The 144179-nt window shown below is 38.8% G+C and overlaps 2 protein-coding genes and 2 non-coding genes across 6 annotated transcripts; all 4 read left to right on the top strand.

The window, feature by feature from the left end:
- Positions 1-15774: 15774 nt before the first annotated feature.
- On the top strand, positions 15775-59849 carry IPO7 (importin 7). Its single transcript, XM_068989337.1, has 25 exons — positions 15775-15877; positions 28872-28953; positions 30976-31129; positions 32975-33133; positions 36473-36629; positions 37819-37908; positions 40131-40225; positions 40354-40438; positions 42318-42452; positions 43114-43213; positions 43982-44058; positions 44410-44526; positions 46405-46494; positions 46886-47051; positions 47212-47372; positions 48918-49046; positions 50001-50067; positions 50151-50276; positions 50732-50829; positions 52446-52541; positions 52994-53214; positions 53306-53511; positions 54550-54756; positions 56637-56753; positions 57548-59849. Exons 1-25 carry the CDS (start codon positions 15794-15796, stop codon positions 57643-57645), a joined length of 3117 nt encoding a protein of 1038 aa, XP_068845438.1. The 5' UTR covers positions 15775-15793; the 3' UTR covers positions 57646-59849.
- On the top strand, positions 46619-46801 carry LOC138093349 (small nucleolar RNA SNORA23). The gene has a single exon (XR_011146076.1). It is a non-coding gene; the product is annotated as a small nucleolar RNA SNORA23 (small nucleolar RNA).
- Positions 59850-69683: 9834 nt separating the features above from the next.
- Positions 69684-129764, top strand: ZNF143 (zinc finger protein 143). Of its 3 annotated transcripts, none has more exons than XM_068988638.1 (16): positions 69684-69755; positions 87635-87753; positions 88075-88167; positions 89008-89091; positions 89618-89698; positions 90954-91150; positions 91939-92013; positions 102895-103014; positions 104649-104724; positions 105493-105618; positions 107264-107443; positions 113767-113994; positions 117003-117151; positions 118672-118833; positions 128063-128209; positions 129061-129764. In XM_068988638.1, the coding sequence occupies exons 2-16, from the start codon at positions 87642-87644 to the stop codon at positions 129142-129144; spliced, it is 1914 nt and encodes a 637-aa protein (XP_068844739.1). In that variant the 5' UTR covers positions 69684-69755; positions 87635-87641; the 3' UTR covers positions 129145-129764. The 3 variants fall into 3 exon arrangements, with proteins under 3 accessions (XP_068844739.1, XP_068844737.1, XP_068844738.1); XM_068988636.1 differs by having other exon boundaries at positions 89615-89698; XM_068988637.1 differs by having other exon boundaries at positions 69741-69755; positions 87639-87753; positions 89615-89698.
- A 6874-nt stretch (positions 129765-136638) lies between these two features.
- Positions 136639-136745, top strand: LOC138093324 (U6 spliceosomal RNA). The gene has a single exon (XR_011146058.1). It is a non-coding gene; the product is annotated as a U6 spliceosomal RNA (small nuclear RNA).
- The last annotated feature ends 7434 nt before the right edge of the window (positions 136746-144179 follow it).

Raw genomic sequence — 144179 nt, 5'->3', positions numbered from 1 at the left:
GATTTGTTCATTTCCTGATATACACTTATGTTTCCACTATATTTTTGTGGTTTGATAGCTTGTTTCTTTTCAGTTCAGTTCAGTTGCTCAGTCGTGTCTGACTCTTTGTGACCCCCATGAATTGCAGCACTCCAGGCCTCCCTGTCCATCACCAACTCCCGGAGTTCACCCAAACCCATGTCCATCGAGTCAGTGATGCCATCCAGCCATCTCATCCTCTGTCGTCCTCTTCTCCTCCTGCCCTCAATCCCTCCCAGCATCAGTGTCTTTTCAAATGAGTCAGCTCTTCACATCAGGTGGCCAAAGTATTGGAGTTTCAGCTTCAACATCAGTCCTTCCAGTGAACACCCAGGACTGATCTCCTTTAGAATGGACTGGTTGGATCTCCTTGCAGTCCAAGGGACTCTCAAGAGTCTTCTCCAACACTACAGTTCAAAAGCATCAATTCTTTGGCACTCAATTTCTTTATAGTTCAACTCTCACATCCATACATGACTACTGGAAAAACCATAGCCTTGACTAGACGGACCTTTGTTGGCAAAGTAATGTCTCTGCTTTTGAATATGCTATCTAGGTTGGTCCAAAGACTGTCTTTTAATTTCATGGCTGCAGTCACCATCTGCAGTGATTTTGGAGCTCAAAAAAATAAAGTCAGCCACTGTTTCCACTGTTTCCCCATCTATTTCCCATGAAGTGATGGGTCCAGATGCCATGATCTTCATTTTCTGAATGTTGAGCTTAAACCAACTTTTTCACTCTCCTCTTTCACTTTCATCAAGAGGCTCTTTAGTTCTTTACTTTTTGTCATAAAGGAGGTGTCATCTGCATATCTGAGGTTATTGATATTTCTCCCAGCAATCTTGATCCCAGCTTGTGCTTCCTCCAGCCCAGCGTTTCTCATGATGTACTCTGCATAGAAGTTAAATAAGCAGGGTGACAATATACAGCCTTGATGTACTCCTTTTCCCATTTGGAACCAGTCTGTTGTTCCATGTCCAGGTCTAACTGTTGCTTCCTGACCTATATACAGGTTTCTCAAGAGTCAGGTCGGGTGGTCTGGTATTCCCATCTCTTTCAAAATTTTCCACAATTTATTGTGATCCACACGGTCAAAGGCTTTGGCATAGTCAATAAAGCAGAAATAGATGTTTTTCTGGAACTCTCTTCCTTTTTTGACAATCCAGCGGATGTTGGCAATTTGATCTCTGGTTCCTCTGCCTTTTCTAAAACCAGCTTGAACATGTGGAAGTTCACGGTTCATGTATTGCTGAAGCCTGGCATGGAGAATTCTGAGCATTATTTTACTAGCATGCGAGATGAGGGCAGTTGTGTGGTAGTTTGAGCATTCTTTGGCATTGCCTTTCTTCAGGATTGGAATGAAAACTGACCTTTTCCAGTCCTGTGGCCACTGCTGAGGTTTCCAAATGTGCTGGCATATTGAGTGCAGCACTTTCACAGCATCATCTTCCAGGATTTGAAACAGCTCAACTGGAATTCCATCACCTCTACTAGCTTTGTTCGTAGTGATGCTTCTTAGGGCCCACTTGACTTCACATTTCAGGATGTCTGGCTCTAGGTGAGAGATCACACCATTGTGATTATCTTGGTCGTGAAAATCCTTTTTGTACAGTTCTTCTGTGTATTCTTGCCACCTCTTCTTAATATCTTCTGCTTCTGTTAGGTCCCTACCATTTCTGTTCTCATTGTGCCCATCTTTGCATGAAATGTTCCTTTGGTATCTAATTTTCTTGAAGAGATCTCTAGTCTTTCCCATTCTGTTGTTTTCCTCTATTTCTTTGCATTGATCACTGAGGAAAGCTTTCTTATCCCTTCTTGATATTCTTTGGAACTCTGCATTCAGGTGCTTATATCTTTCCTTTTCTCCTTTGCTATTCACTCCTCTTCTTTTCACAGCTATTTGTAAGGCCTCCCCAGACAGCCATTTTGATTTTTTGCATTTCTTTTCCATGGGGATGGTCTTGATTCCTGTCTCCTGTACAATGTCACAAACCTCCGTCCATAGTTCGTCAGGCACTCTATCAGATCTATTCCCTTAAATCTATTTCTCACTTCCACTGTATGGTCATAAGGGATTTGATTTAGGTCATACCTGAATGGTTTTCTCCACTTTCTTCAATTTCAGTCTAAATTTGGCAATAAGGAGTTCATGATCCAAGCCACAGTCAGCTCCCGGTCTTCTTTTTGCTGACTGTATAGAGCTTCTCCATCTTTGGCTGCAAAGATTATGATCAATCTGACTTTGGTGTCGACCATCTGGTGATGTCCATGTGTAGAGTCTTCTCTTGTATTGTTGGAAAAGGGTGTTTGCTATGACCAGTGCGTTCTCTTGGCAAAACTCTTTTAGCCTTTGTCCTGCTTCATTCCATACTCCAAGGCCAAATTTGCCTGTTACTTCAGGTGTTTCTTGACTTTCTACTTTTGCATTCCAGTCCCCTATAATGAAAAGGACATCTTTTTGGGGTGTTAGTTCTAGAAGGTCTTGTAGGTCTTCATAGAACTGTTCAACTTCAGCTTCTTCAGCATTACTGGTCGGGGCATAGACTTGGATTACCATGATATTGAATGGTTTGCCTTGGAAACAAACAGAGATCATTCTGTCGTTTTTGAGATTTCATCCAAGTAATGCGTTTCAGACTCTTGTTTGACTATGATGGCTACTCCATTTCTTCTAAGGGATTCCTGCCCACAGTAGTAGCTATAATGGTCATCTGAGTTAAATTCACCCATTCCAGTCCATCTTAGTTCATTGATTCCTAGCATGTCGACGTTCACTCTTGTCATCTCCTGTTTGACCACTTCCAATTTGCCTTGATTCATGGACCTAACATTCCAGGTTCTTATGCAGTATTGCTCTTTACAACATTGAACACTGCTTCCATCACCAGTCCCATTCACAACTGGGTATTGTTTTTGCTTTGGCTTCATCCCTTCATTCTTTCTGGAGTTATTTCTCCACTGATCTCCAGTAGCATATAGGGCACCTACCGACCCGGGGAGTTTATCTTTCAGTGTCCGATCTTTTTGCCTTTTCATACTATTCATGGGGTTCTCAAGGCAAGAATACTGAAGTGGTTTGCCAGTCCCTTCTCCAGTGGACCACATTCTGTCGTAATCTCCACCACAACCCAGCCGTCTTGGGTGGCCCCAGACAGCATGGCTTAGTTTCATTGAGTTAGACAAGGCTGTGGTCCATGTGATCAGATTGGGTAGATGTCTGTGATTGTAGTTTCAGTCTGTCTACTCTCTGATCCCCTCTCTCAGTGCCTACCATCTTACTTACTTTCTCTTACCTTGGACGTGGGGTCTCTCTTCACGGCTGCTCCAGCAAAGTGCAGCCACTGCTGTTTTTGTTTCTTTTCATTTGCTGAGCAATATCCCATTGTACGGATTTACTCTGGTTTGTTTATCCACTCACCTATTGAAAAACATCTTGGTTGCTTCCAAGTTTTGGCAATTCTGAATAAAACTACAATAAACATTCATGTACGGATTTTCATTTGTACATAAGTTTTCACCTCATTTGTGTAAATACCAAAGAGTATGATTGCTGGATCATATAGTAAGTGTATTTTAGTTTTGTTAAGAAACTGCCAAACTGTCTTTCAAAGTGACTATACTATTTTGCATTTCCACACAGTGAATGTGAGTTTCTGTGGCTTCACATTCTTGTCAGAATTTGGTGTTGTCAGAGTTTTGGATCTTAGTCATGTACAACAATAGCTATACAGTAGCATCTTGTTGTTTTAACTTGCAATTCCCTAATGACATATGAGGGCTTCCCTGGTGCCTCAGTCAGTAAAGAATCTGTCTGCGATGCAGGACACGTGGGTTTGATCCCTGGGTTGGGAAGATCCCCTGGAGGAGGGCATGGCAACCCACTCCAGTATTCTTGTCTGGGGAATCCCCATGGACAGAGGAGCCTGGCTGGCTACAGTCTGTGGTGTCTCAAAGAGTTGGACACAACTAAGTGACTAAGCACAATGACATATGATGTTGAACATATTTTCATATACTTATCTGCCCTCTGTATATCTTCTTTAGTGAGGAATCTGTTCAAAGTGTGTGTGTGTGTGTGCACACTAAGTCACTCAATAGTGTCCAACTCTTTTTGACCCCATGGACCTGTAAACCACCAGGCTCCTCTATCCATGGAATTTCCCAGGGAAGAATACTGGAGTGGGTTGTCATTTTCTACGCCAGGGGATCTTCCTGACCCAGGGACTGAATGGCCATTCTTGAGTCTCCTGCATTGGCAGGCAAATTCTTTACCACTAGGGCCACGTGGGAAGCCCCATCTGTTCAAATAACTCTTGGTTAAATTACCTTACATTGTTTACTCTGTGTGCAGGGCTCATACTAGCTGTTTGATATATGTGACCTTATAACAATCTAATGATAAAATTGCTGTTGTTCCTGTTTTATAGCAAAAAAATCCCCTTAGCTCCTCAGTCATGTCAAAACTAGGAAGTTGTAGGGTCAAGATTTAACCCAAGTTTGTCTCTTATGCTAGTGTACCTTCTACTAAACTATAATGGTACTGAAGCTCTATGGCTAACTAGAATAATTTTTGCCAGCTGAAAGCTATGTGTTTCTGGATCAGCTCTTAATGAGACTGCCTTCCTAGGAAATGAAGTCCACCAAATTACCAATCACGGACCTCCTTCCCAGGAAATGAGGTATTCTGACCTCAGGTCAGAGTTTTCTGGTTATTGGGACCAACACTACCTCACATATATTCTGACTGCTTTCTCCTTTTCAATCTGCTTGTTGGGCTAGATCTGCATATAAAAGGACTGTGGAAAGTATGTAGCAAATTTCACCCACATTATGAGTGAACAGATAAAAGGAAACTTATCCATTGTGAATTAAAATAATAATCTTCATATGCAATTTCTCTTTCTGTTCTAATGGTTATCCTGACTAGTTTATGTTATGAAGAGAGTACCTGTACCTATCCACAGTAGCTAAAAATGACAGTCTTCTGTTTTCGATCTCACTGGAGTAACAGTGAACACCTCCTGCTGTAAATAACTAGAAACTGGACAAAATATATGAAATAGCTGCTTTCAGACTTCAAACAAGGAGAAGTGTGATCCTTGAAAGGAAGAAAATAAATGAGGCAGGCCCTATAGTTTCCCCAGTTTTCTGTCTAGAGGCACAGTCTGAACCATAGGGCAGAAAGGGGCTTACCATAAGGAGTATTGTGGTCTTACTGAGTCATAGAGACAGAATTTGAACTTTAGAGAGCTCAAGGTGATTGTGATAGCAGAGTAGGGTTTCTGAAAGGAGAGGACTTTGCAGAAACAGAACTCGAGAAATCCACATGAAGTCCCCTTGAATCTTTGTTGAATATTACATAATTTGATGCCTTTGAAATATGGTGCTGGAGAAGACTCCTGAGAGTCCCTGGGACAAGGAGATCAAACCAGTCAATCTTAAGGGAAATCAACCCTGAATACTTGTTGGAAGGACTGATGCTGAAGCTGAAGCTCCAGTATTTTGGTCATCTGATGTGAACAGTTGACTCATTGGAAAAGTCCCTGATGCTGGGAAAGATTGAGAGATGAGGACATCAGAGAGTAAGATTACTGGATGGCATCACCGATGCAATGGACATGAACTTGGACAAACTTTAGGAGATGGTGAGGGACAGAGAAGCCTGAGATGCTGCTGCAGTCTACTCCTATCAGCCAGACTGCAAAGACCTTGTTGATCACTTGGCACATTAATAGAACCCCAAAAGCCACACCTTAGTTTTACTGTAAAATAGCCCTATAATAAATGATGACTTAGACTTACCCTTAGAAACCTTGTAAACAAGGCTTGCAGGTGTCAAATTGAACCCCAAATAATTTACTGCAGACCAAGACAAAGCATTCATTAAAGAAAGACTAAAAAATTCACTTAGTCAGCAACATAAATTTTACTATATTATCCAATAAAAAAATTACTAGATCTGGGGCTTCCCTGGTGGCTCCTGCCAATGCAGGAGACACAGGTTCAATCCCTGATCTGGGAAGATCCCACATGCTGTGGAGCGACTAAGCCCATGCACCACAGCTACTGAGCCTGCGCTCTAGAGACACAACTACCGAGCCTACATACCACAGCTGCTAAAGCCCGTGCACCCTACAGCCTGTACTCTACAAGAAAAGCCACTGCGATGAGAAGCCTGCGCACCACAGCAGCCCCACTCGCCACAGCTAGAGAAAAATCCTGCACAGCAACGAAGACCCAATACAGCCAAAAGTAACTAGATTAAAAAAAAATATTTACCAAACCTGGCAAGAAGTAGCAAAATGTGATACAAATTCCTAGTAACAGGAGTGAAAGAAGGGATGTCACTACATATGCTGCTGATATTAAATGAATAATGTGAATATTATAAACCATTTATTCTAATAAATTAGACAACTTATATGAGAGAGACAAATTCCTTGATAGACACATATTGTCAAAACTGACTTAAGAAAAGTAGAAAATCTGAATAGTCCTATATCCATTAAAACTTAAATTCATAATTGAAAATGTTTCCAAAAAGAAAACTCCAAGCGTCTGATGGATTCACTGTTGAATTCTACCAACTATTTAAGGAAGAAATAATACCAGTCCTACATAAATTCTTTCAGAAAACAAAAGAGGAAGGAAATATTTTATGAGGCTAGCATTATCCTAATACCAAAACCAGGTAAAACCATTTAGGAATGGAGGACTACTGAACAAAAGCCCTCATTAAGATAGACGTACATATCTTCAAAAAAATTTAGCTAATTGAGTACAGCAATATACAAAAATGGCAATACACTATGACCAAGTGTAGTTTATTCATGGAAAGCAATACATGAAAATCAATTAGCGTAATTCACCACTTTAACAGAATAAAGAATAAAATCCATATGGTGATATTAAGAGTTCAAGAAAAAGATTTGACAGAATTCAACACCATGTTCATGTTAAAAACTTTAAGGAAATTAGGAACAAATGGGAACTTTTAAAATCTCACAAAATGGGCTTCCTTGGTGGTATGGTGGATAAGAATCCACCTGCCAATGCAGGGGACATGAGTTTGATTTCTGGTCTGAGAAGATTCCACTGCTTTGGAGCAACTAAGTCCAGGCGCCCAACTACTGAGCCCAAGCTCTAGAGCCTTAGGGCTGAAACTGCTGAAGCCTGTGCTCCTAGAGCCCATGCTCTGCAACAAGAGAAGCCAGAACAATGAGAAGCCTGTGCACAGCAACGAAGAGCAGCCCCTGTTTGTGGCAACTATAGAAAGCCTGCAAGCAGCATTGAAGAGCCAGCATGACCAAAAAAAATAAAACCTCACAGAGAGAATCTGAAAAAGAGTAAAAAAAGTTGAGAGGATTTATACCTCCTAGGGCTATGGCCACCCACTCCAGTACTCTTGCCTGGAAAATCCCACGGATGGAGGAGCCTGGTAGGCTGCAGGCCATGGGGTCGCAAAGAGTCAGACACGACTGAGCGACTTCACTTTCACTTTTCCCTTTCATGCATTGGAGAAGCAAATGGCAACCCACTCCAGTGTTCTTGCCTGGAGAATCCCAGGGACAAGGGAGCTTGGTAGGCTGCCGTCTATGGGGTCGCACAGAGTCAGACACGACTAAAGCGATTTAGCAGCAGCAGCAGCAGCAGCAGGGCTAAAGAGTAAGGGGTTGGGGAAAATGTATCTCGAAATGCAAATAACCTAGAATAATCTAAACATTTTGAAAAAGAGTAAAAAAAAAGTTGGAGGATTTATACTACCTGACTTTAAGACTTACTAGTAACCTACAGTCCATGGGGTGGCAAAGAGTCTTACACGACTGAAGGGACTGAGCATGCACACAGTAATCTATGATATCAAGACACTGTGATATTGGCATTCCCTGGAGGAGGGCATGGCAACCCACTCTAGTATTCTTGCCTGGAGAATCCCACGGACAGAGGAGCCTTGCTGGCTACAGCCCAGGGGGTTGAAGAGTCTGACATGACTGAAACGACTTAGCACACACACATGTGATATTGGCATAGGAACAGATAAACAGATCAGTGGAACAAAATAGACAGTTCAGACATAAAGTGAAAGTGAAAGGTACTCAGTTCAGTTCAGTTCAGTAGCTCAGTCGTGTCCGACTCTTTGCGACCCCATGAATTGCAGCACACCAGGCCTCCCTGTCCATCACCAACTCCTGGAGTTCATCCAAACCCATTGTCCATAGCGTCGGTGATGCCATCCAGCCATCTCATTCTCTGTCGTCCCCTTCTCCTCCTGCCCCCAATCCCTCCCAGCATCAAAGTCTTTTCCAATGAGTCAACTCTTCTCATGAGGTGGCCAGAGTATTGGAGTTTCAGCTTTAGCATCACTCCTTCCAAAGAACACCCAGGACTGATCTCCTTTAGAATGGACTGGTTGGATCTCCTTGCAGTCCAAGGGACTCTCAAGAGTCTTCTCCAACACCACAGTTCAAAAGTATCAATTCTTCGGCACTCAGCTTTCTTCACAGTCCAACTCTCACATCCATACATGACTACTGGAGAAACCATAGCCTTGACTAGATGGACCTTTGTTGGCAAAATAATGTCTCTGCTTTTGAATATGCTATCTAGGTTGGTCATAACTTTTCTTCCAAGGAGTAAGCGTCTTTTAATTTCATGGCTGCAGTCACCATCTGCAGTAATTTTGGAGCCCCCCCAAAATAAAATCTGTCACTGTTTCCACTGTTTCCCCATCTATTTCCCATGAAGTGATGGGACCAGATGCCATGGTCTTCATTTTCTGAATGTTGAGCTTTAAACCAACTTTTTCACTCTCCTCTTTCACTTTCATCAAGAGGCTCTTTAGTTCTTCACTACTGCCATAAGGTTGGTATCATCTGCATGCTGAGGTTATTAATATTTCTCCCGGCAATCTTGATTCCAGCTTGTGCTTCTTCCATCCCAGCGTTTCTCATGATGTACTCTGTTATAAGTTAAATAAGCAGGGCGACAATATACAGCCTTGATGTACTCCTTTTCCTATTTGGAAAAAGTCTGTTGTTCCATGTCCAGTTCTAACTGTTGCTTTCTGACCTGCATAGAGGTTTCTCAAGAGGCAGGTTCAGGTGGTCTGGTATTCCCATCTCGTGAAGAATTTTTCACAGTTTATTGTGATCCACACAGTCAAAGGCTTTGGCATAGTCAATAAAGCAGAAACAGATGTTTTTCTGGAACTCTCTTGCTTTTTCCATGATCCAGCAGATGTTGGCAATTTGATCTCTGGCTCCTCTGTCTTTTCTAAAACCAAATTGAACATCTGGAAGTTCACAGTTCACGTATTGCTGAAGCGTGCCTTGGAGAATTTTGAGCATTACTTTACTAGCGTGTGAAATGAGTGCAATTGTGCGGTAGTTTGAGCATTCTTTGGCATTGCCTTTCTTTGGGATTGGAATGAAAACTTTTCCAGTCCTGAGGCCACTGCTGAGTTTTCCAGATTTGCTGTCATATTGATTGCAGCACTTTCACAGCATCATCTTCCAGGATTTGAAATAGCTCAACTGGTATTCCATCACCTCCACTAGCTTTGTTCGTAGTGATGCTTTCTAAGGCCCACTTGACTTCACATTCCAGGATGTCTGGCTCTAGGTGAGTGATCACACCATCATGATTATCTTGGTTGTGAAGATCTTTTTTGTATAGTTCTTTTGTGTATTCTTGCCACCTCTTCTTAATATCTTCTGCTTCTGTTAAAGGTGCTCAGTTGTGTCCAATTCTTTGCAACCCCATGGACTGAATTCTCTAGGTCAGAATACTGGAGTGGGTAGCTTTTCCCTTCTCCAGGGGATCTTCCCAATCCAGGGATCAAATACAAGTCTCCCGCATTGCAGGAGGATTCTTTATCAGCTGAGCTACAAGCGAAGCCCAAGAATACTGGAATGGGTAGCCTATCTCTTCTCCAGTGAATCTTCTCGACCCAGGAATCAAACCAGGGTCTCCTTTATTGCAGGCATATGCTTTACCAACTGAGCTATCAGGGAAGCCCTCAGACATAAATATACACACATATATTTGGTGAGCTGATTTTCAACAAAGTGGCCAAGTGAGTCAATGATCAAAGAGTAAGCTTTTTAACAAATTGTGCTATAGCAGGAGGAGAAGGGAACGACCGAGGATGAGATGGCTGGATGGCATCACAGACTCGATGGACGTGAGTCTGAGTGAACTCCGGGAAATGGTGATGAACAGGGAGGCCTGGCGTGCTGCGGTTCATGGGGTCGCATAGAGTCGGACACGACTGAGTGACTGAACTGACTGACTGACTGAACTGGCTATCCATATGCCCCCTCACACCATACACACAAAAAATTAATTCAACCTGAATCATAAATGAAAACATGAATGCTAAAACTACAAAAATTCTAGGAGAAAATATAAGGGAAAATCTTTACATTCTTGAAGTAAGAAAGATTTCTTATATGGAACACAAAAGGCACAATTATAAAAGAAACAGATATATTGGACTCTATCAAAATAAAAAACTACTTTTTGAAAGACCTGTTAAGAAAATGAAAAGATGCAAACTGAAAGAGTCACAAAACAGAAATCTGACAAAAAGAATTGTACCCAGAGTATCTTACAACCCAATAGCAGTAAGGCAACAACCCAGTTTTAAAAACAAGCAAAACAGGGTATTTCCTGGCAGCCCAGTGGATAGGACCATGGCCCAGGTTCAATTCCTGGTGGAGGAACTAAGATCCCAAAAGCCACATGGTATGATAAAATAAATAAATAAATAAATAAGACAGACAAAACAGATACTTTTATAGATATACAGATACTACAAATAGATATTATGGCACATGAAAAGATGCTCAACATTAGTAAGCCATCAGAGAATAGCATCGTGTACATTATTACACATCTACTATAGAAGATACACTTAAAAGACTGAGAATTCAAACTGTTGATGAAGATGTCCATAATTGCTGGTGGGAATGTAAAATTATACAACCAATTTCAGAAATGACTAGGCAGTTTCTTGTAAAGCTACATATATACTTTCCATGCAAACCAGTCTTTCCATTCTTAGCTATTTACAAAGAAATGAAAACATATATCCACACAAAGATTCATACACAAATGTGCATATTATCTTTATTATGATAGTGAAAAACTGGAAATGACCCAAAGAGCCATTAACAGATGAAAGGATGATTGTTGTATATCTAGTCAATGGATAGCCATTTAGCAATGAGGAAGGAAGACCTATATACTCAACATCATAGAAATAATCTCAGAAACACTACAGTGAGTGGGGAAAAAAAGCTAGACATAAAAAGTGCTTACTGAATGCTTCCATTTTTATGAAACTGCTGCTAAGTCGCTTCAGTCGTGTCCGACTCTGTGCGACCCCACAGACGGCAGCCCACCAGAGTCCGCCTTCCCTGGGATTCTCCAGGCAAGAACACTGGAATGGATTGCCATTCCTTTCTCCATTTTATGAAACTAGGAATGACAAATCTAACTGATAGTAGTAGAAAGCACATTAGAGGGTTTATGTGCCGTGGGGCTGAGCATGTCACATTTGACTAGGAAGGGCTAACGGACAGAATCTATATGTTGATTATGGTGGTGTTACATGGTGTATGATTTGGTGAAAATTCATTGATTTTGTGTAAATTACACCTTGATGAAGTTGAGCATCAGAAAATTGTTATATGGTTTAGGACTTAAACTTCGATTTTGTGTAGGTTAGTGTGTTTCTAAAAGCTTGGCCTCTCTGTACAAATACCAGGGCTGAATCAAATCTTGGAGACAGGGTTTTGGATGAAATAGAAAAGGATAGCTTTATTCCATTGCCAAGCAAAGAGAGACACATCACACTTCTGCCTCAAAAAGCTATGTATCTCAACCCCAAAGAACTCAATGAGGGTTTTTATAACAGAAAATCAAAGACGGGGTCTCTGACAAGATTAGGGTGTGTGCAGGGTCTTCAGGGGTAGGGTCTCCTAATCTTGATGAACTTATCTGGTCCCTTTCATCTTGCCTCAGACAATTTTTGGCTGCTCCTTCCTTGATTAGCGATTGTTCTAATCTGCCCTTTGGAACTCAAGGTCATAATAGCTGAGGTCTTGCCTACAAGAAGTGGAGGGCAGAAAGGTCTGTAAGCCTGGAAGCCTCACAGGGCCCTGCTTGGTTTCAAATGTACTTAAAAGAAATGCAGTAATAAAATTGACAAGGGACCTCCCTAGTGGTCCAGCAGTTTAGAATCTGCCTACCAACTCCAGAGACACGGGTTTTATCCCTGGTAGGGAACTAAGATCCCACATGCTGAAAGGTGACTAAGTCCGAAAGCCGCAGCTACTGAGCCTTGTGCATTCTAGAGCCTGCACACCACAACGAAGACCCAGCACAGCCAAAAAGAAAAATTAAAAATAAAAATAAAATTTACAAGATTGTCTTTTACCTTTCTTTGCATATACTAACCTTTATAATGACACATATGTACCAAACGGCCCTTTCTTCACTTTCTTTCAGTTTCCTTCCTTGCCCTCTCCTCAGTGCTTTCCTTAATACCAATAACAATTTGGGTTTGTAATGAGCATTCGAATTACAAAGCACTTTCCAACCTCATTTCATTCTCAGAATAACTTTGAGAGTCTGGGATAGAATTCTTTTCTCCATTTTATAAATGATGAAACCAAAAATTTAGGGCCAATGAGGTAAAAAACATTTTACCAAAGGCAGCACAGTTTGTATGTGCCTCACAACATAATCAATAGCTTTTTTCTTAGCTTTCGTGCCTTTTTTTTTTAACCCCTCTACACTTTAAATTGTTTAGAGTAAAAATCTTCCCAAGGTGTGAAAATAAATCCCACTTAGTGACAAATATAATGATGCCTTTTAAAACAAATATTCATTTATTTGACTGCATCAGTTCTTAGTTGCAGCACATTGGATTTTCAATCTTCTTTGCATAAGTAGTATCTAGTTCTCTGATCACGAATCAAATCCTGACCAGGGATCAACCCCTCTTAGCCACTGGACCACCAGGGAAGTCCCGTAGGATGTCTTGACAAAATCCAGTCACCTCAGCCTGGGACTTAATATGCCCTTAGGTGCTAGGTACTTATGATCAAGGGACTTGTCATTGGTGTTCACCTACAAGAGACTCCAATGGAGGGCTGAAAAGGGAAGATTAACTCTTTCCATTTCCTTATAGCTATTATGGTCAGTCCCTCAACAGCCCCCCTCCTCCCATTTTTTCCTCTCTCTAAGCTGCAGTCAGACAGGTTTTTTCTGTTTGAGCAACAGGACCCTTGTTTATAAGATCAATTGACCAAATCACCCCTGGATTGTTCCTTTATCTCTTCCTGATTTTTGTTGAATCCCATTGTACTTCAAAACTATTGATAGCTCTGAGCTCTAGAACCCCTGTGCTTTGTACTTCTCTAAATTCCTCAGACTAAATTTCCCTCCTGACGGCAGGAGGAAAAGGGGGTAACAGAGAATGAGATGGTTTGATGGCATCACCGACTCAATGGACAGGAGTTAGAGCAAACTCCGGGAGATAGTGAGGTACACGGAAGCCTGGCAAAGGAATTGGAAAGAGTCAGACAGGACTTAGCGACTGAACAACAGCAACAACAGAATGTATAAATCAATGCTGGAATCTAAAATAGGTACTCAGGGACTTCCCTGATGCTCCAATGGTTAAGAATCTGCCTGGCAATGCAGGGGAACATGGGTTTGATCCCTGGTCTGGGAAGATTCCACATGCCTTGGGGCAACTAAGCTCTGTGCATCACAACTACTGAGCCTGAGCTCTAGAGTCTGCCAACAACTAGAGACAGTCCCCACTTATCCAAATTAGAGAAAACCCTTGCACAGCGATTTAGATCCAGCTCGGGCAAAAATAAATTAATTAATTAAAAATAAAATACCTATGTAGTAGTGCAAAGATCGGAGAACGCAATGGCACCCCACTCCAGTACTCTTGCCTGGAAAATCCCACTGATGGAGGAGCCTGGTAGGCTTCAGTCCATGGGGTCGCTGAGTCGGACACGATTGAGCGGCTTCACTTTCACTTTTCACTTTCATGCATTGGAGAAGGAAATGGCAACCCACTCCAGTGTTCTTGCCTGGAGAATCCCAGGGACGGGGGGGCCTGGTGGGCTGCCGTCTATGGGGTCGCACAGAGTCGGACACGACTGACATGACTTAGCAGCAGTGCAAAGATGATTGGCTTTGAAATCATAAAGATTGAGGTTTCAATTCTGGCTCAGCCCTGACAACTACAAGTACTTGTTGAACTCTTAGTAGACATTCAAGCTCTGTGATAGATGAAGATGCAAAAGTGAATTAAAACATAATCATCATTTTCAAGGCCCTTACATTTGAAGGATGGAACAGGGAGACGAAAATCCTAAACAGATTGTATCTGTACAATAATAGATCTAACTAAAGCTTATATTATGAAAATCTTATGACCTTTCACAATCTAAGCCTTGGAGTCTTCATTTGTAAATCAGGAATAATTATACTTCACTTCCAGGCATAATGGCTGGCACATAAGAGATTAATATTGCAAAACCTGTTATTCCAGGGAAGGCCTTTTGTGTCCTTGCTTCCTTTCTGTAAAGAAAAAATAAGTGATCTTTTTACAAACTGCATTTGAAGGCTTTAACGTAAGATTCATTTAAAGTAAATACACTTACATAACTTTATTACAACAATAAGAGGTGTGAAAGGGAATTACTCAAAATCTCACCATGCTAGAAAATCACTTACTTTCCCTTGCTAGTCTTATTTCCCAGTTTTTGTTTGTTACAAAGCTGTATCTATTTTTAAATGTTTTAGTGTTGCTACAAGGTATAGGATACTTGTAATTTTTGGTGGCTGTTAAAAATTTAATTGACTGGATTCCTGTTATTTGCTTAATCATTCCTCTATGGTTCCACATTTCTGAGAGGCAATGATTCATTGGAGAGAATGAAAACTTTGAAAACAGAAACATCCTAGGTTTGAAGTCCTAAGCGAACCTCTTGTGAAGTGATCCTGGGTAAGTTATCTAACCTTTCTGAAACTGACTGTTTAAAGAAGATGGATTTTAATAAAAATTACGCTTTTATTCTGCATTTAGAGGTGATCCGTACAGTCTGTTCCAAAATTTGGATACTCAAAATAAATCATAATTTTAATATTTAATTATCAGTACATAATGTGATAAACACCTTTAACACATAAAGCTCATTTAACCCTTTGTGTTAGTTACTTCCTTAAGATCAAGTTTCAAATGGAATTACTTGGGTCAAAGATTATAAACATTTTTATGGTATTTAGAAACATCTCAAATTGCTTATCAAAAGACTTCCTTCAATTACACAACTACTAGCAACACACATTGCATCAGGCTTACTTTATGGTTACCAAAGGTATGTTATTGTGTGACATCTTTGTAACTGATTGTTTTAATTTTGTTTCTTAGAAGTTGGAACATTTTTTCTTTTTCAATAGCAAGTACTGTCTGTAGGAGCGACAGCTCAGGGCCACGTGGGCTGCGGATCGCACAAGTGGACTACATCTCCCAAGGTGCTCCACCGGCGCGCCGACAGGAAGTGGCCGGAGCATCTCCCGCCTCCACGCCGAGGAGAAGAGGTTCTATCCGGGGCCTTGGCGCTTCTCTTTCCTTTCGCGCCGGTTGCCGCTGCGGAGCGCGGCGGGTCCATGTGCGCAGTGAGCGGCGCTATTTCTGGCCCAGTAGCACCCGAGCCCCGGGTTTGACCGCGTCCCCGCTGCGATGGACCCCAACACCATTATCGAGGCCCTGCGGGGCACCATGGACCCAGCCCTGCGTGAGGCCGCGGAGCGTCAGCTCAATGAAGTAAGGACGCCGGGGTGGCGGTGGCGGTGGCGGTGGCGGTGGCCGCGGCGGCAGCGGGCGGGCTGACTGTGGCAGGCCAAGCCCTCCCGGCCTGGCCAGAGGCGCGGACGGCGTCGCTGAGGGGCCCAACTGTAGGGGTGGGGCGGGGACCTGACGACGAGTGCCACGCCGGGGCCCTTTGGCTGCTGCGGTAGTGGTGGCGCCGGCCACGGTTTGCGTCGGATCCTGAGTTGGGCCTCTGGCTGCGGTGGAGGCATGAGGGGCCGGCTGGGGCGAGGCGGGCGTGACGGGCTGGACACATGGCTGGCTCGGGTGGCCGGCCGCCCTCTGGCTCATTCCCAGCTTGTTCTCGCGCCCAGGAGGGGGCGAAATTCACCGGGAGGTTTTCAGACGTTTCCGGGAGGAGTCTTGCTGGCGCCGGATTTGGAGGGGCTCCTGGGAATGCAGAGCTGGTCCACTGGAGGCTGCGCCTGTCAGCTTGCCCCTTTCCTGGGCTGATGGGTGACCTACACAACTTTCTCTTCCCCGGCTGAGTTGCTAGGGACAGCTTTCAGAGGCGAGCCCCCACTTCTTAGGCAGGGTGAGGGTAGTGCAGGACACCCGCAGGAGTCTGATTCACTGCTCTTGTACTCTATTATTGCCTCGCAGGGGAAGGCAGGGCTATTTAGTGGAAAGTGTCAGGTGAAGCGCAGCATTCTAGGTAGAGCTACACCACTAATTTCTGAACTGACCTTGGACAAGGCGCTTAACCTTTCGATGCTGAGTTTTTCCCCATTCATAAAATTAGGCCAGAGGGTTTGCTGAGAGGTCAAGGGAGACGATGTCAGACAGTGCCTTGAAACCTGCCAAGGTCCATATCAACTCTGAGGATTGGTTTATTTTTCTCCCCATATTTTTGGATGAGACCACTCTTTGGAAAGCAGCCTTATTATGTGGGTATTTAATTGTACTCTTTTCCGTTTCATTCTCTGTTTCTAAGTTTCTGCAACTTCTCTTGGAGTATTTTAAAGACTTTGAAAAGGATCCCTGTCACTTCCTGTGTCTCCCTATGAATTTGTCCAGTTTTAGTGAGGTTTATGTCTTTTTATTTTTAAGACAGAGAGAATTCCTCTTTAAAATAGAATTTCAGTTAGTTTATGCTCCTCTTAGCTGATAGGTAAATACTTCTAAAACTTTATATTGACTAATATGAATTGACCATCTTCAGTGTACCATGCTGTTTAGAGATCCCTGGCCTCAGTTAACTTAAATTTTAAAAAGCTCATCCACAGAATTTAGACAAGTGTAAAGTTATTTCAAAATAAAAAGTTAAAAATCTGTTTTATATGGAAGACCATTAGATCTTGCCAAAAATGATGCTCATATTCTTAGGCTGAAAGTCACCTTGGGAGGAGGACAGATTTCCTTTTGGATATAAAATAGTAAGTTGAGAGAAATTCCCTCTTTAAACCATTACTAAACTATGGAGAGAGTTATGAATCACTTTTTGATTTTGTGATAGACACATGTTAAGATGAACATTATTTTGTTTATGATGTGCTTGACACACTACAAGTTCAGTCATAGTGATTTCTACCATGACTTTGCCCTAAATCACATTATTTTGAGTAAATATACTTGTGTGTAATTATTAATTTAAGAAGTTATTATTTGAAAGAATTGGTTCCTTTGTAGGAAAATTGAGTAAGTAATACTTCCTGCAAATTTGAAATTTATTTATTCCTCAAGTATCTCAGTTCAGTTGTATGTACTAACTAACATCTTGTAATAGAGACTTGGGGTAAGTATTTAACAGGCTAGTTTTTAGAAGATAAAGTAATATTCAAAACATTTATTATTTAACAGTTAAGCTGCTATTAGGGTTTTGAAATTTTCTGAAGTATAAACACTGCTTATCTTTTCTTTAAAAAAAATTGATATCTGTGCTGTATTTTTGTAATTGTTAGCTACTTACATTTTGCACTTTTCTTTCAGTTATTACACCTAGATTTTTTAGTAATTTTCCTAAGGTAACTTTTCTGTTAGTTAGCATATTCTAATTTCCAGTCTTGCTTGTATTTGAATTCTTTTTGCTTTGACTTTCTTGTGGCAGAACCTAGGTTTAGGAATAAATCCAAGATAAGTCCTGAAGAAGCTTGACTGTAGTAAAAACGAGAAAGTAGCATCTTATTTCTGGCAAGTGTTTCTTGCTTTGGATAAAATAGGGTAAACCAATTATTCCATCATGATGATGGCTTTTTCAACTGAAGCTGCATATTGGTTCATTTAGTTAGAAGAAAAAGATCATTGCCATTGAATGAATCTCTTCAGCTAAGTGAAGTAATCACTAACCTAAAAAATTTTTAATGTTATCAAAGTAGATAGTTTAAAAACCAAACCAAAAGTGTCCCTGTCTCAGAGATTGCACTTGACTGTTCCCTTTGCTTGGAACCCCTTTTATTCATTTGCCTCCCAGACTTGTTCTTTCGCTTCCCTCTGTCACTGTTCCGCTGTGTCCGTATCCCTAAGGGGTGACTTGACTGCCATGCTGCCTGTCTCCCTTCACTGGTTTATTTTTCTGTGTGTCACTGGTTTATCATGTGTGTTGTACTTACTGTTTCCCCGGTATAATTTTTAAGTTTCATGAGGTCAGGAATTCTTATGTCTTGTTACTGTTATTCTTTGGTTGTTAACTGTAGGCTTTACTGACTTCCTGTTATAGTAGATAACAATATAGGCTTTAGGTTTCTTATATGACCTCCACTTCAGGAATTTTAAGGGTATTTATATGTTTTTTATATTACATATAAAGTTCTAATAGATTGTTAAAGACCACTGTACGGACACTGTTTTTGACAGATATTTTCAAGATAAATCTGATTTAGTATTCCTCACTTAACTCTGTAGTATGTTATGCATGTTGATCTTTTTTTTGAACTGATGTTATAATTTGGAACCCACTGCCATGTCTCAGTTTGAAATATGTTCATGTAACAAGCTTTGCTTCAAAGACTGGAGAGAACCATTTTTATTTTTATTTTTTTTAACTACTGAAGATTTCTCCACTAGCTGGAGGGTATTAATTTAACCTCTTTTTAAGCATCATTTTCCTTAAGTTATCATGGTATGTCATTGTGTGGGTTGAGCAAAATGATGAATGTAAAAATTTTAAAACTACTAAGTTCTCTCGAGAGTATTTGAATTACTGTTTAAGTGCCAGTTGATTAACCAATCCAACATGCAATACATTTCATTTCCTACCTAAGTTAGTAGTTGTTCATCTCAGTGGCAGATGATCAAAACTGATGGAGAGAGAACACATAACCTGTTATTTGGGCACTTAGCTCACTAGTACATAGCATTATTATATTGCAGCATGAAAACTGGTACTCTTATAATCAGACTATGTGGCACATTGTAGACTCTCAGTAAATATTTGTTGAATGCAAAGAAATAAAAACTTGAATAATGGAAATGTTAAGAATACTCATCCTTGAATTGTTAAAGTAGATTTGTGTTACAGGGATCTTTCAGTTCTCATTGAAATTCTATACTATATAGTCTAATATATCTAGAAGTGCAATTAAAAAAATTTGTTTCAGTTATCTAAAATGTGTGCATTTGGTATTCATTCAACATTGTTTCTAATATTCTAGAGACTATTTGTTTTTGAATGCAAAGACTGTTCTTTTCCATTTGTACACACACACACTTAGAAATACTTGTTTTTTCATTTTCATTTGCAAGATAAAATATGTCTGAAGGTTTTTGGCAGATTATTATAACAGAGGACAACATCTCTGCTCTCTTGCTTTAGCTGCCAGTGTTCCTCAGTGGAAACCTTTCTCTATGCAAATTTTTACTCATGCTGTTTACCCCTCTTGTTAAGCTCTATCACCTACAACTAAAAATTTTCCTAACCATGGTTTAGTCCCTAAGTTGTGTCAGACTCTTTCCACCCCATGGACTATATGTAGCCTGTTAGGTTCCTCTGTCTATGGGATTCTCCAGGCAAGAATACTGGAGTGGGTTGCCATTTCCTAACCATAAATCTCTTTTAAATCTCTTAAACCCACAGTTCCTAAGCTTAAGGTACTATAAAATAGTTATGTGGCCAGAAATGTTGCTTTTTCACATGCTTTCTGTGAATAAAAAGTAAGAGGACATAGCTTTGGTAAGTTTCTTGATGTTTTGTGTTTATCTTTAAAATTCATGAACTACCTAAGTCACATCTGGTATCTTCACAGATGGTTACTATTACAACTCTAAGTGATATATTTATTTATAAATTGGTTAATTTAATTTAATTTAATTAAAAGCTTATGAAATGTTTAAGGAAAATCTTAGGTCTGGAAAAGTGCAGAAGGACAGCATTTTGGCATGTCTAAAAGTTCAACAAATATTTTTGAGACTGTGGTGTGTATTTTTGGAAGATGGAATAGTTTGTAGTCTGAGCAGGTAACATTCCTTAATTAGGAATGTTATGAAGTAGGTACTGTTGTGAATTCTGTAGAGGGAAAGTCCCTGGATTCTTGGACAGTTAGACAGGAAGTTATTCAGTGACATAGCATGTTAAAGATCTGAAAGAAAAATAACAGTATATTAGTAATACTTGTAAGAAAACAACTTTCTTTTTCAGAATTAGCAATGCATGCATATCTGTCAGTGGCACAGTAATGATGAGTTTGATTTAAGTTTGGCTTTTCTTTTGTAAATTTTTTTTGTCACTGATAATTTGTAATTAAGTTTTTAGAAACTCCTTAATTGGAAAGCATTGCCACTATTTAGTGAAAGGCAGGAAGACACAGTGAAGACCCACAACCTGGTCCTGATTTTACCACTACACTGACTTACCCTCACTATGCCTCATATTTCATATAGGTAATATAGATACAGTATTTGCCTTTGTCAACTTCTTGAGTAAAGCAGAGAGGGAAGAAATTCCTTGGCTCTTGAAATTATCTGGCTGTATTCATTTTATGTAAACTCTGATATCAGAGTGCCCTTAAGCCCCTCTCTTCCTTGTAAATGATGTGAAGTACAGTAACTGAAGGTTTGTTTGGTTACATTCCAAAATGGCAAGAAATAATAAAAAATTACCTATTAAAGAGTAAGCTTTAAAAGAGATTGGCATTGGGTGATTACATTGGAAAATGTGGGTCTAGAAGGGAAATTGATATTGAAGAAAGCATGACTAAAAAGTTTTGTCTGATTGGAGGAGCTGTAAACCCCAAGGAGAAAATGTCTAGGAGGCAGTTGGGAATGTAGAGCTGAAGTTTAGGATAGAAGGCAGTGATAGAAAAGTGATTTTTCTTCTGGAAGTGAATTGAGAGGAAGGGAGTGTGATCCAGAGGTGTGGGGTGGACTGGAGCGCAGCACACACTTGGGCCATGCTCATTTTTGGGGGACTCTGAGAAACATGGAAAAGGAGATGGGAGAATTGTGCAGAAAAGTAGGAGCAAGGCAAGAAAAAGAATTTCAAGTAAGAAGATTGGTTTCCTTTTTCCTTAAATAAATTTCAAAAATTTTCTGCCAGTGAGCATGAATTCCTTTTGCTTAAAAAGCTATTAGAAAAAAAGGTTGTTGACATTTCTAAATGAGAGAAATTAAAGGAAAATGAAGACTTTGCTGGGAGAGTCTTTTATTCTAAAGTATTGATAACCTTGGAGAAAACAGTATCTGATTACAGGATTAGTGAGTGAAATGCTTGTTCAGTTCAGTCGCTCAGTTGTATCTGACTCTTTGTGACCCCATGGACTGCAGCATTCCAGGCTTCCCTGTCTATCACCAACTCCTGAAGCTTGCTCAGACTCATGTCCGTTGAGTCAGTGAAGCCATCCAACCATCTTGTCCTCTGTCGTCCCCTTCTCCTCCTGCCCTCAAATGTTTCCCAGCATCAGAGTCTTCCAGTGAGTCAGTTTTTCACATCAGGTGGCCAAAGCATTGGAGCTTCAGCTTCACTAGGAATAAGTTTGTAGGTCAGAAGGGTAGTAGGGTCAGGGGAAATGTGCTTATGTGATATATGTCTTTTTTTTTTTCCTTTTGTAGGCAGACATATTTTGGGGAGTAAGGGAGCTGCCTGTGGAGTAGAAGATTTCAGGCTTTTATAATGATAGTTTTCTGTCTGTAATGTTTTATAGTCCTCTATCCTAGAATTACATCCACGTACTGCTTCGTAATCTTATCTTCCTACAGGATAGATCTGATCATGTAAAAACTTTCAAAAATAAGTTCACACTTAATAGGTCTTGATGTGATCACAATTTACCTATTCATTTTTGTCTTTCACTGTTCTCTTTCATTCTCCTAGTAATCTCTTTAACATAACCCGTACTTTTCCTTTTAAAAATCTTTTCTCATTTCTGTGGGTTTAACTGCTCTAGGGTCTAACTAAAAAACTTACCTGTCAGTCTAATTAGAATTAATCTCCCCCCTACCTTGAAGTGGTGATCTTTCATCTCTATAGTATGTGGCATGTTGTAAAGTACTGGTAAGTGGGGTGGCGTTAAAGGAGATGGAGTTGAAGAATTTTGTTGAGGTGGGTTAAGGGTGAATGTTGGTTATCTGTATTGATGACAAGTAATGAGAAGGTAAGAAGTTGTCTAGAAAGATAGTTCTGTATTATGGTGAGCAACTTTTAAACCTGAGTGTTAGCAGTTTTAGCTGTATAATATAGAATGACCCATTTGTTGGTTCACTTCTACTGGTTCTCTGACTGCTAGATGCCAGGAGCTTGAGGCGGGCCCCTAATTAGTGTCAGCATCCAGAAGTTACATTTATACTTAGACTCATATAAAAGATTTATTATAGCATCTTCTGAAGCCTAATCAGTGTTTGCCAGACTTTGTGATTAAAGTTGATGCTAGTGATATTTTTACTTAAATTTATTTTTTATACTATAGAATATAAAGATGTTTAAATTTTATATGATAATTAATATACTGATAGTTAACATGTGGTAGAAATTCTTCTAAATATGTGATAGTTTGCTGTCTTCAAGAATCCAGAAAGTTGTTAGAAATTACCCAACGCTTGAGTTTTTTCCTCACTTGTACAGTTAGTGTATACCTTTACTTGTTTTATAACTAACGGTACAGATCTGTGCATTTTCCCCCATTTTTAAACTTAATTGAGGTATAATTTATATACTGTAAAATTTACCTGTTTTAAGTGAAAATCAGTGATTTTTAGTAGATTTGAGTTGTATGGCTATTGGAACAATCTAGTTTTAGAACCTTGTGGACGCGACTGAAGCGACTTAGCAGCAGCAGCAGCAGTAGCATTATCCCAGTAAGATGCTTCAACTCCAGCTTATAGTTAATCCCCATTCCACCCTCCAGTGATGATGAATCTACTTTTTGTCTGTTTTTTTCCTTAAGAACCTGATGTTTGATATTTGGTACTAATTTAATTGAGTCCATTTGTTACCTGCTTGGGGAGAGGATGACAAGGCTTCCTGCACTAGGGATTTCAGATGGATGGGACCAGTAGATAGATGTCCAAGGTTGAGATTGCTTGTGCTCTTCCTGCTGATAGAAGTACCCCTTCTTCCTTAACCTTAGTCTAGCTCAGTTGTCAGTTGTACTTTTTGGATTTATGCTGTTGTGTTTCTGAAAGCATTCAAAGTGACAAAATAATAGAGTAATAAATTAAGTACTTATTTTCAATGTTTAGTTTCGCTGGTTTTTTAAAATAATAAATTTATTGAATTCCGTCTCTTTAGTATCCAGTTCAGGGGTTTTTTAGTATATGCACAGTTATGGATCTGTTACCACAAACTTTAGAGCATTTTTATCACCCCAGTAAGAAACCCATACTATTAGCAGTCACTCCCTACTTCTTCCTACACACCGCCAGTCCTCAGCTACTTTCTGCCCGTAGATTTACCTATTCTGGACATTTGATACAAATGAAATCATACACTCTGTAGTCTTTGGTGACTGGCTTCTTTCACACAGTGTAATGTTTTTAAGCTTCATAGGTATTGTACAATGTGTCAGTACTTCATTCTTTGTTATTACTGAATAATGTTACGTGAATGAATGGATATGCTTACATTTTGCTTACCCTTTGAAGGACATCTGAGTTGTTTCCACTTGGTTATGAATAATGCTGTGAATGTTCAAATATAAGTAATCTTGTTGATTTTTTTTTCTTTTGAGGGATAATTTATATATAATACAAAGCTCAAAAATATGTACAGCTCAGTTAGCTTTTACCTAAGTACCATCCTCCAGATTAAGATAGATAGACAGATAGAGAAAACGTTTTTGTTGGCCTCGAACTTTCCCTTGCGACTCGTCCTAATCAGTACCTTTCTTTAGGTTACTGTTACTCTGATTTCTGTTAATTGTAGTTTGGATTCACCTGTCCTTAAACTTCATGTTAATAGGATTACATAGTATGATATAGTCTGGCTTCTTAACATGTTTTTGAAATCAGTATTATTGATTTCATAGGTTGGGTTTTTTTTTTTTAAGTTACTGTATTTCATGTATGAATTATATCACAGTTTGTTTATATAGTCACATGTTAATAGGTATTATTGTGAACATAAGCCCTTATTTCTCTTGAATATATACGGGGGAAATTGCTATGTTATAAGATAATGCCAGTTTTCCAGTATGGTTGTACAATTTTATATATCTACCAGCACTGAATTCCATTTTTTTTTCTTATCTTGATCAGTGCTTTGGTATTGCATATATTGTTTTAGGGTAGCTTTGTCTTGTCCACTTCACGTGTGTGTGTGGCCATGCCATGTAACTTGTGGGATCTCAGTTCCTCAACCAAGGATTGAACCTGGGCCATGGCAGTGGAAGCCTGGAATCCTAACCACTAAGCCACTTGGCATCTCCTTGGGCTAATTATTTTGTAATTTGCTTGCACATATTTGTTGATTTTTGTTTTGGAGTGGTTAACACTTCCTCAGATGTTGAGATATTTTCCTTTTGTTCCTCTCAACATTGTTTATACCAAGGCAGGGCCGAAGCCTATGAAGCTTTACTTCTATCTACCTGATACCAAAACTATTTTGTGTCTTTCACCCTTTAAAGTGTTTGGCTTAGGTTTTCTCCACCAAGATGATAAAAATATTCACCTTGGTTTTCTTCAAGTACTCTTAAGGTTGTTGTTGGTTTTTTTGTGTGTGTATTTTTTAAACCTTAAGAAGTTAGAAATTGATAAACGTCTTTGGTTATTATAACATATAGTGCCTGTTGTGTTATAGGAAGATGCACTGAGTAGCTCGTGCTCACTTCTAACTCACATGTCTCTGTCCAACCAACAAAAATAGTGGCCGTTGTGTGGTGGCTTTTGTTGTTATAAAGTGACTCCTAAATGTAAACCAACGACCTCATTTGGAGTTCCAGTCATAGAAAGCAGTCTTTTTCTACTCAGAAAGATAAACTGCAGAATTGGGACCTCAGGAGAGCATTATATATAAATGAAATTACATGTTGTACTTTATGAGTGATTTAACATACTGAAAAGTAATTTGGCAAAGTCAGTTTATGCCCTACTGACTTTAGATTCTGAGAAAGATGAGGTGTGGTTTTTGTGTGTGTGTGGGTTTTTTTTTTGTGTGTGTGTGTCCACTACCACACTCCCAGCACCCCAAAGAACAAACCAAACGTGGTTCTTCTTTTTTTTTTTTTTATGTGTATTTTTTTGTTGTTGTCGTTTTTTGGCCACACTGCCCAATTTGCTGGATTCTTAGTTCCCTGATCAGGGATTAATCTCTGGCCATGGCAGTGAAAGCCTGGAATCCTAACCATTAGACCACCAGGGAATTCCCTGTCATGTTTTGATGTTTGCTAAAATACTTTTTGTGTTATTTCCTTAAAGCTAACCTGTGAAGTAGATTGTTATACTGACTTTGTAATTAAGAGTTAGATTTGCTGCAGACTTGTATATACTACTATATATAAAAGAGATAATTAATAAGAACTTGCTGGTATAGCACAGGGAACTCCATTCAGTACTCTGTAATGGCCTATATGGGAAAAGAATCTTAAAAAATGCCATAAATATTTGTTAAATAAAATTAATCTTCACAATAAAAAAATTAATTTGCTGAATTAAACTTGCTCAGGAGTTAAAAACGTAGGACATGACATCACTTAGGTTTACAACCAGTACTGTCTTGAATTCTAGCAGTTCATTCATAGAGTTCACAATTTTATGCAGGAGATAAGATATATTGCTGTAATATTAATGACTTAAGAAGTATCATAGTAGTGGTCTTTGTATGCTTACCAGTCTAAAAATACAAAGTTGCTTTTTTGCTCCATACAACCTCTATGTGATCACAACTGCCTCTAAGGCACCTTTTGTTAATTCATTCAGTTATTCTTTTAATAAATTGGTTGATTATCTTGAATGCCAAATATGAGGAATTGGATATAAAGATAGTAAAATCTTTACACCTAATGTATCTTGAGTCTAATAGGAGAGGCAGACATAAAGCCAGTCTACAAATATGTAATAATTATTATGAAGTGGAAAAAAAAACCACCTTGGAGCTTATGAGAATAATTGGGAGCTCTTCTTAGCCCTAGTGTGATCAGTGAGGAAATGCTTCTCTAAGGAAATGTTTAAACTTGAGACCTAAAGAATAAAGGTGTGAACCAGTTAACTCTGGTGGAACATTGGAGAGAAGAGTGATGTAGGCGGAAAGTCACAGCATGTACAAAGACTCTGAAATGGGGTAATGTTTATTGTTGCAAAAACTTAAGGTGGGCCAATCAGGGGGATGAGGAAGTTTCTTTAAGTGAGGCTGAAGAAATAAGCAGAACAAGAAAAGACAGGGCATTTTAGGCCTTAGGAAATACGGTAGAAAATTGTTAAAAGGTGTGTTTTAAGGGGATTACTTTACAATTTTAAAGATTATTGAGTACTAAATAGAGAATGGTTGGGGAGGCAAAGGGTTATATTAAGAGACATGATAGTCACTTGGACTAAGTTGGTGTTAGTGGATACAACCATTTTGGCTATACAATTGATAGAGTCTGATGTATTGAATTGGGATAAGAAGAGGAAAGTGGACTTCCCTGGTGGTCCAATGGTTAAGAATCTGCCTGCCAGTGCAAGAGACATAGGTTCAATCTCTGCTCTGAGAAGATTCCACATGCTGAGGGGTGAAAAAGCCTGTGGGCAGCAGCTACTGTGCCAGAGTGCCCTAAACTTTGTGCTCTGCAACAAGAGAAGCCACTGCCAGTGAGAAGCCTGTGCATTGCAAGGAAGAGTAGTCTCTGCTCTAGAGAAAACATGTGCACAGCAACAGAGACTCAGCACAGTGAAAAATAAATAAATTAAAAAAATTTTTTTTAATTTTAAAAAAAGAGGAACATATTAAAAATGACATTCAAATTTCAGATATGAATAACGGAGGATAGTGATGACAGGTTGGGAGGGGTGGTACAAGGAAGGAAGAGTCGCAACTTTTAGGGAAAAAAATGATTTCATCATAGTAAGTCTGAAAATCCTGTGTGATAATGGAGGTAGGGATGTTAAATAGGTCTGTTAGTATGTCCTGGACTGGGAACTACATTTGATTTATAGATAGTAGTTAAAGATAGTTGCATGAAATCAGCTGGGAAGCAGAAAAGATGGCCTATGACCGAGTTCTTGAACCATGTAGACAGAATGAGAAACAACCAAAGGAGCCTGAAAAGGTACCAGGAAAAGTGATGTATGAACGATTTAGATGAAAGGGTGTTTCATGAAAGTGATAACGGTTAACTGTTCAGATCTGTTTAGAGTACTGAAAAGGGTAAATTCCTCCCCTTTATCTATTTAACTGCTCCTGTCCAGGTCTTAAATTTAAATACTACTTCTGGGTTAGGACATTCTACTTTTGATTCTTTCCATAGTGTTTTCTATTTCTTCCATTATATCGACACTTTATTACAGTTTCCTGTTTGGCTATCTTGTTTTCCTTCATTGTTCATTTCCCATGAGGTCATGGAGACTTACTGTCTTGTTCAACCTTGTGTTTTCAGGTCCTAGCATAGTGTTTTGCACCAAGAACAACTAAGTAAATAATTTTTGGAGAGACTGAATGAGCAGAGTATCCCTTTGGGTCTTATGTGGAAGACATTTTTTTATATCTGAAGGGAAATTCTTCTGTTTCTAAGAATGTGTTTCTGGAATTATAAGGAGGAAACTAAAAATCACGAGTGTCCATGTGAACATGTGCAGAAAAATACTAAAACTTGGGCTGGAAGGACATAGGAGGTGTTTATATTGTGGAAGAGGGAATGAGAATACATATAAGAAGAGATTTCAGTTCTTTTTTAATAAATCAAAAGCAAATATGACAGATTTAGGAATTAATTTTTTTGTGTTGTTAATAGAAGTAATCCAGGATCATGACATAAAATTTGGCTAATAGAAAACGTCTATAATCCTACCATCCCAGATATAACTCATTAGCATTTTTGGTGCATTTCATTATTTTCTGTATGTGTTGCATTGTATATTCATGTAAATACATTTACTAAGTCATGCAGTTTATATCCTACTTTTATTGTATATTCAAAGCTGTTTTAAATATAGCATGCGTACAGAAAAATGATCATGAGAATACAGTTGATTATTTTTCACAAATTGGATACACTTATAAAACAGCTGTATTACGATACAAAATGTTATTAGCACCTTGGAAACGACCCCCTCAGGTTATTCATTTTTGCTGATTTCATTTTTGTTTAGCCACTTAATAGGATATCCCTGGAGAAATTATTACTGAATTGGGGAAATAGGTATCACAGAGGAGACCGTTTGTGAGCTGCTGCCACCAATGTGGTTAGAAGTTTAACAGTATGTAGGCAAATGCAAACATGCAGGTTTTAGGTTACTGCATTTTGTGTGTGTGTGTGTTCCTTATATGTGCGTGGTAGGAAATACTGGAACTAGCTAGTGGAGGAGAGCCTTTTGTGCCAGCCAAGTAGCGAAATAAGAGTACTAAGAATATTTATTTGCAGAAATTTAAAATATATTTTTTTATTTGTAGGCACACAAGTCTCTGAATTTTGTTTCAACGCTGCTTCAGATTACTATGTCGGAGCAACTGGATTTACCTGTGAGACAGGCAGGCAAGTTTCCTGAATTATTTTCTTGGATATATGTAAATAATGTTTGAAAGGTTCATAGTTGAATAGCAGAAGTGTCTTGGGAAGATCCTTCGGTGATTTTCTTCCCGGAAGGTTGATTTGGCCCCCTTGTGTTTACTACAAACTGTCACAAGTACGTTGATATCTGGTGGCAGAGTTTAAAGGAATGTGATATTTCACCGAATTAAGAAAAAAGCTGGAAAATTGATGAGGTTTATTGCAGGATTCTCCAAATTCTGTTTCTTTCCTTGATGGATGATTCTAAGATACAAACCTCCAGTTATTTGCTTTTACTGTTTTATTTTAACCATTTAAAAGATACTATTTCTTAGTCCCAGTGTCAACAAAATATTAATTCCTTCAGTATCAGAGTCTATGAAAATGTGGCATGCTACTTCTGATATTATCTGTTAGTCAGCAAAGTAATGGAATTCACATCTTTAATGCTTGTTATTTATTTGCAGATACATTTCTTATAGGACATATAAACTGCAAATAACTTTACTGTTCTGGAAAAACCACTTATATTCTGGAGTTATTTTTTGCTGTTCTTTTTCCTTACACCGATTTTGTTTTAAAAATAATTTTTTCTGCTTACTTTATTTAATGCAAGCACATCCCTTTTCTCTACATAGTGTTAATCCTAAAATTTATATTTTAACTACTAAATGATTTACCTTAATGTCCTATATGCTCTGAAACCTTTCTCAGTTGTTGGAATTTAATATCAGGTCTGTATGGTATTCCGAGTACCTAAAGAATTGCCTGACACAGTGAAGGTACTCGGTAAATGAATGAATGAATGGAAGTTATGACTTTTTAAAAATTGACATATAAATAGCACAAATTAAATGAGACTTTTGTGTCTATAAAATACAGTAATTTCACTGAACCATGGTCAACAGTAAATCTTTAAAATTTTTCTAGTTAAATAGGAGAAGGTTGGTTTGACTATTTTAACTGTCATTTCTCTTTTACTTATGAAGTTGACATTTTCCCCTTCGGCTATTTTTTTAGATAAGAATCTTTGCCTTTAAATCTCAAATTTTTACTAAGATATTGAAAGCGTTTGGATTTAGGAAGGACCTTAAGCACATTAGAAACTTGATTATGTGTTTTAGCAAAATTAAATTCTACTAGAATTTAATTGTTTTTTTTTTTTTTGTATGTACAAAGCCAGAAGCAACTGAACTGTGGAATTGGTCCTAATTTTTAAAGTATCATCATTGCTTTAAAATTTACATCCTTGTAATGACTGAATTATATTGTATAGTGCATGGTATATGGTGGTTTCATTTGTTAGACTTTAAAAGATGCATTTAACTGTCTTTGTAGTAGAGCTCAAGCATTCTGGATGGAATAGAGTGAATCATGAGGTCTTGCAGTGCAGTTCCCACTTGTTTATGTGTTTTGTTTGACCAAACACCTTTTAAAATACTGAATCAAAATTGTACAAATAAGTATTTACATCCACTTCTTTGGTGCATTATGATAGAAAGAAACACTCAGACTGTTTCTCACAGTTCTAGAGTCCAAGATTAAATAGAAACTTAATTGGTATGTGTATGCAGTTTTGTTTTTTAGAAGTTTCATTTAAAAAACAGACTTGGTAAAACAGCTTTCGTACAGAAAACAGGGTGAAAAGTATTGTGTGTAAATGCATTGTAAACACGGTTTTGTTTAGTTTGCAGAGTTACTGCAGTTCAGTTCAGTTCAGTTGCTCAGGCTTGTCCGACTCTTTGCGACCCCATGAACCGCAGCACGCCAGGTCTCCCTGTCAGTCACCAACTCCTGCAGACTGTATATTTAATAATGACTTTGTGGGTGATTACTGTAGCCAGCCTTAAATTTGTGTTTTGCCAACTTTTTAGACAATAGAATACAGTATTTTAGTTTTAAAAGGATAGCTCTCCTAGCAGTGGTTGGTCTGAAAGAAGCTGAGGTGTAGACACGGGGATGGTTACAGTGCTTTCACATCTTCTGTCAAATTGATCTATATTTTAGGTGTCATCTATTTGAAAAATATGATAACGCAGTATTGGCCTGATCGGGAAACAGCACCAGGGGATATATCCCCTTATACTATTCCTGAAGAAGATCGACATTGTATTCGAGAAAATATTGTAGAAGCCATTATCCACTCTCCTGAGCTCATCAGGTATGTATGTATTTTAAACGTAACCATTATTGAAGGTAATAATTTTCAGGGTTTGCAGGAAAGGGAATCTTTCAGAACATAAAAATTGGTTGGTTTGGAGACTTCCCTGGCAATCCAGGGGTTAAGAATCCACTTTACAATGCAGGGGATGCAGGCTCAGTCCCTGGTTGGGGAACTTTGATCTTACATGTTGTGGAGCAACTAAAGCCTTTGTGCCACAACTCCAGAGTCAGTGTGCCGCGCCTGAAAGATACCCAGATGCAGCAAAGTCCCTAATGCTGTAGCCAAGGCCCAGCGCAGCTCCCCCTCAAAACTCTGTCCTTTCTGAAGCACAAAACGTAAATGATGTTAAGGGAACATTACTTTTTTGTTTTATTTCTCACTGCAGGTTAATTTTACATTTGTTAAAACCCAGAACTTTAAACTTCATGTCAAACTTGTGAAACATACTATGTTTAGATGAAAGGGATCACAGAAAATTATAGAATTCTGTCATATATTTTATATTGTATTGATGTTCTGAATGAAATCTGTTGGTTGATGGGGATGAAAAAAAATACGATTACCTGCATTTGTAACATTTGTTGGGTTTCTTTTAGATCAGTAATAGTTTTTGATAGTGACTTGTTTTTTAAAATTTATTTTTGGCTGCCCTGAGTCTTTGTAGCTTTGCTCAGGCTTTCTCTAGCAGCAGTCAGGGGCTACTCTTTGTTGCGGTGTGCTGGCTTCTCATTGTGGACCACAGGCTCTAGGTACTCAGACTTCAGTAGTGCAGCATGTGGGCTCAGTTGTTGGCAGCTTGCATGCTCTAGGGCGCATGGGCTTCAGTAGTTGGAGTGCACGGGCTTAGTTGGTCTGCGGCTTGTGGAATCTTCCTGGACCAGGGATCAAGCCTGTGTCCTCTACATTGGCAGGGGAATTCTTATCCACTGCACCACCTGGAAAGTGCGATTCAGTTGCTCAGTTGTGTCTGACTCTTAGCAACCCCATGGACTGCAGCATTCCGGGCTTCCCTGTCCATCACCAACTCCCAGAGCTTGCTCAAACTCATGTCCATTGAGTCGGTGCTGCCATCCAACCATCTCATCCTCTGTAGTCCCCTTCTCCTCCTGCCTTTAGTCTTTCCCAGCATCAGGGTCTTTTCCAGTGAGTCAGCTCTTTGCATCAGGTGGCCAACGTATTGGAGCTTTAGCTTCAGCATCAGTCCTTCCAATGAATATTCAGGACTGATTTCCTTCAGGATTGACTGGTTGGATCTCCTTGCAGTCCAAGGGACTCTCAAGAGTCCTCTCCAACACCACAAATCAAAAGCATCAATTCTTTGGCGCTCAGCTTTCTTTATGGTCCAACTCTCACATCCATACATGACTACTGGAAAAACCATAGCTTTGACTAGATGGACCTTTGTCAGCAAAGTAACATCTCTGCTTTTTAAGATGTTGTCTAAGTTGGTCACAGCTTGTTTTCCAAGGAGCAAGTGTCTTTTAATTTCATGGCTGCAGTCACCATCTGCAGTGATTTTGCTAAGCTGCTAAATCGCTTCAGTTGTGTCCGACTCTGCAACCCGATAGATGGCAGCCCACCAGGCTCCCCCATGATTTTGGAGCCCAAGAAATAAAGTCTGTCACTGTTTCCATTGTTTCCCCATCTATTTGCCATGAAGTGATGGGACCAGATGCTATGATCTTAGTTTTTTCAATGTTGAGTTTTAAGCCATGTATATATATTTGGCTGCTTCGGTTCTTCTTTTGGGCATGTGGGATCTTTCCATTGTGGTGAAGGCTTCTCTAGTTATGGCATGGGCTTAGTATTTCTTCCTTCTTATTGTTTATTTTTGACTTTCAGGGTACAGCTTACTACATGCATTCATCATATCATCAAACATGATTATCCAAGTCGCTGGACTGCTATTGTGGACAAAATTGGCTTTTATCTTCAGTCTGACAACAGTGCATGTTGGCTAGGAATTCTTCTTTGCCTCTATCAGCTTGTGAAAAATTATGAGTAAGTATCTCTCAATTCCTATAGTTCTGAGAAGTAGAAAAAGCTTGGGAAATTTAAGCTAATCGGTTTGAACAACTTAAGTTTCATTTGATCTATATACCAAAGTTAGTGAATTACATGTTGATTTTAATTGTGTCTTCCTTTTGAAATAGCATTCTTGTTTTAATTCTGCAGTCTCTTCTGTTGAGTCAGCTGTGAAACTCCTTGTGCCCTTTTTTCCAAATCATCCGTTTGCCTATTCAAAACCTAAGTTATCTATAACTCCTCTATATAGACTCCTCAATTTGTGCTGATAAAAGGCCTAAAGATAAGCATTTTTTAAGATATGAAAGGGGTCAAAGTACACTGAGCTTTAAAGCTCTTTATTCTGGCTTTCTGTGAATTTTTATCTTAATTTGAGTTCTTGCTAAGTTTCAAGAACCTTCCTCTAATTCTTTAAGAAGAATGTGTTGGAAATTCATTTGATCATTTTTTAATCATTGTGTTTGAAGGATTCATAGTCATCTGCTTCAGTGTTGGTATATTTGAGCAAATTATAGTCTGTAAGTACTTAGTATCAGTAAGAAAGATTTAGGGATCATTTTAGACCTGGGTTTAGGGATCAGGAAAAAAAAAATCTAACCTTGGAAGTTGAGGTATAGCACTAAAAGTAGTGAGGTGTAGCACTAAAAGTAGTAAGCCTAATGTTGTTGAGGTTTTTCTCTTAAGCGTGTGGTGAAAATAATGAAATTGGTAGGCACTTGAAAATTTTGATGTTAGAAAATTAAAGAGGAAGGAACACTACACCATGATGGTGGCTTTATTTCTAGTCCTAACAGCTACACATTGTGAGCCCTCTAACTCTGGGGCTTGTAGTTAGCCTCTGATACCCTTTCTGGGTCCCACTCAAAGTAGCTGATGAACTGCTGCGTTTGTTCTGAGCAGGAAAGAAATATACCATTTACAGCATTGGTACTGGTGTTTTCTTGTGTTCCCACCAGCTACCCATCTTCCTGCTAAGGGATGTTCCAGCTGTTGCTCCAACCTCTGTCGGAGTGCCAGTTGTTGTAGTTCTGGTAAGTGAGTGACTGAGAGAGAATAATAATAACAAGCTGTCATTGTCATTGAGAAGGTTCAAGTCTCTCCTGCCCTGTAATCTTTAGCAGGAGAGAGTATGATAGGGATTTTTTAAATGGAAAACATAGACTGCTGCAGTGGTGGAATTTCAGTTTATTTTCAGCCAGTGTTTGTGGAGCACAAGGTGTTCACAAGGGGTCTGTGTGGATTAAAGTAGTTCTAAGAAAATGCATGCAGAAATTGAAAGCTGTGATGGCCTTCAGGAGCATAGATCCTTAGGAATTGCTTGTCAGTTGAAGGAGCATAGAAGGAACATTTGAAGAGAAAGGCATGTCACACCACATGGAGTGAGCAAAGAAAGATGCCGAGGTAGAAATGAGACACTGTCTTTAGTGGGTAATGAGGAGACCACTGAATGGTATGGATAACTTCTGTTGAGAGGTTGGGGTTCATTTTAAATTAGTAAATTGGGACCCTGTTAAAAGACGGTTTTGAATGCCAAGATGGGGAATTTGCATGTGATCTTTTACATGCAAATTGACTTTTTTCTTTTTTTAAAGAGGAAAGTGATTGGCTAGTTTTTGAGAATTCCCGATGAGTATGGTTCACCAGATTGACACTGGTAATAGGCTTTTATTTGTGGGAAGAGGTGAGCTCCACATCCTATTCCTCCACCATCTTGATCGCTCCATAGGCTTTTATTAGTATCACATTTTCATGCTTTCAGGAGCTTTCAGGTCTTATGGAATAGTATTTGTATCCTTCCATAAATTATTTTCATACTCAAACCCATTCCATTTTAAGACATTCTTCTCTCCTAACTCCCTATCTACACTGAGTGGTGGCCTGGAAGTTGGATGGTACAATATCTAAACTAATGAGTATGAAAATAATAATGTGGACGATCACCTGGATTGGATAATGGAGAGAGGGTTGCATAATATAGTTCTCATCTTTGTTGTTACAAGATAATATTGTCAGTAATTAATACAGCTTGTCTAATCAAATTAGTGCAAATGGCTTCCTTTTATAAATTGTTACTGTTTTTATTGACTCAAAGAAATGTTCAGATAATCTTTAAATGTATACTAGGTGTAATTTCTCAGCATATCAAATAATATTTAAAACTGTCAGTTAATTGTTTAATCTCAAATCATTATTAGCATGAACATTGCTCTTATTTTAATCTTGGCAGTTTACTTTGCTTCTCATTTCACCCAGTGGGAAAAACAATCCAGCCTTTTAGGAATGTCTACCTTTACCCTTAAAAATGTGCTAACACACTCAATTCTTAGATACATTTTCTCCCTTTAGAAAAGCTACTGGTAGATAAAACTGGGGTCTGGTAGGGGAAATCAGTTACTTAATTAAAAAAAGAAAAGCCATTAGACCTTTTAACAGTACTATTAAAATGCTAAGGATCTCTATGGGGGAATGTCTCAATTAGTCAGCACTTTACTGATATTTTTGAAGCAAAATGTAATTCAGAATTCAGGATTTTTCAGAGTTTAGAAAGGTTTAACAAGGTTCACATAATATATTTTCTATTGAAATCTGTACCAGTATCCAGGAATCAAACATTATTTTTTATATATGCTATAAGTATATGAATATTTACTCCAAATGGGATAAACAGAGATCATCAATATCCTGTTGAGGTCAGGCTTTGTTGCCAGAAAGGTTACCAATTTATAGTGGTAACCTATCACTATAGTGATTTATAGTGCTTTTAGAAATAGAATATTTTCTTCTTTACAGATACCATTTCTTCCTTAATGCTTTTGGTGTGTAAATCACTTAAGGATGGTAATACATAATTATTTTATATCAATCAGCTCCTAATGTTTAAAAACCAAATCATTGTAGCTCCTCAGTTGTATCAGTATTCACAGTTAGTGATAACATAGTGATCATAGTGAAATGGTTAAAGGGCAGATCCTGAATCTGCTAAGGATCATACCTAGATATATATATTCGGGAAGATGTTTAACTTCTCTGTGCCTCAGTTTCCTCAGGTATAAAAGTGAGAATATTAATGAGGCCTTGAAGGTTATTTACCTCATAATAAATACTCAGTAAATTTTAGATGTTCTCTTGTTATTTGAGGTTTTTCTCAAGTTGCTTTTTACCTATGGTTAAATTCCATAATAGGCTTTTCTTCTAGGACTATAAAATTGCTTAGAAAATATTTGCTTTTATCTGTACAAACAGGCAAGTAGTTTGTATTTATAAATAAAGTTGTAAATAAATTCTCACAGAATTAGTTTGTATTCCTACCCAAAGGTATAAGAAACCAGAGGAACGGAGTCCATTGGTAGCAGCAATGCAGCATTTCCTGCCAGTTCTAAAGGACCGTTTTATCCAGCTTCTTTCTGATCAGTCTGATCAATCTGTCCTCATTCAGAAACAAATTTTCAAGATCTTCTATGCTCTTGTTCAGGTAATTTTATAAAGTCGTTTTTAATATATAAAGTCAGCTATCATTTGGCACCATAAATGATGATAAAGAATATCTTTCAGCTTAAGAATTCACAAAACTGAAAATCAGTTCTTAGAGTTTGCATCTAACACGTGCTTTGTCATGCCATATATGTGTAGATTGTCCCACTAATTACAAAACCTATTCCTAAGCTTGACACAAAATGATTAATACTGTGGATTTGACTTTGTATATTCTAAATCTTCCTGGGATAAAAGACCCAACTAAGGAAATGGTGGTATCTATAGTCTAAGTGGAGTGTAATTACTTATGAAACAGAGGTTTCAATGAGGATTAGAATTCTGGCTCTTCTTGTGCTACATGGCCAAAGAGAGATTGTCTCATCTGCCAGGATCTTTGGTTCAATTCATACCATTACATATTTTTTATAAATCTCATTTAAATGGACTTTATTTCCACTAAGGTTATTATAACTGACTCACTGCCATTGTTTGGTTGGATTTTTCATGTTATTTATTGCTAGATCTTTAAAGATAATCTAATATCGTTCTAATGACTCCTTATACAATTTTTAAAGAAATGAAAGTTCTTTTCATGAGTTATTCTAGGGCATAGGACCCAACTGATTTTTTGAGACTAGCATACCCTGAAATCAAAATATAGTACTGGCTCGTTTGTGAAAATAGAGGTCGTGAAATGCTAAATAGGATATTGATTTTATGCTCCTATTAAGTGATATGATTTACCCCAGAAACATGAGAATGTCAAGAGTGAAAAACCAGTTTTTGTGATTAAGTTTTATATTACGTAAAAAGAGAGACCTGTAAACAGTCTTTAAGGATGGTAGATAAAGTATTTGATAAAATAATCATTTCTGTTTTTTAAAAAAAGTAACTTAAGTATTCTGGAATAGAAATTTCCTTAACTCAATAAAAGATATCATACCTTATGGTGAAAATTAGATGTATTCCCAGGAATTTGGGAATACGACAAGAATGCTCACTATCTTTGCCACAGTTGACCATTGTACATAAACTAACCAAATCAGCCAGATGAGAAATTTGCCTATCTGCTAAAAGAGGAAATGTGGATTGCATGAAGTATGTTTTTTAGGTTTTATAAAGAGTAAAAGGAAGTTGGATTTTCTTTTGTAAAGATTTTAAAATATTGATTCTTGATTTTAATTTAGTATACATTACCACTGGAGCTGATAAACCAACAGAATCTGACAGACTGGATAGAAATTTTAAAGACTGTTGTGAACAGGGATGTACCTAATGTAAGTGTATTTCCTATATCACTGAACTTAAATATTTAGTTACCTTTTGAAAATTTTAATTGATATTTTCTAAAACATTCTTTGTGAATGTATGTATTTTGTGATGCAAATTTTTCTAAATACATGTTTTATTTGTTTATATATGTTGAGTATATTAAGGGAAAAATTATAAAGGTTATTTTGTGTATTATTTAAAGTGCTTATATGTAGCTTGTTTTTTCCATTCTAATTCTGTTTCTTCAGTTTTTGAGTTCATAAAATGGATCACCTGATATAGTTAGGAATTTTTTTTCTTATAGTGAGAACTTTTAAATCTACTGTCCTAGCAACCTTAAGATAAACAATATTTTTTTGTTATTATTTATAAAATCTACAGATACCATGTCCCCAGAATTTATTTATCATATAACTGGAAATTTGTACCTTTACACCATCTTCCAAAACTTACTGTAGTAAACATTTTGCAGTTTATACGTATATCAAATTATTCTGTTTATGCCTTAAACTAACACAATGTTAGATATCAATTATATCTCAAAAAGAGACAAAGAGCCCATAGCTGGATTTTAGCCTAGTGATTTGTCAGACTTGGATGAACTGAAGAAGAACTTGATTTCCAAGTTGGTCAGACTTTGTTGTTAGTTATATTACTTGGTTTTAAAATAACAACCTCATAGAGATCTAACTCAAATACCATAAAATTCACTATTTTAGTGTAGAATTCATTGCTTTTTCAGTCCCATAAACAGAATTGTCCATAAATAAAAAATGTTATTTTTTTCACATTTAATAACAATTTTTTAAATAACCACAATTTTTCTCTATAATCTAGTTTTCTAGAGAGGTAGTGAATTTTCAATTCCTGAATCCCTAGTGTGTTTTAAGTACTTTTGCATACCTCGCTTATCTAATGTTAAAAAAAAGAAATCCTGAATTTATTTTAAACAGAGGCATAGAAGGGTTATGTAATTTACCAACATAATTTTTTTTAGTGGAATAAGTGAGACTGATCTCCTGTTTTGTAATTTATTGCTCACATTTTTATTTTTAAAATATGCTGAGGAAGTAAATAGGACCTTCCTTCCACTCCATAGAAAAGTGATTTATGTGCTATTTTCTGTATACATTTAAAAGGTATAAAATATAACTAAGTTAAGAGGTTTCGTAACTATATTCTGCATCTGTTTGGGTATCATTTGTAATAATAAACATGCACATATAAGTAAACAGTTTGAGTTGTAACAGTCATATTCACTCAAGTAACCATCACCTAGAATACTTGCTCATGGCTAGATCTAGGCATTCTACCATCAATCACCATTCTAATTTCTAGCACCATATATTAATTTTGCCTGCATAGAATCTAATAAAAAGGTGATTTTTTTGTATCTACTTTTACTTAATATACTTATGATGTATTCATGTTGTGTTATGGTAGTTGGTTCCTTTTTATTGACAAGTGGTATTCCATTGTAAGGATGTACTATAATTTATTTATTTACAAGTTAATGTGTGTCTGGGTGGTTTCAAGATTTTAGTGTTACAAATAAGGCTGCTATGAATGTATATGTTTAATTTTATAAATAACTTCCAAAGTAGTTGTATCATTGCTGTCACTGGCAGTGTATGAAAGTTTTGGTTGTTTGACAGTCTCATTTCTTTGTCTTTAAAAATATGTCACGACTGTCTTAGGTCAGTAATATAATGAGCCAGTTCATTCTTTTAATGGTTGTGTAGTAGTCTGTTATGGATGTTCCATAATTAAACATCCCCTTATTAATGAATGTTTAGTTCTTGGCATTTTTCTCTGTTACAAATAGTTTTGTAAATGAATATTTTCATCTGTTTATATTTATGTATTTCAACTAATATTTCTGAAAGTAGATTTTTAAAATGGAGTTTTTTGTGCCCTTTTGATTTGTGCCCTTTAACTATACTGGTTTTAATTAAGCTGCTTGCCCAGGCCTTTATTTGTATTATTTGGGTCATGACTAAAATGTTTTTGAGTTTAAACTTTTATAAGACTTTGAAAAAGCACCTTTGTAACTAAGTAGTGAAGCAAAACGCCTCTTATAAACAAAGGTTAGTACTTTTCCAAGTATATCCTTTTATAATGAAAGGCCAATGTTGGAGGAGCATTCATGTTTTTGTGAATCTGTTCTGAACTCACTATATTCCTTTTAGATTATATTGTCTATCATTAAATAAATGTCTCTTTAAAGGAAACTCTTCAAGTTGAAGAAGATGATAGACCTGAGTTACCATGGTGGAAATGTAAGAAGTGGGCTTTACACATCTTAGCAAGGCTTTTTGAAAGGTAAACACTTCTCATTATGTGATAACTTAAGTTTTTTTTTTTTTCCGTCTTCACGATTTGGTGCTATTTTAACAAGTGCTGATATAAAACATTATAAAGACATGATGGGCATTTTAATGTTCTTTTAGATATGGAAGTCCTGGCAATGTTTCCAAAGAGTATAATGAATTTGCTGAAGTATTTCTGAAGGCATTTGCTGTTGGTGTCCAACAAGTAAGTTTAAGATAATTTTTCCACGTAAAAACATGGTGCTGTTAATTTATCTTGCTCATTTCTAGTTTTTGTCATCCAAAGATTGCATGTAGCAATGTTTAACATCTTGAACACTGTAGCAAATGTTTTGGTCTCAGATACAGTCTGGATTATGGATTATATTATATGTAATGATATTTACCATTTTAAAAACTGAGACAAAATTTAACAGTATTAATTTATTTAAAAGTAATAGCAAACCTGCCACATATTGATAGAATAGATGTTTTTTTTTTGTTATTGTTGAAAATAACTCTTTTCCGAAATGAAAAATTTTTAGCAGGAGGAAATGGCATCATTGCATATTTTTACTAATATCTTTAATGTCTGCCTTATTAAAAGGTAGCCATATACCACATCTACCTCTCTATTCATTGTTTTAATTTGTTCTAATGGAAGTAAATAAAGATAATTTGGTCTCAAAGATAAGTTGGAAAAGGAAAGACTGATTTAATATACTTTTCACATAATTGTGGAAATTTTTTATATCATGCCAACATTTGACAGTGGTATTTTCTTAAAGGTTAATTGCAATGTAGAGTTTGAAACTCTCGCAATAAACATCTCATATTCTATTATATTAACATTCATTGGTCTGGTATTGTACTTTGAATGGGTCTTTTATTCATGTCTGATTTTGTAATCCTGCCTTGGTCTTTGGAAAATATTGACTTAGTGGGTCAGTGGCAATTTTTTGAATGTTAATTGATTTCATTATATAACTTTAAAATTTTTCATTCATTCATATCACCATTGATCTTATCAGAAGTATCTTTAAATATTTAAAAGCTGTCAAGTGGAACTAAGTGGTGGGTGTAAGATTTTGAGAATTCTAGTTTTGCTTGAAGTCTCAGATTTTAATGCCAGTAACATATTCTCACTTCAGTTAGAGGCTCATTTTGTTCATTTTTGAGGGAAAAAAAAATCTGCCATATACACAAGTCTAAATAACCATAATTTTATCAATCAGTTTTTCTTTCAAGCTTATGGTATTTGTTGCAAAAAACTTTTTCAATTCTGACTCTTGTTTCTCTTCGAAATGAATCTTTCGCCTTTTACTGAAGGTTTGCCTGGGGAGGGAGAGGCAAGTGTTGGCTCAGTTTTTTTGAGGCCTTGTGAAATAAATGAGGCCCCCCAAAAAAGCGGTTTCCGCTTTTCCTCCAAGCATTGTACTTTGGTATGTAGCAGAAGTGCTGCGTGTATGCATTACTGGTTCATGAAGGACATTCCTAAGGAAAGTTTGTTCTGTGATTATGTGGCTATAAAGAACATGGTGACTGCTCGTACACTTTAGTGCCACTCTGCTGACTCATGTTGGGCACCTGAAGTTTTACCACCACCACTTTTGTATCATTGATGCAAGTGTCAACACGTTAAAATGACAAATAATGTCTGAGCATTATTATGAAAATAGTTTTGACCTGTCAGACCCTCTGAGGTCTGTGGAACATATTTTAACACCTGCTATTCTCAAATATCAGAGATGAATTAGAACTCTTAGCAGTCACTAATTGCGTAAATGGTTTGGGTAAGATTTTCCTAAATGTTGATTTTAACAATATAGTGCTGTCTCAGTGGTGTGTTCATACATAGCATGATTTTTTCTTCTTGTAGTTAATCAGAAACTCATCCTTTGACGTACAATGTTACCTCAATCTGTTTATTTTACTTTGGGAATAAATAAAGTTCTGCAATACATAATTTTAAAAATTACTTCCTTTTTAATAGAATCTGGTGGTTATTTTATGCTGGTGATCTGGGTAGTGTCAGATGTTTTTGCTAGTTGTAAATGGTTAAACTCTATTTAAGCTTTGGGTTTTGATCAAATTTTTTTTCAAAGGTTTTATTGAAGGTGTTATATCAGTACAAGGAGAAGCAATATATGGCTCCCCGAGTTTTACAACAGACGTTAAATTATATTAATCAAGGAGTTTCCCATGCTCTCACCTGGAAGAATCTGAAGCCTCATATACAAGTAACAATTTTCTATCTGAACTATTTTTCTAGAAAATATAATGGAAATAACATTAATTACCAAAAAGGTTGAAAAAACCCATTTTTTAATGTGTGTTACTTGGTCTAGTTCTGATAGTTTTATATTAGAAAAATAAAGTAACACCGTGAAAAACTTTATAAAAGGTATTTTGTGAATATTCAGATTATTTGTTTAATCTGAAACTATTAACTAAAAATTTGCCTTTAAGTTCTTACTGTTAGATCATGATTAGTTTAACATGACTAGGTAACATGTACTCTGGAATAGACAAAAGACTTATTTCACCAAATTACTTTTGAAGCTAATTGGCTTATGTATTATTTCCAGTAGTGTATTTGCTTTGTTTTTAACTGTAGGGTTTGATGGACTAAAATTTTACTTTGTGTTTTCTAAGAATACTTACTTGCTATCTATGTATACATGTCTTATTTTATGACATGTGCCTTACCCTTGTTGCACAGAGAGTAAGAATATGTACGTTGATGGTTGATCTGAGAATGCATTTTAATGCATTTATTTATATTTTACTGAAGTTTGATATTAAGCATTAAAACACGTGCTGTAGAGTTATTTTTATTTTAGCAATTATTAGAAATTTGAAAACTGAATTAAGGTTACGTTCTTAACTTTTAAATTGCAGGGCATTATCCAAGATGTTATTTTTCCATTGATGTGCTATACAGATGCTGATGAGGAACTTTGGCAAGAAGACCCTTATGAATATATACGCATGAAGTTTGGTGAGGACATTTTACTTTTTTAGAAACAAAATATGTCGGTAGTTAAGGTTCTGTATGATAAACCTTGAATATTAAGGCCTCACCTTTGGGACTGAAAAATTTTCCCTTATTTTAATATAATTTATCCATTATTAAGTCTTTTGGGAAGTTTTTCATTAGTTTGGTCATTTGATAATGATAATCCTCATTTTTAGCGGATGTAAATACAGTAGTGTTAGCAGGTTATGACTGTTGGATATACCTCTGCTACCTGCCAAAATTGTTAGAAATTCAAGGGTACACCTTAACACTAAGTATCTGAACTGTGCTTTTGGATACCATGTCAGTCATCATGTGTATGGAAATTGAGAAGACGCATACAGGAAGCTGGAGTCTCTGCATGAAACTAAAGAATTATAATTTGGCTAATGTTGAGTATTAGTTTTTCTTCCTACCAACATCTTATATACTTTCGGTAGTTTGTATTTTTGTGACCCCATTGTGAAAATTCTCACAGTAGTGGGGTTTCGTATGATAGAAAATAATCATTGGGAGAAGTTAATGGATTAAGATTTAATTTGTACAGGAAAGACAAGGCATTAGGCTTTTGCAAAATTCTATGGAGATCTGAATTTGTTTTCAATGCTTGCCTTCTGTGAAGATTTAGCAAAAATTTAAGGTCCTTTTTTGTTATCACTGAGCATCATTTGTAAATTATATGAAAATGTTTGAAAAATTTGAAATTACTATTTTTCTGTATTCTGTGTTAATTTTAAATTTTTTCTCCAGATGTATTTGAGGATTTCATCTCTCCAACCACTGCTGCCCAGACGCTCTTGTTTACAGCCTGTAGTAAGAGGAAAGAGGTGGGTTATTTAGTATGTGGATAACTTTTGCTTTAATATTTAAAATATGTTCATATATACACTTAGGGTGTTTTTTTGTTTATTTTATTGAAGTATACTTCATTTACAGTAGTAATTTCTGCTATTCAGCATAGTGATTCAGTTACATATATAGTTTATCACAGGATATTGAATATATTTCACCCTGCTATACAGCAGGACCTTGTTGTTTATCTATTCTGTATATAATAGTTTGCATCTTCTAATCTCAAACTTTTAGTTCTTAATGGTTACTTAAGATCCTCTTGTCATCGGTGATTTAGAAGGATTTTTGGATATCCAGTAAAGCAGTACTTTTCTCTGTTAATCTAGGTACTACAAAAGACTATGGGATTTTGCTACCAGATTCTCACAGAACCAAATGCTGATCCTCGAAAAAAAGATGGAGCCTTGCATATGATTGGTTCTTTAGCCGAAATACTTCTGAAGGTATTAGTGTGTGTGTGTGTGCACGCACACATGCATGCAATTAGTTTGTTTTAATAGTGGCTAAATTGAGGTACAGTTCATATACCAGGGAATACCCTGTAGCTCAGATGGTAAAGAATCTGCCTGCAGTGCAGGAGACCCGGGTTTGATCCCTGGGTCGGGAAGATACCCTGGAGAAGGGAATGGCAACCCAATCCAATATTCTTGCCTGGAGAATTCCATGGACAGACCATGGGGTTGCAAAGAGTCGGACACGACTGAGCAATTTTCATATACCATATGGTTTGTCCATTTAAAGTATACAGTTCGGTTGTTTTTCTTATAAAGAGTTGTGCCACCGTCAGCTCTGATTTCAAAGAGTTTTCATCATTCCCCAAAGAAACTTTTAGAAGTCACTCCCCATTTTCTCCCAAATCTCCTAGCCCTAGTTGTAATCTCCTTTATGTCTCTGATAATGGATTTTTCTATTCTGGACATTTCATATAAATGGAATACATACCTGTGACTTGAATTGCTGATCAAATGTTGAGAGACTGTTGGACTGTTTTCCAAAGTGGCTATACCATTTTTTATGTATTAATTAGCAGTGTGTGATGGTTCCATTGTCTTTGTCTTTATCAACACTTGGCTATTGTCTGTCTTTTAAAGTTATAGCCATCCCAGTTGGTATCAAATGGTAATTTTACTGTGGTTTTAATTTACATTTCCCTCACGACTAATGATACTGAGAATCTTTTTTTATGCTTATTGTCCAGTCTTCCTCAGAGAAATTTCTGTTCAAATCTTTTGTCCATTTTAAATGGAGGTATTTTTTTTTTACTGTGATTTGTTAGAGTTCTGATATATATATATATTTTTTTTTTTTAATCTAATTTTTTTGGCCACACTGGGTGGTTTGTGGGATCTTAGTTCCCATCTAGGGATCAAACCTGGACCCTTGGCGGTAAAAGTGTAGAGTCCTAACCTCTGAACCACCAGGGAATTCCCTGTATATTCTAAATGCTATGCTTTTAGAAAGCTTTCAAATACAGTTGACCTCTGAACAACACGGGTTTGAACTTCTTTCAGGTCCACTTAACATGTGGATTTTTTTAAGTAGTAAATACTACAGTTGGTTGAATCCACAAATGGAGTTGTTTGAATCCACAGATGCAGAATCACAGATACGCAGGGCTAATTGCAAATTAAGTGGCAGATTTTCAACTGCACAGAGGGTTGGTGTGCCAACCGCCTCATTATTCAAAAATCAGCTGTATGTGATTTGCAAGTATTTTCTGCCATTCTATGGATTATCTTTTATCTTTTCACATTCTTGATGGTGTCCTTTAAGGTACAGTTTCTTACGATTTTGAAAGTGTCTTCTATATTTCTTTGTTATTGCTTTTGCTGAAGGTAATTCTTTTTGCATGAATTGTTTTCTTTTCATATTGTATTAAATTGTAGTGTTTTTTCTTCTCAGAAAATTGGTTTTGCTGGAAATTTGTAAACCTGAATATATCCCTTCCCATTATTACCTTGAGAACAGAATATTTCTCAATCTATGCTGTATTGTTCATGTAGAACTTTTCCAGAGAGGTTCTTTCATTATAATAATTTTATAAGAGAAAAATGTTTTATAAGATAAATAAAATTAACCATTCTTCTATTACTTAAACATCACTGGTGTTAATGTTCGACATAATTGCTTTGTTAACAAATGATGTAAAAGGATTAAAAAATGTATAGTGATTTTGATGTTAATGTTTGAGAATTAGAAAATTGGATATGGATCTTGGGGTTCAAAATTCCAGAATAAATATGTTTTTACATCATTAGTCATTTTAAGGATTTGTGTATCTGTTTGACATTTGAGATGATTATATTTGTTTATTTTTACAGAAAAAGATCTACAAAGATCAGATGGAATACATGTTGCAGAACCATGTATTCCCTCTCTTCAGCAGCGAACTAGGCTACATGAGAGCCAGGGTATGCATGTTTAAAGCTGTGTTGTTGTGTACATTTATGTCTTAAAATGAATAACCGCTTCTGTGGACTTTAATATGGAAGCTTTTAGATGTTCACTTTAAAACCCTGTCTGTTGAAATGGCTGCTCATAATGTGTGCATAGTTTCCATCTGTGTCTGATAGCAGCATCTGTCTGTGTTTTGCATTCAGATCTTGCTATCCACACAAATGTCGTGCAGCCAGAGAATAAGTTGGGATCATAGTACTGGTCTAGTGTGGTCTCTTGACTTCATCTACCACTGGCCAGCCTCCAAATTCCCACACAAGAACTTGGGCACTAGAAATATTGTCACATGGTAGAATTTAATGTAAGACACCTATAGTAACTCACTGCATTTTTTTTTTTTTAAAGGCTTGCTGGGTCCTTCACTACTTTTGTGAAGTGAAGTTCAAAAGTGACCAGAACTTGCAAACAGCCCTAGAACTGACCCGAAGATGTCTGATAGATGATAGGGAAATGCCTGTTAAAGTGGAAGCTGCCATTGCTCTTCAAGTGCTGATCAGCAATCAAGAGAAAGGTAAAAGATTTGTATATATAAGACATAGTCCTAGAAACTTGACATATTGTCTTCCTTTTTATTTGAAGGTATTTCTTGTTTACTCTTTGGTATGCATTGATTCGGGTTTTAAGGAGTTTTAGCTGTTAGCACCAGAAGTTTTTTTCTCTTTCTCTTACAGCTAAAGAATATATCACACCATTCATCAGACCAGTCATGCAGGCTCTTCTTCACATTATAAGAGAAACAGAAAATGATGATCTTACCAATGTAATTCAGAAAATGATCTGCGAGTATAGTGAAGAAGTTACTCCTATTGCAGTAGAAATGACACAGCATTTGGTATGTTATTTGATCAGTAATGTTTGCATTGCTTAGATTACAGCAGGTGTTTTCACAGAGCTTACTGTATATCAGGCACCATTCTAAGTCCTTGATACATATTTTAACTCATTTGATTCTCATACAGTCCTATGTGAGGAATATTCCTATACAGAAAGAAAATGTGAGTTATGAAAAGGTTAATTAACTTGCCCAAGTTAGAAGGGGTGGGGCTAGGGTCCACACCTGTGCTGTGTGCCGCTGCAGCGCATAGTTGTCGACATGTACTTACATTGCATTGTGACTAACTTGTTTGTGTGATTTCCTAGAATGCTTTATACCAACTTAGAATAGGAATACTAGTTATAAGTAGATTTTTAAAGTGAAATGTGTTAAAATAGTTTTTTTATATTTGAACTTTGTGTACAGTACATAGCCCTGAACTTCTGAGAATTAACAATGTTAATTATTTAACAGTAATAGAAAATATGGACATGTACCCAGCAGCTATCCATTCATATTCCCTATACAGTGATATATTTGGTATAGTTTATAGTCTTGCTAAATATTGAGATTTGAAGAATCTGAGTCTTATTATTTGCTGCAAATGTTCTTAACAGCTGATTTTGAATTGGGTAAAGACATTTGAGTAAATATAGTTGTTGTTCAGTCACCAAGCTGTGTCTGACTCTTTTGTGACCCATGTATTGTAGCCCACCAGGCTCCTCTGTCCATGGGATTTCCTAGGCAAGAATACTGGAGTGGGTTGCCATTTCTTTCTCCAGGGGTTCTTCCCGGCCCAGGGATCGAACCCACATCTCTTGCATTGATTGGAAGGTAGATTCTTTACCACTGAACCTCCTGGGAAGCCCAAATAAATGCAGTAGTGTTCATTAAAATAATATATTGCATTTATAATAAGCTGATGATTAGCTGTGACACCTCATAATTAATAACTTTGCTCAGAATATCTTCAAAATGATTGAATTCTGTGGCAACAAAAACTTTGGTGACTAATATTTGATGATTAGTATTTGAACATTGTCAAATGTTGAGCTGTGCTAAGTCACTTTAGTTGTGTCTGACTCTTTGTGACTCCATAGACTGTAGCCCAGCAGGCTCCTCTGTCCATGGAATTCTCCAGGCAAAAATACTGGAGTGGATTGCCATTTCCTTCTCCAGGGGATCTTGCCAACCAGGAATCAAACCCTCATCTCTTAGTTCTCCTACATTTGCAGGCGGGTTCTTTACTAGTAGCGCCACGTGGAAGCCCCAAATGTCAGCCAGTAATACTAAACGTTCATAATATTAAGCATTTTCTATGCCTTGCCTCATTTAATCTTCACAGTATCTCTATGAAGATGTCAGGAAAAAGAGGTTGAGTAGTCTGTTTGAAGTGACCCAGTAAGTAGTAGAGCAGTACCATTGACTGTATAATATTAATTGATTTGGAAATGCCAATCAGTTGTGCTGTCTCAGTGAGAACATTTTAAAAACTATGTTTTAGACAAAAATATGTGTATACTGCTTTAAGGGCAAAGCTTAATTATATTCTCTTCATTGTAGGCAATGACTTTTAATCAAGTAATCCAGACTGGGCCAGATGAAGAAGGAAGTGATGATAAAGCAGTTACTGCTATGGGAATCCTGAATACCATCGACACGCTTCTTAGTGTAGTTGAAGATCATAAAGAAGTAAGAAAATAATCCAGTGCTATAAAAGTTGTAGGGAATTTCAAGCCATTCTTCATCAGCTGTTCTGTGCTTTTGGGGGACCTCTGACATATAGTCTTTGGTCATCTTCTCACATATCTTGATTTTTGCTATCTTATAACTAGTAGTACCCTTTTCATAGTACCTTACAAATATTTTAGAAGGAATAGGAGGGAAGTATTTGTATCTTTGCCTCAAAGCTCTGAGTTTGGGATTACCTTTCTCAGATCTAAAAGTATATAGTGATTCCTAGGAAAACGTACTCTTGCTGGTTTTCCTTTTTAATAAAAAAGTTTTTTAGTTAGGGTATAATCCATATAACATATACCACCTTAAGCATTTTTAGGTGTACACTGTATGTATTCCAAATGGATGTCCTGCTTCCTGCACTTTTTAACATTATGATGACTTTTAGGAATTTGGGATCCAGTTGAGGATCATACTGATAATTAAAGGGGAATTTGTATGTTCTATCTATCTTGTATAACTTGGGTGCCCTGCTCACTGTTAGATAAATGGAGCTGACTTAAAAATTACTGGGAGTGGTATGATTAACGCCTTCTTTTAAATAATTTTTCAGTAAGCTATTGATTTGTATCTCTGTTAACTTCACTTACATCTGGCTGAATTACACACAAGATTTTAGTCTCTGCAGAATGACGTGGATGTGGCTCCCTTTTTCTAGGAATAGGAAAAATTTTTTTCTTTATAGTAAACTGTACTTGTTTTTTCTTGTTTGTCTGATTGTAATAGTATTGTATTAAATTTCATTGCCAGATTGATTCACAATCTGGAAACATTCCATTTTGAAACAAAGGCTTAAAATAATTTGTTGACAATATTGACTTTACATTTAAATGCATTGAATTATTATATATTATTTAATAATTCACTCAGTGTGCTGCAATTCCATATGATTTTTTTCTTTTCGTTTAGATAACCCAGCAGCTTGAAGGAATCTGCTTGCAGGTCATTGGAACTGTTTTACAGCAGCATGTCTTAGGTGGGTACCTCTGATTGTTCTAAGAATATCCTACTATTTCATATGAGCAAGCATTGTCCTAATGACTTGGTATTCTCTTTTAGAATTCTATGAGGAGATCTTCTCTTTAGCACACAGTTTGACATGTCAACAAGTGTCTCCACAGATGTGGCAGTTACTACCTCTGGTATTTGAGGTTTTTCAGCAAGATGGTTTTGATTACTTTACAGGTAGGTCAAATCATCATAGAAATACTTAGGGTTCCCCTTGTTTGTATTCAGTTTTAGTATATCACTTGAACATAAAGTTTTGCATATTCTTAAGTGCTTCCTTATTTGCATAAGTTATCAGTAGTAATTAATGCTCCAAGATGACCCTAACATTGATTTCCATTATACATTTTGATTTAGTTATCACTTGAGATTTTTTTCCCTAAAACACATATTCTTAAGTTTCTGTTTCCTGTCAGTCTTCTTTGTATAATCTTTAACATAATCTTTATGTTTACTAAATATGAAGGAATATACTTTAATAATAGGCTCATTTTTACATTTAATTACAAATAAATAATTAAAAGTGAATGTTAGGGACAAAACATTCAGACTTGCTTCTTTTTCTTAGATTTTTCAGAAACACAGCATTTATGTTAGTAAAGATATTTAACTTATACTTTTTATTAATACAGATATGATGCCTCTGCTTCATAATTACGTAACAGTTGATACAGACACACTTCTATCTGATACCAAGTACCTTGAAATGATATACAGTATGTGCAAAAAGGTAGGTCACCCTAATACAAGAACATGTGAGCCTTGTGCTATAAAAAGTACAAAATTGTAAAGAGACATGATACTACATCATGGTAAACATAATATCATATGAGTTTGAATTAAGGATTATTTAAAAGTTATCAACAAAATGGCTTTGATTCCTAGATCTCTAATTGATGACTTGGCAAGTATTTATGTCTACCTTCTGGTATTTAATTAGAGCTACATTTCTTGATTTTAGTGTCTGGACGTTATCTTAGCTTATTCCCTGCTAAGTTTTGAATCAAAAGAAGAAAAGACCAGAAATGATTAACGATGTTTTATAAAGAACATTCTCAGACTCAAAGATATAGAAAACAAACTAATGGTTACCAAAAGGGGAGGGAGGGTATAAATTATGAGATTGGGATTAACAGGTACAAACTACTATATAGAAAATTAATAAGAACAAGCTCCTACTGATGTTCAAATAAATAATAAACCATAATGGAAAATAATATGAAAAAGAACGTGTATATTTATGTGTGACTTCCCTGGTGGCTCAGTTGGTAAAGAATCTGCCTACAGTGCAGGAAACCCAGGTTCGATCCCTGAGTGGGGAAGATCTCCTGGAGAAGGAAATGGCAACCTACTCCAGTATTCTTGCCTGGAAAATCTCATGGACAGAGGAGCCTGACAGGCTACAGTTCATGGGGTCGCAAAGAGTTGGACACAACTTAGCGACTAAACCATATGTATGTATAAGTGAATCAACTTTGCTCTACACCAGAAACGAATACAACATTGTAAATCAACTACTTCAATAAGGAAAACAGAAAGGAACTCCTTGGAGGCTGTGGGTTTATAGTAGCTGTACAGTATTAGTAAATAGCAAGATTGTAAAATCTGAAGGTTCATTTTTAAAGAGTCAAAAGTACTAGGCCATTTTTGGAAAATCATAAGATACATATACATGGTGAATGTTGCTTTTTTTTCTTTCCTCTTAAGTAGGAGATAAAATGATTGATTAGGGCCCTTTGATATCAGAGTCAATGTAATTGCTAACATGAGTTCCTTACATTATTTGTTGAGAGCTCTCAGTCTTTTGTTTAAAATCAGACATTAGAAAATGATTTTCCTCCATGAAGTTTTTAGATGTGTTTGTCATCCTCATTCTTTCTGAACACTTAGTCGCAGAATAATCATCTAGTTATGTTATTATTTATTGCTAATTGTTGATGTTCTAGGAACAGAGATAGCTATGCCATCTACACTTCTATTTTAAAACACTTATCCTTAGCCCTTTGATTCCTCTAGTGCTAATGAGCATGTGAATTACATGCTTTTATTTCTTCTCTGGGGACAACTTCTGCCATCAGCAGACAATCCATTGCCAGTATGTTTTTTTTTTTTTAGACACAGTGGTTTTCAACTTGTTAGAGTCCAGAATGGCACAACAGGGGAGGTCCTTTGATTATTTAGACCAATGTTACAGACAGACAACTCCAAATCCTTATAGTTCTTTAGACTGTAGTCTGTGCAATCACTCATATTTATTTATTAGACTCTGTTAAATACTTAAGCAGTTACAGACTGATTTAAAGGTTTTGAGACGCCTCCTTGCAGTTTATATTTTGTGTTGATCAGGTTCTTACAGGAGTTGCAGGAGAAGATGCAGAGTGTCATGCAGCAAAATTGCTAGAGGTTATCATTCTGCAGTGCAAAGGGCGTGGCATTGACCAGGTCAGTGAAGCCATTAATGATTCAGCTTGCAGGATTCAGAGAGGGAATCTTTCCCTCCCCTTTTTGTTTTTGGGCATTTGTTATATATATATATTGTATGTTGTATTATTATGACACCAAGATAACATGTTAAGATTGTTTAAAATTTAATCAATCTTTAATAGTGATCATATATTTAATATGTATGGAAATAAACAAAATGATTACCACAGTAAGGTTAGTCAGTAGGAATATTTTGAATCCATGATTGCTGTTGTGGTGGGGTTCTCATATCTCAGTGAAGACTGATTTTTCTCTAAAATTGGATTTCCCACTGAAATGCTTCAGCAATAAAAATTATTGGATCATTTAATGGAAAGGGTTTAGTTGAGGAAACCAGAAAATTAATATGGGTAGGATAGTTAATGCCTATTACTGACAGTTTTGAAATGTTTTTCTGTCTTTCTCTATAGTGTATTCCCTTATTTGTGGAAGCAGCTTTAGAGAGGCTGACAAGAGAGGTGAAGACAAGTGAACTTCGAACAATGTGCCTGCAAGTTGCCATTGCAGCTTTGTATTACAATCCACACCTACTTCTCAATACCTTAGAAAATCTTCGCTTCCCTAATAATGTTGAACCAGTTACAAATCATTTTATTACACAGTGGCTTAACGATGTTGATTGTTTCTTGGGGTAAGTGACATGTACTGGGTCTTTGTTTATATAACTTTGTGAGGAACTGCAAAATTTTTTTAAAGAAAAGAAAATATTTTATTTTTTTCAGGCTTCACGACAGAAAGATGTGTGTTCTGGGCCTATGTGCTCTTATTGATATGGAACAAATACCACAAGTTTTAAATCAGGTTTCTGGACAGATTTTGCCAGCTTTTATTCTTTTATTTAATGGATTAAAAAGAGCTTATGCCTGCCATGCAGAACACGAGAATGACAGTGATGATGACGATGAAGCTGAAGATGATGATGAAACGGGTAAGGGATTTGCAATGTCGGAAGCCAGTCTTACTACCTAGTTAGAAATATCACTGGACTTATTCCTTTAGCCCTTCTTCTAATGAAATGTGGGATCATAGCCAAATATTTACACGTTCATTCATTCATAGACTCTCACTAGATTCCCACTAGAGTGTAAGGTGCATGAGGGCAGAACTTTCAGCTGTATCTCCATTACATAAAGCAGTTCTAGGCAGAAATGGCACCCCACTCCACTATTCTTGCCTGGAAAATCCCACGGACGGAGGAGCCTGGTAGGCTACAGTCCATGGGGTCTCGAAGAGTCGGACACGACTGAGCGACTTCACTTTGACTTTTCACTTTTATGCACTGAAGAAGGAAATGGCAACCCACTCCAGTGTTCTTACCTGGAGAATCCCAGGGATGGGAAAGCCTGGTGGGCTGCTGTCTATGGGGTCGCACAGAGTCAGACACGACTGAAGCGACTTAGCAGCAGCAGCAGCAGGCAAAAATGATTTGGTTTGGGGTTTTTAGTGTTTGTGAGCATCTAATATATTTCACCTGTGAGACACTATAGACCTCAAGAGTAAAAATAGATGTTAAGTTATTGTAATGGTTCCAAAATATGATAATTGCCATTTTTGTCTTTTATCATATATTATCTTAGCCAGCCTTTAAAAAAAATCTCGTAAAAGGTATTCCTGTGGAAATAACAAACTGTTGCTTTACTATTGGTGTTTATTTGGTTTGGTAAATACCATAAGGTTCAGAGCATGCCAAGTGCTGGCTCTCATTCAGTCCATTTTCCAACTTTAGAATCTGTATATAATATTAGAATACTGGAACCTAGATTATTAACAATTGTGGTTAGTTTTCTTAGATTGCTGTGAGAATTTTTTTCTATTTATTGCTGAATGTATATTTAAACACCAATTCTTGGAACTCTCCCTTAAATTTATTCAGTTGTGATTTTCCAACAATGATCGTTGTCAGTGAGTTACAGTGAGTAACAGAATATTTCAGTGTTAACAAGAACACTTTTTTATGACTTGGCAGAGGAACTGGGCAGTGATGAAGATGATATTGACGAAGATGGGCAAGAATATTTGGAGATTCTGGCTAAGCAAGCGGGTGAAGATGGAGATGAGGAAGACTGGGAAGAAGATGATGCCGAAGAAACTGCCCTGGAAGGCTATTCTACAATCATTGATGATGAAGATAACCCTGTTGATGAGTATCAGATATTTAAAGCTATATTTCAGAGTAAGTTTACTTGTTCTGTGTAATTCAGATAGTTCCATATGAACCATTTTCCTGAATCAAACTGTTCTTCTTTATGTCTGCCCCCTAAAGAAGAGATTGGGGTATATCAAACCCAAACTAGAATATGATTTAGGATTGTTAGGCAAAGTAACCAAAGTTACTTCTCCTATTGCCTTAGAGATTCAGAGTATTTTCCTCATCCTATTATTTTACTTTTATTTAGGTCATAATTTTGAAATAGGCATATCACAGGAAAATGATATACTTCATTGTAGCCTCCCAGATTTCCCAGAATTATCTACCCTTATGTTTCTTGTATTTGTGTGTATTTTTCCCCCTGGCTAAACCTGTGCTTACCTATCTGAGAATTTGACCATTTTTTTACATGTAGAGTCTTGGGAATCTTTATTCTTTTCTCCTGCTTCACAGTGTGTGGCTACAGACTGCTGGGTGCCACTTTTTGTTTTTGATCATCATTTGCTTGGATTTCAACAAAATACATCAGTGTTCTTTAACCTAGCTTAAGAAATTTGAACCTCCTTTCCTTCCAGTTAACTGCTTTCCTATTTTATCATTCCCATACATTATGAATTTTGATGTAGAATAAATTCTCTGATAAGCAAAGCATTAATCTTCCAAACCCACGACAAAGCAATTTTGATGCTGGGTTGCGGAAGTGCAAGTAATTGTTTTGGGGCTATGTGGCAGGCTGTTAAAATTGATTGAAGTGCAAGAACTGACTGGCTTTTGTCCTTGACTTTGTATTTTGTATACTTAAACACATGTTAATTCCTAAATGATGGTTTATAATAGAAGGCTCATGCACAGTAAAGGCAGTAAAGTAGAAGTAGAATATCATGAGGAAATGAGTTTTCATTCTTGGGAATTACTCTGTAAAATTTTTTTATTTTGTGGAAAGCCTTTATAGAGAACATTTTCTCACTCAGCATATACACACACACCCCTTTCTGTAGCTAATTGAAACACAGACGTGGGGTTAGACTTGTTACCATTATATATCAGCTTATCTAGTGCGTGTTTTCATTAAACAGTGAGATTTTTAACACCTGGTCTTGTGGTATGCTGGGAAATTTTGTTATTCCTTCTTATGGGTTGTATTTGACCACTACTTGAAGTGAAGTCGCTCAGTCATGTCCGACTCTTTGCGACCCCGTGGACAGTAGCCTACCAGGCTCCTCCCTCCATGGGATTCTCCAGGCAAGAGTACTGGAGTGGGTTGCTATTTCCTTCTCCAGGGGATCTTCCCAACCCAGGGATCGAACCCAGGTCTCCCGCATTCCAGGCAGATGTTTTAACCTCTGAGCCACCAGGGAAGCCCGACTATAATATAAAAATATGTGAGCATTTTAAGTACTGCAGAGTACCTTTCTATGGAAAGACTACATATATTTAAGAAAGATTTTTGAAGAAGAAATGCAGAAAAAGAATTTATTTTGTACCATTCATCTCTTTTTTTAAGGTTTCTGGGTTTTGTTTTTTAATGTAGGAATTTGAGAATTATCCAGAATGTGGGAATGTGTCCGTTTTTAAGTTGCTTTAACTCTGAATCTTCTAAGGAGTTTGAGTTAACTTTATTTCTAGTTTCCCTACTTTGTTACTTGTTAGATAACAACTGATGTAGGTTCTGTTTACTAACGGTGAGGATTTTGAGCGTGATTAGATTTTTGAGGCATAATGCTAAACCATAAATTTTTCCCCTGTATGTTTTTCTCACAAGCAATTTAAAGTACTGTAGGTAATTATTGGAAAATATAAACGAGATCAGAATTTCAGTACTGGAGGTAGAGTAGAGGGAACAAAATAGTAGAGAACTACCAGGACTCTTACCACCCTTTTTTACCTTGTTTTCCTTTTGATAGCTATACAAAATCGTAATCCTGTGTGGTATCAGGCCCTGACTCATGGTCTTAATGAAGAACAAAGAAAACAGTTACAAGATATAGCGACTCTAGCCGATCAAAGAAGAGCAGCCCATGGTATGTTCCTTGACCCTCTTTAATGCAATTAATAACTTTGATACACCTTTAAAATTTAAATTTGGTGATTTAAAATTATGTAAAAGCTACAGTTGTTGGAAGTGATAAGAAATTCACTCTAATCTGTAGGAATGAGATGAATTTTGGTTTTGGCCACAATTTCTTGATTTTAAGTGTAGTTGAAGACTATAATAAGGTTGCTAAATCTCATGGGGCTAGTTTGATAGTGGAAAATTCTGAAAACTGCAGTTTCTTAAAAGTATATTAAAGACATACATTATTTCTTTTCATCAGTAAACATTTCATGGTTAACAATATATAAATGCTTTTCAATATAGGATATTTTAGGTAATACACATTCTAACAGTTTTGTAGGTCTTAATAACTGTGAGTCAGACTAGTTTTATATTCAGCAAGGGTCCTCCTTATAAAAAAGGAAGTATTTATACCTCCTTTCTAAAGTATTTATATTTGAATTTGCTTGCAGTAAATTCATTAGCTGTTACTACCTTTGGAATTGGATCCTATTGATTCACTGTTTGACTCTAAATACGGTATCTAAAGATTTTTCTTTTTAAACAATGGGAAGTGAAAATTGGCTAAGAAATCTACAGCGTACAAGAGAGTTCATCTTCTCTACGTATTACACACTTCTCTTCTTTACATATGGAAGGAGAACAGAGACCATAGTTTGGAACTTCCTGGCTAATATTGGTGGTTTAGCTGTTGTTAATGTCTGTTGGTTCCTTCTGTTCTCCAAAGTAGTACCAAACGTTTCCTTTTTGTTTTTCTAGAATCCAAAATGATTGAGAAACATGGAGGATACAAATTCAGTGCTCCAGTCGTGCCAAGTTCTTTCAATTTTGGAGGCCCGGCACCAGGGATGAATTGAGTTACCACTTTCCTTCCTGCAGTGTGATTGTAGTGAAGAGCTTGTGTTCCTCCTAGTAGCGGTTCCAGAACTGGTTCATGTTATCTACTCTAAACTAATTGATCAATAGATGGACAAAGAAACCCCAGAAGGTGGGACTTGATCATGCAACTTGGCACTGAAAATGAAACTAGAGGGATTTTCGCTGGGGAGGGAGGTAACTTGGGGGGTAGGGAGTATTTTCTTTATTTTTTGAAGAAAGTAAGGATTTGACTGAAAGTTCAAGTGACACTGTGGAAATCTGCAACAGGAGGGGATGTCATGAAGGCAGCTTTTCTTTTTCTGAGGAAAAAAATAGGCATGGGCTACAGGACTATTTAAAATGTCTCATTTACAGTATAAGCTCAAAGGTAGATGTAATTTTTACACCTATGAGTATTTGTCCAATTTCTGTCTCTCCTTCACCATTGGGTATATTCTTTATATGTAAATAAGATAAGGTAATCGATAGCCTTATTCAATCTTCATCATTTTCATTCATCAAAGATTGTTCCTATCTAGATTATTGGACATTTATTGTAGCACTACATAACTGATTAAAAAAAAATCTGTAAATGAATTAGCACTTTCATATTGAAACAAGCCTGCTAGCCTATGTATAAAATAGCAAAATGTTTGCTGTTTATAAAAATATGGGATGTAATGGGGTGGGGGGCAGGGGTAATTTCAAGTTATTAATTTAAAAATGAATTAGCAATTTTGTACCTGGTGACTTTGTGGTGCACTCACCTCTGATAGTGACTTGAATTCGGTATGTTAAAAGGGGTTAGTGATATTTCATTGCTGCTAAAAATGGCAACTCCCTCTGTGTCCTGTTTTTTTCTTAAAGCTCTCAGTGTACAAGTGGATATTTGGGTACAAGACCTTACTGTAACAAAGAGGAAAGGTGATATTTGAAGCATGTAAATTGGATATAAAGTTCTACTCTTAAAGAGTTGATCAAAGAGTATGACTAAACATCTATATATGCAATCTATTAAAAGAACTTAATTCGGCTCTTATGTCTTGATTTGATTGCAGTTTTTTTCTAATTATAAATTTTTTCCTCATTGATCTATTTTTATCCTATAACTAGAAAGAATAGGAAATGCACACTTTTAAAATTGACATTTAACACCTGCCCACCTCCCTTTCCCATCTCCTCTGTCCCTCTTGTTGATGCTGGTATCTGATAGGCTGAAGGCACAGGGTTCCCTCCAAAAACCACTGTTGATACCACTGCAAAAACAAGCCAGGAACAAGACAGCGTGGAGAGGTTGGCTTGCTTCCCTCTCTTCTAACTGCATGTTCAAAAATAAGCTGTTATTGATCTTGAACATCTGTCAGATGAGTCATACATTGGGTTATTTTTTTATATACATGTATACACACGATATTTCAAATTGAAAGCAACATCTCAATGGATTCAAAACTATTGAGTGCTGTTGTCTATAACAGACTAGAAAATTTGTAAATGTAAAAATGAAACATGCACATATTATTTAAAATGCATAATGAAAACCCATTGGTGTTGTGTTTTTCTTGTATGCCAGTAATTAAGCCACTGTTGGCATTGTTTGGTTTTCTATTTTAACACTGAAGGAGTGAGAGTATTTCCTATATTTATGAATTTACTATGAAAATCTTGGCAAAAAAAGAAAAAAATGTTTGTCTGAAATGTGTGGGTGAAAATTGTTAATCAAGTGTGTTTCTACTTTTTCGCCCCAAGTTGAACACCATCTGTAAACCCTAGGTTGCTTCAGGGGATTTCATTATTACATAAAAGTCATAAAATTAAAATGGAGTAGTTGTATATATGCAACATTATGTACAGAGGGGAAGTGCTGAATAGTATTAAACGTTTTCGTCTTCCTTTACCTTTTATCCCCTACCTAATATCTAGTCTACTTTTTTAAATTTCAAATTTCACTGCTCTTTGAATTGATAATTTCAATTTTCACATTGTTATTGGAAACCATATTAATAAAGGTTTTAGTTATTCCCATGCACAGTATGAAAATTCTCGGTTGCTGAGATTTTGTTTCAAGGAAATGTATTGGCATGTCTTTGAGATCAAGTTTTATTGTCTCCTCTGTCATATAATCCAAACTAATCTACATTTATGAATTTTTGACTGAAATGAAAGACCTTAAAATTAAACTATATTTAATATTAAATATTGTTCAAATGGTAGTTTCTAATGCATCAAATATACCTCGATTATTTTCAGTATTTCCTTAAATATAACATCAAATTAGTTTCTTATAGATTATGAATCTTGATAATGTATCAGTGTTTTTAAATAAGGTTATAGGACTTTTAGATAACTTTGAGAGTAGTATTTATAAACTTGTAATTAGTTGCATGTGGATTTTATTTATTTCTTTAACATACAGCATTTCCCACAGTTTCACTAATCTATAACTTATTTTTTAATTTATACAAGTTAATTCTGATTTTGTTTGGGTTTCAGTGTGTCTTTTTTAATGGCTGACATTAGCATAAAATCTTCACTTTTTTGTAAACCTAAGCCATCCATTTTTATAAAAGCTATTCGTTTATCAGTATTAAATAAAAGATGTTAATCTATTTCTCTGCAGGTAACAGAATGGTGATTACTAATCTACATGCCTTACCAGGATAATGACTGCTATGTTCACCTCTTGAAGAGACCAGAGTGTAGAGCAGGGGTGGTCATACCACAGTACTGTGGCTATGTTCAGTTCCAGATATAGTCCCTGAAGCAAGCGTTTAGAAAAAGTTATTAGGAATTATATTAATATACACCACGTCTTTGGGAGGATCTAGCACAATGAATTAAGCATAGTAGGCATTACATAAGTGTTTGTGAAATAAATGACCTAAAATTACATTAAAACATTGGTTATTAAAATGTCACTTCTGTTCTATGTAATTTTAAGTTTTGGTGAATGTTGATCCCTTCTGAAGTTGAGATTTTACCATTGATGAGGTTGGCCACCCTTGCAATAATAGCACTTCAGTGCATGTGGTTTTTACAAACGCAAACTAGATATACAGCTAGAAATCCAGAATTTTGTTACTATGAGAGGAATATCTTTTAAATAACTTTTTGAAAGGTAATTCCCCCTTTAGTTTTTCTTTTTTTAAGTACGGGTGATAGATAGAAATTTATCAATTATATTTGGTATCTGAATCCTATATTTAAGTGCTTCCTACCAGAGTCTTTTTTAAAAGTTCCTTTTAACATCTTTTTAATAAACTAAAAAAGGAATTTCCTCAATCTGAAAGGCTAAAATTAATGGACTTAATAATGAAAGAGTAAAAACCCTTCCCCCTAAGATCAAAAATGCCTCCTGTTGCCACTTCTATTTAGCATTGCACATAGGGTTTTGTTCATTGTTGTTCAGTTGCTACTGTGTCCGACTCTGACCCCATGATCTGCAGAACGCTAGGCTCCTCTCCTCTGTCCTCCACTTTCTCCCCGAGTTTGTTCAAGTTCATGTCCGTTGAGTCAGTGATGCTATCTAACTATTTCATCCTCTCCTTTTGCCTTCAATCTTTCAAAAAGGGTTTAGCCAGGGCAGTTAGGCAGGAAGAAATAAGACATCCAGTGGGAAAGGAAGAAGTAAAATGTATTCTCAGATGACTGATGTCACAGAAAACCCTGAAGAATCCACACACAAAGAGCTAATGACTTCAAGTTTGCAAGGCATAAGATTAATATACAAATATACAGTTGTATTTCTATACAGCAGGAGTGAAATTAAGAAAATTACATTTATGGTGGTGTTTAGTCACTAAATTGTGTTCAACTCTTGCCACCCCATGGACTGTAACCCTTCAGGCTCTTCAGTCAATAGGATTTCCCAGGCAAGCATACTGCAGTGCAGTGGGCTGTCATTTCCTTCTCCAGGGGATCTTCCCAACACAGGGATTGAAGTCTGCTGCTTGGTTGACAGGTTCTTTACCACTGAGCCACCACCTAATAAGAATAGGTAACCTTTTTTTTCTTTTTTTTGCTGTAACTTCTGGCTTCTGGGATTTTAGTTCCCCAATCAGGGATTGAACATATGCCCTTGGCAGTTAAAGCACAGAGTCGTAACCACTGACCACCAGGGAATTCCCAAGGATAGATACCTTCTACTGACCAAAGGAATAGAATTGAGAGTCTAGAAATAAACCTTTAAGTTTATTGTCAATTGATTTTCAATGGGGGCTTCCCTCATAGCTCAGTTGGTAAAGAATCTGCCTGCAATGCAGGAGACCCCAGTTCTATTCTTGGGTCAGGAAGATCTGATGGAGAAGGGATAGGCTACCCACTCCAGTATTCTTGGAGTTCCCTTGTGGCTTAGCCAGTAAAGAATCCACCTCCAATTTGATCCCTGGGTTGGGAAGATCTGATGGAGAAGGAATAGGCTACCCACTCCAGTATTCTGGCCTGGAGAATTTCATGGGGTCACAAAGAGTCGGACACGACTGAGCAACTCTCATATTCCTAGGTGGCACTAGTGGTAAAGTATCCACATGCCATTGCAGGAGACATAGGAGACTCAGGTTCTATCTCTGGTTTCCGAAGATCCCCTGGAGGAGGGCATGGCAACCCACTCCAGTATTCTTGCTGGGGAATACCATGGACAGAGGTGCCTGGTGTGCTATAGTCCATAGTATCACAAACAATTAGACATGACTGAAGTCACTTAGCACATACTTAGGCACAATTTTCAACAAGGGTCCCAAAACCAATGTAGGAAAGAATCTCGTAAAAATGGCTCTGGGACAGCTGGGCATATTCTTAGGAAAAGAATTTACGGGTGTAAATCGTGGTGACTGAGCTAGTTTCTTCGATATAACGCCAAAGACCAAGAAACAAAAACATGATTTAGATTTCATCAAAACTTTGGTTCAAAGGTTACTTTGGAAAAGTGAAAAAGACTCCACAGGATGGGAAAAAATATCTGCTAATCTTGAGTATATTCAGAATTCAACAAGAAAACCCCAATGTAAGAATGGTAAAGAATCCAATTAGACCTTTCTCCGAAGAAATAAATGGCCAGTTATCTTAGGAAATGCTTAACATCTCTAGTCATTCAGTTCAGTTCAGTCACTCAGTCGTGTCCAACTTTTGCGACCCCATGCACAGCAGCATGGTAGGTTTCCCTGTCCATCACCAACTCCTGGAGCCTCCTCAAGCTCATGTCCATTGAGTTGGTGATGCCTTCTATCCATCTCATCCTCTATCGTCTCCTTCTGCCTTCAGTCTTTCCCAGCATCAGGGTCTTTTCCAGTGAGTCAGTTCTTTGCATCAGGTGGCCAAAGTATTGGAGTTTCAGCTTCAGCATCAGTCCTTCCAGTGAATATTCAGGGCTGTTTTCCTTTAGGAGGGACTGCTTGGATCTCCAAGCAGTCTAAGTGACCCTCAAGAGTCTTTTCCAACACCACAGTTCAAAAGCATCAATTCTTCAGCCTCAGCTTTATAGTCCAACTCTCAAGTCCGTATGTGACTACTGGAAAAACCATAGCTTTGATTAGATGAACCTTTGTCGGCAAAGTGATGTCTTTGCTTTTTAATATATGCTAGTCATTAGGGAAATGCAGATCAGAATTCATGATGCAGTATTCCTTATCTACTAGCCTGTTTAATCAAAAAGGTACACAATCACAAGTATTGGTGAGGAAGAGAAATCGTACCCCTGTACAGTGTTGGTACAATATAAAATACTTGATCTGTTGTATAAAAGTTTGACGGTTCCTTAAAAGGTTGAAAAGTGTCACCTAACAACTCCACTCCCATATATGTGTGTGTGTGTGTGTGTATATACATATGTATCCACACATGTATATATAAAATCTGAGAGAAATGAAGCCTGTCCACACAAGAACTTGGTGCACAGTTGTTCATACTAGCATTATGGTAGCCAAGAGCAGGAAACAATCCAAATAGCCACTGGTGGGTGGATAAACAAAAGGTGAAATATCCATACAATCAGATATTTGACAGTAAAAAGGAATGATGTGCAATTACACACTGCAGTGTGGATGAGCTTTGAAAACAAGTCAGACATGAGTCCATATATATGAAATGTCAAGAACGAGCAGATCAGTGGATTAGTGGTCACTGGGACGGGTGGGGAGGGAGGACCGAATGGATTGAGTATAATGGTCGTAGGTTTTCTCTTGGGCATGATTAAAGTGTTTTCCATTAGGTACTGGCGATGGTTGAACAGCCTGGTGAATATACTAAAAACTACTGAAGTGCATGCATACTTTAAAATGGTTGAGTTTTCTGGTATATGAGAATCTCAATTTTCAGTTTTAAGTTTCAAGTTTGAAGTTCTCTAAAAAGTAATACTCAATGTTTATTCATTAAGTATAAAGTAAGAGCTAGCTATCCCCATATACAGGGAAAACTGTCTTAGAGATTGTATTCTGCCAATATTTAGTTATTTGAGCTAGGTGCTCATTTTTTTTTTCTTTAATCACATCACCACATCAAACAGCCCTAGGTGGCGCCACACTTTGGCAGGGTGGATAGCAGGAGGAAGAATTCTTTAAAAAAAATTTTTCCTGTAAATGCTGCATCTTTGTTATATATTTCAGTGTAATACAGCATTAGAAATTTAAGACTGAGCCATCTTTTTTCCCTCTCCTCCCAAAATTACAGCACCTAGTGCTTTTCTATAAAATGGTATCAATCTTACCGTTTATTTGGAGACAAACGCTTCACCTTAAAAAGAAAAACTCGAGTATGTCTTTTCAGAAAAATAAAAATCATTTTAAAAACACTGGTTTCATTTCTAGACTATTCTTTACTGCTGAAGTACTACCTACTTACTATGTATATTAGTGAAACTTGGTTTTCCTTTTGTCTGGAATGTTATATTTTAGATTTAAGCAAATGTAATTAGAAGCCAAAAATGACTGCTAGAATCTTACGGAGGAAGCCAGTTTCAAAGGAACACCTGGAATCTTCAGGGGCTTTAATTGATAAAATTTTGTAAATAGAGTTCATTTCCTCTTAGCTTTCCATTAAAATAAACCAAACACATTAACCACAACTAATAATCTTGGAGCTCAGTTATCAGGTGCTATTTTCAAAGATGTAACGAATGAATGGGCTTCTCTGGTGGCTCAGCAGTAGTGAATCTGCCAGCCAACACAGCAGGTGCAGGTTCCATCGATGGGTAGGGAAGATCCCCTGGAGAAGGTAATGGCCAACCACTCCAGGAATCTTGCCTGGGAAATCCCATGGACAGAGGAGCCTGGCAGAATAGAGTCCTGAGGTAGCAAAAGTTGGACACGATTTAGCGACTCATTCAACAACGAATGAATGAATTGGGTTGACAAGTGGTCCATGGGTAGAGTTGGTAAAATTGAAAACTGCACATACTGGAGTTATTATCAATAACTTCAAATGACTGGAGTCCTGCAATTAGCCACTAACAAAACATTACCAGTTTTATCAGCACTATGCTTAAGTCAGCATACATACTGAGAACTATATCTGAGATTGGAAAGGAGTGTTTTACGTAACATATACTTCTAAAAGTATATTCTGATAAAGCTCTGATTAATGTTTTCAGTGTAGAAGCTGAGTGAGATTAACTGGATGAGTTTATACTGCAGACCAAGGATTCTGGGTCCATGAGCCCTATGAAACTTCGATGTCTTTAGTATATTTTTCATAGCTTTCATTTGAATCTCAAAGGAGTTTTCAAAGTGCTTAGAAACCACTGCTGTTGAGCATTAAAGTGAGACTTGGAGAGAGAGGCAACATCAAGCATTTGAATAATACCTCTGATAGGCACTGTGCTACCTTCTATATTCTCATGTATCTTCCCAATCAACACTTGTGAAGTTTGTTTTTTATTTATTTGCTCTGGGTCTTAGTTGTAGCATGTGAGATCTAGTTCCCTGGTGGGAGATCGAACCCAGGCCCCCTGCATTGGGAGCACAGAGTCTTAACCAGTGGACCACCAGGAAAGTACCTGAAGTAAGATTTTATTTTACAAATGGGGCAAGAGTTTCTAAGACAAGTGACACATCTAACAGCCACAGCTTCCAATGAAAAGCAAATGACTAGCTTGTTTTTAAATTCTTTAGCATTTTAAGAAAAAAAAAACAAAAATTCTTCAATTTGAAAATGAAAGTCGTTCAGTTGTGTTGGACTCTTTGCCACCCCATGGTCTATACAGTCTGTGGAATTTTCCAGGCTAGAATACTGGAGAATACCAGAAAACTGGTAGCCTTTCCCTTTTCCAGGGGATCTTTCCAACCCAGGGATGAAACCCAGGTCTCCTGCATTGCAAGCAGATTCTCCACCCACTGAGCCACCAGAGAAGCCCAGTGTAAGAATTGTAGATTTTTTTCAGTGTTTTTAAAATTCTACAAATTTAGGGAAAAAATGTATTAATAAACCTGTTACAGAAATAATTTGGTAACTCAAAGTCACCTTCTCCTAGACATAGTTACTTTTAAGAGTTGAATGCATTGATTTTTTTTTTGCTGAACCACCAGATTTATGGGATCTTCATTTCCCCACCTAGCCCTCAGCAATGAAAGCACGGAGTCCTAACCACTGGACTGCCAGGGCATTCCTTCCACGTTTCTTCTATACACAGAAGAGTAGTTATATCAGTGTGCAAATAAGCCCAAATCAACCAATTCTCCAGAAAATTCTGAGTTAAATGTTTTTAAAAACATAATGGTAACAGTTTTTGAAGAAGGCTAGAACCAGACCACCTCACCTGCCTCTTGAGAAATATGCAGGTCAGGAAGCAACAGTTAGAACTGGACATGGAGTAAGACTGGTTCCAAATAGGAAAAGGAGTATGTCAAGGCTGCATATTGTCACCCTGCTTATTTAACTTATATGCAGAATAGATCATGAGAAACGCTGGGCTGGAAGAAGCACAAGCTGGAATCAAGATTGCCAGGAGAAATCTCAATAACCTCAGACATGCAGATGATACCACCCTTATGGCAGAAAGTGAAGAGGAACTAAAAAGACTCTTGATGAAAATGAAAGAGAGTGAAAAAGTTGGCTTAAAGCTCAACATTCAGAAAACTAAGATCATGGCATCTGTCCCATCACTTCACGGGAAATAGATGGGGAAACAGTGTCAGACAATTTTTTTGGGCTCCAAGGTCACTGCAGATGGTGACTGCAGCCATGAAATTAAAAGATGGTTACTCTTTGGAAGGAAAGTTATGACCAACCTAGATAGCATATTGAAAAGCAGAGACATTACTTTGCCAACAAAGGTCCATCTAGTCAAGGCTATGGTTTTTCCAGTGGTCACGTATGGATATGAGAGTTGGACTGTGAAGAAAGCTGAGCGCTGAAGAATTGATGCTTTTGAACTGTGTTGTTGGAGAAGACTCTTGAGAGTCCCTTGGACTGCAAGGAGATCCAACCAGTCCATCCTAAAGGAGATCAGTCCTGGTGTTTGGAAGGCCTGATGCTGATGCTGAAGCTGAAACTCCAATACTTTGGCCACCTCATGCGAAGAGTTGAAAGTGTGAAAGTCGCTCAGTCGTGTCCAACTCTTTGCGATCCCATGGACTATACAGTCCATAGAATTCTCCAGGCCAGAATACTGGAGTGGGTAGCCTTTCTCTTCTCCAGGGGATCTTCCAAACACAGGGATCGAACCCAGGTCTCCCGCATTGCAGTTGGATCTGTTACCAGCTGAGCCACAAGGGGAGTGTTGACTTATTGAAAAAGACCCTGATGCTGGGAGGGATCGGGGGCAGAAGGGGACGACAGAGAATGAGATGGCTGGATGGCATCACCGACTCGATGGACATTAGTTTGGGTAAACTCCAGGAGTTGGTGATGGACAGGGAGGACTGGCGTGCTGCGATTCATGGGGTCGCAAACAGTCAGACACGAATAAGTGACTGAACTGAACTGAGAATTAAGTTAGCCTGTTTAGAAAACTGAAAAAGTTCAGCTTTGTGGAAAAGCCTGGACTAACAATGATTGGCAATTAAATGTTTTCAAGCCATTAATTTGTTAAGATGTAATAAGATGAGGAATAGGAGGTGATTCAGGGAAAATCTGGATTATGGGTGGCCCTAAATACTATGACATTTGAACTCTGTTCTGTAGTCAGTGGTAAACATTGTAACACAAAGTTCTATTATCTGTGACAATATCATTAGTGTATCTTTGTGAATTAAAGTAGAATTATAGCATCCTATTCACCATCATCATTCAATGTTTACAACCACTTAGTAGGTCCCAAGGATAGAAAGATGTCCTGTAACCAAGATCCACAATTACAGGGTGATTTTTAACTTCCTTTTTGAGATTCTGTATTACAATGTTTTAACAAACACACTAAAGGTTAATGACTTAGTAATAAATGACTAAATTCCATAAAGATATTTTGATTCTTTTAATAACATTTCTGAATACAAAATATAGATGTAACATCTGGAAGGTACATAAGTATAAATTAGAACACTTGTCATCTGAACCCTCTACTCTGTGAAAAGAGTCTATCCATCGAGAACAAGACTATTTGGAATGAGCCAATTCCTCCAGTTTCAAGCAACTTAATCCAATCTTATGTGTCCCATTTTTTATTCATATAAGGGAATAAAAGATAGTAACTAAACTTCTAAAGATCATATATTCAAACGACACTCAGAAGTCTCTTCCTTCCAATGGTGTTTGGGCACCAATTAGGCAGCTATACCTTCGTTAGGGTCTTGCGCGCCCCTCACTCCCTACCAAAAACAAGGTAACCCTAAAATCTCACACTAGACTCAAGTGTAAATAAAAACTTTGTAATTATACTAAGGACAGTCTATAATCACCTGAAAGACACTAAATCAAACATTATCCAGCTTTCTCCAATTTTTGTAAGCATTACACAAATCTCCAGTTACAGCAGGACCATCCTCTTCATTCTTAATAACTCAAATCTACACTTGGAACGCCCGATTTAACAAATCTTGAGTCTACACACTTTATCTCATCTTTATTCAGCTTCGTTGCCAAAACACATGAATATATACTGAATACTCCTCAAATGAGACTTGTATTTCCAACAGCTTTAAAAAGTTTGGGTTAAGAGCTACGAGAAACGTTACCTAAACTTCACAACTAACTTGTATCCAATCTTAATAGGTACAGGGAGACCCACTCAATGCTTTCCCCACCCTTTTTGACATTAATTCACGACACACACAGGAGGGAAAGTAAAAAACAAGTTAGCGACACCATTAGAGAGGACTTCAAAATTTGAACTTAAGCAACGTGAAAACGCAAAGCATCCGCAATGTCTCCCAGCGGAGTCCCAAGACCACCGCCTCGTTGTCGAGTTTCGCCTGAGCTTCCGCTGAGGCAGGAGGTTCATCCTCCTACCGATGATGATACCCCGGCGACTGGAAAAGCAAAGGTAGTCTTGGCAGCCAGTGACAAGGATACGGCAGCTCTCAAAAACCAGAACCTCCATCCAAGAGCAAAGGCCTCAGCTGGCACCAAGAGCCCCCAGGGAACTGTGAGCCGTCGCATCCCGTCTCACCCCACCCTACCGACGGGGCAACACTCAGCAATTGCTAGGCAAAGCGCAACCGATCTCCAGAACGCGCTCCAGCAAGCCCACCGGGAGAGCCAAAGCCACCTCCTAGCCCCTGTGGGGAAAATGGCGCCTGTGAACGCTTCTCCCTCCCGGCTAGTCACAAGGACCAGCCTCCCTCCCTCGCTACAAAATGGCGCCTCCTGCTGGGGCCCCAGAATAGGCATAATTCACTTGTCAGAGAGGCGTTGTCGCGCTGGGATGAGCGGTTCTGTCAACCAGTCAGAAGCAGGAACTTTGGTTCCTCACTTTGGGTAAGCCAGTCAGTCGCTGGCTGTAAGGCCAGGCGAGGCTGACGTCAGGTAAGGGGGCGTGGATAAGGCCGTCTTCTTTCGCGTCGCCTAATATTGAGCCAATGGCAAGCAGGAAGCGTCTAGTGAGTGACGTAATGACAGTCCAATGGAGGCTGGGGGCGGGCCTCAGAGCTACTATGCGGGTTGCGGGGCTTGGGGGCCGGGCGGCTGTTTCCTGTCCTGGTGCATGGTGGTCGGACGAAGGAATTGTTGGAAAATTTTCTCGGAGGTTCGTATATAAATGTGTTTTTACCCAGTGTGCATTATTCTCCGCCCGGCCGCCGCCCTCAGCGCGGCGGCGCGGGCCCGCTTGGGCCCGGGCTCTGACTCCGGCTGGTCAGCCTCCACCTCAGGCCTTGCCGATCCTACGGCCGGTCGCGCTAGCTGCGTCTGGGCAGAAGCGGAGTTTATTAATAACCCGCGGCCGCCACTCTGGGGCGGCGGAGCTTTTCTCTCTGAGGACGCAAACCACCCCCCCTCCCCCCAGTCTCGTCGCGTAGCGCCCCGCCTGTTCCCCTCAGGGGACCGCCGAGGGGAGGGAGTGAAAGAGGGGAGGGTGGAGCCCTCGGGAGCCTGGCGGCGCTTCTCGGCTTGACCTCCGCGCGGAGCGAGTCCCCAGGCGCCGCCGCGGCAAAGCTTCTCGGGCTGAGACGCTGGGCCCTGGTCAGCACCAGGCCCCGGCTGGGGCGCCGGCGGCAGAACTGGCCGAGAGCCCGATTGGGTTCCCGCCTGCAGATCGCCCCCAATATTTCCTCCCGCTCAGACCATGCACACATTCCTTGTTTCCCTCACTTGGAAAAAAAAAAAAATGGGGGTCATTGAGCCTAGTATCGAATATTGGAAATTACTGATTTTATCATTCTGTTTTCTCGATTTTGGTGAAAAGAGTGAACGAATCCTTTCGTTGCTTTGTAACATTTATTGTGGAACGTCCATCAATATTCTCTCCCCTTTTGCTCTTTTTAACAGTGTTTACTCATTAAAGAAGTTAAAAGTGATAAAATGATTGCCAAACTGATGATAAGTTTAAGATCAGTTTAAGCTTTTGAAAGTTGTCTAATCAGCTGGTATAGTCTAGTGAAGATGTGAAAAATTGTAATTTCGAGGTTGTCGCCTTTGTCCTGAATTTTACTAGAAGCTGTAAGCGTCCAGTAGTTTTGCTGTAGTTAACAAAAATCTGTGCAATATTTAATATTTTCCCTTGCTGATGGCGTAGTTTCAGTTCGTTATTAAGTGTTTAATAAGAGACTAGGCAATGAAATCATCCAAAAGTTTCGGTAAGATAGTAACGAATTTTACCCAAGTGTATTTTGATTACTTTGGAAATTATTTACTGTACAAATACTTTGCCTATTTTTTCCATAGCCACCTTTTAGTTTTTAAAAATAACAGCTTTATTGGCAGAATATACAGACCTTTACAATTCACCCCGTTAAAGTATGTAATTAGGTAGGTTTAATGTTTTCACAGAGTTGTGCAACCATTACCAAAATTTTAAAACATGTTCATCACCCCCCAAGAAACTCGATACCCACTAAGTTTCTCCCGATTTCCCCATAACACACCTCCTTCACCAACCACTAATCTACAAGTTTGTCTGTTCCCAGAGTTTCATAAAAATGGAATCACAGTATGTGCTTCTTTCATTTAGCATGTTTGCAAGGTTCATTCATGTTAGAGCATGTATGAGTACTTCATTTCTTTTTATTGCCAAATATTTCATTGTGGGGACGTAACACCTTTTATTTATCCGTTCATCTGTTGATGTGGACTTTCAGGTTGCTTCTATCTTGACTATTATGCATAATGCTGCTATAACAATCACATATAGTTATTATTTATCTATTCATTTGGCTCCTCTGGGTCTTAGTTGTGGCATGTGGAATCTTTTAGTTACATCATGAACATGTGGAATTGATTTCTCTGACCAGGGATCTAACCAGGGCCCCCATCATTGTGGGTGTGGAGTCTTAGCCAGTGGACCACCGGGAAGTCCCCTCAACTGTTAGTTTAGTTGTTATTAAATATTTATAATGTAGTTACAGTTTGTGATTACATGAGGAGAACTTTCTGAATCCTGATGTTCTTATCATTACTTAATTTTGAAGTTCTTATATAGTTTTTGTTTTTATATATGTGTTAGTTATTTGGCTGCCCTGGGCTTTAGTTTCAACATGTGGGATATAGTTTCCTCATTAGGAATCAAACCCAGGGCCCCTGCATTGGGAACTCAGAGTCAGCCTCTCTACCACTAGGGCAGCCCTTGTTTTTATTTTTAATTTGAGATTTTACCCAGTTCTTAGTCTTTTTGCGCTTGGCTTTATTTCAGGACATAGTGATTATTTAGAGTTGAGTTGTTTGTGTCATTGCTGATCTCTATGGTTAATTTGCATTTTAAGGATAGCTTTAAGACAGTGTATTGTACTCAAAATGATTTTGTTTTTAAGATGGCTCTATACTGAAAATCTCCCTCCCTCTCAGAGAAGTAAGAAATCTTCATAGTTTCCGATAAATTTAATCCTATTTTAAAACTGTGCCACTGTGGGAACTCTGTACTCTGTGGAAATAACTTATCCATTAATGTGTAGACACAGGCCTTTAACTCCAAACTATTTTTTTTTTGTACTTAAAATACCACTTTATGGAAATTCCCCGGTGGTCCAGTGATTAGAACTTGGTACTTTCACTGCTGGGGGCCTGAGTTCAATTCTTGGTTCGGGGAACTAAGATTCCACATGTGGCACCTCTGCTAAAATAAGTAAATATATATTTTAAAAAGTCAATTATTTAAAATCACCTTTAGAAATTACTTTTTGTCTTCTTTTCCAGGGGAAAAACTTTCATAAGGATAAGGAAATTTTTTCTCTTTTTTAAAATTGAAGTATAGTTGATTTACATTTTACTTGTTCAGGGTGTGTAACAGTGATTCAGCATTTTTATAGACTGAAAATTTTTATTTTTAGCTTAAAAAAATTTTTTAATGGAGAAACCTTGAAAACATTATTTAGTTTAAGTGAAAGAAGACAGTCACGAAAGACCATATGCTATGATTCCATTTATATGAAGTGTCCAGAGTAAGCAAATCTGTAGAAATAGAAAGTAGATTGGGGTTACCTATGGGTTTGGGATGGGGGAGATAGGCTTTTCTTTTGCTGGTGATAAAAATATTCTGAATTCAGGTTGTGATAATATTTGTACACTCTAAATATACTTAAGTCATTGACTTGTATACCTTAAATGGATAAATTTTATGGTGTGTGAATTGTATCTCAGTAAAGGTATTTTCGAAAAGGAAAATTATGAACAAGAGGAAAGTTTCTCTTGAATAACACATCTCTGAAAATTTTTCTTGTTTTTTTCCTCCTCTGGCAATACCACTTGATGGAAATTCCCTAGCAGTCCAGTGGTTAGGACTTAATTCTTTCACTGCCTGGGAGCCTGAGTTCAGTCCCTGGTCAGGGAACTAAGATCCTGCATGTAGTAGGTGAAAACAGTCAATAAGACAGAGACATTTAGCTTCTCATTTAGTTTTAAACTGCTGATAAACAGCTTCGCTTCACTCAGTCATGTCCAAATCTTTGGGACCCTCATGGACTGTAACCCGCCAGGCTCCTCTGCAATGGGGATTCTCCAAGCAAGAATACTGGGGTGCTTTGCTATGCCCAGGGGTCGAACCCAGGTCTCCCACGTTGCAAGTGGATTCTTTACTCTCTGAGCCACCAGGGAAGCTCATTAATAGCAAACACATGTAATGCCATGTGCTGTTACAAGCGATTTTTATTTGCAGTACCTCTGTGAAGTACCTGCCTTTTACAGATAGGGAAACTGTGCACAGTGTGCTTAAGTAACTTGCCCAAGGTCACATAGATAATATGTGGTCAGTGAGAGTTTGAAGCAGGCTGGCTCAGGAGTCCTTATTTCTTAAGTATAATGCTATATACCACGTCTTGTAAGTATTCCTTCCTAGGTATAACCCATATTTTCTAATCTATCAATAGGGGAATCCTCCTTAGATATTATTGTATGTTTTAGTAGCTGATTGCTGTAAATACGGGCTTCTCTGGTGGTGGCTCAGTGGTGAAGAATCCACCTGCTATGCAGAAAACCCAGGTATGGTCTCTGGGTCGGGAAGATCCCCTGGAGGAGAGCATAGATGGCAACCCACACCAGTATTCTTGCCTGGAGAATCCCATAGACAGGGAAGCCTGGCAGGCAGCAGTCCATAGGGTCACAAAGAGTCAAACGTGACTGAAGCGACTGAGCACGTACGCACATGCTCTAAACACACTGCTGCTACTCTGGAGAAAACCAGGTAATTAAAGTGTACTGTGGTAAGTGTTATGATAAGGGTATGGACAGAGTGTCTTGGGAGATACAGGTGAAGCATTCAGACCCAGTTTGGGGAGTTGAGATAAAACTTTCTGGTGGAATCTAAAGAATTTATCCAAGTAAAGAGAGAAGGCGGAGAAGGCAATGGCATCCCACTCCAGTACTCTTGCCTAGAAAATCCCATGGACGGTGGAGCCTGGTAGGCTGCAGTCCATGGGGTCGCTAGGAGTTGGACACGACTGAGCGACTTCCCTTTCACTTTTCACTTTCATGCATTGGAGAAGGAAATGGCAACCCACTCCAGTGTTCTTGCCTGAAGAATCCCAGGGACAGGGGAGCCTGGCGGGTTTCTGTCTGTGGGGTCGCACAGAGTCGGACATGACTGAAGTGACTTAGCAGCAGCAGCAGCAAAGAGAGAAGGAAGAGTATTCTAGAGGGAATGAATGGCAGTGTTCAGAGCCCAGATGCAAGAGACATCTTGGGCCAGAATGGCTCATGTAAAAATTGTTGAGTCAAATGGTTAGAAGATGATTTTACCATTTATGTTCTGAAGTTAAGGACATCATTTAACCTGAGTTTCACTTTCTTCATCTGCAAAATTGTGATTAAATGATACTTAATTCATAGGATTACTAGAATGATTAAATGAATTAGTAGTAATGCCTGGCAAATAATATTTTGGAAGGATAAGTTATCATTATTAAATGTCTAAATTATTAATATATTAATATTATTAAATGATACTAGTATCATTGACTACTAGAATTTTAATCAGTGTTGGTGGAATATAGAATGTGAGATTGTGCTAGAATAAGACTGGAGGATAGAGTTACCCACTTGTCTTGATTTGCTGAAAGTAAAAGTGTTAGTTTTTCAGTCATGCCAGTTTGTGGGTGGTTTTACTGGGTTGAGAACCATGGAGAAAAAGTTACCTTAGAAAGGAGCAAAATGAGAACAAAGTAAGATATGCCTGTGTATACACACATAAGCACATTTTAGAGACTGAGTTCACACCAGTACCTCCAATTCCAGCTCATTCCACAGAGCTCTTTCTTTCCTTCTCTTATTCCATATTTGCATTTCCCTTCTTCCTTAATGAGAGCTCTGGCTTCCAACAGCATTTACACATTCATTCAATGCTCAGTCTTTTATTCTGTCTAAAATAGTTTCCAAGTTGTTTTGCCTTTGAAAGTGTTAGTTGCTCAGTTAGTCTGATTCTTGTGACCCCATGGACTGTAGCCTGAAGGCTACTCTGTCCCTGAAAGTCTCCAGGCAAGAATACTGGAGTGAGTAGCCATTCTCTTCTCCAGGGGATCTTCCCAACCCAAGGATGGAACCTGGGTCTCCTGCATTGCAGGCAGATTCTTTACTGTCTGAGTTACCAGAGAAGCCCTTGTCCAAGACCATTCCAATTTGTTTTTCTTTTTAATTATTTATTCTTTTATATATATATATATGGAGAAGGGAATGGCACCCCACTCCAGTACTCTTGCCTGGAAAATGCCATGGACGTAGGAGCCTGGTAGGCTGCAGTCCATGGGGTCACGAAGAGTCGGATACAACTGAGCGACTTCACTTTGACTTTTCACTTTCATGCATTGGAGAAGGAAATGGCAACCCACCCCAGTATTCTTGCCTAGAGAATCCCAGGGATGGGGGAGCCTGGTGGGCTGCCATCTATGGGGTCGCACAGAGTCAGACACGACTGAAGCGACTTAGCAGCATATATATATATATATTTTTTTTATTGAAATGTAGTTGACTTAACAGTGTTTCAGGTGCACAGCAAGGTGATTCAGTTAAACAAGTATACATATATTATTTTTGAAATTATTTTCCACCATAGGGTATTACATGATATTGACTATGGTTCCCTATGGTATGCATTAAACCTTTGTTGCATATCTATTTTTTAATTAGAAATCTAGTATTCTATTCATAAGTCAAACAAGTGGAATAAAAATATTTTTTTAGTTAGGCAAAAGTGCATACATTTAAATATATATATAAAGTATACATATTTATATATATATGTATACAAAAGCTTTTCTACTACACTTGATAAAGACTTGAGAAAGAACATCAAGAAAAAGGAGATGGAGACCATAAACTAAATGAAATGGGAACACTGAATATGAAATATAAAAAGTGAAACAAACTAGATAAAAGTCCATCATGTAGTCCAGTTTTTAAACACGACTGCTCATTAGAAACATGGAGGTATGGAGGTAAAAGCAATACCTGAGCATTTGTATTTTTCAAAAAATTTCAAGATAATTCTGATATGTATCTGGATTTTAAAAAGTGATTACAGATTTATCTGTTAGATCCTAGTTTTGGTAATATGGTAAGTGGAAGTGCGTATATGCACATGTTTTCATCCACCCAGCCAGTCTATGTATTTTGGGTGGTTCATTCAATCCATTTATATTTAAGATTATATTATGATCCTGTTACTGTTTTCTTAATTATTTGGGGTTTATTTTCTGTAGGTCTTTTCCTTCATTTGTGTTTCCTGCCTAGAGAAGTTCCTTTAGCATTTTTTGGATAGCTGATTTGGTGCTGCTGAATTCTCTTAACTTTTGCTTGTCTGGAAACTTTTGATTTCTCTATCAAATGTGAAGGAGAGTCTTTCTGGGTAGAGTATTCTTGGTTGTAGGTTCTTCCCATTCATCACTTTAAATATATCATGCCATTCCCTTCTGGCTAGTAGAGTTTCTGTTGAGAAATCAGCTGATAGCCTGGTGGGAATTCCCTTGTATGTTATTTGTTGTTTTTCCTTTGTTTTTAATATTTTATCTCTGTTGTTAATTTTTGTCAGTTAATTACTGTGTGTCTCTGTGTGTTCCTCCTTGGGTTTATCCTTCCTGGGATACTCTGTGCTTCTGGACTTGGTTGACTATTTCCTTTCCCATGTTTGGAAAGTTTTCAGCTATTACCTCTTCAAATATTTTCTCAGGTCCTTTCTCTATCTCTTCTCCTTCTGCTGCTGCTGCTAAGTTGCTTCAGTTGTGTCCAACTCTGTGCGACCCCATAGATGGCAACTCACCAGGCTTTCCCATCCCTGGGAGTGGGTTGCCATGTCCTTCTCCAGTGCATGAAAGTGAAAAGTGAAAGTGAAGTTGCCCAGTCGTGTCCGACTCTTAGTGACCCCATGGACTGCAGCCTGGTTACCAGGTTCCTCCATCCATGGGATTTTCCAGGCAAGAGTACTGGAGTGGGGTGCCATTGCCTTCTCTGAGAACACTAGAGTGGGTTGCCATTCCCTTCTCCAGGAGATCTTCCTGACCCAGGGATTGAACCCAGGTCTGCTGCATTGTAGGCAGATGCTTTACTGTCTGAGCCACCAGGGAAGTCTTCTCCTCTGGGACCCTTGTAATGCAAATATTGGTATATTGAGTGTTGGTGTGTTTAATGTTGTCCCAGAGGTCTCTTAGGCTGTCTTCATTTCTTTTCATTCTTTTTTCTATATTCTGTTCTGTGGCAGTGATTTCCACTGTTCTGTCCTCCAATTCATTTACCTGTTCTTCTGCCTCAGTTATTCTGCTGTTGATTCCTCCTAGTGTATTATTCATCTCTGTTGGTTTATTCTTTAGTTCTTCTAGGTCTTTGGTAAACATTTCTTGCGTCTTCTCAATCTTTGCCTCCATTCTTTTCCCAATATCCTGGATCATCTTCACTGTCATTATTCTGAATTCTTTTTCTGGAAGGTGCCTGTCTCCCCGTCATTTAGTTGTTCTTCTGAGATTTTTTCTTGTCCCTTCATCTGGGATATAACTTTCTGCTTTTCCATCGTGATTTATTTTCTGTAATAATGGTTTTTGTTATATCTGCTGTGAGACTGTGCTGCTGCTTGCTTCTTCTGTTTGCCCTCTGATGGATGAGGCTAAGAGGTTTATGTCAGCTTCTTGATGAATGGGAAAAACTGGGTCTTGCTCTGGTGGACAGGGCCTTGCTCAGGTGGACAGGGCCTTGCTCAGTAAAGCTTTAATCAAATTATCTGCTGATGGGTGGGGTTGCACTCTCTCCCTGATAGTTGTTTGGCCTGAGGCGATCCAGCTCTGGGGTTTGTGGGCTCTCTGGTAGACTTAATGGTGAACTTCAAGAGGCTTTATGCCAAGGGGGACCTTCCAGTGCCTCCGTTCCTGTGGTGAGCCCCTGCCGATCCACACTTCCACAGGAGGCCCTCCAACGCTAGCAGGTAGTTTTGGTTCAGTCTCCTGTGTGGTCACTGCTCCTCTCCTCTGGGTCTTGGTGCATGCAAAATTTTGTTTGTGCCTCCCAAGCTTGGAGTCTCTGTTTCTCTCAGTCTTCTTGAAGGCCTATAATCAAATCCTGCTGGCCCTCAAGGCCAGATTCCCTGGAGATTTCCAGTCCCTTTGTTAGATCCCCAGGCTGGGAAACCTGATGTGGGGTTCAGAACCTTCACCACAGTGGGAGAACTTCTTTAGTATTACTTGTCTCCAGTCTGTGGATCACCCACCTGGTGGGTATGGGATTTGATTTTATCGTGATTATGCCCCTCCTACCATATCACTGTGGCTTTTTTGCCTTTGGATGTGGAGTATCTTTTTGGTGGTTTCCAGAGTCCTCCTGTTCATGGTTGTTCAACAGCTGGTTGCAGTCTTGGTGCTCTCACAGGAGAGATGAGCACACGCCTACTACTCCACTGTCTTGAATTGGAAACTATCCCAATTTTAAAACAAATTCCCCCCAGAGAAATAAAACAGAAATGAAAGTTCCATGACCTGGGAAGCTTGTAGTGTTGGGCAAACCAGGATGATAGTATTAGAGAAGTTAGTAGAACCCCAATCATGGTATTTGGACTTTATGGGTAAGTGGGAAAGTTTTGAAGGTTTTTATGACAAAGAAATGCTCTGATTGGATTTGAAAGTACTTGGACTGTGCTGTGGAGATCAGGTTGGAGGAGGGTAAAAGTGGATTTCGGGAGGCTGATGTAATAACCCAGGTGGTTATGGTCTCCTGAATTAAGACCGCCTAATAAGAGAAGTGAATGCATTTGACAGATATTTAGGAGGTAAAGTGATCATTTTTCATGATCAGTTGGAGATTAAGGGGGATTGGACTACTGGGTAAGTGATTCATTTATCATTGAGGTAGAAAATCAAAAGTAGAATTTTATGGCATACAGTTTTGAGATGGAGGTGGCTGTGGACCATGAATGTCATCAAGGCCAATAAGCGGCTAGATAAATAGATCAGGAGCCATTAAGAGGAAAGACATGATAGTTTTAAAAAGCTTTTAAATTCTAGAGATCTTTGAAACCATGGGAATGGATATGATATTCCAAGAGGAAAAGTGCATAAAATGAAAAAACAAATGAGGATGCAAACTTGCACGTTCTCAGCATTTAGGAATACATTGGAGAAATGGAAAAGGATTGGCTAGGAAGTTGGAGGAAACCAGGAGCATGTAGATGTCATAGATGCCAAAGCAAGAGAATATTCTAAGAAAGAGATAAAGGTCAGTGGTATCAAAGACAGAAAAGTATCTATCACACTGTTTTTTAATGTTTAACTATCAATATTATAATGGCTTGTCATTTAAAATTTTTGAAAATTTGTAGTATAATCATCTGTGTTCAATTTGATGAGTTTTGGCAATTGTATACGTCCAGATGATCATCACTCAAAAGATAATAGGACATATCCATCACCATAGAAAATTCCCTTGTTCTCCTTTCCAGTCAGTCCCCTAACCTTGCAATCACATTTTATTCTAACACTGTAGATTAATTTTGGTGTTCTGGGAAGTTATATTAATGGAGTAATACAATATGTATTGCTCTGTGTCTGTCTTACTTCCCTCAGCATAATAATTTTGAGATTCCTCACTGTTATTGTTATACACTGTTATGTATGTGTATATAGTTTGTGATGCCAAAGAATGCTCAAACTACCGTACAGTTGCACTCATCTCTCACGCTAGTAAAGTAATGCTCAAAATTCTCCAAGCCAGGCTTCAGCAATACGTGAACCGTGAACTTCCAGATGTTTAAGCTGGTTTTAGAAAAGGCAGAGGAACCAGAGATCAAATTGCCAACATCCGCTGGATCATCAAAAAAGCAAAAGAGTTCCAGAAAAACATCTATTTCTGCTTTATTGACTATGCCAAAGCCTTTGTGTGGATCACAATAAACTGTGGAAAACTCTTCAGGAGATAAGAATACCAGACCACCTGACCTGCCTCTTGAGAAACCTGTATGCAGATCAGGAAGCAACAGTTAGAACTGGACATGGAACAACAGACTGGTTCCAAATAGGAAAAGGAGTACATCAAGGCTGTATATTGTCACCTTGCTTATTTAATTTATATGCAGAGTACATCATGAGAAACGCTGGGCTGGAAGAAGCACAAGCTGGAATCAAGATTGCTGGGAGAAATATCAATAACCTCAGATATGCAGATGACACCACCCTTATGGCAGAAAGTGAAGAGGAACTAAAAAGCCTCTTGATGAAAGTGAAAGAGGAGAGTGAAAAAGTTGGCTTAAAGCTCAACATTCAGAAAACTAAGATCATGGCATCTGGTCCCATCACTTCATGGGAAATAGATGGAGAAACAGTGGAAACAGTGTCAGACTTTATTTTTGGGGGCTCCAAGGTCACTGCAGATGGTGACTGCAGCCATGAAATTAAAAGATGGTTACTCCTTGGAAGGAAAGTTATGATCAAACTAGATAGCATATTCAAAACCAGAGACATTACTTTGCCAACAAAGATCCGTCTAGTCAAGGCTATGGTTTTTCCAGTGGTCATGTATGGATGTGAGAGTTGGACTGTGAAGAAAGCTGAGCTCCGAAAAATTGATGCTTTTGAACTGTGAGAAGACTCTTGAGAGTCCCTTGGACTGCAAGGAGATCCAACCAGTCCATCCTAAAGGAGATCAGCCCTGGTGTTCATTGGAAGGACTGATGCTGAAGCTGAAACTCCAATACTTTGGCCACCTCATGCGAAGAGTTGACTCATTGGAAAAGACCCTCATTCTGGGAGGGATTGGGGGCAGGCGAAGAAGGGGACGACAGAGGATGAGATGGCTGGAAGGCATCACTGACTCGATGGACATGAGTTTGGGTAAACTCCAGGAGTTGGTGATGGACAGGGAGACCTGGTATGCCGCGATTCATGGGGTCGCAGAGAGTCTGACATGACTGAGTGACTGAACTGAACTGATAGTTTGTTTCTCTTTATTGCTAGGTAATAATCTATTGTATGAATTTATCACAACTTTGTTTTTAATCCTTTTATTTGAGTTCATTCTAGCTTGGAACTATTATGAATAAAGCTGCTATGGACATTCTTGTATAAATCTCTTTGTGGATGGATGAATATTTTCATTTCTCATTCATGCCTAGGAATGGCCATTGAACTTCATATTAAAATGGAGATCAGTGACCAACCAGAGAGTTTCCGTTCTTAGGGACCGAAGTCAGATGGATGGCAATGGGAAATCAGGAGGCATTGTTAGTAACAACTGTTAAGGAAATCTAGCTGTGGTAGGAAAGAGATAACAAGTAGCTGAGTCAGAGATGAGTTTTTTTGTTTTGTTTTGTTTTTGTGTTTTTTAAGTTATTGTTGGGAAGAAACTGGGGGAGAGAGGGAAATTGTTTACAGAAGAGGTCCATGAAATCCCTGTGGAGGAAAGACAAATGAAATGGAGAGTACAGGTTGAAGAATTGGTCTTACCTTATAGGAAAGTAATATGGTAGGAGAGAAGGAAGAAACATGCAGAAATGCAGTGAAGTGAGGTTTATTGGCAAATAATTCCTTTGATGACTTATTTTCTGTGAAATTGAGAACTGATTAATTGAAATCCTGAAGGAGAAGAGTTGGGGGGATAGCAGAAGAGGGGATGGAGGTTTGAGACAAATGGAAAATATTTAAATAGTTGCCATGAGGAAACAAAGAAATGTAAGTTTTCGGGACAGGTTTGGGGATTCAGAAGAGGCTGGAAGAGCCCAAGAACTTTAATGTCCCTTCAGGACTATTCCATCAAATAAGTTTTTCGATCTGAAAAATGCTTTGTAAATATGAGACCTATACAAAGTTATTTCTGACTAGAGATGTATGTTTTTACTACCTAGTCCATGTACTCTTTGTACAGAGGATCTATTTTGTTGCAGTTGTATGTCAAGAGTGCTCTGTAATTTTCATAATTGTCTCACAATGTTTTGCTTCCCTTACATGACAAGATGAGCAATTTGGATAATAAAATATTAACACAAACAGTGTTTATCTTGAGGGAAATAAAGTACAATGCAGGATCACAGTCAGAAGTGGAGTTTGAATATTTATCAGAACCTCTCTCCTGCTACTTACACTCCTCAAACTCCCTAGACTCAGCGCAGGCAGGCCAGGGCATGCTTAGTAAATTAAACTATGCAGGAATGCCCTTATCAAGCTCTGCTGTTAGTACCGCATTGTTGAGGTTTGAGAGAAATTTTTTTTTAGGTTCTTTTTCATATCAGTGGTTCAGTTAAGAACAGACAGACCATTGCCAACATTGATGTTTCTGATGACTAGACCTAGGTGTCCATTTCTAAATTCTTGTCTCTGTTCTCACAGCTTTTTCTCACACATAGTTTAGTTTTACCTCTCCAGGCCTCATCTCAACTTCCTGCCAGTCTGTGTAAATCTTTCATTTCTGAATGTTTCTGGAACTTGGTAAAGCCTTCACGTTTCAACATTTTACCCATGCACTAGAATATCCTAGTTCTTTAAAATTGGTATTATAAACTCTGTCCCTCCATTTTACCCTTTAGCATAGTACAGCCTATGAGAACTACCTCATTTATTAGCATGTTCTTTACATTGCATTCATGGAACATGCTTACTCCCTGGGTGTATTAATATTTAAATAAAACTGAAGAGATTTAAAGACAGTTTTCCACAAAGTTTAATCAAAGCAGTGTAACTAAATCAGCAAACTACAAAGTTACAGAATAGCCTACTATTTTTATGTTGCTATACTAAGAAATTCCTCATTCCAGGGTAGGAGATGTCATTAAATGCAGCACAAACGACCATGCTTAAATGAAGAAGCACTTTGTATATTAGTAAATTTATAAGGAAAATTTGTAGTTGAGACCAGGTAATAGAAAGTATGTAGGTGGAACCAGCCTGAGGTTAGAACTGGAGTTTGACAATTTCTGAAGGTCTGGTTTTTGTTAGTTCAGTCGCTCAGTCGTGTCTGACTGTTTGTGAACCCATGGTCTGCAGCACACTAGGCCTCCCTGGTCCATGGCCAACTCCCAGAGTTTACGCAAATTCATGTCCGTTGAGTCGGTGATGCCATCCAACCATCTCATCCTCTGTCGTCCCCTCTCCTCCTGCCTTCAATCTTTCCCAGCATCAGGGTCTTTTCACATGAGTCTGGTTTCTGTAGCTTCATGCAAAAAGTCTTTAGGATTTGTTAATCTAGATTTCTTTTTATATCATTTCTTACTACGATAAAGATTACTTGTAGTTGAAGTCCTTACTCTTATACCTGAACCATTAATTTTTATATTTTCATAATAATTCATGATAATTGTATCTCACAATTTTACACCAAATTTGAGATATCTAAGGGCTTCACATTTTAAAATATTGATCTGATGTAGACTCAAACCACTGAGGAAACTGATTTTTTTTTTAGGGGATGAAGTCAGCTAGTATTTAAGTACTAATTTTCTTTAATGTGGGAAGCATGATTGTACTGGGTCTTCGTTGTTATGAGGGCTCTTCTCGAGTTGCAGTGAGTGGGGGCTACTCTCTAGTTGCGTTGTGTGGCTCCGCATTGTGGTGGCTTCTCTTGTTGTGGAGCATGGCTCTAGGGTGCTTGGGCTTCAGCAGTTGGGGCACGTGGGCTCATCAGTTGGGGCTCCCAGGCTCTAGAGCACAGGCTCAGTAGTTGTGGAGCACCGGCTTAGTTGCTCCACCACATATAGGATCTTCCCAGACCAGAGATCAAACCCTTGTCCCATGCATTGGCAGACAGATTCTTAACAGCTGCACCACCAGAGAAGTTCCTGAGAGTCTGTTTTTAATCCCTTTGGATATATGCCCAGAAGAGGGATTGCTTGATCATATGGTAAAATTCTATTTGTAACTTTTTGAGGAATCTCCATACTGATTTATTTTGTTTTAATTTGTTTGGCCATGCCACTCAGCTTGTGGAGTAACAGTCTTTTTTGTTTGTTTGTTGTTGTTGTTTTTATCTTATTTCATTATTATTATTTTTTTTTATGGAGTGGCAATCTTAGTTCCCTGACCAGGGATTGAACCTGTGCCTTTGGCAGTGAAAGCAAAGTGTCCTAACCACTGGACTGCTAGGGAATTTCCTCCATACTGTTTTTAATAGCAGCTGCTAGTAGTAAAGAATCTGCCTGCCCGTGCAGGAGATGCCAGAAACTTGGGTTTGATTCCTGGGTCGGGAAGATCCCCTGGAGTAGGAAATGGCACTCTACCCCAGCATTCTTGTCTGGAGAATCCCATGGACAAAGGTGCCTGGCAGGCTACAATCCATAGGGTGTCAAAGAGTCAGACACAACTGAAGAGCCTGAGCACATGTGCTCATGCTGTAAATACACTGCTTCTACTCTGGAGAAAAACAGGTAATTAAAGTGTACTGTGATAAGCGTGCATGACTGAGCATTCACGTGTGCACCATTCTGCATTCCCACCAAAGTGCTGCTGCTGCTGCTGCTAAGTTGCTTCAGTCATGTCCGACTCTGTGCGACCCCATGGACTGTAGCCCACCAGGCTTCTCCATCCATGGGATTTTCCTGGCAAAAGTAATGGAGTGGGGTGCCATTGCCTTCTTTGCACCAATAGTGCACAGAGGTTCTAATTTCTTCGTGTCCTTGCCAAACTTACCTTGTGTTTTGGTAGTGGACATTCTTACAGGCGTGAGGTGATATCTAATCATGGTTTTGATTTGCGTTTCCTCGACGATTAGTGATATTGAACATATTTTCATCTTTGTTGGCCATTTATCTTCTTTGAAGAAATTTCTATTAAGTCCTTTGTCCAGTATTTATTTGGGTTATTGTTTTTTGATGTTGAGTTGTAGAAATTCTTTATTCTGGATATAACATTTGCTGTACTTCATAAATGTGTGTTTTTTTTTTCTCTTTTCTTACGGCAATATTCATCATCATCTTCCAGAAAGGCAGGAACTTATTACTTTACGTATGTCTTCCTTTGAGATTCCTCTTGTGCCCCATCACAGCCTCCCTGTGTCTGATTTTGATCCATGTTTCATTATTAAAGCACAGGAAATTGACTACCTTTCACAAGGTGGCTCTTTCTGAAGATATCGTGTGTATCTCACATGCTTGTGTGTGTGTGCTCAGTTGTGCCCAACTCTTTGCAACCCTGCCAGGCTCCTCTGTCCATGGGATTTCCTGGGCAAGAATACTGGAGTGGGTTGCCATTTTCTTCCCCAGGGAATCTTGCCAGCCTAGGAATCAAGCCCACGTCTCCTGCATTGGTAAGTGGATTCTTTACCACCGAGCCACCTGGGAAGCCCTTCTTACATGCGTATTTACACGCTATCTGAAAATGTTGATGCACAATCACGACATGAATGTGAATATGGTGTTGAGTAACTGTAGAGTGTTTTAACTCTAGCTTATTTCATTTATTCACTATCATATTTTCCCCCACTTGATCATTTTCTAACGAAGGGCATTAGTTCTATCATGGAGTCTTTTTGAGAATAAGATGGGCTGTGACCTGATATCACTTATTACCTCTGGCAGTTGTAGTGCACATTTGATCTCTTCTGAATCCTTTACCACCAAGTGTATTTGCCAGCAATTTGTGTCCAGGAATCAGCTGACTCTTCATCTCTGAATTAATATAGATTTTTTTCAATTAGGATAGAAACTATAGGTGCTGAAGCCTTCCTAAAGAAATTTGACCAGCCTTCAGACAAGAAAGAACTTTATCAGTCACCTGTTGATGTAGTTATTTGGAGATTTATAAATAATTGAAAAGGACAAATGCTTGAGTTATGGTCAGATGGACATTTTTTGATATTATGACCCAAATTAACTTGTAATCTGCCTTTTTCAAAATTCTCTTTCTAGATGTATACTGTAAAAATCATGCAGTACTTACTACATTTTTATAGGTGCTTTCCCTTCTATTTCCTTGTCTTATTTCTGTTATATAGTGACAGTACTTGTTCTGAAAATGAGCCTGTCCCAGTCTTAAACTCAGGGAGCAGAGTACCATTATTACTTTAAGGCTTCTCTGTTAGTCCTTAGAAGTAGCAAGGAAGTAATTGAAGTTTCCATCTGCTTTATAAACAGATATAGATTATAAATACTTCAGGAATCCCTGAGAAGTCAGCCCTTGACTGGCTTTCTGTGAGTCTAAACCATAGTCTTTGGCTTTAATCCAAAGAAGGTACAGTTTATAGTGTTTATAAAAATGAAGATTTTCTAGTCCTAAACATAAATATAATTGTAAAATATTACTAATATCTGTATATTTCCCTTTTAAATATTGACAGCTGAAATTAGATCTTTAGATCTGAAAAGGTCCTCAAGAGATGCTCTGGTCCAGTTCCCTGGCTTAAAGCAGCTAAATTATCCCAACTTCTGTTAGAGACAACTCAAGGCCTACAGAAGTTATGAGACCTGGAGGTGGGAAAAGGGAGATGGGGTTATGGTGAAGATTGGTTAAAGAGCCATTCATGCATCCATTTATTCGGCACCTATTGTGTACTATGTGCCAGGTACTTTATAGGCACTTTAGTCAGCAGAGAGCAGATAAAAATCCCTGTCCATTCTAGTAGAGGGAGAAATAGATAAGAAACAAACAAAATAAGTAAATACATGTAATGTCCATTTATTAGTACTGTGCGGAAGTATAAAGGAAGGAAGAAGGATAGAGTGTATCATCATTGAGGGTTTGTGATGCAGTTTGCAGTGAGGTAAATAAGGAAGCTCTCATGGAGGTGCCATTGAACAAGACTGGAAGAAGACGAGAGAGTAATAATGAAGATACCAGGAGGACTGTTTGAAGCAGAAGGAACATCAAATGTAAAGGTCCTGAGGCAGCAGAGCATCCACTATGTTAGAGGGAAAGCAAGGGCACCAGCGTGGCTGAAATGGAATGAATGAGACGTAGAGCAGTAGAAAGTGGGGGCAAGACCATTGGCCTCACAGGCTAGCATAAGGACTTTTGACTTTACTTTGATGAGAAATCATCAGAGAGTTTTGAGAAGAGATAAGATCTAACTTTTCCCTTCGAAAAGGGCAGTCTGATTGCTGTGTTGATAGGAGACTGTGAAGGAGGTCGCAGTAGAAGCAGGGAGACCAATTACTGTGCTGTTGCAGTAACATCTCAGGGTAAGATGGCAGTGGCTTGAATCAGGGAGGTAATGGTGAAGCTTGTGAGAAGTGGCCAGATTCAGGATAGATTTCTGAAGAATGTCAACAGAATGGACTCAGTACATTCATGGATTCTAAGTGGGAATATTCAGCCATGTTAAACCCAAAGAATGTTAATTACAGGAATTTTAGACGTGGTACAGAAGTGATGGGCAAGACTTGTCAGTGTGCTCAGTAATTTTCTGATGAATTATTAAAAGCATGCTCTGGACTTTGGGCTAATACTCTTACCCTGCATATTAAGTGAAATTTCAGCTTATTTCAAAACACTCTTAACTTCCTTAGCAGTTTTTTATAGTTCATAAATATTCTCTGTAGATTTTATTTTATAAATACATTGTTTTTTGTTCTCAATGCCTGCATTTTTCTTCAAGGTAGAAAATGTTGTTAGCCCAGATAAATCGAGATTCTCAGGGAATGACAGAGTTTCCTGGAGGAGGAATGGAGGCTCAACATGTTACCCTGTGCCTGACAGAGGCAGTAACTGTGGCAGGTGAGCAGTTTCATTTGAAGGGATCGTGTGGGTTTGGAAATATTTATCTTAAGGGAAAATGGAAACTCACAACTGTAATTACTTTGTTCCTCCTCCCTTAGCTAAAGGCAACGCAAAGCTAAGCCTTTTTATGAGCATTTTTATCTTGGTGTGGATGCTGGGTACAGTAGGGTGTAGAGATATTTTTTTGTAAATGCTTTAAGAAAGTCCACTTGAGTCTAAGTTAAGCAATCTGCCTTTTGATTCATTTTTACTTAAAAAACTTAAACAGCATGCACATACGATAGTTATTTAAAGAAAATAACTTTCATTTTGTAATAGATGGTGACAATTTAGAAAACATGGAAGGTGTAAGCCTACAAGCAGTAACACTTGCTGATGGTTCTACTGCTTATATACAGCACAATTCTAAAGGTATGTGCTTCATACACAGCCCATTGGTTATTACTAGCAATTCATAACCTCAGAGTTGGAATACCTAGCAATTATACTTTTTCCTAACCCCTCCTAAAGACACTGTATATTGCATGTGGTAATTTTAAGTCATTTCAGTTTAACTTAAATTTTGTTTTGATAATTTGAGGAAACCTTTTGAGATATTTAGAACATACTCTATCAGAAGTAGTGAGGAAAAGGAGAGGGGGTTAGTGTCCTTGACCTATTATCAGTAAGACCTTTATCACTTTAAATTACTATTTAATGTTTTTACAAAATATGCATCGAAATAGACATTTGGTTTTGCTTTTATAACATTGTTTCTAAATCAGTGTTTACTTTGCGCCAAGAAATAGCCTAGTTCTCAAATTTCTTGTTTTTATGGAAACCTGCTGAGCATATGTATGCATAATCAAGGGACTTGTAGCCCCCAAGGATAAGAATGACAACTAGCCTTGCATGTACTGATATATCTTTCTATCTTCCCAGTTTCAGCTTTGCTGTTGTCAGGGTCCCTATTCCTAAGTGGTTCTGAAAGGTATATGGAGGTTTGACTCATGTAGCTTGCTATGATGAGCCACTCTTCCTCTTGAACTAATTGAAAATTGGAGGGGAGGAAGGATGGCTGAGGGAGGCTTTTCTGCTTTCTGTAGGATCACTGGATGTGTTATTGAATTGCCTCAGAACATTTGAGGGAAGAAGCAAGATGAACATGATCTTAAGTAGTGTATGTTTTTATAGTTGATATCATTTTGAAATTGTATGAAGTTTAAATTTTTTGCTTGTGCTAATTTATTGGCTTAAATCTTTTGTTTCTAGATGGAAAACTCATAGATGGTCAGGTCATTCAGTTGGAGGATGGTTCTGCTGCCTATGTTCAACATGTACCCATACCTAAAACTAGTAAGTATTTGATACTCACTCACCTTCCTGATTCTCAAACTTCAGTATTTGCTGCCTCCAGCTGCCTCTTACTACTCTAACTTGGTCCTGATCTCTAGTCCTCCTTCTGAAAGGAGAGATGGGTAGATGTCAAAGAGAGGATCTAAAGACTATTTTAACTTGAGACTTTCTCTCAGACATAATAGAAGTTACTAGACTGTACTCTGGAGATAAATGGGCAACAGTTTTAAGTGAATATTCCTATTATTTGAGCTAAATGCTACATGTCTTCTTATTTTCTTCTTTCTTTTCCCTTCTTTCAATTCTCCTTATCCCCTGGTATATATTCCTCAGGTATTGTAAATATCTTTTTACCTTTAAACACTTATTCAGAGCAGCTTTGCTGAAATTATTTATATTCAAGGATCCTTAAAGCAAGCGTAGGTTTGTATGATGTGTTTAACGGTTTATTGACTCTGTTGCTGCTGAGTTATCAGCATATACTTGGATAACATGGGATCTAAATGTAAGCATTGTTTTTGAGCAGGGGACAGTTTGCGTTTAGAGGATGGGCAAGCAGTGCAGTTAGAAGATGGAACTACAGCATTTATTCACCATACCTCCAAAGGTAAATTAGCTCTGAACATTTGAATAAAACAAGACAGAAGTGGGGTGTGGGAAAAATAAGACCTTTATTTAGTTGCTGAAATGGTGTTATGTAAAAGAAGAATTCTTCTCTCAAAGATAAGATGGCAGATTTTGGCACGGTCTAATAAAACTCTCATAATGATTTAAGTTGTCCAGTAGCAGTTCAGACTAGCAAAACCCTGATTCCTGGGAAAACTTCAAATAGAGGCTGCTTTTAAAATATGAAATTAAAACATTTGAAAGCTAAATTGTGGATTCTTTTTCCTTCTAAATGTACTGTCTTTAGCAAGGTCCTTTGCCCCTTGGGTTGGCCCTTAAAACTAAATAAAAATTTTAAAACTATCTGAAGTAAATATGGCAAAATGTTCATGAGTATTAACTTTGTGTAGGGGAGATCAGGGGATTGAGGTGAAATGCACAGGAGCAATGAGCACAGCTCTGCAGCCAGACTCTCTGGGTTCCAGTAAGGATCTGCTGTCTTTTAGCTGTGTGCCCTTGAGCAAATTATTTACCCTTCTTGTACTTCAGTTTCATCATCTGAAATGAAAATTATAATGTACATCCCCATCATAGGGTAGTTGTAAAGACAAAATATACAAACATCTAAAGCACTTGGAACAATATTTGTCACCAAGTAAATGCTCAATAAACATTATTGTTATTATTTTATAAAATATTTTATTATAGAATGATTGTTAATGTTTTAAAAGACTGTTTAGTTGTGAAACCAAAGAAAAAAACTTTTAAAAATTTCGAATATTTTAATTTGTAAGTAAATTTATTAAAGTTGAGGAAAAGTAAACTGACTTTTTTTTCTTTAGCAGTGGAAGTTGATCACAGGTTCACTGTAATTGGCTAGATTTATTATTTAACAATGCTGTGCGCATCTTGGTACAGTTATTTAGAGGAAAAAAAAACATGGAGTCATACTGACATAAATTCAGATCCTAGTTTCTCTGCATAATGCTTTTGACTGTTAATTGTTAGTTTTTTATTTCTTGGGTCTTAAGAAAGTATCTTTACTTCTTCAAGCCTCAGTTTGCCATTTGTACAATAGGGTGATAAGTATACCCACCTTAGAGAATAATTGTGAAGATTGAGTGAAATATGCACATAAAGCACATGGGCCCTGCTCATAGTAGCTGCTCAATAAAACTTCATTCCTGCTTCCTTTAAACATGTAATTGTTTATCACACTACCTTTAATTTAATGCCATTCTCTTCCACTCCCTCAGATAGTTATGACCAGAGTGCATTACAGGCAGTTCAGTTGGAAGATGGCACCACAGCTTACATCCACCATGCAGTGCAAGTCCCACAGTCTGACACCATCTTGGCAATTCAAGCTGATGGGACAGTGGCAGGTCTGCACACTGGGGATGCCGCCATTGACCCCGACACCATCAGTGCTTTGGAACAGTACGCAGCAAAGGTATAGCATTTTACAATGTCAAGAACATCCCAGGTAGAGCTGCTTCTGTTGTTCAGTCACCAAGTCATGTCCAACTCTGCAACCCCCTGGACTGCAGCACATTAGGCTTCACCGTCCTTCACCATCTCCTGGAGTTTGCTCAAACTCATGTTCATTGAGTGGGTGATGCCATCCAACCATTTCATCCTCTGTTGCCCCCTTCTCCTCCTGCCCTCAATTTTTCCCAGCATCAGGATCTTTTCCAGTGAATTGACTCTTCATATCAGGTGGCCAAAGTACTGGAGCTTCAGCTTTTTTATCTTTCTTTAAAAGAAAAAAAAAAAAAATAGAAATCTCAAAGTCAAAATGAGACAGCATCAAAGAGAAGGTCAGCATTTATCCTAAAAGAAGTGAAGGGTAGAAAGAAATATTTGAATAAAAATAAAGGAATGAAGTAAGAGCTTATAGAAGGGAAATGGGTAACAGGTAATTCACACACACAAAAATTCAAGGATGACTGCCATAAAAGAAACAATGAGGTATATGGATGGAATTGCTTATGAATTATGAAGTAGACATTAGAGATTGGAAAAGGTGAAGGAACATCTTAAGTTTTACATCAGAGGGGCTGTGAATTCTCCCTGCATTGAAATTATATCATTTATATAGTTTAAAAGTCCCCCCTAATTTTTATCATGAAAATTTTCAAACATACGCAAAAAATAAACAAGAATCCCCGTGTACTTATCTCCCAGCCTAAACAGTTATCAATATGTTAAAAGTTTTTTAACTTTATTTTATTCTTACAGGTGTCCATTGATGGAAGTGAAGGTGTAACAGGTTCAGGAATAATCGGAGAAAATGAGCAAGAGAAAAAAATGCAGGTGTGTAAGGCTACTTTTTTATATTTGAATCTCTTTCTCTTAGCATTTCTGGACCTTTTTAGGGATGAAAGCAAGAATTGGAAACTTACTACCTCTTTAGAGAAATTTTTACCAGTTCAGAAAAACAGTGTGTCTTTGGCAACAGCTTTCTCCAGCTACCTCAGGTCTCAGAATTCATGATCTGGTTGAAAGTGGCACTAAAGAAGTAGAAATATCACAGAAATCCAGATGAAGCCTGTGTTCTGGAGTCCAAGGCAGTTTTGGAGACCAGGTGGTCTTCTGTCTGCCCCACACATGGCAGTCTGTGAATCCTTTTTCTGGGCCTTCACCCTTAGTGTGATTAAACTTTGCTACTTTGGTTGTTATGTCTTCTTGTTTCTTTTGCTTACAATTGATTCCTTTAATACTTCCCTTTTCAACTTCTAGAAAGAGGGTGCAGCCTAGCTAATGATCACTGTTCCTTCTGGTCAAAGCTGTTTCTAACCTCTTCTACCAGACACCTTCCTGGGCTGCAGATGGCCACGGGTCGGCTGCCCTTGATTCAGATGCTCACCTTGGGTCCAGTCATTGTCTGTCCCTTGCCAAGTTAATAGCCTAGAGCAGCAGTCAGTGCCTCCGCAAGTACTGTAGTTTAAGTACAGAGTAGTCACAGAAGCAATTTGGAAGCCCTACTGGACCGAACAATTCAAAATTCAAGATTATGTTTTGAATTTATGTGAAAACACATAAATGTGTTTGAGGGTAGGTGTTTGTGTGAGTGGGCGTTCTTGGAGTTTATATAATCATTGTGGTGTATTCTTGCTTTAATGCTGCTGCTTTTTGTTCTTAGCGATTAGTTCTAATGTTTTGTTGACTGTTCTCTCATAGCAGATTTTTTGTTTTGTTTTTGTCATTCTTCCAAGAGTTTTTATCGTATTTAATTCCTAAAGTTATTGCTTCAGGACCACACTTTTTAAAATTTACTTACTTATTTTTGGTTGCTCTGGGTCTTCATTGCTGCATGTGGGCTTTCACAAGTTGCGGTGAGCGGGCCCTACTCTGTTGCGGTGCACAGGCTTCTCATTGTGGTGGGTTCTTTTGTTGCGGAGCACTGGCTCTAGGTGATTGGGCTTCAGTAGTCACGTCACAGGCTCAGTAGTTGTGAGGGCCACACTTTATAACTTGAGCATGTTGCTGCTACTGACCACGGGAAATGTAGCTAGTCACAACTGGCATGTGCTGTGAATCTAAAATAATACCAGATTATTTTATAATGAGAAAAGAGTGTAAAATATCTCTTAATAATGTCTCCTATTGACAACATGTTGAAATGATAATATTTTGGATATACTAGATAAATAATTACTGAAATTAATTTCACCTATTTCTTTTCATTTTTAAATGTAGCTACTAGAACATTTTAAATTATATATGTGGTTTGTATTTGTGACTCATATGTCTGTTAAGAGCTGGACAAGAAGTTCCTGAATCTTCCATCCTCTAAAAAATTGTGTACCATAGTTAAGGTTGAGGGCCAAGTACATGGTGTTAGAAGGTCAAAATGTCCTATAGTCATTCTGCCAGAGTTGCTTAAGAGGTTGTAACTCTGCCTGGCTGAACTTTAAAGAGGTCTGTACCTAACACAATAAATTTTTTTTATAGTCTTGTTTTAAAGCTTTAGTTTTTTTTCTATTGTGATGTTTATAGTATAGAGCTTTCTCTTTCACCTATAACATAAGCATACTTGTTGTGCTGCTGAGCTGACCTCTTACTTGAAATCAGATTTCATAGGACAGCAAAGACCTAGAGTATTAAAAGCATCTGCATTCAAGGGAAGGTGGTTTTGCCCCTAGGGGACGTTTGGCAGTGTCTGAAGACAGTTTTGGTTGTTACAGGTGTCGGGCATCTGCTGGGTATATGTCCTGCAAGGCATAGGACAGCCCACCTCAATAAAGAATTATTCTGTTCACAATATCAGTAGAACTCAATGTGAAAACACTCATCTATTTAAAGATGTCCACGTGTTCAGTTGTAAGAACTGTAAGGATGATGTGATGTATGTGTTTTGAGGAGGCTGTAACTGTTGTGATTACCCTTATGATGCACCACCCTTAGTTAAGCAGAAAACAGTATGGTATTAAAGTAGCATGTGATTTGTAAAAAAAAAAAAAAAAGGTCTGGGTCAAGCTTCCATCCTGCTGTGTAGTAGCTGTGTGACTGTGAGCAAATGACTTAATTTCTTTGTATCTGAGATTTCTTATTAGCTATATGAGAATAATAGCCTTTGCTTTACTCATCTCATAGGGTTATGAAGACCAAATGAGAGTTTCATTTGATGAGTATTTTAGGTAATACATAAGAGAAGGCAGTGGCACCCCACTCCAGTATTCTTGCTTGGAAAATCCCATGGATGGAGGAGCTTGGTGGGCTGCAGTCCATGGGATCGCGAAGTCGGACACGACTAAGCAACTTCACTTTCACTTTTCGCTCTCCTGCATTGGAGAAGGAAATGGCAACCCACTCCGGTGTTCTTGCCTGGAGAATCCCAGGGACAGAAGAGCCTGGTAGGCTGCCATCACTGGGGTCGCACAGAGTCAGACACGACTGAAGCAACTTAGCAGCAGCAAGCATTATGAAACATTGTTGATGCCTTTACATGTTCTATATATAAGAACCCAAGGCCCTTGTTCATGGTTTCCATCAGTTTTGACTTCATTAAAAACCAGTATTATTTATATTGGAGATCAAAGTCCTTTGGCTTGGCAGCTATTTGTTTGTTTTAAGCCACACCATGGAACTTGTGGAATCTTAGTTCCCTACCGGGGATTACACCCAGGGACCCTGCAGTGAGAGAGCCAAGTCATAACCACTGGACTACCAGGAAATTCCCTGACTTGGCGGTTTTAATCAATCAAAGCTCTAATAACTAGATAACACAGAAAGCCCATCAGTCTAGCTAAAGAAAAAAAGAGGTATGTTGTAAGAATGTATCTTGTAAGAAACTAAGAATTGGAATAGCTGTACTTCACAGGAACCAGAACTGCAAAGGAATCAGGACTGGAGGCTGATATCACTCCTCCTTTTTCCTTCTTCTGCCCTCTTCCATGGCATCTCTGCTCCCTTCTTTTCTCTGCAGACAGGCTTCCTCTGCATCTTCATTGAGTGTGCATTTGGTTTCACCATAGCCATGCTTTCTCAGGTTTACTACCCACAAGCAAGTCAAGATTTCCCTGGAGAATTTGTGGACTCAGCTTGACTTTTTAAGCCAGGTCGTGTAAGGTATACCTCATTGGTCTTAGGTATGCCATCTTCCCTGATTATCAAGGTCTATGGCTAGGGTGGCAGAACATGGGTTGGATAGTTATCGCAAAACTCATTCAGTATAGACAGTTTGAATGTGGATCACATTTCATATATATTTTCTGGGGACTTCCCTGGTGGTCCAGTGGTTAAGACTCTGCACTTTCAGGGCAAGGGCACAGAAGTGATTCCTGGTTGGGAATCTAAGATCCCCTATGCTGTGCAGGGCAGCCAAAAAAAAACCCAAAACATATGTATGTTCAGTACTTTTATCTAGCTATGTGATCTTGAGCAAGTGAACCTTGCTTTTCTTAGGCTCTTTTTTTCATTCCTAAAGGACTGTATTATATCACTGGTTATTAATCAAAGGCCAGCATGAGTTTGAGCTGTGGGACTTTTGCAAAATAACCCAAGACCAACTTCCAGAGATTCTGTTGGTAGGTCTGGGATGGAACCCAGGATTTTAAAATATATATACATTATTTTTAGTGTTTGTTTTTTTTTTAATCAGAGACATATAAAGAAAAAAAAAAAACCTGAATGAAGACCATATCTTACTCTACAGATAGCTATTGTATACTTTTTTTAAAAGTAATCATGGTTTCATGTTTATATTTAGAAATCCAAAAATAAAGAGACATAAAAATAAAAAGTGAAGGACCTGGATAAACAATGTCCTGCTTTAGCATGGGAAACTATGTTCATTATCCTGTGATAAATCATAATGGAAAAAATAGGTATATAGATATAGGGTTGGCCAGAAAGTTCATTCAGGTTTTTAGTTACAGTGTGTGGAAAAAACTGAACAAGTTTTTTGGCCAACCCAATATGTATAACTGAATCACTTTTGCTGTACAGCAGAAATTAACACAGCATTGTAAATCAACTGTCCTTCAAATAAATTTTTTTAAAAACTGAAGGACCACTACCTTGTAGTATTCATTGTATAAAACCAGTGAAGTCTTTTTTGTTTTTTAAAATCTTCCTGGTAATGCTGACATGTCCCGTGGTTCCCTAAAGGTCCCTCTGTTGCCATACTTCTAGTATTCCTTTTGAAAGAGAACATACTTTAAAAAATATTTCCCATTGCTTTCATTTTGTTCTCCCAAGGAATATATTTACATCCTAATATGCAAGTTTATATACATCAAAAAATAAAAACTGTATCTGCTGTGTGCATTAGGCCATTATTGTAAATTGAATTTACAGAATGAGGCAGCAAAAGGTACCAGTTATCCTCTGTCCTATGTCTATCACTCTACAACTGCATAAATTCTGCTGGCAGCGGCCAGAATGCATTTATCTGATTTTACACTGTGTAAGTGAATGCTGTGTGAGATTTCATCTGACAATGGAGTTTGACTCCTTAAAGTTTAAGAAAGGAAAAATACCACTGATTTCACATAATATGTTCCTTTTAAAAACTTACTTATTTTTAATTGGAGGATGATTACTTTACAGTGTTATATTGGTTTCTGCCATACATCGACATGAATCAACCATAATATATTCTTTATACAGATAGGCAAATAGGCCCTGCATAACTTGCACAAGGTCACATAGTGAATTTATGACAGAGCTAAGGTTATCTCTTAATTCTCAGAACATACATTAAGCATAAAATAGTAATGAAGTCATTTTCTGTAAATGGCTTTAGAAGCCAATTAGTATTCACTGGTAATAGCTTCTAAATGGCCCTTGAGATATTTCCCTTGTGATAACACACCAGGTGGTTTTTCTTTTTACAAGGACCACTTAAATACCTAGGCCTAGTTTATTAATTTAGCTTTCAAATTTTGAATTCTGCCCATTTTTGTCCTTAACGTATCCGCAGAATCACGTGTTGTGTTCTGTCCCATTAGTCAGTTGGCCTGGGTTGGTTTCATCACTGCATGGTTGGGAGTGATGAATTAGGAGTGGTTTCATCACTGCATGGTTAGGCTTTTGCAAGCTTGTGTTAGCCTCCTTGCCTCTTCTTTTCTTTCACTGTGTTCTGCACCATTACCAGTTTTCTCTTTTGAAACACAGAGCTGATCTTGGTCAATCCCTTGCTTTAAATTTTTTAGTATCATTTACTTTCATTATCTAGGTTTGCACTCCAGAATGATACCTAAAACTCTTCCCAAATGTGGGCTTAAACTTCCCTTTCTTTTTTATGGCATTGATTCTATTATATAGATATAATGTTCTTATATTAAGTTTCCATTTCTTCCAGACACACTTTCATACTTTTGGTGATACTATTCTTACTGCCTGGACTGCTCTTCCCACCCCTCTTTTTCAACCTTCAGATTTTTTCTGTAGACAGCTTGCCCTAACCTACAGTTCTCCCAACTTTTGAATTTTATCCCTCTAGAACTTTGCGTGGGCTGCCGTGATAGCAATTATTATATTCTATTATTGTCCTTCATTTATAGGACAGTTTAACTAGCTAGACTGAGAACCCTACCAAGGCAGGGGCCATATCATTTATTATTGTTGAAGTAGGTACTTAACCAGTCATTTGTCAGACATTTATTATTTCAGAACTTCTGCCATGGTAGAGTCAGAGGTGGGTGGAAAGGGAAGTTAGTATGGAATAGGATAAGAAGAGAGAGGTAGACATAAAGCAAGTTCCAAAAAGAATAAAATAGTTTGAGAACTGAAAAGATAAATGTTGGTTGTGATTGAGAGATAAAGGGTTTTATAAGGAAACATTTCCAGTAAAAAAGGAGAGGCTTCCCATTCCATTCAAACATTCTATACATGGAGATAAAAAAGGTTTTTGACTATGTGTTTATTGGCTGTTTGGAGATTTTTCCAGATGTTGTTTAGTCTCTGAGTCACGTCTAATTCTTTGCAACCCCATGGACTATAACTGACCAGTCTTCTCTGTCTATGGAATTCTCCAGACAAAAATACTGGAGTGGGTTGCCATTCTCCAGGAGATCTTCCTGACCCCAGGATCGAACCCAGGTTTCCTGCTTGGCAGGCAGATTCTTTACCACTGACCCACCTAGGAAGCCCGTTGTATGTTTTATTGCATTGCTGTTTCAATGGTTTTCTTTTAAGAGGTTCCTTTTGCTAGTTGGTGTTGCTATGGGTACTCATCCTACTGTATTTTGCAAGAATGCCTTTATGCTGGGTCTGTTTTGGATAATTAGAGCTACTAGTGGAAATAGTTCTGTTGCACATAGTGCTTACTAGTAATTCTCATAAAATTATGTCAATGCTAGTGACTTCAGTTGGTTTAGAAATAAAAAAAATTCTGTTACCAGCCTCACTTCTGCCATGCTGACAGAGACTTAAAGTCCTCAGCAGTTCTTCCAAAACTGGAGCTTCTGCCCCTTATGTCACCATCCCTGAGATGTGGACGTTAGGATAAGAGCAGAAACAAGTACATTTTTGGAAAACATTTTGAATCCTCTTAACAGGTTTTAAATTCAATCTTAACTTCATTGTTTTGGCTTAATTAAATTAAATGCCAAACCTCTGATAAATCTGTTTCATGCCAGAAATAAAACTTGTCCTAGGAGAGAATAACAGAAAAGATTCAGGTGTGGGCCTTTCCAGTATAAAGTGCTGCCACCACCTGGTCTGAAGGTGTGGGCTGTTGGGCTTAATCTTTTAGAGCTGGGAGATGATAAACTTCTTGGTGCTTTTAGAAAGGAAGAGGAGGAAACAGCAAGAACTCTGTTCTCATGATTTGGAGTCCCATGTTCAATTAATTTCTGCCTTTAAAATTTGTGAAAAGCTTAATTCCAGTTCTGCTAAAATAAAACTTATACACTAATATATATATAACATATATATATATTAAAACTGCTAAATAGAAACAAACCAAGATATTAACAGTTATTTTTGGGATGCTGGAATTACAGCTCACTTGAACTTTTCTCTTTACTCTTTGCTGTGGTAACCAAATTCGCCCAATGTATATGTGTTACTATTAGAATCAGAAAAATATCACTGTGAAATTTTTAAAATAATGGTTACTTTTTAAGGGAATCATAGAGACTCTTCTGGTTCTTGGAAATAAGAGAAATTTTCTTATTCAAATTACCATTTATTTCCTTTTAATTTTACTAATATATATTTCACGTACTATACAATTCACCAGTTTAACATGTGCAACTCAGTGGTTTTAGTAGATTCACAGAGATGAACAGTGATCACCACAGTTTTAATTCTAGAACTTTTTTAACACCCCCCAAAAGATTTTTAGTTCCTTTGAATTATGCTTGTATAGTTAGTGGTATAAACCCTTTACCCTAGCACTGTGAGGTATGACGGCATATATGATATAGACTTTGACACTGAGGAACTGCTAGGCTAATAGGGAAGAAAAGGAAACACAAATTCTTTAAAATAAGACAGCAGCATCAAGTGCCAAGTCCATGATACAAGCTAAATATTACAGAGATGCTGAGGATTTGAAGAATCTGCTCTGTTTAGAATGATGAGAACAGGCATCATGGATTTAGAAGGATGGAATTTCCTAGGCAGAGAAGATGTGGAGTTATATCTTTTTTTTTTTGTAAAGATACTTTCAAGCTTCACCCATTAGGAAGTGTGCCCATATTTTATCTAGATATTTTAACAACATAAGCCTACCTTTACTTAGAAAATTGTGCCCTGCAACATTTATTAATATACCATCATACATGAACATAGATAATTACTAGCTTGTAATTCAGCAATGACACTGAGATCCACTGCTTGTTTTTCCTTTTATTTCCTGATTTTTTATTTATTTTTTATTGAAGGATAATTACTTTACAGAATTTTGCTGTTTTCTGTCAAACCTCAACATGAATCAGCCATAGGTATCCATATATCCCCTCCCTTTTGAGCCTCCCTCCTGTCTCCCTTCCCATCCCACCCCTCTAGGTTGATACAGAGCCCCTGTTTGAGTTTCCTGAGCCATACAGCAGCAAATTCCCGTTGGCTATCTATTTTACATATGGTAATGTAAGTTTCCATGTTACTCTTTCCATACATCTCACCCTCTCCTTCCCTGTCCACTGTTTTTTAATTGATTTAACGGTTTCAAGGAAAAGCCTAAGACAGACTCTGTATAGCCATCCGTGTCCGTTTTGTGAAGACTGTACCACACCTTCTGTACTGTTATCCTCTAATGCGGGGCTCTCTCTGTCCCCCCAACCCTTGTAGCTCCTCCACACTCCCACCCCCCAACCCTGTAACTCCTCCACACCCTCACCTCCCACCCGCCACCATTTAAGTGTGTATCGCTGTAGTAGATCATTGCTCAGAATGATGAAGACCTGCCATTCCCACTTAGAATGATGAGGACCTGACCATTCCCAAAGTTTAGACAGCTCCATTCCAAAACAGCAGAATGATTTTTAAAAGTTGTTTTGTCCCTTCAATTCAGTTCAGTCGCTCAGTCGTGTCCGACTCTTTGCGACCCCATGAATCACAGCACGCTAGGCCTCCCTGTCCATCACCATCTCCCGGAGCTCACTCAGACTCACGTCCATCGAGTCAGTGATGCCATCCAGCCATCTCATCCTTGGTCGTCCCCTTCTCCTCCTGCCCCCAATCCCTCCCAGCATCAGAGTCTTTTCCAATGAGTCAACTCTTCGCATGAGGTGGCCAAAGTACTGGAGTTTCAGCTTTAGCATCACTCCTTCCAAAGAACACCCAGGACTGATCTCCTTTAGAATGGACTGGTTGGATCTCCTTGCAGTCCAAGGGACTCTCAAGAGTCTTCTCCAACACCACAGTTCAAAAGCATCAATTCTTCGGTGCTCAGCCTTCCCTTACAGTATGGTGAATAAAAATTTAAAATTATCTACCTTAGAAAACTTTATTTAATCTAAATATATCCTGTGAATAAATGAAATATATTAAATCATAGTGTTGTGCAGATTTTTAAAAATATCTAGGTGAAACCTGAAGATGGAGGGAACATTCATTATTTAGAAGCTTAAATATTTAGCAATATAAATAAAATTAATTTTTATCAGTTCTGATACCAGAATCAGATTCCATGAAGCATAATCATTTCCTTCGACACAGGGTTTATAAATATGAAAAAAAAAGAATAGGAATAAAAAGCACCAGGCAATTGAAAATATATTTATGAAATTTTTATTTACCAAAAACTCCATGTTGATGTTCAAGTGATAGGGGGTGTGACAGAACCTCTTTTGGAACCGAGTTCTCTTTAATAGAAACAAAAGAGATTTTTACAGCTCTTTGAAAAAAGGCCAGTAGAGTCATCTGTTTCACTTTGTTGTGTCTTTTATTTTCAGATTTCTCTCTCAGCTTTTAGCATCTGTTGTATCTCATCAGTCATGATGATATTTGCTCCATTATTTTGAAATCTTTACAATATAAAACAGCTTTTGGCAGAGTTATTTTTGAGCCAGGTACGACAGTCTGCACAGATAGGATGTGGCAGCACCATCACCACATGCCCACAAAGTAGAAAGTCATTCTTCAAGTTTCATGGTAACTTAATTTCTAAAATAGGTCATCTTTAAAAAAACCTCTGTGGCAATTTAGTTACGAATTTGTGTTTGCCTCTTAACAACCCCATGGACTGTAGCCCACCAGGCTCCTCTGTCCATGGGATTTCCCAGGCAAGAATACTGGAGTGGGTTGCCATTTCCTTCTCCAAAAAAGACCTCTAACATCAGTGCAATTGTTTAAAGTCTTATGGTGTTCAGTTCCACAGAAGTGATCTTCTAAAGTGATAGTGTGAAAGTGTTAGTCGCTTAGTCGTGTCCAACTCTTTGCAACCCCATGAACTATAGCCTGCCGGTCTCCTCTGTCCATGGAATTCTCTAGGCAAGAATACTGGAGTGGGTAGCCATTCTCTTCTCCAGGGGATCTTCCTGACCCAGAGATCAAACCCGGGTCTCTCTCCTGCATTTCAGGCAGATTCTTTACCATCTGAGTCATTTTTTTCCCCCACAGACTAGCATCATATGGATTCTGATGTCTCCCACAGGTGACTCAGATGGTCTAACCCCTTCTTTTTCATTGCTTTTGAAATTGAAAATGACTTTTACATTGTTTTTAGAACATATGTACATATATATATATTTAAAAGCATTATTTTATATGTATACTGTATTTTAATGGAGAAGGAAATGGTACTCCATTCCAGTATTCTTGCCTCAGGAATCCCATAGACAGAGGAGTCTGGCGGACTACAGTCCATGGAGTCGCAAAGAGTCAGACATGACTGAAGTGACTTAGCACATTATATTTCCAAAAATATTATTACATATACATATTATATCATTTTTTAAATTTCAGAATTTTTAAATATGTAAAAAAATGCACGCACACACTTTGTCAAGGAACAGTTGCATACCGCGGACCAATGTATGCTGCCTGGCTTAAGTTTCAGTTTCCAATCTGAGTGCTGATTATGCCCCCTTGTGGATCTCCTGTTGACTTCTTCCAGAGCTGCTGACTTCAGCCACATAACAGAACTAACCCGACTGGCTCAGGATGATAGAATCTTCATAAAATGATGACCTGAGTCTGGAAACCCACATTTTATCTTTTTTTTTTTTCTGAAAATTGTAACTTCATCTACTTTATTTCTGTGTAAATACATAAAATTGTACTTTTTGTTTCATCTAGATTGTCTTACAAGGACATGCAACAAGAGTAACTGCTAAATCTCAACAGAGTGGAGAGAAGGCCTTTCGATGTGGCTATGACGGATGTGGAAAATTATATACAACAGCTCACCACCTTAAGGTATATACAAAGGAACGCTGTGTCTAGTTATGAGGATACCTAGGACATTAAACGCCAACTTGATGTAGTATTCAGATACCATTGTTCTCCCCCACCTATCAAGATACAAATACTCACACTCATATACACACAAAAATCTGTGCAGATTTTAGAAATAAACTCTTTGAGGACTAGGACTCTGCTTTCTTCATCTTTGTCTCCCTTGTGTCCAGCATATGTCAGAGCATATGATAGGTCCTCTACATAGTTGAATAAATTTTTCTCAAATGTGAAATTTATGTAATTATATGGGAGATGTGGATATAATCACTCCATTAACAGTGATTTGCTGCAATCCAGCAAAAGTTGGTGTTGATTGTCCTGTCTGTCAAATACATAGGCCAACTATTTTGATTGAAGCTAAATACAATATACTATCACTCATTAAAAATAATAGCTAACTTTTATTGAATAACTTACAGTGTGTTAGGAAGTGTGCATTTAGCATATTTGGAATAGCAGCCCCAGAGCCCATCTCTACTGCCTATCAGTATATAACCTTGACATGCTGCTGCTGCTGCTGCTAAGTCGCTTCATTCGTGTCCGACCCTGTGCGACCCCATAGACACCAGCCCACCAGGCTCCTCCATCCCCGGGATTCTCCAGGCAAGAATACTGGAGTGGGTTGCCATCTCCCTCTCCAGTGCTGCTACTGCTGCTGCTAAGTCGCTTCAGTCGTGTCCGACTCTGTGCGACCCCATAGATGGCAGGCCATTAGGCTCCACCATTCCTGGGACTCTGGAGGCAAGAACACTGGGGTGGGTTGCCATTTCCTTCTCCAATGCATGAAAGTGAAAAGTGAAAGTGAAGTCGCTCAGTCGTGTCCGACTCTTAGCAACCCCATGGACTGCAGCCTACCAGGCTCCGCCGTCCATGGGATTTTCCAGGCAAGAGTACTGGAGTGGGGTGCCATTGCCTTCTCCCTTGACATGTTACTTGACCTCTTAGTACCTCATCTTCCTTATCTGCAATATTAGACCATAAAGATTATATACCTCCCTCAATGAGTAGCTGTGAGAATTAAGTAAGTTAATTCTGTGCCTGTAAAGTACTGAAGAGAATGGCCTGGCAAGTGGTAAAAGTTCAGTAAATATCGGGCATTGTCATGAGTATTCATTTGTCACAGTAGCCCTCTGTGGTAGGTACTATTATGCCCCCATTTTACAGAGAGAACTTTGAGGCTGAGAGAAGGCAGATGCCACAGTCACACCACCAGTCAGTGGTGAAGCCTGGCTTCAGATCAAGGCCCCTTTGGCAGCAGCCTCCACACTCCTAACCTTATGTTGTGTAGTGTCTCCTTGTACTCCTAGCTCCCAACAGGTACATGTTCCGTACAAACACCTTTGAGCAGTCTAGAAAAGCTCACACCTCCAATATTCCTATTCCTTACTTAAAATGAGTACATCTTAACATAAAGCACTTGGTCTATATTGAGAATTGGTAGTTTTTGAGAAAAATTATCTTCTATCTTTCAAAAATAATATACAAGCAACAAAATAATTCAGCAGTTGAGGGCAAGGAGGAAGTCTTTGTGGAGACCATCTACCTGCAGAATGCCTCAAGGAAGCAGACTTATGCTTTTGTTTTAATGACAGGTCCATGAGCGGTCACACACAGGAGACCGGCCTTACCAGTGTGAGCATGCAGGCTGTGGGAAAGCATTTGCAACAGGTAAAACCTCGAGTTATGTTTCTTGGTTCTACTCGGGAGTCAAGCAGAGACAGGTCAGAAGAAGGAACTGACCGCCTGCCTTGGTCTGAATTAGTGGGTGTGCAGTAACTAGTTTTCCAGTCTCTCCCTTTCTTCCTTTTGTTCCACTTGATCTGTTCTCTTTGTGTTCTCATTTTTCTCCTCAGACCTGTTTCTGCCTATTGTGTTCATATTTCACTTCACACACTACTTTCTTTTAGTAAGAAACACAAAAGCTGAGCAGTAACACTGACTCAGAGTTTACCATTAGGACAGACTCAGGGGGGAACCATGATCTGGGGCTTAGCAGTAGGATGGGTCCTGCCCTGGGACGCATGTAGCAGGGCCAGGAGTGGTGCCAGGCCTCCTGAATTCTGCTTCACTCCATGCCTCCATTCTGCTTCAGGATTTTGGAGTATGAGTAATGCACATGTAATAAGATGGCTGCTGCTGCTAAGTCGCTTCAGTCGTGTCCGACTCTGTGTGACCCCATAGATGGCAGCCCACCAGGCTCCCCATGGGGACACTTTAAAAAAAGAAACACACAGTCTCTTCTAGTCAGAGATGAAACTGTTGAATTTTCAGCAGGACAGTCCTGATCTGTCATGCTCTAGTACCTGTTTAATAGTTATTCTGTTGTGTGTGCCTATTATATCCTTGGTGTTTACTATACTTTTCAATAGCTTATTCTCAGTGGGCATGCTTACAGGAATCTTGTATAATTAAGTTTCTTTTAAATTTTTCTTAAAGGTTACGGATTAAAAAGTCATGTCAGAACTCATACAGGAGAAAAGCCATATCGGTGTTCAGAAGATAATTGTACCAAATCTTTCAAAACTTCAGGAGACCTACAAAAACATATCAGAACTCATACAGGTACTGGTCTGAAGAAATACTCTATCTAGGCAAGGAGTTCTTCATCTGCAGGGAGGGACTTGGGGAAGTGGTTTCAGGAAGCACTTCAGGGAGTCAGTATCAAGGGCTTCGCTTAAACTCATGAAACTCCATGTAGTTTGCCATTTGTGCAGTCTGTTGTTTCCAGGATGAGGGCCTGTAACATTGTTAGATTCTCAGTGGGTTCTGTGTTCCAAAAGATTAGCAGTGGCCCTAGACCGCCAACTCTATTTTCAGGAATTATCTGAGCAACAGGCTTATTTACCTAGGATTATATGTCCACTTAGTAGCCCAACTGAGACCAGAACCTAAGGCACCCAATTTCTTCTCAGTTTAGCATGGCTTCTCCTGCTTTGACATTGACATTGAAGTCGCTCAGTCGTGTCCGACTCTTTGCAACCCCATGGACTGTAGCCTACCAGGCTCCTCCGTCCATGGAATTTTCCAGGCAAGAATACTGGAGTGGGTTGCCATTTCCTTCTCCAGGAGATCTTCCCGACCTAGGGATCGAACCCGGGTCTCCCGCATTTTAGGCAGACGCTTTACCGTCTGAGCCACCAGGGAAGCACCTGCTTTAAGCTGCTCCTAAAAAAAGAAAAAAATCTGATGTCCTTACAGCCCCACAGAAAGAAAGGCTTGTTCCTTTCTTGTGATCATCTTTCTTACCCTTTAAATTCCTTCTCTACTTTTCCTAAGGGGTACTTTGTTAAAATCTTCCTTCCCCTCCCCTCCTCTCCTTGTATTTGATTATTTGCGGATTGGTGTTATAAAGGTAATTATTTGCTTTGGATTAGAGTTGGAAGACTTTCAGAAACTGTTGATAAGAGATGCTGTTATAAGCTGTTGACTAAGTAATATATTGATAGCATAAGGTCATTTAGTTTGAGATTTTACTGCAGATGTTTTAAACATAATCTTACCACTTTGTCCCCAGATATTTCTAAGTATTCTGAGATAATTTAGCAAATTTTCACGGAGGATTCTTCCCGTCATCAGCGTTTAACTTTTAGTTCAAATATGATTCCAGATCGGCTTTACAGTGTTCAGGAACAAAGCTGTAGGTCCCTGCTTCTATTTCATTCATGCTCTTATTGTTATATGAAAGGCAAGTGTTTCTAAGATCCTGAGAATAATAATATATTCAGTGAGTATTTTTAATGTATATTATGTATGAGACACTAGATTTTAAAAAGACCAAAAATTTTTTTAAGTGTTATAGAATAAATAAAGGAGGAGATAAGCTTTTAGGGGATTCCAGGGCTATTTCTAACTTAATCCTTATGCTTGACTCTGTTTTTCTTTTGTATTTCTTTGTGGTGGTATGTAGTTCTTTGTCGCTTATCTCAGTTCATTTTTTAGTATGGCTTTCTGGATGACTCCCGTCTTGGAAAGTCATGTAATCAGTGATGAGTTTTGAATACTATTCAGGTTTTCCTGTTTAAATTTACGTTTGGAGTAGACAGTGCTGTTTGCAGAAAAAAATAAAACAAGAAAAACAAAGGGAAGCTCAATACAGAAAGGCTGTAGAGTCTGAGCATGAATGATCCTAAGCAGAATTGAAGTATAATACATTTTAATTATCTGTGTATTTTTGTACCATTTAATGTATTTCCCTTTGTGTTTTCAGGAGAAAGGCCCTTTAAATGTCACTTTGAAGGCTGTGGTCGGTCTTTTACAACATCAAATATTAGAAAAGTGCATATTAGGACACATACAGGAGAAAGACCTTATTACTGCACAGAACCAGGATGTGGGAGGGCGTTTGCCAGTGCAACCAATTATAAAAACCACGTGAGAATACACACAGGTAATAGTCTCTAGTTCTTGGTCTTCTATCTTTCAAGGCTCAGTTTTAATTCCTGCCTCTCCCATAAACCATTTGCAGGAATCTCTTTCCTCCTTCCCACCACAGCAGTGGATTACATAACTTGAACAAACTTGACTTTACCATTTATACATTTATTTATGCGATAGTTACTGCATGTCTGCTGTGTGTTCCCCTGCTAGGCATCAGAAATGCAGAGATAGACAAAACATTGTCAAGGGCAGTTGATTTAGGGAGGGGTAATAGACATAATTGTTGCAGAGTATCTATGTATATATTTTTTTACCAGCTTTATTGAGATATAATTCATACACTGTACAATTCATCCATTAAACAATATGATTTCATTGTTTCTTTGGTATATTCACAAGGTTGTGAGAGTCTTCCCTGGTGGCTCAAATGGTAAAGCATCTGCCCGCAATGCAGGAGACCCAGGTTCGATCCCTGGGTTGGGAAGATCTCCTGGAGAAGGAAATGGCAACCCACTCCAGTACTCTTGCCCGGAGAATCCGATGGATGGAGGAGCCTGGTAGGCTCCAGTCCATGGGGTCGCAAAGAGTCGGACACGACTGAGCGACTTCACTCACTCACTCACAAGGTTGTACAACCATCACCACAATCCAATTTTTATAGATATTTTCTCCTTTTTTTTTTTTTTACTTTTTTGATGGTGCCATTTACAGCACAAAAGCTTTTAATTTGATGCTCGGCTTTGTGGTTGTATTTCTTTATAGTTGACATATAGTTGATATACAGTTTTGTATTAGTTTCAGGTGGTTGTATTTTTGATGAGACTGGAGAGAAGAATGAGAGGATACATTAGTTTTATAAGAAATTTTTAGTGTATTATTTTTATTACTCATATTAAGAGTAAACTTGTGATAATTCAAAATTAAAAGACACTTAGAATGGAATGTTAATTGTGTAAGGTAGTATTTCTGAGGCTACATTCTATAGACCCTAGATAACTCTGGAAATATTTTCAGGCATCTATAGCAGTTGCTTTACTTTGAGAAAGGTACATTAATAAGTTTGGATACTGCTTGGGAATGGTACATTAATAAGTTTGGATACTGCTGTGGATAGTGAGGAAGGAAGATTTAAAGAAAATGTACTTTTTTGGAAAAACATTACTCTGTCAGTGCTACAGAAAGAAGTTAAAGGGAGGTGAGGCTATAGGCAAGGAGACTGATGAAGGGCCATTGGAATATGTGAAGTGAGTGAGCTGGAGGAGGATAAAAATGAAAGACATTGAAGAGGTATCAGCAGAGGACCTGATGACCAACTTAGTCATGAGGAATGAGAAGAGCTTGTCATTCTAGCTTGTGTGATAGATTCAGTGATAATGCTAACATGAGGAAAACCAGGTTGCGAAGGGAAGATAATAGTGTGGGTTTGCAATATATAGTTCTCTGGGTTTCCCTCACCACCTGAACTCTCACCATCTGTATATTTGCTGTAATGGTTTGTAAAATTTTTACTTATAATTTGATTCAAATTGAAACCCCACTATAATGAATCCACTTGATACATGCATTTTTCTATAAAAGGAAAAGATTTTAAGTTGCATATGAATCTAAATGAGAGAACATAGAATACACTGTAGTCATATTTCTAATGCCATCATATCTTATACTCACATTGTATATTATACATTACTTTTTTATTATACATTATTGCCATCATCTTGCCTACATTATTTGTGTTTCCTAAGAAAGTGGAACATTCTGTGAAAACCTCAGAGGCCTGGAAAAGAAGGCTGTAGATTAGAAAGAAAAAGTTGTCTTATGCTGATATAATCTGCATTGCTTTCTATCTATCTTTAAGATTTGTTGTTCAGTTGCTAAGTTGTGTCTGACTCTTTGCAATCCCTTGGATTGCAGCACGCCAGGCTCCCCTGTCCTCCACTATCTCCCAGAGTTTGCTCAAATTCATGTCCATTGAGTCAGTGATACTACTGAACCATTTCATCCTCTGCCCTGCCCTTCTCCTTTTCCCTTCAGTCTTTCCCAGTATCAGTCTTTTCCAGTGAGTTGGCTCTTTGCATCACATGGCCAGATATTTTTAAGATATTTCATTTTGAACTTACAGTACATGTTTGTGGTGTAGAAAGAAAACAAAATTCCTATTTGATACTCTGATATTATTGTGTATTACACACAAACTTATACATGCTACTGAGTTCAGAGTGTTAATAATTACATAAATGATGTTTTAAGTTCTTCATATTATGCAGACATTCTTGGTGGGTTAAGAGCCTTTTTGTAACATTTGGGGGAAATGGTTGGGGTTTGTAGATGGATTGGGAAAACTATTTTTCCCATCTAAAGTAGTGGAATATAGACTCATTACCTGAAAGTTAGCCATTCAGAATGTTTTATGGGCAAATTAGATTACAGAGGGATGCCTGCTTCTCAAGTGCCTCAGTGGGAAAGAATCTGCCTGCAATGCAAGAGATGCTGGTTCAATCCCTGATCAGGAAGATCCGCTAGAGAAAGACATGGCAACCCACTCCAATATTCTTGCCTGGAAAATCCCATGGACAGAGGACCCTACAGTCCATGGGGTTGCAAGAGAGTCAGACACAACAAAGCAACTAAACAACCACAAAGAGGGATGCCTACATTAAGTTTGGCCACTATGATCTTTGGAATATGCAGGTAGAGTAGTGCTTTCAAATGTGGCTGTATATCAGATTCACCTTTTTAAAACAGACTGATTGCACAGATCCTGTCTGCAAAGATTCTGACATAGTTTTACTGAGGTGAGGTCCAGGTATCAGTATATATTAAAAATCCTCCCAGTCTCTTAAATGCATACATGGTTAAAAGTCACTAAAGTAAGGCTGTCCAGTGGTGGTTTAGTTGCTAAGTCGTGTTCTACTCTTGCCACCCCATGGACTGTAGCCCGCAAGGCTCCTCTGTCCATAGGATTTTCCAGGCAAGAATGTTGGAGTAGGTTGCCATTTCCTTCTCCAGGGAATCTCTAAAACCCAGGGATCAAACCCGGGTCTCCAGCACTGCAGGCAAATTCTTGATCTATTGAGCTATCAGGGAAACCCCCTCAAGGATATCCAGTAGGTCGTCGTAAATGTTGGCCTGACCCAGGAAGTAGGTCTGGGTTGGAAGAAAAGATTGGCTGATGACCATCAAGTAGATAATACAATAAAAGCCCACATTATGTATAAGTGGAGCATAAGACTCAGCTGTGTAAAATGCGGTCCATTTTGGAAGGATGATCAGATGACTGACCCAGCTGAGACTGCAGCTAGCCGTTAGGAAGCTCTAAAGTGCAACTCAGATCCATTTAGGTCTCCATGCAAAGATGTTCAACATCGCTGTCACCCAGGAAATGGTAAACAAAACCACAGTGAGATATCACCTCACACCTGTCAGAATGGCTATTATCAGAAAGATAGTAACAAGTGTTCATAACGATGTGAAGAAAAGGAAATCCTCTTGCACTGTTGGTAGGAATGTAGATTGGTATAGCCACTACAGAAAGCGGTTTGGAGTTTCCTCAAAAATGAAACGTAGAACTACCATACAATCCAGCAATTCCACTTCTGGAATTTGAATGAAGAAAATAAGACACTAATTTAAAAAGATATATGCACCCCTGTGTTTATTACAGCGTTATTTGCAATATCCAGGATATGGAAGCAATCTAAGTATCCATTGATAGGTGAATGGATAAGTGCAATACATTTACATACAAACATACAGTGGAGTATTAGCCATAAAACAGAATGAAGTCTTGCCATTTGTGACAACATGTATGGACCTAGAGGGTATTATGTGAAATGTCAGATAGAGGAAGACAAATACTGTATGATTTCACTTAAATGGAACTTTAACAAACCAAATGAATAAAGACAAACATAAAGACAGACTCATAGATAAAGAAAACAAAACTGGTAGTTGCCAGAGGGCAGCGGGTTGGTGGATGAATAAAATAGATGAGGGAGATTAATAGGTACAAACTTCCAATTATAAAATAAATGAGTTATACGATATGCAGCATAGAGAATATAGTCAATAATATTGGAGTAACTTGGTATGTTGACAGACTTATCATGGTGATGATTTTGTAATACATAATATTGAGTAACTATGTTCTACACCTGAAACTAATATAATATCGTAAATCAGTTATACCTCAATTGTAAAAACTATAGTTTCAAGACAAAACCAAAAAAAAACAATGCCACCCCCCGCCCCAGTGTATTTATATCTTGACTGTGGTTTGGTGCCACATAGTGGCGGTTACTGCTCAAGCCTGAATATGAGTAGGGTTGGTTCTCTGAACTGGAGTTGCCCGACATTGTCCTGCCTGGCCTTGCCCTCATCATGTCTCCTCCACAACCATTCCCCAAGGTAAAAACTTCACCCTGCCCTGTTTTGAGAATGTGGGCTGGGCAGAGGACAAGACGCAGCCTCAAATACTTAATGTCTAAGATGTATATTACAGATTACCTTAGTGATTTTACTGTTTGTGAGTGGTTTTACCATGTTTAGAACCGTGAAAAAGATGGAGTTACCCTAGGAAGGTATAAAATGAGAACAGAGTAGGATATGCATATGTTTACACACATAAGCACATTTTAGAGACTGAGTTCACATCAGTACCTCCAATTCCAGTTCATCCCACAGAGCTCTTTCTTTCCTTCTCACATTCCATATTTGCATTTTCCTTGTTCCATAGTCAGAGCTCTGGCTTCCAACAGCATTTATACATTTATTCATTATTCAGTCTTTTATTATGTCTAAAATAGTTTCCAAGTTGTTTTGCCTTTCAAAATATCAGTTGCTCAGTGATGTTGGACTCTTTGTGACCCCATGGACTGTAGCTTGCCAGACTCCTCTGTCCATGGAATTTTCTAGACAAGAAGACTGGAGTGAGTGGCCATCCCCTTGTCCAGGAGTTCTTCCCAACCCAGGAATCAAACCCTGGTCTCCCGCATTGCAGGCAGATTCTTTATTGTCTGAGGCACCAAGGAAGCCCCGTCTTGCCCATAGTACTAGAAGAAACAAGCCTACCAAGAAGAGTTAAATCTTTGTAGTTTTCCCTATTCCAGGTAGTCCAAGACTGAGACTATCAAATAGTGTGTATATGGGTTACTGTCGCTTCTTCTCCCCCACTCTGGCCCCCATACCTCTTCTAAGTGGTTAAAAGTGTTCATTTAAACTATAGTTAGGTTAATTTGTTCCAGTTTGGTTTCCCCCACAGTGTTAGATTCCCAGGGTGTGGCACCCTCCCACTACATACAAACACTGTCTAGATATTGTGATATTAAATAATTATTGGTAATTTTGTTCTTTATAAAAAGCATCCATCTTTTATACAGTCAGAAATACTCATGGATGAGATAGAATGTACATGGAGTTGTTTCAGAGAGGGTAAACGTGTGGCTAATAACTGAAACTGCATTGGCCATGAATTGATAGTTGAAGCTAAATGATTGGTTCATTGCACTGTTTCTCTATACTTTTGTGTATGTTTGAAATTTTCTATAATGAAAAGTTCTAAAAATATGTGCAGTGCCTATATTATTCTCACACTGTTTCATGGAAAAAAGAATTGCTTTGCATTGAATTGTTTTTAGTGAATATTTAATAGCTTTTGATTGGTTGCAAGAAGTCAAGTGAAGTTAATATGAAATATGTGTCCAGACTACATCTCATACACATTTTAGAAAATGTTTGTTTTTTATCCTTATAAAACCCTTTGGGTAAGCTGTACCAAGTGGCTTGTGGGATTGACCCCAGGTCCTCTGCAGTGAAAGCCAGGGAATTCCCTACATTTATTATTTCCATTATTAATATAGTCTCACTAATATCTAGATTATCTAGTTATAAGTAACAACAACAGTTTCATCAATGCTTTTTTTTTTTTGGCTGCTCTGTGTGGCCTGTGAGATCGTAGTTCTCCAACCAAGGATCGAACCCGTGCCCCCTGCAGTATAAGTGCCGATTGCCTGGAAAGTCCTCATCAAAGCTTGTAGCTGGGCAGTAACTATCTCCATCCTTATTTTTCACATCTCTTGAAATTAAACAAAAAGTGATATTCAAGTGTGGGGTATGACTCAGGTTGCAGACCACCTTTTGAGCCAAGTTGAAACCATAGTCAGAGAGTCTTTTCTTATGCTGTGCCTTACAGCAGGATAGAAAGGGATTTGACAGCTGTTTATTTTTGCTACTAGTGTCCTCCTTCATTCCCCGTCCACCTCTTAGAAGGTATGGAATGATTATGCCTTCATAACTGAAAATTGATTATTTTTTTTCCCGGTGCCATTCTTTTCTTAGGGGAAAAGCCATATGTTTGTACAGTCCCTGGGTGTGACAAAAGGTTTACAGAATATTCCAGTTTGTACAAACATCATGTTGTACACACTCACTCCAAACCGTACAACTGTAATCACTGTGGGAAGACGTACAAGCAGATCTCCACACTGGCCATGCACAAACGAACAGCGCACAATGACACTGAGCCCATCGAGGAGGAGCAGGAAGCCTTCTTTGAGCCTCCCCCAGGTAAGGGTTTCTTCCAGTATTTTTATGTCTGTGTTTGAGAATCAATAGTTATGAGCATAATGTATGATTGAAAGCATTGTCTCTAACCATGAAGTTTCATTCAAATAGTCACACAAAAATACCCTTCACAACTGCAATAATTGCTATCAAAGTAAGATACTTAATGCTCTGGGATGTATTAAGAGGGGAAATTAACCTAGTCTTGAAGGTCAGAGACAACTCCCCTGAAGAAGTGATTTTTGGAGAGATCATGGGTTCACTCGCTGTACAGGCAGGGATGTACAAGCTTTGGGGGGTAGGGTGGTAAACAGGGAGCAGAGGCAGGAGAACGTTCCAAATGGAGGGACTGGAACATGCAAAAAGCCCTGAGGTTGGAGAGAGCCAAGTAAATTGGAGAGACTGAAAGAAGCCTGGCCAGCATGGCATTTCTGCCTGGGAGGGTGGTGTGAGATGAGGCTGCACAGCAGGGCAGGGGCAGCTAGACTGTTTGGGTGTATTAGAATGTTGGTCTTAATCAAGAGTGGTGAAGCATTCTCAAATAACTCTTAGTTGATTCATGTCTGTTCAGTAGTGTTGTGGGAGACAAAAACATTCATTTCAGTAAGGATAAACTCGAGAAAAATAGAATTAGATTTCTGTGATTTCAGTTAAATAACACAGCATAGTTAAATAGGTAAAATGAAATAGGTTTTTCTGAAACAGAACAAAACATATATATTGTCCTGTTTCATTGAATAGTTCCTAAATGAAGTAAGTTTGAAAATTAAAACATTCTTACCTAATCTTACAACTGATATTAAAGGATTGAAAAACATGTAGGTAGGAAAAAAAATGGAGAATAAGGAAAAGAACAGATCATCCACTATCTACTCAAAATAATTCCCCGTAATTCTAATTTATCTTTTCAGATACTAGTCGTGTGATAGTAAGAAAATACGGAGAAGGAAATGGCAACCCACTCCAGTATTCTTGCCTGGAGAATCCTGTGGACAGAGGAGCCTGGTAGGCTGCTGTCCATAGGGTTGCACAGAGTCGGACACGACTGAAGCGACTTTGCATGCATGCATGCATTGGAGAAGGAAATGGCAACCCACTCCCATATTCTTGCCTGGAGAGTCCCAGGGACAGAGGAGCCTGGTGGGCTGCTGTCTATGGGGTCGCACAGAGTCGGACACAACTAAAGCAACATAGCAGCAGCAGTAAGAAAATAACATTTCCTTCACTCTTTTAAAAATATTTTGTCCATGTCACAAGGTTTGCAGGATCTTAGTTCCCTGACCAGGGGTTGAACCCAGGCTCCATCAGTGAAAGCACCAAGTGCTAGCCACTGGACCACCAGGAACTTCCCAACAATTCCTTTACTCTCAAATGCTATGCTGTTTTCTAGCCAAAGCACTGTAAGTGTGCTTGGTTAGATGTTAACAATTGCTGCTAAATCCTTGCAATTATAAAGTAGCCTTTAATGATATCAAATTTGGGTTTAAGACTGTTCCCTTTTTAATCTTCCTCAGTCTCTTCCTTAAATGTTAACATTTCAGATTGTCAGAATTTCTTGTGTTCTAGAAGATAACCTATGATACACATTTTATTTAAAAAAATTAAGGTTGTTTTTCCAAGAATAAGAATGGGTTTGTGTCCCTTTTCTCCCATATGATCCCCTATGTTTTGAACTCCATTGGAGTAATGGTATAATAATAAGTATAATAAATGGCCGTGCATGCATGCTAAGTCATATCAGTTGTGTCTAACTCTTTGTGACCCTATGGACTGTAGCCTGCAGGAAACCTCTGTCCATGGGATTCTCCAGGCAGGAATACTGGAGTGGGTTGCCATGCCCTTCCCAGGGATTGAACCCGCATCTCTTAGTCTTCTGCACTAGCAGGCGGGTTCTTTACCACTGGCGCCACCTCAGAAGCTCATCTGCCTGTGTCTTGTGTGTGTGCTCAGTCGTGTCTGACTCTTTGCGACCCTTTGGACTGTAGACCACTAGGCTCCTCTGTCCATGGGATTTTGCAGGCAAGAATACTGGAGTGAGTTGCCATTTCCCCCTCCAGGGGATCTTCTTGATGCAGAAATCAAATCCACATCTGCACTGGCAGGTGGATTCTTTACCACTGAACCACCTTGGAAGCCATGGAACAGAACAAGAAGAAATGAAATAATGAGTGTCATAGGGATTACACCATGATGACCATAGCTGTCTGAGTGCAGGCATCAACCATAACTTTGAGAACTACTCTTAAATTAGCATAGAAAGTCCCTTGAATTAAAAAAGAAAATTACCTTTTTCTGGCCTCATGAGATGTGGAAAGCAGTAGAAGAGAGGGATAAGGAATCTTACTGGTTGCCAAGTATGGCAGTAATGGATGGTTGAAATTGCTGTTTACTTGCTGATTTCTTGTGAAATAAAAAAGTGGGTGGGAGTTCCTGTTCAGTCACTTACGAAATTATTAACCTTACCCCAGATAATACTGTCTTTACACAGTGATGTCATTGTGTACTGATGACTTGCAATCAGTCACTCTTGTTAAAGAGTAAGTAACTTAGTGTTAGTACATTGTGTTTACACACCATTCTGCTTTTGGGGTTAATATTTATGAAGATTGTCTTATCATTTTTAACAGCTTCTTAAGTGACTGCGAGACCTTAGCACGTATTTGCCATGTTGGAAGGGTCGCTTGCTGGTTAGTCTCCCTGCGCAGTTCCCCCACTCCTCACCCCAGCACACACGCACAGTGCTAGATAACCATGCCAGCTAACGGAGTAAGCAAGGCCTCTGAAAATTTGAACAGGTACTCTCTGTGTGGGAAAGTTTAGTTCAGTCTGCTTGGATTTGGTTTGGCTTTGCAAAAGAGATCAGCAGGAGGTGTTAGAAATCATTTTCATGATTTAGAATTCAGTACATATGCCCTTTCATTTTTGTCAGCTTCTCCATAATATTTAAAATATTCTGTTTTCTAAACAGCTTGGTAGGTTGATCAAATAAATGATTCATTTGTTTTAAACAGGTCAAGGTGAAGATGTTCTTAAAGGGTCCCAGATCACATATGTTACAGGTGTAGAAGGGGATGATGTTGTATCTACCCAAGTAGCCACAGTAACCCAGTCTGGGTTGAGTCAACAGGTTACACTCATATCCCAGGACGGGACTCAACATGTAAGTATCCACCAAAAGCCAGCCACATTAAATAATATTTCTATGAGCCTGGGCTTGAAAGGCAGGTTGGGTCCCAGTTGAAGAAAGCCTTGAACTGGGGCACAAAGTTTGGAGTTTAGCTTGTGGGTAGTGCTAGATCTCCTGAAGAAAGAGACTCTCTTGCTGAAAGAGACCACATGCAAGGAGGTCTGTAAAGAGAGGTTTGTCACTCTAGAATTCAGGTGGTGGTATGGGTATCTTTCAAAGGTAAGGTGATGGAGGTTAGGAACACAGTGAGAAGTAATGGGTCCACGTGAAACTTGGAAGGGATAGATTGGGTGGCGAATTAGATCCAGGAGATAAGACTGAGAAATCAGCAGAAGTTTGGCTGAGGTGACGAGAACATCGTTAAATGATCCGGGCAAGTCAGTGATGGGGAAACCTGTAAAATTTCCAGGGTGTAACTTTCTCCCTACTTGGAATCATGGGAGTTCACTTAACTAGCTTCAGAATTAATAGGAAGCTGTCTTGATTTCCCCAGGAAAAGCAATGTAAGAGTTGCTGTTCAACAGTCAAACTTGTCATTGTTTTCTAGATGCCACTATCCTAATTCAGACTTGATTTCATTTTTAAGCCCTCGCTAAGGTTGTCTTAATACCCGTGGAAACAGATGCATGGGGTTCTTTATCCTCCAATACTGCCTCTTCCGTGGAGAACTGTCTTTTTACCCATCTCTTTTAGAACTTTACCTCCCATGATTAATCTGCCCTTTGAATAGATAACTCTTAATGTGCCAGTGTTAGCTAGAAGCAGAATATATTCAGGATAGAAACATACAGAGCACTTGGACCATCCCATTCATCCCTCTTCTCCTTACTTTTGACATCACTGATTCCACACAGTACTCTTTGTCCACTGATTGGCACATAAGATTAAACAAATTTACTAACAGTTTTATTCTGGACAGATAGGGTGTCACTGGGGATTTGAGCAGGGAGCATAATGAAATTTGCTTTTTAGCAAGGTGACAAGGTAGAGGATGATTAGGGAGGGGTTAAATATCTAGAAAGAAGCTGTATTATTGGCAAAAATTAGATGAAAGAAAAATAGAAATCTAAATTGGCAGTAGAGATGGAGAGGAGGAAAACATCTTTAAGAAACACTCAGTTTTTCTGATGATCTCTCTCTAAAAAGAGTTTATTCCATTGTAAAATGGTTATTTGCTCCCAGAGTAGACTTACACAAGACTTGCATGTGTGCCTGCTCAGTCGTGTCTGACTCTTTGCAACCCATGGACTGCAGCCTGCCAGGCTCCTCTGTCCATGGAATTTTCCAGGCAAGAATACGGGAGTGGGTTGCCATTTCCTCCTCCAGAGGATCTTCCTGACACAGGGATCAACCCTGCATCTCCTGCACTGGCAGGCGGATTCTTAACCACCGAGCCACCTGGGAAGCCATAGGAGGCTTAGGCTCAGTCCTTAATAAAATTGACCAGATAAAGCAAGAAACATTGCCTGATTGTAAAATGCATTGTGTTGCAGGTCAACATATCTCAAGCCGACATGCAGGCCATTGGCAACACCATTACAATGGTAACACAGGACGGAACGCCCATCACAGTACCTGCTCATGATGCAGTCATTTCCTCAGCAGGAACACATTCTGTTGCTATGGTTACTGCCGAGGGTACAGAAGGGCAGCAGGTAATTGCATTTTTCTTTTATATCAATTGGTACAAATATCAGTATCAAAATTGTTAGTCATAGATGTACAGTGTGGTATCATGCATGCTTAATCACTTCAGTTGTGGGTGCCTCTTTGCAACATTGTTGACTGTAACCCACCAAGCTCCTCTGTCCATGGGATTCTCCAGGTAAGAGTACTGCAGTGGGTTGCCATGCCCCCCTCCAGGGCTCAAACCCATGTCTCTTACGTGTTCCACGTTGGCAGACGGTTCTTTACCACTTGTGCTCCCTGAGAAGTCCAGCTGTTAAGCACATAAACCTCAGATTGAATCTCAGTTTTAAAGCTTCTTAAGTACACAGCCCTCTGAGTCTCAGTTTTTTTTTCATGTGCAAAATAGGATTGATTTTTGCATATACCCCATAACAGCCCCTGGGATCACAAGAGTTAGATACAGCTGAGCGACTGAGCACACGCACACACAGTCATCTCCCCCAACCCTTTATACGGCAGAAAACACTATACTGTTTTTCACCTCCTTGTTTGTTTTTTTTAGTCTTAATAATACATCTAGGACATCTTTCTGTTTTATATAGAGAATTTTCCTATCCTTTTTTTTTTTTTGGTAATTCTGGTGGCACCACATGGTTTGCAGGATCTTTGTTCCCAACTGGGGATTAAACCTGGGTGCTGGAAGTGAAAGTGAAGAGTCCTAACCACTGGATTGCCAGGGAATTCTCTCTCATTCTTTTTCTAAGCTATATCATATTCCACTGTATGGACATGCCATAATTTACTTAAAGTCTTTTGCTGTTTGAGACAACACATAATCTTGTGCACATGGGATTTTTTATGTGTGTGAATATATCTGCTACTAGGTAAATCCCTAGAGTGAAACTGCTGGCTGAAAAGACATACACATTTGTAACTGTGATAAGCATTGCCGAAACTTCCTTTCTAGGGTTATACACATCTACATTTTTATCCGTAGCCTTTGAGAGTGCCTCCTCCCCTTTTGATGGTAGCACAGTGGTACCAAATCTTACGTATCTCTTTGTACTTTGATTTTTCATTTATCTTGAATGATTTTGGTTAATACATTTAAAAACTGTTCTTATAGGGTCTTCCCTGGTGGTCTAGTGGCTAGTACTCTGTGCTCCCAATGCAGAGGGCCCCTGGTTGGGGAACTAGATCCCACATGCTGAAACTTAAAGATTCGGAATGCCATAACTGGAAAAAAAAAAAAAAAAGATCCTGCATGCTGCAACTAAGACCCAGCACAGCCAAATAAATCAATAAATAAAGTTGAAGACATGACAGCAACACAACACACACAAAAATTGTTGCTGTGCTGTGCTGAAGACAATGCTAAGTTTCACTTAAGCTACTGTACCCTGTTCAGTGAAAGGGTCTGTCAAAATTCATAGCTATTATTCTTCCTGAATTCATTTATAGATTCAGTATTATCACAATGAAAATTTCAGAAAGCATTTTTTAAGATATATATAACCCAATTCCAGTAATTTATATGAACATGCAAAGGACCTAAAAAGAACATGTAAAGTCCTGAAAAAAAGAACAAAGTTGAAAGTCTTCTGCACCTTGAAATACAGGAATCAGAATCAAAAAGCTTCTAGAAGAAAAGTGAATGTTTTTGTAACCTTAGGATAAAAATTTCATAGACAGGATACAAAATGCACTAACAATAAAATTTTTTCTTTTTGGATAAATTGGACTTCTTCAAAACTTCTTTTGCTTACCAAAGACAATGATAGACAGGGTGCCTGATGAACTATGGACAGAGGTTCATGACATTGTACAGGAGACAGGAATCAAGACCATCCCCAAGAAAAAAAAATGCAAAAAAGCAAAATGGCGGTCTGAGGAGGCCTTACAAATATCTGTGAAAATAAGAGAAGCGAAAAGCAAAGGAGAAAAGGAAAGATATACCCATTTGAATGCAGAGTTCCAAAAAATAGCAAGGAGAGAGATGAAAGCCTTCCTCAGTGATCAGTGCAAAGAAACAGAGGAAAACAATAGAATGGGAAAGACTGGAGAGCTCTTCAAGAAAATTAAGAGATACCAGGGGAATATTTCATGGAAAGATGGGCTCAATAAAGGACAGAAATGGTATGGACCTAACAGAAGCAGAAGATATTAAAAGATGGCAAGAATACATAGCACTGTACAAAAAAGATCTTCACAACCCACCTAGAGCCAGACATCCTGGAATGTGAAGTCAAGTGGGCCTTAGGAAGCATCACTATGAACAAAGCTAGTGGAGGTGATAGAATTCCAGTTGAGCTATTTCAAATCCTAAAAGATGATGCTATGAAAGTGCTGCACTCAATATGCCAGCACATTTGGAAAACTCAGCAGTGGCCACAGGACTGGAAAATGTCACTTTTCATTCCAGTCCCAAAGAAAGGCAATGCCAAAGAAATGCTCAAACTACCTCACAATTGCGCTCATCTCATACGCTAGTAAAGTAATGCTCAAAATTCTCCAAGCCAGGCTTCAGCAATACATGAACCGTGATCTTCCAAATGTTCAAGCTGGTTTTAGAAAAGGCAGAGGAACCAGAGATCAAATTGCCAACATCCGCTGGATCATGGAAAAGGCAAGAGAGTTCCAGAAAAACATCTATTTCTGCTTATTGACTATGCCAAAGCCTTTGACCGTGTGGAACGCAGTAAACTGGAAAATTCTGAAAGAGATGGAAATACCAGACCACTTGACCTGCATCTTGAGAAACCTGTATGCAGGTCAGGAAGCAACAGTTAGAACTGGACATGGAACAACAGACTGGTTCCAAATAGGAAAAGGAGTACATCAAGGCTGTATATTGTCACCCTGCTTATTTAACTTATATGCAGAGTATATCATAAGAAACGCTGGGCTGGAAGAAGCACAAGCTGAATCAAGATTGCCAGGAGAAATATCAATAACCTCAGATATGTAGATGACACCACCCTTATGGCAGAAAATGAAGAGGAGCTAGAAAGCCTCTTGATGGAAGTGAAAAAGGAGAGTGAAAAAGTTGGCTTTAAGCTCAACATTCAGAAAACAAAGATCATGGCATCTGGTCCCATCACTTCATGGGAAATAGATGGGGAAACAGTGGAAACAGTGGCTGATTTTATTTTGGGGGGCTCCAAAATCACTCCAGATGGTGATTGCAGCCATGAAATTAAAAGACACTTACTCCTTGGAAGGAAAGTTATGACCAACCTAGACAGCATATTAAAAAGCAGAGACGTTACTTTGCCAACTAAGGTCCGTCTAGTCAAGGCTATGGTTTTTCCTGTGGTCATGTATGGATGTGAGAGTTGGACTGTGTAGAAAGCTGAGCGCCGAAGAATTGATGCTTTTGAACTGTGGTGTTGAAGAAGACTCTTAAGAGTCCCTTGGACTGCAAGGAGATCCAACCAGTTCATTCTAAAGGAGATCAGTCCTGGGTGTTCATTGAAAGGACTGATGTTGAAGCTGAAACTCGAATACTTTGGCCACCTCATCCGAAGAGTTGACGCATTGGAAAAGACTCTGATGCTGGGAGGGATTGAGGGCAGGAGGAGAAGGGATCAACAAAGGATGAGATGGCTGGATGGCATCACCGACTTGTTGGACATGAGTTTGAGTAAACTCCGGGACTTGGTGATGGACAGGGAGGCCTGGTGTGCTGCGATTCATGGGGTCGCAAAGAGTCGGATACGACTGAGCGACTGAATTGAACTGAAGAACTATTTTAACCTTCTTCTAAAAGGAATATTGCCAAATTCCTTTCTGGAGAGTTTTAATAATTATGCCATGGATCTAATAGTATTCTTATTTCACTGTACTCTTGGTAGCACTGAGGATTTTGTTTTTTACATTTGCATTATTCACAAGCAAATGTTATACTTTTACTTTAACTTGTCTATTAGTGAGGTTGAACATGTTTTTCCTATTAGCCTGCAATTGTTTATTTCTTCATTGAGGTAAAATTTATATACAGTGAAATGCATGATTTTTTTTTCCCCCACATCATGTGGTTTGCAGGATCTTAGTTCCCCAACCAAGGATCACACCTGGGCTCCTGGCAGTAGAAGCATAGAATCCTAATCACTGGACCACCACCTGCACAGATCTTAAGTTTACAGTTTAGTGAGTTGTTAAACATACACACCCATCTCATCCCAAACAAGGCCTAGAACGTTTCTATCACCCCAAAAAGTTCTCTTGGGACCCCATCCAGTCAGTCTCCATTTAGTTGTTCTGATTGTATTATCTTGTCTCTTCTTGAATTTTGCATAGTGATACCAGAGTATGAACTCTCTTGTTTTGTGTTTTTTTGTTTAACATAACATTTTGGAGATTTATCCATGTTATTGTTTATAACATGAGTTCCTTCATTTTTATTTCTAAGCAGTATTCTGTGGTTAGGAGTGTATCACAATTTATTGATAGATTCTCCCCTTGATGAACAAATATTTGAGATGCTTCCAGTTTTTTTTTTTCTATTATGAATTAAGATGGTGGTAAAAATTCTAGTACAAGTATATTTGTAGACATATATTCTCATTCTCTGATTAATAACCTGTTAGTGGAATTTCTGAGTCATAGGGTAGAGGTATATTTAACTTTATATGAAAGTGTCAAGCAGTTCTTCAAAGTGGTTTGACCCCACTCACACTCCCACTCACAATAGTTCTGTTTGTTTCATATCATAAGCATTTTGAGTTGTTGCTGTTTAAAAGTTTAGCCATTCTAGTGGATGTGAAATATCATTGTGGTTTTAATTTGCACATAGGTTGTTTAATTTCTTGAAAAAAAATGTTAGTTGCTCAGTCGTGTTTGACTCGGCGACTCTAGACTATAGCCTGCCGGGCTCCTCTGTCCGTGGATTCTCCAGCCAAGGATACTGGAGTAGGTAGCCATTTCCTTCTCCAGGGGATCTTCCTGACCCAGGGATCGAACCTGGGTCTTCCACATTGTGGGTAGATTCTTTACCTTCTGAGCCACCAGGGAAGCCCTGATAATTTGTTAATATCTGATACTTTTCTCAATGCCTGTTTTTCTTGATTTTTAAGTCTGTTATGGTTAGAGAACCATATGGTAAGATATTATTATTTTGAGACTTGAGACTTGTTTTTCCTTTGTCTTTCATTGATTTCCTATTGTATTTCATATGTATTTGAAAAGAATGTGTGTTCTGCACTTGTTGGTATAGCACGTTACACTTTAAGTTAAGGTGGTTACACTTTAAGTGTTGTTCAGATATTCTGTAACCTTATTAATCTTTTATATATTTGTTCTGTCAGTTACTAAGAAAAAGTAATTGATATCTTCAACTAGGATTGTGGATTTGTCTCCCTTGTAGTTGTTTCTTTTTTTACTTCTAGGGTTTTGAAACGCTGTTATTAGGTGTGTACATATTTCATTTTAATTCCTCAAGTGACTTCATAATTATACACTTCTCTGTTACTTTTTTGAGGTTGCCCAGGGATTAAAATGTGCATCCTTAAGTTATTGCGGTCTACTTAGACTTAAGATTGTTACTACTTTACATTTATGCATGTATTTTCATTTGTGCCCCTACTTTTGTGCTGCTGTGATTTATTTTATATTTACAGATATTAAAACCCCCACAGTGCAATATTATTTTTTAGCATAAGCAGTTCATCTTTTAAGTAAGTTACAAGATGATGGGAAACATAGTATTTTATACTTATCTGCTGGTTTATAATTTCCAGTGCCTCTTAGGCCTTTCTGTAGAGTGGAGTGTCTATATGACATCCATTTGGCCTGAAGGATATATTTTGGTTTTTAAGTTAGTTAACTCATTTTGGCTGTGTCAGGTCTTCGTTGTGGCACACAGGGTCTTCCCTCGCAGGGCATGGTTGTGGTGCAGGCTCCAGAGTGAGCAGGCCTCAGGAGGTGCAGCATGTGGGCTCAGTGACCGGCACTTGGGCTTAGTTGCTCTGCAACATGTGGGATCTTAGTTCCCCAACCAGAGACCAGACCTGTGTCCCCTGCTTTGCAAGGCAGATTCTTTATCACTGGGCCACCAGGAAAGTCCCCTGAAGGATATACTTTAGCATTGTTTGTAGTCCAGATCTACAGTGACAAATTCTCTGGTTTTGCTTATTTGAAAACATGTTATGTTGCCTTTCTGTTTGAAACATAATTTTGTCTTGAAGGATATTTTTGCTAGATATAGAATTGGTGGGGTTTTTTTTTTTTTCTTTCTGCACTTTAAATTGTCTCTGTCCTTCATTGTTTCTGATGAGAAATCAGCCATCTTCATATCATTGTTCCCCTGTATATGATACACCAGTTTTTCCTCTGGCTATTTTGTAGACTCTTTATATTTGCTTTTTAGCAATGTAATTATGGTGTGGTCTTCTTTATCTCATAGGTTTCTTATATGTAATTATAAGACAACATATATGATATTATGAAACATTATATAGTAATGTTTTTTGTAGGGGAGGGTGTTTGTGTTTTTATCAAATTTAGGAAAAGTTAGGCCATTTTTTCATCAAAAGTTTTTATTCTGCCTCATTGTTGCTCTTTTACTTCTGGGTCTCTAAAGTATATGTATATTAACTTGGTGTTTTCCCACAAGTTTCTGGGGGTGCATTCTTTTTTTTTCTTAGTTCTTCAGATAGATAATTCTTATTGCTCTGTCTTTGAGTTCACTGACCTTTTCTTTTGACATCACCTACTTTACCCATCTTTTATTAGGCCCATTTTGATAATTTTAGATATTGTCATTTTTGACTGTAGAATTTAATTATTTATAGTTTTCATTTATTTACTGAGATTTCCCCTTGTGTGAATTCCATAAGCCTTTTAACATATAATAACTGTCTTAAAGTCCTAGTTTGCTAACCACAATATATTGGTTATCTCAAGGTCTGTTTCTGTTAACTTCATATTCTCTTGACTCTGGGTTACATTTTCCTCTTCTCGTGTGTTGTAATTTTTTATTGTATTCTGGATATTGTGGATGATGCAGTTTGGGGATTTTTAATTTGGTTATCTTCCTCTGAAGAATATTAATTTTCTCAAGTAGTTAAGTTACTTATGGAGGCTGGGTTTTGTACTTTGTTAAGGTAGGTTTGTTTTGGTTTTGCCATTTGGTTTCAGGGTGAATCTTTAGTCCTGGGACATAGTCTTTACTCCTAAAATGTAACTCTTAAGGTTTCAGTGGAAGGCCTAAGGTATTTTCCAAGCCCTTCTAAACTTGGTGGGATTGAAATTCTAAATTCTGTCTGCCCTGTGGTGAGTATCACTGAATCCTCTTCTCAGCTTTTTAGCCTTCTAGCTGCTGCTTTGTTCCAGATTTATTGACACCTCCCCAACACATTTGCAATTCTGAGGTCTTAAAGAATTGAGAGGAACTTATATACAGGTTTGGGGGGTCCCCCTCCCTCTGATTTTCTCCTTTCTAGGATATCCCTTTCAGTATGTAGCCATTCTGGCAGTCCTGGACTTCATTATCTGATACCATAAGTTGCCTTATGCTGCAGATTGGTGACTGCCCTCAAGTGGAAAAGCTGTTGAAACCAATGTGACCCAGTGTGGTTCCCTTCTATTGAGAATCCCCTCTATTCCTGCCTGCTTTTCACCATTCACCAGTGCCTTCAGATGGTTGCTTTTTCATATTTTTTTGACACTTTATGATTACCTGCAGGAAAGGTTAGTCTAATATAAGCTACTCCCCTGTCGTTGGACTAAAATCTGTTGCTGGACTATGGACCAATACTGGGATTGATCCAAGCTAAATATCTATTAGCACTAAAATCTAGCATTCTTACTGGATTAATGGCCAAGTAAAATGCATTTAAGCATTTAATAGTAATTTCAGTTTTTAGCCTATTCTTTCTCTAAGTTTGGCTGAAAAGAATTCTTAAATATCATATGACAGGTAGTTGATGCTATTTTCTATGTTGTTATCTACATAGAAAAAGCTGCATTCGTAGTTTAAGAGCCACAAAAGCACTTTTAACCACTCTGACTAGGTGCTTCAGGAACAGGTTGTAAAGATTCCGTGGGATCTAAAAGAGGAAGTGACTGTGACAGAATGTGTTGCTGGGAATTAATTCCCTGGTAACCCAGTGGTTAGGATTCCATGCTTTTACTACAGGGATCATGGGTTCAGTCCTTGGTTGGAAAACTAAGATCCCTCATGCCGTGTAGTAATGTTCCTGGTACTTTGTTTTCCCAGTTAATGGAAATCTTTTTTCTTTTTTTTTTGGCCATGCTGTGCAGCTTGCTGGGATCTTAGTTCAATTCCCTGACCAGGGCTAGAACCCAGACTCATGGCAGTGAAAGAGCTGAGTCCTAACCACTGGATCACCAGGGAATTCCCTGTGGAAATCTAATTTTGTTTTTAATTTTAAAATATTTTTATTATTTAAAATTATTTTATTTTTAATTTTTTTGTTTAATTTTAACCATTTAATGGAAATCTAATTTTTAAAAACCTTTTATTTTGTATTGGGGAATGGCTGATTAACAAATGGTGTTGTGATAGTTTCAGGTGAACAGCGAAGGGACTCAGCCATACCTATACATGTATTCATTCTCCCCTAAATTCCCCTCCCATCCAGGCTGCCACATAACATTGAGCAGAGTTCCCTGTGTTATATAGTAGGTCCTTTTTGGTTAATGGAAATCTAATTTTTAGTGCAACAGATAAACAGGAGAAAATAGTGTATCTACCACTGATCCAAACTCAGGAATAAATAAACATTTGATATATAAATTAATCCATGTGTGTAACTTCCCAGGCACCTGCTTAGGAATATTAGAATCTAGGCACAGTCACATCTCTTTTGTTTAATGAAATCTGACATAGCGAATCCACTTTCTCAGTGTCCTCTATCCTGTTTTGCTATAGGCTTGCTTCATAACTTTAGATAAGTCCCTTCTTTCTGAGTGTCAACTTCCTCAAAAAAGAGGAGTCCATGGGAATTCCCTGGCAGTCCAGTAGTTAGGACTCTGTTCTCACTGTTGAGGTCCCGGGTTCACTCCCTCGTAGGGGAACTGAAATCCCACAGTCTGGGAAGTGCAGTCAAAACAAAAAAGGAAAAAAAGAGGAGTTCAGAATAGACAATATGTAAGGTCTTTTCCAGCTTTCAGCTTCTACAAGTCTATGGTCAGAAGGGAGGATTTCCTTTTGAATTTGAAGACAGTCCCTTGCATTAAATGGATTTTAACCTATTTAAATCATAGTTTTAATTCTTCTGTGTATTTTTTAAGGTTGCAATTGTGGCTCAGGACTTGGCAGCATTCCACACTGCATCATCAGAAATGGGGCACCAACAGCATAGCCATCACTTAGTAACCACAGAAACCAGACCTTTGACCTTAGTGGCAACATCCAACGGCACCCAGATTGCAGTTCAGGTGAGTACAATGGCAGCTGTCCTCTGTCGACAGCAGTGCTGTTCAGCCCTCAGCCTTGTCGCCGTACACTGATACATAACATTCACAGAGGCAGGGCACAGAATAATACGTAGTGCTTAGCTCCTTTAAGGAAATTGCTATGTTTGAAATAAACTCAGAGACTAAAACTTTGCTACTATCTTTGTGTGTTATAAGGGAATTTATAACAAGAAGTATAAATCTCCTGGTATATACATCCCTGTGTGTACCTGACCAGCCATCTTTACTGTCAGAATAAAAGTTTAATTAGGCAGGATTCTATAAAGCATTTAAGCGTTATTCCTTGGAAATGAACCGCCTATAAACGTAGACTCCCAAGTTAGTCCTCAAAAAAGTCCCTGCACAACAGCTGTTTGTTGTGGTGGGGAATGTCAGAAGACTATGAAGAATACATTCTCTGAGAAGTCACTGCATTCAGAGAATCTAGAATATGAGGTGTAGATTACCTTTCCTTGGGAAGTTTGTTTTGTTTTAACATATTTACTTGGAAAGGGTTAGAATGCACTCAGGAAAATGCGAGCTGTTGGTTTTAATTTAGTTTATGGGCATGGAGCTAAAGGCTCATGAAGCTCTCTATCTCCAACAGAAAAGAAAAGCATCTTTTTGTTCCTTGCATGTTGGAAGATTTATCAAAATCCTATATAAAGAAAGTGCATTATTCTCCCCAGCAGGAATTTTTGTGTGTTTTGTGGATGAGCGTTAGTGCTTTAGCAAGCCCAGGTGTTAGAATTATAGAGAGAAATTTTACTTCTGGCATATTATATTTCTTTGGCATTATCTTGACTGTGGCTTTGTGTATGTTCCTGTTGCAGCTTGGAGAACAGCCATCTCTGGAAGAAGCCATCAGAATAGCATCCAGGATCCAGCAAGGAGAAACGCCAGGGTTGGATGATTAACCCTCAGAACAATGGAGCAATAAAGCCAGAGAAGCCTTTCATCTTCAGGCAGCAGAGATCCATGAAGCCCGGGCCCAGGAAAACTAGAAATTTTCCATTCCCGAAACACTGTACACATTTTTATGCAAGAGTGGAGAACATTTTATTCTTGACACTTTTGTGTATATAACCCTTGGAATAGATTTCCCAAACTGATGTATTGTGTACAAGGAAGTATGAAATTAGGGCAATACAGTAATTTTTTATGTTACTCTTTTATCAGATTGCAAACTCCTAGAGTCTACATGCAAGACCAGTGAAGTCTTACGGAGTCTTATGATGGATTTTTAACTTACTATGAAAAAAATAAATAAAGGCTGTATTGAAAATGTCAAAGGTTCTATACGTCAAACAATCATAATTCCAAAAGCCATCATGGATAATAAAGGATGTAAAGCCTTCAGATATTTCCCTCAGCTAGTAGCGTGTCTGCAGTTTTTGTTCTATTGTATACTTGTCCATTTTTATTTGTATTAAATATCTCACGGTTTGAAGACTATTCATTACAGTTTTCCACCCCTGTTAAATACCAGCTCTGCAAGCTGAAGTGCTAATTATATTAGCATTACATTGGATTATGTATAAAATTACAAAGTTTGGTTATTTAAAATTAAAAAGTTAAATCCAGTACTTTGGTTTTGTTAAAGATGATTTCCTGAGTCTTCAGTTTTTTGTTACTGTTTCTTAAAAATAATGAACTATCAAAGCTTGACCACAGGCTGGAGCCTGGGATAATAGTGCTGTAATTGGAAATGGCTTTATTCTGAAAATTAGGTTAGTGGGTTGGTGTAAATTATTTATTTTTGCTTATGTACTTTTGTTTTAAAGCTTATTTACCCTAAAGTTTATTATTAATTTTGAATACAGCAATTTTTAAAATGTTACCTTTATATTTGTTTCATTAAATTGGTATGGGGTGGGGGGAAGAGTTGTAGAAAACAGCACTAATGTAATAGGTTAAAATACAATATATATATATTGAGAGTATATTATGTATCAAGCACAATAAGTACTTTTCCATACATATTCATCTGCTCATAACAGGATTTTGTGAGATATATGAGATTTAATACCTTTGTACATGAGAAAACTGAAGGTTCAAAGAAGTTGTGTCTGCCCAGGACTGTGGTGAGGCAAGGCAAAGACTTGAGAAGCCAGACTGACTCCCACGTCCAGGGTGTTTTTTTTTCACCATACCACAGCCGTCTCCTCAGATGATAACTTGTGGCAGAGATTATGTATATGAGCTTTGGTGATTTCTTTTTTTAAAATTTCTGAGGGATCGAACCCATGCCCACTGCAGTAGAAGAGCAGAGTCTTAACCACTGGACCTTCAGGGAAGTCCCAAGCTTTGGTGGGGATTTATGATTGCCCAGTGACCTGATAAGTACCTGAAAACCCATCTCTAATGTTAGAGATTCAGTGTAGGGGCCACAGAGTTCCAAAAAAGGTGGGGGGAGGGTGTGTGAGGGTTGTCCTGTAAGAATCACTTCTCTGCTGTTTTCACCATGCTTTGTTGGCCAGAGAGCTGAAGCAGGGCTGTTTCTCATTTCAAGCTTTACAGTAAAAAGGAAAAAATGTTGTGCTGTGTTATTTAATATAAATGTTATCTTTGATCAGGTTCTTTGAAGTCTTGCTAAGAAGAGTCATGACTTAGTCATTTGAAATGGGAAACCCGGCAGGGTTGGGCAGGGCTGATTGGCTGCTTGCCTTCAAAGCTCTTCAAAGATATATAACATTAGAAAGGTCTTAGTCACCCACAGTCTCAGTCTCCATTCTTGACAGAGACATTTAAATACACAACTCCCAGCTGAGGCTCAGAAAGGGGTCAGCATGGGGCAGGGCCCGGGGTAGGGGTGGGATAGAGGAAGAACAGGATCTTGAACTGTGCTCCCGCCTTCCACTCCTCCTCTGGCTGCTCTGCTGAGCCCAGCTGGGTCTGCTGTGAACCAATACTCAAGCCTCCCTAGGCTTTGCCTTTCACCTGCCTTTGTTTAGAATCGGTGTTCATCCCTCACCCCGGCTCCTCTGCCTGGATTGGACAGAGCTGAGCTGGATGCTGCTGGTGGGCCTGATTGTCCCTCAGCTCAAAAGAAAATGCCTTCCTGATAGCACCAGAGAAGAGGGTGGGGGGTGTTGCTGGTTTGTCCCGTGACTTCCTGGGAAGGGAACTCGGGAGCATAGATAGTGTATTCCCCCAAGGGAAGACTCCAGCTGATGCACTGACATTTGTGAGTAAAGCTGGTGTGGGGTTTCTTAGCCCGCGAAAGTTGAAGTCTCCCCAAGATACTTGATGAAACTAGAGTACATCTTTTTTTTTCTTCCCCAGCTGCTCCAGGAGTCTTGCAGAATCTTAGTTCTCCGACCAACCCAGGGCCATGGCGTTGAAAGCACCAAGTCCTATCCACTGGACTGCCAGCGAACTACCAGGGCACATCTTAGCAGATGTAGCTGGTTGGAGCATAACACTGCAATATGATCCAGACGATGCTCAAGGCAAGCCTTTCAGTCCAAGAAACCCCGCCCCCCCTCCCACTCTATCCCAGACACAATTTGAAGTCACTACAAAGAGAAAGTACATTGGCTACACTCTGCACTCCAATTTAGGAAATAGAAGGATTTGGCTTCCTTAATACTCTACAGGTGGCAGCTACCCAGAGGGCCATTCTTCCCCCTGTGCCCCCGCACTGCACCCCCAGGTCATTAGGGGCAAACTAATGGCTGGTCTCACGTCCTGCCCATCTGTATGGCAGCCCTGGGACTAGGGAACTTGGGAAACCATGCACTCAGGGCTGAAATGGGCTGGATTCTATGTCTCATCCCGAGGAATTTACATCCCAGTGTTTCCTGGCTCGAACAAGTTGTAGACCAGTCCAGCAACAGTGGGTGGGGAGTGGGAGGGTGAAAGGAAAGGGGCGGAGCTGGAGTCTGTTGTCAGAAAGAAAGGAAAGGGAACAGGAGGGACAGGAGGCAAGGCTGCCTCAGCCCCTCCATTGTAAGCACTTCTACACTTAACTAGGTTTAAGTTAAGTGTAAACTTCCTTCAGGGATGAGGGGATCTTTCAAAGAATACTCCAGCCAACCACTCTTTTCCTTTGGCCTGAGGAACAGGGTGTGAGACTAGTACCGTTGAGGGCCCTGCACTTGGGGCTGAATGCACTGTGGTTGCAGTCTTAAAATTCTTAGTCATTTTATCTTTGATTTTGTGTCAAGGGAAGTCTCATGGAACCAACAATGGAGCAGGCAGGCACGGTGGTGGAGGGGGCGGGGGTCCTTGGAGCCTGACCTTACAGAGTCACATTCCCTACGGCCGCCATGGATGGGTTCTCACTGCCGCTCCCCTGCCTGGCAGGGTCCGGTGCCAGTGCAGAAAGGTGGGTGTTGGGGGCATGGTGGTGGCCATCCCTACCTACTGAGCTCATCCCAGCTCTGAGTCTAATGATGCTGTGGGCTGGGGTGACAGGCCTGTGGGAAGGGGAAGCTGGCAGCTTTTAGGCCAAAGAGACCACCCCCTCAGGCACCCATGAGGTCCTATGCCCTGGAGGGCTCTTTCTCCAAGTTCTGTGCCATGCGGATCCTCACCTCCTCCTTCCACTTTTCCAGACCTTGGCTCTTGTTTTCCTCTTCTAGCCAGCTCAAGGTAACCTCCTGGAATTACAAAAAATTCAAGTTGTATAGTTTCAGTGATTCCAGATACAAGCTAAATACTTTTAGACATTTTCATTTAAAATCGGTATTGCATAAAATGAAAATGAAGAGTAAAATTGATGCTAAAAATTTAAGTCTTTAATTTTTCTTTACTTAGGATGACCTGACTCTTTGCGACCCCGTGGACTGTAGCCCACTAGGCTCCTCTGTCCATGGGGTTCTCCAGGCAAGAATACTGGAGTGGGTTGCCATTTCCTTCTCCAACTTAGGATGACATTAAGCAGCAAATAAAAAACACCATGACAAGTCATAAGAGAGTCTGTGAAAGAAGGAAAAAGTTCATATATTTCTTATGCATATGTGGGTGAGAGGTGGAGGCTGAAATATACATAATAGAAAATTTACCATTTAAAAAATTTTTGAGTGTGCAGTTCATTAAATACCTTCACTCTGTTGTGTACACATCACCACTATCTGCAAAACCTTCTCATCTTCCAAAACTGAAATTGTATCCATTAAAAACTCCGCCTCCCCACTCCCTCCAGCCCCCTGGCAACCACCATTCTTTCTCTTTCTATGACTCTAACTACACTTGGTACTTCACAGAAATGGAATCACACGCTATTTGTCCTTCTGTGTCTGGCTTTATGTATACATTTGACAGCCCTTTTTCTCCTGCTTTTTTACCAAGAGTCCCCATTATTTTCTTTTTCTTTTTACACTAAGCCCCACAGATTATGTAGCCTGCACTGCCTAGGAAAGCTCTTCAGTTCTCTTTATGCTGTCACACAGGAGATGTGACTCGTGTTTGGGGAATATATCATATGCTTCTACTTTTTAGGTTATGGGCTCCCATAGGGTAACTGGGAATTTCTACTTCCACAGAATTCTAGACATCCTGCAAAGCAGGTCACCTCTAGCTTCTAAACTCACCTGCTTTGAGAGACACAAAGAGTCCTCAATCCTTCATGCATGTAGAAATTTCATGACGCTTCCAGAACTTGGCTAAAATTGAAAGACAGAAGGCAAGTCTTGTAAGAATAAAGCATACTCAAAAATCAGGATAATTGCATGAATAGTTAAGATGAAAATTAGCTGGCAAAAGCTTTTTCTTTTCACTTTTCTGCTTTTGAATGACAGAGAATAGGATTCTTGCTCTAATGTTAATCCCAAATTTCTCCTAGATTGCTTCCTTTCTGCAGTTTCCCTGGACACACAGGAGGCATCCAAAAAGAGGACAGAGCACCTTCACTAATCTGTCCAGAAGGCCATCTGCATAAGACAGGATGTGGAAACACAGCTCTAATCTGAGTTGCAGACTCAGTCCCAGAGCCCTCTAGATAAATTCTGCAATTTCTAAGAAAAAAGGTAAAATCTCTGCTGCCACAAGGGAGTTTTCTTATCTTTTAAAATAGGGAACTTTTGCTCCAAGCAAGTGATAGCACTTTTGTGCTGATGAAGACCCTGGGAGGGCAGTAGGTCCCAGATGGGAGCAGCTCTTATACTCACCAGACCTTTTAACCAGACAGAACTCACCAGCTAAGCGGTTTCCCCACTGCCTTAGAGCTTCTCTAACTAGTAAAGTAATGCTCAAAATTCTCCAAGCCAGGCTTCAGCAATACGTGAACCATGAACTTCCAGATGTTCAAGCTGGTTTTAGAAAAGGCAGAGGAACCAGAGATCAAATTGCCAACATTTGCTGGATCATGGAAAAAGCAAGAGAGTTCCAGAAAAACATCTATTTCTGCTTTATTGACTATGCCAAAGCCTTGGACCGTGTGGATCACAATAAACTGTGGAAAATTCTTCAAGAGATGGGAATACCAGACCACCTGACCTGCCTCTTGAGAAACCTATATGCAGGTCAGGAAGCAACAGTTAGAACTGGACATGGAACAACAGACTGGTTCCAAATAGGAAAAGGAGTACGTCAAGGCTGTATATTGTCACCTTGCTTATTTAACTTATATGCAGAGTATATCATGAGAAACGCTGGGCTGGAAGAAGCACAAGCTGGAATCAAGATTGCCGGGAGAAATATCAATAACCTCAGATATGCAGATGACACCACCCTTATGGCAGAAAGTGAAGAGGAGCTAAAAAGCCTCTTGATGAAAGTGAAAGAGGAGAGTGAAAAAGTTGGCTTAAAGCTCAACATTCAGAAAATGAAGATCATGGCATCTGGTCCCATCACTTCATGGGAAATAGATGGGGAAACAGTGGAAACAGTGTCAGACTTTGTTTTGGGGGGGTTGGAAATCACTGCAGATGGTAACTGCAGCCATGAAATTAAAAGGCGGTTACTCCTTGGAAGGAAAGTTATGACCAACCTAGATAGCATATTCAAAAGCAGAGACGTTACTTTGCCAACAAAGGTCCATCTAGGCAAGGCTATGGTTTTTCCAGTAGTCCTGTATGGATGTGAGAGTTGGACTCTAAAGAAAGCTGAGCACCAAAGAATTGATGCTTTTGAACTGTGTTGTTGGAGAAGACTCTTAAGAGTCCCTTGGACTGCAAGGAGATCCAACCAGTTCATTCTAAAGGAGATCAGTCCTGGGTGTTCATTGGAAGGACTGATGTTGAAGCTGAAACTCCAATACTTTGGCCACCTCATGCGAAGAGTTGACTCATTGGAAAAGACTCTGATGCTGGGAGGGACTGGGAGCAGGAGGAGGAGGGGACGACAGAGGATGAGATAGCTGGATGGCATCATCGACTCGTTGGACATGAGTTTGAGTAAACTCCGGGAGTTGGTGATTGACAGGGAGGCTTGGCGTGTGATTCACGGGGTCTCAAAGAGTCAGACATGACTGAGCGACTGAACTGAACTGAACTGAACATTATGAAACTACTGAATGTTCTTTGAAACAGAAAATCAAGAACAACAGAAAAGTGGACCATTTTTGGTGTGCAAAGGTGATCTTCACTATTGTGAAGCTGGTGAAACCTTGTGGGTGTATTAAAGTCAAAAAGAAAGCAATTAGCTAAGAGATGAAAGGCTCTGGTGAGCCTTGGAGTCAGCCACCAGCAGGAGGCACTAAGTAGGTTCAGGGAGCAATTGACAGCTACACAGGGCTTCACCACTTCCTTCTGGAAGGAATCAACCGGCTGTGGCTGGATGAGGTCAGTCTTTTCTCTATTCTCAAAGGAAGTCATTTCATGCTAGGAGAAAACAGGGTTAGTGATAGGAAGAGAAGAACCCTGACTGCCTCCTCAGGTCATGGTGTTTGATATTAGGACAGGGGTCCCCAACCTCTGGGCTATGGACCTTTCAGATCAGTGGTGGCATTAGATTAGAAATAAAGTGCACAATAAATGTAATTCTCCTGAATCATCTAGAAACCACCCATACCCCACCCCAGTCTGTGGAAAAATTATCTTCTGTGAAACTGGCCCCTGGTGCCAAAAATGTTGGGAACCACTTCATTAGAAGGAAATGCCCACACCAGACTTAGGAGACTAGCTTTATCTCTTGGCTCAGTCTCACAATCACTTTTGGCTTTGTAACCAGTGTTGACCAAGGAAATACTTCTGAGCACATCTGAGATTTAGTCCTGATGCCAGTTGCAATTCTTGTGACTAGAAAGTGCTGAGGACTAAATATTGTTTTCAAGCCTGCACTTACAGGGCAAATCTCTGCCAGGCCTAATGGATCCCAAGTACTAGTCACTTATTCTACCAATGTTCAACACTCCTCAGCCCAGTCCTAATTAATGTACAGGCAGGTTGTTGGCAGTATTTATTAGTGGCATCCTGCATCCCTGCATGGGTGTCCCTGGTGGCTCAGCAGTAAAGAATCTGCTTGCAGTGCTCACTTCGGGAGCACATATACTAAAACTGGAATGATATAGAGAAAATTAGCATGGCCCCTATGCAAGGATGACAAGAAAATTCATGAAAAATTCCATATTTTTTCAGGATGGGGAATACCTGTACACCCATGGCTGATTCATGTCAATGTATGGCAAAAACCACTACAATATTGTAAAGTAATTAGCCTCCAATTAAAATAAATAAGTAAATTTAAAAAAAAAAGAAAGAATCTGCATACAATGCAGGAGGCCACTTGTAATGCAAGAGATGCAGATCCAATCCCTAGGTTTTGAAGATCCCCTGGAGAAGGAAATGGCTACCCACTCCAGTATTCTTGCCTGGAGAATCCCATGGACAGAGAAGCCTGGCAGGCTACAGTTCATGGGGTTGCAAAGAGTCAGACATGACAGCAACTAAACCACCACCACCACTATCACTCTGCAGTCTCAGGGGAAGGTCTATAGGGCCACTTTCCTCCATCTTCACAGAAAAAGCCACTTGCTCACCCAAAAGCAGACCCCAGTTCAGGGCCCCAGAGTCAACCATGACTGGATGCAATAGGGTGCCGAAGCTCCTACCCAACGCTCTTAGCAACCATTGGGATGAATGCCCTTTGCTGCCCTACCCTTGGATTTGAGTCTAACAAGTAGGCTCTGACTGGGGACTTCCCTGATGGTCCAGTGGCTAAGACTCTGCAGGGGGCCTGGGTTCGATCTCTGATCAGGGAACTAGATCCCATATGCCATAACTAAGAGTTCAAATGCTGCAACTAAAGATCTTGCATACCACCACTAAAAATATCCCACACTCTGCATAGACAAATAAAATAAACAAACATAATATTTTTTAAAAGTAGGCTCTAACCTTGTTGCCAGGGTTTGCAGATGTTACTACTCTGGAGATATTTTTAAAAGTGTTTTAAAAAAAAAAAAAAACCTGTTCCCCTTAACTACCTTCTTTGGCTAGCTTTCTTCCTTTTTCTTCCTTACTGGGTATCAGAAGAAAAGGAGGAGCTTACTCATACTGTACGTGGAATGACGAAGATTTACTCATTCAGAGGAAGAAAAGCCTGTTTCTAGCTCCACCTCTGAAACTAGGAAGTTAGAACTTAGCACTCAATCCCTAGGAAAATTTTTCAAGCTTTCCTAAATGACCCTTCAATCAGTGACAAACCAAAACTGAATTATAAACTAGTTTTAAGCATATAGCTGTGTGAACGTATGATCTTCAACTGCATGTGAAAGTATGAATGATCCTCATAAATCTAAAGTTGAGCAAAAGAAGCTGGATGCAAGAGTATAGACCAAACTATTCTCTTTATTTGAAGTCAGGACACTGACTACCTCTGGTAGGGAAGGGGGCTGAGGATGAGAAGAGAGCCAAGAGGGGAGTGGGAGCGCCAGCTTCAGGGGCATGTGTATGGGCCCTGTGCTTTGAAAGACCCCACAGTTGACTTCAAGCTCTGTGGTCACCATCTTAAAGTTCTTAATAAAACTGGAACATTGCATCTTCATTTCTCTTTGGGCCCTGTAAATTATATAACTGCTTCTGGGTATTGGTGATGTTTTCTTTCTTTATTTTTTTACAATTTTATGTATTTATTTTAGCTATTTTTGGCTGCACTGTGTCTTCATCGCTGCGTAAGAGTTTTCCCCAGGTGCGGCAAGCAGGGGCTACTCTCTAGTGGTGCACGGGCTTCTCACTGCAGTGGCTTCCCTTGCTGCGGGCCATAGGCTCTAGAGCCCAGCCTCAGTAGTTGTGGTGCACGAGCTTATTTGCTCTGTGTCATGTGGGATCTTCCTGGGCCAAGGATTGGACCCTTGTTCCCTGCATTGCAAGGTGGATTCAACCATGGGACCACCAGGGAAGTCAATGTTCTTTTAATCTGGGTGTTGAATTTCTGAATATTCACCAAACTGTACATACCTTGATATGTTTGCTTTTCTGGGTGTGTATTATACTTCAGTATAAAGTTTTAAAAACTGAATATAGATTATTTAAAAACTAAATCAGCAAAACATTACTTATGGAACACAGCCAAAGTTGTATTCACAAGAAAATTCATGACCTTACACATTTTTATTGCTAAATAAGAAAAAATAAAATTTCATTAACAAAGCAGATGAAAAAGGAAATTAGAAGAGGAAAAAAGTCACTGCAAAGCAAAATTTAAAGAAAGCAAAGGAAGAAATTAATAAAGATAAAAGCAAAATGAATTATTTCAATAGCAGAAAAGCAACTGGTTAATAAATCTAAGATCTAGTTCTTTGAGGTTGGAGGAAAGCAAACAATAAAACTGATAAACTACTAGCTAACATGATGAAAAAAGACTAAATAGGGAATTCCTTGGTGGTCCAGTGGTTAGGACTCTGTGCTTTCACTGTCAAGGGCCCAGGATCAATTCCTGGTTGGGGAGCTAAGATTCCACAAGTCTTGGGGTGCAGCCAAAAAAAAAAAACACGACAAGACATAAATATACAAATTAGGAATGAGAAAGGACTTATAAGCATGGGTAAGAGGAAATAATGAGAAATACAAGGGAAAACTTGGCCCTATTACAATTTAAAATCTGAAATAAATGGATAATACTCAAGGAAATATACATTACCAACAGGGACTCAGAGACAGTAGAAAATCTATATACACAAATAACCATGGACAGAAGCTGTCAAAAGCTATACCTCAAAAAAAAATGCTGAACCCAGACACATTAATGAGCAACTTCTTTCAAATTTTCACAGAATCAACCATTCTTATACTATTAAAGCTGTTCAAAAGCACAGAGAAAGAAGCAAACATTCCACTATTTTATGAAGCCAAAATCTTATAGAGATTGTACGACAGAAAAACTATGGCTCAGTTCCATTTATAAATATAGATGGAAAATGCCTAAATGAACATAATTTTGCAGTATACTTTGAAAGCAGCTTGACTATAGTTTATTTCAGGAAGGATAGAGTGGTATAATAGAAGGAAATCCATTAATCTAATTCACCACATACACAATTAAAAACAGAAAAAAAGACTAATTAAGAGAAATGCTAAAAAGGGGGTATAATGGAATATTCATTCCTCAGATATTCTGATGAAAGCATACTTCTCTGATACGGTAGATATAAATCAAGTCCACATGTACATATATACACATCTTATCACCCAGTATTATTCAGTTCAGTTCAGTTCAGTCACTCAGTCATATCTGACTCTTTGAGATCCCATGGACTGCAGCAGGCCAGGCCTCCCTGTCCATCACCAACTCCCAGAGTTCATTCAAGCTCGTGCCCATTGAGTCAGTGATGGCATCCAACCATCTCATCCTCTGTCATCCCCTTCTCCTCCTGCCGTCAGTCTTTCCTAACATCAGGTCTTTTCAAACGAGTCAGCTCTTCGCATGAAGTGGCCAAAGTATTGGAGTTTCAGCTTCAACATCAGTCCTTCCAATGAACACTGAGGACTGATCTCCTTTAGAATGGACTGGTTGGATCTCCTTGCAGTCCAAGGGACTCTCAAGAGTCTTCTGCAACACCACAGTTCAAAAGCATCAGTTCTTCGGTGCTCAGCTTTCTTTAGAGTCCAACTCTTACATCCATACATGACCACTGGAAAAACCATAGCCTTGACTAGATGGACCTTTGTTGGCAAAGTAATGTCTCTGCTTTTTAATATGCTGTCTAGTTTGGTTATAACTTTCCTTCCAAGGAGTAAGCGTCTTTTAATTTCATGGCTGCAGTTACCAATGTGGTCCATTGGAGAAGGCAATGGCACCCCACTCCAGTACTCTTGCCTGGAAAATCCCATGGACGGCGGAAGCTGGTGGGCTGCAGTCCATGGGGTCGAGAAGAGTCAGACACGACTGAGCGACTTCACTTTCACTTTTCACTTTCACGCATTGGAGAAGGAAATGGCAACCCACTCCAGTGTTCTTGCCTGGAGAATCCCAAGGACGAGGGAGCCTGGTAGGCTGCCATCTATGGGGTCGCACAGAATCGGACACGACTGAAGTGACATAGCAGTAGCAGTAGTCAGAATGCTTGCCTTGAGAACCCCATGAACAGTATGAAGAGGCAAAAAGACAGGACACTGAAAGATGAATTCCCAGGTCGGTAGGTGCCCAATATGCTACCGGAGATCAGTGGAGAAATTACTCCAGAAACAATGAAGAGATGGAGCCAAAGCAAAAATAACACCCAGTTGTGGATGCGACTAGTGATAGAAGCAAGATCCGATGCTGTAAAGAGCAATATTGCATAGGAACCTGGAATGTTAGGTCCATGAATCAAGGCAAATTGGAAATATTATTCTTAATAGTCCCATTAAAGTCAGGAGCAAGACAGGGATACTCTCTACCTTTCCTAATAATTAGCACCATACTCTAACTGAGCTAACGAGCCATTGAACACCTCTCCTGTTACTTAATACTGTCCTGGAAGTGCTGCTGCTGCTGCTGCTGCTGCTAAGTTGCTTCCTTCGTGTCTGACTCTGTGCGACCCCATAGACGGCAACCCACCAGGCTCCCCTATCCCTGGGATTCTCCAGGCAAGAATATTGGAGTGGGTTGCCATTTCCTTCTCCAATGCGTGAAAGTGAAAAGTGAAAGTGAAGTCGCTCAGTCGTGTCTGACTCTTAGCGACCCCATGGACTGCAGCCTACCAGGCTCTTCCATCCATGGGATTTTCCAGGCAAGAGTACTGGAGTGGGGTGCCAGTGCCTTCTCCGCTGGAAGTGCTAGTTAATGCAATTAGACAAAAAAAAAAAAACCAGCAAGAAGGACAGAATGATCAAATACATGATTGTCTACCTAGAAATCCAAAACAATCAACTGAAAAATTGTTAGAAGAAATATAGGAGCATAGAACATCAGTTCAGTTCAGTCGCTCAGTCATGTCCGACTCTTTGTGACCCCATGAACCATAGCACGCTAGGCCTCCCTGTTCATCACCAACTTCCAGAGTCCACCCAAACCCATGTCCATTGAGTCAGTGATGCCATCCAGCCATCTCATCCTCTGTCGTCCCCTTCTCCTTCTGTCCTCAATCTTTCCCAGCATCAGAGTCTTTTCAAATGAGTCATCTCTTCACATTGGTGGCCAAAGTATTCGAGTTTCAGCTTCAACATCAGTCCTTTCAATGAACACCCAGGACCGATCTGCTTTAGGATGTACTGGTTGGATCTCCTTGCAGTCCAAGGGACTCTCAAGAGTCTTCTCCAACACCACAGTTCAAAAGCATCAATTCTTTGGCACTCAGGTTTCTTTATCCAACTCTCACATCCATACGTGACCACTAGAAAAACTATAGCCTTGACTAGATGGACCTTTGTTGACAAAGTAATGTCTTTGCCTTTGAATATGCTGTCTAGGTTGGTCATAACTTTCCTTCCAAGGAGTAAGCGTCTTTTAATTTCATGGCTGCAGTCACCATCTGCAGTGATTTGGAGCCTAAAAAAATAAACTCAGCCACTGTTTCCACTGTTTCCCCATCTATTTCCCATGAAGTGATGGGACCAGATGCCATGATTATAGTTTTATGAATGTTGAGCTTTAAGCCAACTTTTTCACTCTTCTCTTTCACTTTCATCAAGAGGCTTTTTAGTTCTTCTTCACTTTCTGCCATAAGGGTGGTGTCACCTGCATATCTGAGGTTATTGATATTTCTCCTGGCAATCTTGATTCCAGCTTGTGCTTCTTCCAGCCCAGCATTTCTCATGATATACTCTGCATATAAGTTAAATAAGCAAGGTGACAATATACAGCCTTGATGTACTCCTTTTCCTATTTGGAATCAGTCTGTTATTCCATGTCCAGTTCTAACTGTTGCTTCCTGACCTGCATATAGGTTTCTCAAGAGGCAGATCAGGTGGTCTGGTATTCCCATCTCTTTCAGTGAAAGAGAAACCCTTACTCAGTGATCAATGCAAAGTAATAGAGGAAAACAATAGCATGGGAAAGACCAGAGATCTCTTCAAGAAAATTAGAGATACCAAAGGAAGATTTCATGCAAAGATGGGCTCAATAAAGGACAGAAATGGTATGGACCTAACAGAAGCAGAAGATAATAAGATGAGGTGGCAAGAATACACAGAACTGTACAAAAAAGATCTTCACGACTCAGATAATCACGATGGTGTGATCACTCACACTCACCTAGAGCCAGACATCCTGGAATGTGAAGTCAAGTGGGCCTTAGGAAGCATCACTACAAACAAAGCTAGGGGAGATGATGGAATTCCAGTTGAGCTATTTCAAATCCTGAAAGATGATGCTGTGAAAGTGCTGCACTCAATATGTCAGCAAATTTGGAAAACTCAGCAATGGCCACAGCACTGGAAAAGCATAGAACATAGTTTGCGTATTTATTTCATCTTTGCCATATTTCTGTGCTCTTGTTGTTTCTAACTACTGGTTGATAAACATACAAACAGACACACGAGCCCTGGAAAGTTAGCACAGCTTAGCTGTGGTGGGTGGGAGTGGGGACAGTCATCAAACACAAGACTTGGCTGCTTCAAAAACCTTTAATGTCAAACCTGCTTTGATGGCAAAGCGGGTGATCTAGTCAGAAGTGACAGGAGCATGTGTGAGCTATCCTTTGCCCCAAACTGAGTTCCTGGATCAGTTAAATTCTGAAGCTGGTTACTAGGAACAAAGTCTTTTATTCTGCACTTAGAAGTGAGCCTGTAATAAATCAAGAGGGATCCTGGAAGTCCTTTCCTTATCAGCACTCACCATAGACGACAGGCAGAACACAGAGCCTCTTGTCTGAGACTGGCCGGAAGACCAGTCCAAATGAAATAACCAGGCTGAGAGAACCGGAGCACAGGCTTCTATCCCAAGAGCAAAGCCAGAGAAGGGAGACAGGGAGGCAGGGACACGAGAAAATGGAAGGATGGCTGGGGTGTCAGTGACCAGAAAGAGTGGAGAGCTACAAGATATCAGAAAAAGGAGTGTATGGGTCTCCAGGACCTCTGCCATATTCCACTGGCCCCATCCTGTTTTAGAGCAATGTTACAGCTTTTCTCTTGTCTCTCTCTTTAGTTGGTACCCAGGTTTTTTGGAAGTGAGATTTTTTGATAAATCTGTATATTTCTCCAGATGATAAATATATTTACTGTAGGCTAATTTTTTTAAATGGAATCATTATATAGTTTTGCAACCTTTTAAAAAATTATATCTTCGATATCTTTTCATTTTGTATGTATAGCTCTATCTCATCATTTGGCAAACTGTGGTTACTTAATATTTAATGGACATTCTGGTGGCTTCCAATTTTTGGTATTATACACCATACCTAGAACACAATTCTCCAGATCTCTATTTGGCTGATTCCCTCACTTTATTCAGACTCCTGCTCAGATGCCACTTCCTCGAAAGGCCTTCCTAGGTCACCCTATTAAAACAGCACCTCCCCCCAACCCTCTGGGGCTTCCCTGGTGACTCAGAGGGTAAAGAATCTACCTGCAATGCTGGAGACCCGGGTTCGGAGCCTGGCAGGCTACAGTCCATGGGGTCGCAAAAGAGTCGGACATAACTTAGCGAC

This window comes from Capricornis sumatraensis, chromosome 16 (genome assembly GCF_032405125.1).
Source record: "Capricornis sumatraensis isolate serow.1 chromosome 16, serow.2, whole genome shotgun sequence".
Classification (NCBI taxonomy): Eukaryota; Metazoa; Chordata; class Mammalia; order Artiodactyla; family Bovidae; genus Capricornis; species Capricornis sumatraensis.
This window is presented reverse-complemented; position numbering and strand designations above follow the sequence as displayed.

Bases quoted from the DNA above. Each gene is read 5' to 3' on its own strand.
- IPO7 (XM_068989337.1), top strand. From the start codon at position 15,794: ATGGACCCCAACACCATTATCGAGGCCCTGCGGGGCACCATGGACCCA. The intron at 47,052-47,211 runs GTAAAAGATTTG...TTTCTCTTACAG, and splicing joins GATCAGCAATCAAGAGAAAG to CTAAAGAATATATCACACCA. The intron at 54,757-56,636 runs GTAAGTTTACTT...TCCTTTTGATAG, and splicing joins ATTTAAAGCTATATTTCAGA to CTATACAAAATCGTAATCCT.
- ZNF143 (XM_068988636.1), top strand. From the start codon at position 87,642: ATGTTGTTAGCCCAGATAAATCGAGATTCTCAGGGAATGACAGAGTTT. The intron at 87,754-88,074 runs GTGAGCAGTTTC...ATTTTGTAATAG, and splicing joins AGAGGCAGTAACTGTGGCAG to ATGGTGACAATTTAGAAAAC. The intron at 107,444-113,766 runs GTAATAGTCTCT...TTCTTTTCTTAG, and splicing joins CCACGTGAGAATACACACAG to GGGAAAAGCCATATGTTTGT.